Source organism: Saccopteryx bilineata, chromosome 10 (assembly GCF_036850765.1).
Source record: "Saccopteryx bilineata isolate mSacBil1 chromosome 10, mSacBil1_pri_phased_curated, whole genome shotgun sequence".
Taxonomy (NCBI): Eukaryota; Metazoa; Chordata; class Mammalia; order Chiroptera; family Emballonuridae; genus Saccopteryx; species Saccopteryx bilineata.
In genome coordinates, this window is record NC_089499.1 from 11,444,729 (window position 1) to 11,588,019 (window position 143,291).

The following is a 143,291-nucleotide window of genomic DNA, read 5'->3' on the forward strand; positions in this document are numbered from 1 at the left end:
AGAGGCCAAGGAGCCATCCCCAGCGCCCGGGCCATCTTTGCTCCAATGGAGCCTCGCTGCAGGAGGGGAAGAGAGAGACAGAGAGGAAGGAGAGGGGGAGGGGTGGAGAAGCAGATGGGCACTTCTCCTGTGTGCCCTGTCTGGGAATCGAACCCGGGACCCCTGCACGCCAGGCTGACGCTCTACCACTGAGCCAACTGGCCAGGGCCTCATTGGTTGATTCTTGTAGGTGCCCTGCCTGGGATTGAACCCACACCCTTGGCGTATTGGGGCGATGCTCTAACCAACTGAGCTACCCGGCCAGGGCCGACATTAACATTTTTAAAGGAAATGGGTAAATTGTTTTATAAAATGTCTCAGTTTGGGTTTGTCGATTTGTCAACCCCATGATTCAGGTTTTGCATTTCTGGCAGAACAGCGCCAAAGTGACGCCCTTCCCAGGTCATCACAGCGGAGGAGGGACCTGGCATCAGTGTGTCCCGCTTGGGTAATGGTCCGTGTGATGATTTGTTTACAGTGGCACATGACAGGTTTCTCCATGGCAAAGGTACCTCCCCCTCCTTTGAAAATTAATACACATTCTGTGGGAAGACACAATGGGTGCAAATATGCTGCTAACAAATTCTTGCCCACTGGTTCTAGCATCCATTCTTGCTGAAATGAGTTAGTTTTATGGTTGCAAACCGGTGAGTTTTCTAACTCTTGTCCCTCTGTATTGTCACTTACTGTTCTACTATAAGAAAGAGCTTGGGAGAATGCATTCCAGGTTCCCTTTGCCTCTCTCTCTCTCTCTCTCTCTCTCTCATCCTCCACACCTTTGTCCTCTGCTTGGGACACTTTTCCCACGTGGCAAATCCTGCCTGTCCTTAAAGCCCAGATGCAGGGTCACCTGCCCAGAGAAACCTGCCCGCTCCGTCTCCCCTTCAGGCAAGGTGGGCTGCCGCTGCCTGGCCTTCTGAGCCCCGAGACCGGGAGGTGGCGGTGAGAGGAGCCCGGCTCTCGCCCGGAGGACTCCCACCTCAGCTCTGCCTGCTCTAGCACAGTGGTTCTCCCTTTGCTGAGCCCCACAACCACCTGAAGGGCTTGTTAGGACACAGACACCTGGGCAGCAGCCTGGGGCTTCACTACCCCCAAGAATCTCACTGGTTTGACAACAATCGTTTGTTTCTCCTTCAGCTCATATGTCAAACGTGGGTTGGCAGGGAGTCTGACCCACCCAGTTCCTCTGAGACCCAGGATGATGGAGGCTCCACCGACTTGTGACACCGCCCTTTTGACATGTGACTTCAGGGAAGAGAGGAACACGAATTCTTCTCTGCTCACAGGCACTAGAACGAATCATGTATGTGCCTTGCCCACTACAAAGTGGCTGGGAAGCAAGTAGACCAGATGGCCCATTTGGTGAACCATGATTTCTCTGTTGTCATAGCTATATTTGTTTCTTTACTGACACCCAGCCACAGGGCCTTCTCTCTGCTCCGTACACACCAAATGCTTTTCTATCACTGTGCCTCGGCACCTGCGGCCCTCTGCTCAAATACTCTTGTGCCACATCTCACATGGTTGACTCAAATGCCACCTCTCTGACATTGGAGTCACCTCTCACCTGGACAGGTGTAATGCCAGTGGTGAGGCCACGCAGGTGCACATTGGATCTGGGCAGATGGTAGAGGGACTGCGGAGCTGGCAAGTGTCGGGCCATTCCCCTTTATTGGAGGCTCACAGAGACAGGTGAGTGAGTTAGCAAAGGAAAACCGCTTTCTGCAGTAGAGGGCGAGCGATTGAGAACACGGCCCCTCACGATGATGGTGGCGGTTGAGGAACCAGAGAGCCGCCCTGCGCAGTGGCAGGAGAGCGATCTGGGAGAAGAGCCACCTAAGGAACGCACCATAGCCTTAGATAGGATATAGCAGGGGCCCCTGAGGCCATTTATCCAGCCCCCACTGCACTTCTGGAAGGGGCACCTCTTTCATTGGTGGTCAGTGAGAGGAGCATAGTTCCCATTGAAATACTGGTCAGTTTGTTGATTTAAATTTACTAGTTCTTTATTTTAAATATTGTATTTGTTCCCGGTTTTTTTGTTTGTTTGTTTGTTTTACTTTAAAATAAGATATGTGCAGTGTGCATAGGGATTTGTTCATAGTTTTTTTATATAGTCCAGCCCTCCAATGGTCTGAGGGACAGTGAACTGGCCCCCTGTGTAAAAAGTTTGGGGACCCCTGGGACATACACACGCAGAGGTGGATGTAACGGCGGGCGCACCAGGCACAGGCCCTGGGCCCCGACTTCTGAAGGGCCCCACAAAACCCCAACTGGACACTTTTTTTCTAACTACACCAAGTTTGGTTTCCTATGTGCAATTTTAACATTAATAGTACATAGTATTTTTTATTTATTTAAAAATATGCTTAACACGTATTTTTATTTTCCCTGTCTCTTTTTTTTAAGGGGCCCAATATTTTCTTCTGCGCCCGGGGCCTCAACCGACCTTAATCTGCCTCTGTACACACGTGGCTTCCTGCCACATGCTTATGCACTAATCATGCAAAGTGCAAGCGAACAAGCCTAACACAGCTGTTTCCCCTCCAGCAGCTGTTTCCCCTTCCCCGACACCCTCACACCACCCTACCTTAATTTTCGGCGTGGTCCTCATCACACCACGTCTCCATGTTTGGAGTCTTCCTTCTCCTGTGAACTGTGTGCACACTCCATGGGAGACATGGTTCACTTGTTTATCACCAGACCTCACCACCCAGAACAATCCCTGGCACCTGGTAGACATTCGAAATAGATCCACTCAACTAATTAACCCTAAGTATGGCTGTGCCCATTTTACAGGTTAAAAAAAATGGAGGACCCAACCAAGTGGCCTGTCCAAGGGTCACACCACTATTTTATATCAGGTAGCACCTGATATAAAGTCCACGCTGGGACCACCCACTGTTTGCCTGCATAGTGTCACTGCTTCTGAATATTAAGGTGGCAGAATATTTTTACTTTACCTTTTTCTCACAGTTCTCCATTTGGTGATCCTCCACTGTGTCTGGTTTTGAAGTCTTTGTACACAACTCTACAGGGGGCAATTTGGTAACATCCATCAAGGAATTTGTTGCACAGATGTGCTCACATATGTGGAAAACTACATGTATGCAAGGTTGTTGTTCTTTTATGACAGTGTTGGAATAGTAAAATATTAGAATCAACGCCCAGCCATAGGCTACTAATCTGTACGGGTCACAATGGGTATGTGCACATGGTGGAATAGTATGAGGCCCTGAAAAGTAGGGAAGAAAGGTTCTATTTGGAAGGCTGTCTAATGTATATTAGAATTAAAGAAAGGGCAGATATAACAGCATGTAAAGTACTATATGGCTTTTGTCTAATTTCTCCAAAGAGCTGAATAGTCTTACATAAAGAGGTCATTATCAATGAAAAAGAATAAAAAATGCAAATCAGAAGACCGATGGGGTTTCCATCATTTGAACTTACTTTATTGATATTCATTAGCAAATAAAATGTTATTGATTTTTTTTTGATGCATTACAACACACTTTTTGATAGTGGTTGCCCAATGATGTTGATCATTTATTTACTATGCTAAATACTGCAACCTCCGAGTTGCCGATTTTTACACTGGTATTTCCTTTGTGATGATGGGTGGCTCTGCTCTCTGAATACATAAAGTGGTCCATTCAGTCCATGGTTTTCATGTTCGTTATCCTACCTACTGCTTTGAAATAACGTTCAAATAAAAAGATGCACGCTCCTTGCAGTGAATGCACACACACAGCCACAAGGAGCGTTGAAAACATAACTGACCAACACCCTCGTATTCACAGAATAAATAGTCTGAAATTGTGGGACCGAGGCTCGCTCCTGGGGACTTTCTTAATGTATCTCCGGTGGATATAAGCTTACACTCCTTCAACTGAAGGACACATCCTTTGCCAATGGGGGTGGGGGAGATAATAGGGTAGGGGGTTGCAAAATGGCAATTTCTTTTGCATATGATGTAATCCTTCTATAGAGGCCAGGAAGAAATGGCCATGGAACACCGTGATGTACACTGCAGTCCTCAGATTAGAATAAATAAATGACCAGCTTAGACTGGAATGCCACAGGCACCCCTGTGACTGGAGCTGGAGAGAGGATGTTCGCTTAAAATACGGCACACATAAATAATAAATAAAAGTTCAAAACTGAAGTCAGCAACAGGACGGGACTCCCTCACCCACTCACGTTGGTCTCACGAGCACCTCGATCTTTCCCTAAGGATACAGTGTGGCACTGGGAGGTGCAGGGCTTGGTGGCTTGGTGGCTTGGGGGAGGGGGTCTCTTGCTGCCACTGCTCTGTTCTAAAACAGGAGGGCAAAACGTGTGGGCACGAATGGCGGCCACAACCACCCACCGGAGTGAAAGCCGTGGGCCTGACTCGGGTTTCAGAGCAAGGACTGGACCCAGTCCGGAGGCCAGAGCCTCGTTTCTCCCGTGAACCAGTTTGGTATTACGTTTGGTCGTGTTCTTTCCTCCTATGACTGCTGACAGATTTTCTTCACCACCTTTTCCCCTCTGTCCCCTTTCCTTTTAATGCTACTGTTGACGCTGTCTTGGGTCTGGTCTTACTGAGTTGGGTTGTGTGCCCCTGGGTCCAGGAAGTAAGCGGCCATCTCCTCACTGGCTTGGTGTGTTGGCCACGTGTTTTGGTGTCACAGAACCACAGCGAGAACACACACAGTGACGGCCCGCCTAGTATACCACGGCTTCCCTGCCTACGGAACACAGGAAGACGGAACAGGACAGACAGAGCCCGCGGGGGCGGAGGGACGGTTCGGCGGGAGTGTAAACACATTCTCTCTCAGGTCAGGGGTCCGGCCTGATGGCTGACTGCAGAAACATTGAAGGGTGATTTCAGGTGGAAGGCATGGGAGGAAAAAGTCACACCTCAGAAAAGCAGCGACCATCCACTGAGGCAGAGTCGTGAGGGGTCTTGAAGAAGCTGGACCACCCACAAAAGAACAGCTCTCCAGTCCTGAAAGCTACGTCTGCCGTATGCGGTCGCAGACATAGGTCCCTTACGCTCTGACAGGGCGGGCGAGGCAGCAACATGGGGGACGTGGCCATCGTGCCCTCTGCCGTGTGACCGCTCACCATGTGCGCACCAGCAGCCAGCCACAGTCCCCTGGTTTCCTATCCATAGGATAAGAATGCCCTGGGAATTCAGTGCTTCACAAAGGACAGGAGGAGAAAGGGACGCCTGCCCGCTCTGCCCGCAGGCGAGCCCAGGGGAGGTCCTTGGGAGAGCGGTGACAGTGGGGGCTGGGAGGGCTCCCCCCGTGGGATCTGAAGAAAGGGCAGGTCGGACACCGATCTCCAAGTCCTATGTACACATGTTACAAAGTCTCCACTCTTTCCCCATTAGGCACGAGGTTGATTTGTCTAGCTCAGGATGGGGCGGGGGAGAAGGGAAGAGGAAGAGAGAGCAGTGCAGGGGGGAAAGCAGGCGGGACAAGACTGGTCTCCTCCGAGGAAGGGCCCCCCTCCCACCCTCACCGCATGCTTGTTTGTTTGGGGAGCTTAGCACCCATCAAGATGCCCGAGGTGAGAGTCACAGGGGCCTTCATCTGCATGCTGGACCCCACCATGGTGGGGAAGCTGCGATTCCGTCGGATGCCGCTGTTGAGCTGCAGCCCGCCGATGGCACTCGTGACAGTGGGGCATCCGAGAGGCAGGCCTTCAGGGCCCAGGCCTCCGGGGACGAGCGCCCGTGCTCGGCCCGGAGGTCCACAGAGGAGAGGTCCCTGATCCTCAGTCAAGGCGGGGACGTGGGCTTGCCCTGAGTTCACCACTTTGGCCACGCCGAACCTCCTGACTTTGTCCACGAGGTTGAGGTTGGAGACGGACACGTCCGTCTGGCTCTCGCTGCTCCGGACGGTCTTCTTCTCCCTCACCTCCCTCAGGATGGAGCTGGCCGGCTTGGAGGCCAGGAAGTTGTCGTAGGGAGGGCTCGTGCACTTGAACTCGAAGGAGGGGGGGGACGAGGCAGGCGTCTGCAGGGGCGAGTTGGGCGGGGTGGAGGGGATCACGGCCATCCTGGGGGTGTAGGAGTGCAGCAGGGAGCCCCGGCCGGCCCTGTCCCAGCTCTGGGGGTCATACACGGCCGCGGAGATGCCCCGCTCCTTCAGCAGCCACACCAGCCCCAGGGACGTGCTCATGGTGGTCGTGGACTCGCGGATGTTAGTGAAGGACTCGGCCAGGCTCAGTCTCCGGGGAGTGCATGGCGTGGCCACCGGCGTGGACTTCAAGTGGCTGGCGCTGCCACAGGCTGGAGTCGGGGCTGCATTAAGGCTGACGGGGAAAGACAAGAGGTCCTTCATCAGAAAACGCCACGAGCACCAGGAAGGGGGTCTGTGGCCAGTTTCCTGCAGGGGTGCAGGGCAGGCCCGGGACTCAATGAGAGGACACCCCCAGCCCACGTTCACTGGCTGCTTCTTCCCACCACCCCTGGGGTCCTGGGTTCGCTTTGGGGTGGGGGGCGGCATGGCTTCAGTTCACAGGAAGTGGCACACGACTCCCGTCTCTCAGCCCCGGAGGGTGCGTATCACTGTCCCCCTTGCAGGTGAGGGAGCAGGCTCAGAGGTCAGGCGGCTTCGTGAATGTCACACTCAGCTACTGAGCGGAAGACCCTGGATCCGAACCCAAGTCTACAGACCCCCACCATAGGGGAAGAAGCCCTGGACAGAGAGTCTGTCTTTCCCTACCAAATTTACTCAAACTCTAGAGTTCCTTCCTACTTCCAATGTCCCTGAGGTCAAAAGTTACCCAGGACCACGGGATAGGAGTTTATCTAGGAATGGCCAAAGCGGGGGGGGGGGGGGGCATCCAGGTGGAGGGTCCTTGGGCGACGGGGAGACGGAGGCTGAGGGCACACAGGTCAGTGGAGACCCCGGCCCCCTGACTCCCAGTACAGTGCTCTTTCCTCTGCAGGAAGCAGCCTTTAGTCCTTCCTCCGGTCGCCAAAATCCATAACTTATGGGGTCATAGGAAGCCATGCTGTGTTCTCAGATCTATGTCTATGGAGCTACGTAGGAAAAGGCCCAGTGGGCGTCTGAAACCTGTTACTACAGAAAAGCAGAGATTCCTACGTCCACGCGTGTCACGCTGAGCCCCAGGAGCTGGGATCCAGCCGTGAAGGCATGCGGACAGGAAGGTAAGAGGACCAGCAGGGGCGATGGCTGGCTGGCCGCTGAAGGGACAGGAGAGGCCACCTCTAACAGCTGCTGCAGGAGGCGGGGAGGCCATGCGGGCACATCCTCCCTGACGGTCATGAGACCGGCCCCAGTACCCGCCCAAGGATGTGGCTGCCGCTACAGGGGCCTCTTGGAGCAGGCTAGCCGGGCGGTTCCCCCTTCTATCCTCAGCCTGACGGGGGGGGGGGGGGGAAGGACCAGACATGTTGGGCAAAGCCCCAGTGGAGAGAAAGGGAAGGAAGGGGGATGCCCTCTGGAGCAGGTTCCTGGAGGGACCAAAGCCAGGGTCCCCCCTGTGAGAGGCACAGTTTCACAAGCAAGTCCAAGCTCAGGCATCAGGTGACCTCGCCCCTGAGCGGTCAGCGCAGGGTGAGGCACACCGGGCAGGCCCATCCCATGGGAGGCACACGGAGAAACACGAGGTTAGAAACCACAGTGGAGTCCTAAGGTTAAAAGGCAGACTCTCCCAACGGTGCAGGTGGACAGCTACAAAACGCTGATCTGCAAGCAAGGGAGGGCAAGGCCGTTCTGGACTGAAAACCCTGTCTCCAGGGCCAATCCTCGGGAGACTGTCTGTTCTGTTCCGAGCAGCCCTCCTCTCACCACTGGGTGCGCAGGCTTTCCCTCCTGAGCGTCCCTGCAGACGCAGACAGGCGTGCAGGTGCGAACACCAGGGCTACGGCTGCAGGGACACCAGGGCACCAGCCTCTGTCTGGGGCGGAGGGGGGAGCCCCGTCCCCTGGTTTTAAACACAATCTCGTTCTAACAGGACGGGGAAAGCCGGGTTCCCCACAGGCAGGCAGGGAGACGGAGAAGACAGGCTAACAACTGCAGGCCCCCTTCCGGTGAGAACTTCGGTTAGGCCTGGATTAGTGCCGGCGCTCGGCTCGACTGGGGCGTTTAGACGGGTTAGGGGGTATCCACGGTCAGGGCCGCGTTAGCCAGGCACAACCACAGAGACACATCGACACCCGAGTCCCGGGTTAGTGGCGGCCACGCGTGCACACGCAGCCCCTTGCACGGGGCCCGGCCAGGGCAGGCCCAGCCCGTGCGCTCACCCCCTGCCTCGCCCGTGGGCGCACTCTCTGCCCTACATCTCTCAGCTCAGCGGGGCACGGGGCTGCTTCGCCGTCCTCCTCACATGACCTGCGGAGAGTTACGCGGAGTTGAAGGTGCCCTGCGGGGTGCCGCCCGGTCCACGCCGGCCCCGCCTGCTGCCCTCCCTCTCGCTTTGCCTCCATTTCCCCAGAGACACCGGCTGGGGGGTCAGGGAGGTCACTCCCTTTCACTGGAAGCTGTGGAAGGCCTGGCATCAAGCCACACAGACCACCCCATGCCATACAGGTCCTCTCGCCAGAGGGTGCCGACCGCTATTGCCTCTTGGAGGCACGTGGTCCAGCCCGCAGATCTGACCGTTTCGGTCATTACGGTGCAGCGTGGTGCGTGGTTCCTGCGGTCTGCTCCGGGGACACACAGGCTCCCGCCGGGCTCGGTGACGCCTATCCATGAAGAAGCTCCAGGCTCCTCTGGCCAATGCTGGGGCAGAAGCCCACAGCCTTGGCCACAGGAAGGGCCAGCAGGCGAAGGAGAGGCCGAGACTCTTCCATGACTGACTAAAAGGGCAGCTAACGGCGGTCCGGGTCTCTTCAGCTACATGCGCGGATCTGAACTAACAGGGACCTCGACTCCAAAGGAAAGGCTGGCCCCCGTTCCGGAGCCTGCACACGCTTGCCAGACGCCTCCGCTGGCCGGCGCTGGTGCAGAACGAGCCTCTCTGCTTGGGCTTCCCTCGACATTCCGTCTTGCCGGCCGAGACCCACGTCACCCCACCCCCGCCCGCTCCCAGGGCCAGGGCCCCTTACCTTGGCGTGACCCGCGTGAGCTCATCTGAAGGATGCAGGATGCGACAGGTGGTGAAGGTGAAGGTGGAGTTGGTCTGTGACATGCACTTCCCGGGGTGGTGGGCTAAATCGGGGGAGGGGAAGGGGACAAAACACATTTCTTGCATCCCAGGACACCCACGAGACAGGGACAGACCCAGCACAGCCCTCGGCAGATGCAAGAAGCGAGGAGCTACCTTGGGAGCCGGATCTGGGCCAGGAAGGTGAAACACAAATGTTCTGGACCGAAGGTGGTTCTTCAAGAACCACGCTTCCGAGCCCTGCGTGCAGAGCATCGATCCCAGCTTCCAGCCCAGTCCAGACAGGGCTCCCCCTGGGCGCGCTTCGCTCAGTAGTGGATCCAGCGTGAGGGGTCCAGGGGCCCCTGGGGGTCAGTTTGGGTTCCCTCTTCGGAGGTCAGAATCGGCTTCTGTCCTTGTTGCTTTACATTTTCTTTGCATTGGCAAACGGGTGCCGACCTCTGCCAAGGGGAGGGGATGGGCGCGAGGCGGGGAGAGGCACTTGCCACCTGGGAACAGGGCAGGCTCACGCGGCTCCCTTTTCGGTGTGTACAAAAAGGGGCTTGGGGGGAGGCTGGTTCCACTACTGTCTCTGCGGCCGGCGGGGGCGGGGGCGGGGGAAAGCGGGACCCCAGCTGCCCGAGCAACAACGTGGCTGAGACCCCGACCCAGGGCTCTCTGTGGTTCCGTCCAACGCACAGCGGTGCCGACGGCACCGGCCCCTTCGGGCCACTCTCCTGCCATCTCTAGGATATCTGATTTCTAACGAAAATGAGACGGCAACACGTTATCCTCGATTTAGTTCCTTTGAAAGGTCTACAGAGTTGTTGCTGAGGCGGCCAGAGGCCACGCAGTGGGGCACAGGACGTCACAGCAGCGTGAGGACCGTGCATCAGGGAGGCTGGTGAAGAGGGAGAAGGAGGAAGGTCTACAGGAGACATCATGATTGTAGAGGTCATTCTCATTCAGAACTCAAACATTAAAAAAAAACACCAAAAAATGAAAAGGAAAAAATAAAAAGATGCTGCTCCCAATAGCATGCACGATGAAGTGCTGGGGTGCCCCCGCCCGCCCGCCGGCCCGGCCCGCCGCCCCAGCAGCAGCTCAGCCCCCAGAGACCTCCTGGGAGAAAACAGATTCGGGCACCAGAGGCCATGAGCGCTCTGAAGATTCAACAGGCTGGGAACGAGAATCTTCTAGCTCTCTATGGCAAGTTTGCTCTCGGACTTGGCAAACAGGGCAAGAAAGACAAAACAGAAGGGATGGGTGCCCCAGACCTACAAATCCACACACGGGCGACTGTGTCTTCAAAAAACAAAAAGCAGAAACCAGATGACACAAACAAAAAATGGTGGAGACAACGCAAATTCAAGGCAGGCAGGACAAAGCCAGAGCACAAAAATGGCGGTGGGGGCCCTGACCGGTTGGCTCAGTGGTAGAGCGTCAGCCTGGCGTGCAGGAGTCCTGGGTTCGATTCCCGGCCAGGGCACACAGGAGAAGCGCCCATCTGCTTCTCCACTCCTCCCCCTCTCCTTCCTCTCTGTCTCTCTCTTCCCCTCCTGCAGCCAAGGCTCCATTGGAGCAAAGTTGGCCCGGGCGCTGAGGATGGCTCCTTGGCCTCTGCCTCAGGCGCTAGAGTGGCTGTGGTGGAAACAGAGCGACACCCCAGATGGGCAGAGCATCGCCCCCTGGTGGGCATGCCAGGTGGATCCTGGTCGGGCGCATGCGGGAGTCTGTCTGACTGCCTCCCCGTTTCTAACTTCGGAAAAATAAAAAAATAAAAAAAATTTTAAAAATGGCGGCAGCAACCAGAGAAGCAATGCAAGACGGCTTTGTCCAGATTATCACTGTCCAACCCGTCTCTCTGTGTCGACAGAGGCTCCCAGAGCCCCCGGCGTGGCGGCTGGCGCCACGGCCACCAAAGCAAACTCTCTCAACCACGGGGAGCTCCAGGCAAAGGTGGGAGGGTGGAGGGCACAGAGAAACAGCCTTTATGAATCCGTGTTTCTCAAGCAACAGATGGGCTGGTTAAGGTTTAGGACCTCGGATAACCGAGGAACTGCCGCAAGCCAAACTAAAACGGAGTAAGCGATGGGGAAAAAAAAAAAAGGCAACCGAACAATCAGGATTCTCTGACAGCCATGAGGTCTAGAAACAAAAGCAGCAGAACACCTGAGAAAAGCATCCCACGGAAGGAAGGCGAGGTGGTTATTCAGGTGGGAGGAAAGGAAAAGGTGGGAAACAGAAGTAATTAAAGACAAAAGAGTTGAAAGAGAGAGAACATTTAAAAACAAAAATAATCAAACAAAAGCAAGGCTGGATTTGGGATCAGAAGCGCCCCCATTTACACACAAATCGCCAGAGGTCAGATCAAAAGGACACAGTGCTCACCTCCCCCTCCCCCATCTCATTAGCTCTCTGATTGCAACAGGGGGGCGTGAGATGGACAATTTAGAGACACAGTTGCATCAGCGGAAGCAAAACCCATCTTAGGCGAATGAATGGGCTGGGGGATAGGAAAAGGCTGCTAAAATTCGGAAGTCATTGTTCCCCAGAAGAGACGGTTTTAGAAGACCAAGGAAGATCAACCAGTATCAAAAGTGCCAAAGCCACCAGTTCGGCCCCTCTGCAATACCACTGGGACGCCGGCTGTCCGCGTGTCACCTCCGGCCGGGCCGCTGCAGCACCTCCCTTCCTTGGGACACAACACAAGGGACAGTGAGTCGCCCGAGGCTCCTTGAGCTGCCACGGAGGAGCTCCGGGCGGGTTCCCACTGCCCTACATGCAGGAAAGAGCAATTTCCCACAGGAAGAGGCACAGACACATTCTTCCCCTCGGCAGGGTAGGGGCTGGGGGGGGGTGGTGGCTCACTACTGAGCTCCCCAGTCCCCACCCCACACCGACCCCCAGCCTTCAGTGCTGTTCACTCGGGGTCTCCGAGGACAGGGTTTCTGGGACTCAGTGCTGACTTCCTACTTAAACCCTTATTCTTTTTCTCCGTCTGACTTGATCGCAGAATGTTGTGCGGAGAGAGGGTAAACAGGTCAGAGCAGAGATTTTCAATTATTTCCATTTCACGGCACAAATGAACTAATTACTAAAATTCTGCAGCACACCACAAAAACACTTTTTTTTTTTTTGCCAATATGATGAAAAAAAAAATAGGTCTATTTTTGATTCATTCATACTGGAAGGCTATTGTGGTGTAGGCTGTCGTCATTCTATTATTTGACAGTCTCAGGCAAAGGAGGTTGTGCCCCTGACCAAACAGTCAGGTGTGGCAGGTTTTAAAATTTCTTGCAGCGCACCAGTTGAAGACCGCTGGGTTAGAGTATTGCCACTGACAAGTGCTTTCATCATGGATTTTAACTAGGTGAGACACTGCCTTTTCCAATAAAACCCCTCGTCCTTCATTATTTTTATCTGTTCCTCCTTCCCCAGGTTCTGACACCGGTGCGATATCCTAATCTATCAGAGATCATTTATCAAGTTAATTAGCCCCAAATTATTGGAGATCTGTGCGGGTAAACTACACACAGGTGGTGAATGTGCAGATTTCTGTTCTGATGGCACATTCAAGCTCACACCCTTCAGGTGGCTGCAGGTGGTCGCGGGAGGGCTTTGCAAGGGTGACAGTCACCCTGCTCACTCGCTCTCTGATCCAATCAGCGCGCGTTCTGCCCGGAGAGGTGCACTTTAGGTAGAGGGTTGTGTCTATGGTGCTCCTCTGGGGGGCCCGTGGAACCTGGTACAGACTGGAAAACTGGGTGCATTGGATCCTGCTGCTGCACCAGTCAGGGGGGCACCCGGCACACCCCCACCCTAGTCTCCAGCGACGCCCTGGGTGTCCCGGCAGATTGCGCTGGGATTATCTGCAAGTGTGCTACGTAGACCTGCTGATCGCTTCTGGTGGGACACTTGGGCCAAGGACAAGACCGGTGCACTCTGGTGGGGACCGGAGGACACCTCGGAATCTGCAGTCTGGCCGTTCATGTGACCAGATTTGCACACAGCAGCTCACGCAAGTCATTCGTCTGAGTGTTCCTTTCCTTTCCCCATCTGACGGGAAGGACAGGTTGGTCACGTGCTGGGCAGAGCAGAAACTTTTCTTTCATGAAACCTAGTCCTTAAAATAACCCTCAGGTGCGCCCACACAGATGTCACAGAGCAGCTGCACCCAAAGATGACAGCTCACCACAGGGCCACCGTCCGAAAAGCCACAGGGCCACCGTCCGGAAGGCCGCCCTGATCTGTAGGAGCCTGTGTTAGGATACCCCCCCCCCCCACCACTGAAAATGTCTCCACATGTCTGAGTATGAAAATAAACTGACCTTCACTTTCTTCTTCCCTGTTCTTATTCCCACCTCCTTCTCCCCTTCCATGACCAAAGCATCCAAGAAAATTTGATGGAACCATCCGGCCAACCAACCGTCTACCAACTTCACCGTGTGACTTTAAACCTCGGGTCTGATCCCTTCACCACAGGCAGGCTCTTCCCTACTCATAAATACCTGAGACTCAGAACACCAACAGGACAAGACAACAACGTCTTCCTCCGGTAAAGCGTACTTTCTAGACGAATTACAACATAAGAACATCACTGAAATAAAGTAAAACTATAACCTAAAAGTTGTTTTAAACCATCCAATTTTAATTATCTAAATTATTTACAAAAACGAAAACAAGGATCCGTTGTTGTTAAGACACGGGAGTATAAAAATCAGCAAACGGTGATACAATAATCATACATTAAAAATAGATTCATCCGTATGTTTCAGCGTGGGCTCCAAACTTTTTCTCTGTGAGAGAGCAGGCTCTAGACAAGTGCCCGACAGACAAGTCTTCCCGATTTCCTTCCATCATTGCAGTTGCAAGAAAAAAAGGTGAATCCCCTTCTGTCTTCTAAGATTCTCCCTACGCAGTCTACCCACCTAGGTGGTGGCTCCTGGGACTGTGTTGCCTGGCAACAGAGGAGCCTGAGCGTGGAGGGTGGACCAGGGTGGGGACCAGAGCAGCCTGGATACAAATGCCAAGACAGAAGATGCCCAGGCCTTCCTGCTGAAGCTTACCTCTCTACCCTTGACTCTGAGATCGTAAACCTAGCACCACTCGGGTTTCTGGGGCCATTATTTCGAGTATGTGCTTCTTAGACATTCCAAGAATCAAAATGGTCCTGTCATTTCCAATAACAGAGAGAGAAAAAAAAAAAAAAAGAGCCAGACTTTTGTGACTCTCTTCTCTGCACTGAGCTTTCAACAAGTCTTACCCAGAAAACAAGCCCCAAAGAACTCTCATCTAAACAATTCCTAAATGGCCTTCAGCCATCCGCATAATTCTCTTTGATCACACACTTTCCACCTGACCCCTCGACAGCTTCAACTGTCAATCTGTGTCCCTCCTCAAAGCTGCTGGGGTGACCGTCCGGTCCATCCGGCCCGCAAGGCTGGGGAAGGAGGGAAGAAGCAAGAACGAAGTCTTTGTTTAAGTAAGAAAAGGGGAGGGATTAGGTCCTCATACTTGGTCCCTCCTCTCCCTCTGCCTCCCAAGTGAAGCTCTTAGCTGACTTGATAAGCTTTGTTCCCTCCGTACAAGTTCGCAAAGACACACCTAATGGCGCTTCTTTAAACTTCTGGATATACCTTTTAATTCCACACGTCGGGGCTGCAGGGAGGGGACATCTGACTCGACATGATCCCCCCCCCACTTTAGCCACTAAAATTGGCAGACACCCTGTTTTCTGTAACAGTGTCTGCTTTCCAGATGGGCAGCCGTGTTCCTAACCATGGGAAGTAACAATGGGGCTGGGTTCCCTGTCTTAAGTGCAAAGATACAAAATAATAAGGACCGTCATTCCCTTACTAGCTTAATCTGATAACTTAATTGCTACATAAGAGAAAATAAACCACAAATAAACCTCCATGCTAAACAAATACTTTTATCTTGATGATACCTCTAATGTTTATGTTAAGAAAAAAAAAAGAAGAAGACCCCAAATGAAGTCCCTTGGCCGTAGGCGTCTGCCCTCAGCCAGGGGGGAGGGGTGCCCCCAGAACCTCCGCTCTGCCCCCGTCTTGTATTGTTCAGGGAATGCTGTGGCCTTCATGAATGAAAGTTACCAATCGCAGAGATGACTGAGCATCCTGTTTTCGAATTTGGTGAGTCGGGAATATCGTGAGGATGAAGACACTGGCTAATTTACCTTTGTCTGGGTTTCGCCTCTTATCCCATAAGAGCTTCCTTGTCTTTTTAGCACAAATAGCAGGAGGTCCAGGAAGTCTGGCTAATAGTAACCATATGACCCTGAGCACGAAGGTTTCCAACCCTGTAGCACCTGGGATGTGGGCAGGTCTCTAAGCTCAAGGTCACAGCTTCAATGCTCGTTGGGACGGTGTGTGGGGGTGTAAGGGGGGGGACTGGCCAGATCTGTTTTCCAGATTCATCTGGCGTCCTCTCTCTGACAGCCTCTGAGGCTTGGTTTGGCTAAGGAGTGTGGTGGCTGAAACACTTTTCAAGATCCACTTTGAACACACATGCGAGCTGGAAAAGAAATACACCTTCATTCAAGTTAGAAAAATAAACCGGTGTCCAGAGCTTGAAATTCTGAGCGCTCTCTGGGCCCTCTCCCGACCTCCTGCGGCAGGCAGGTTATAGATCGCTCACTCACCTCCAGGACTCAGAACCTCCCCGCAAACCGTCCACCTCGCCTCAGCTCAGTCTGGGAACCAGCGGGGGGACCCAAGACAAACAAACCTGTCCCTCAGATGCGGGGGAGAGACCGTCACAGGAGGAGCGGAGCTGATGTCCGGGGTGGGGGTGGGGGGGGAATAACCCACTTCTTTTTAGCAGCCTTTCCTGCTCCCGCCTCAAGAACCCTGCGGGGCCGTGTGCCTCCCAGGCGGGCCGGGAGCCGGACCCACTTGTTACAGAAAGGAGGCATCGGACTGTAGCGAACCCCAGAAGGGCACAACGGGAGTGCTTCAGTCATCACCCACACAGACGCGCGGAAGCTACAGACAGAGAGACACTACGGATGGTGCTCGGGACAGAGGGGAGGACGGCCCAGAACTCTGCGTCCGGGAAAGGCGCCAGGGTTACAGGACTTATCTCGGTGCCCTCACCAGACCCCTCCTCCTCCTCCTCCTCCTCCTCCTCCTCCGCGGCCGCTGGCGGCTCCTGCATCTCTTCTGGGAAAGCCTGAGGCCGGCTCGGGTAACTTCTGCTGCCTGAGACAGTCACATGTGCTCGGGACCTCTCACCTGAGGTCTCTGGGTGCTGCACTGGCGTGGAGGTAGCTAGGCCCGGGAGGGAAATGTGGTCACCTGTGTCATCTTCTTCAAAGTCGTTAAGGCAGTACACTTCGTCCAGGTCGACATCCAGCGTCCGAAAGCCCTTGGTGACCACACCGGGCCGGGGGTCCAGGATGCCCCCGAGGTGAGGCTGGGCCAGCTGCTGCCAGTGGTGAAGGGTGGCCGAGCCTTGCAGAAGAAAGGGCAGACAAGGGGGATAGGGAGGAGAGAGGGTCAGGATGGGAGTCTAAGCTGACGGCCGCTCACCCGCCTTGGGGGCCCGGCAGGCTCTGAGCTCCGCAGGAGGTGGCCTCCAGTAGGGACATGGGTGGCCCTCCCCCTCCCTCCTACCCTGCAACTGCAGCTAATACCCACCGTGCCCAAAAAGGGCACCAATGTAAGGAATAAAAAACAAAAAAATCTTTTTAAAGTAAACTTGATACCATTCTGTGGGCCAGGTGTGTTTGGGAAAAACACTTTGTTATTTTTACTTTTTTTTTTTTTCCAAACAATTTTTTTTTTAAATGAACCAATGTCAACCCCAAACTTCAACACAGACTCACTCTAGGAACAGAAGAGGAGAGAATAAGCAAGATCGGCACACAAGGGGGCTGCGGGAGGGGACACGTCCTGATTCTGTCGAGTACACACCGCTGGGAACAGGCAGGACACAGCAGAGGCAGAACAGGACCAGGCCCAGCCGAGCCCGGGAGCCACAAGAAGAGAAAAGCAGAAAGGAATCGGAGTAGCATGTAGACGAGGGGTAGGTATGGCCCCTGCCTCCTTGACTTAGGTGTTCTGCATATCTGCCAGCAACCCCGAGATGCTCCAGGTTAGGGACAGGGGACCTGCCTAAAGAGGTGTGACTGAAGAACATGGTTCCAGGCCCTGGCCGGTTGGCTCAGTGGTAGAGCGTCGGCCTGGCGTGCAGGAGTCCCAGGTTCGATTTCCGGCCAGGGCACAGAGGAGAGGCGCCCATCTGCTTCTCCACCCCTCCCCCTCTCCTTCCTCTCTGTCTCTCTCTTCCCCTCCCTCAGCCGGGGCTCCATTGGAGCAAGGATGGCCCGGGCGCTGGGGATGGCTCTGTGGCCTCTGCCCTAGGCGCTAGAGTGGCTCTGGTCGCAACAGAGCGACGCCCCAGATGGGCAGAGCATCGCCCCCTGGTGGGCATGCCAGGTGGATCCTGGTCGGGCGCATGCAGGAGTCTATCTGACTGCCTCCCCGTTTCCAACTTCAGAAAAATACAAAAAAAAAAGAACATGGTTCCACACAGAGGTCTGAGGCAGAGGAGCTGATCTGCTCAGTGACACCGGACCCTGGGACTCAGATAACATCACGAAAGGTCTGTAATAACACCGGACTGTGTCCCTGGGGACCTCGAGGATGTCCCAGGTGCTCACAAAGCGAAGCGTTCCAAGACCGAGTGGGCTCAGCAAACCCAGGTGAGAAGCGTGTTTACCGGGGGTCATCTCAGAGCCTTTACGACGCTGCTGTGTGCTTGATGCTGCCAGCCCGTCTGCCCCTGGGGGACCTGCTACACCGGACACGGCCCCAGGATTACGGGCACGCGGCCCGCACGGCTGGGCACCCAATCCCCATTCTCAAGATCAAGTTAACCACACGAGTCAATATTCTACACCCCAGACAGACTTTGAGAGAGGGTCTCGGGGACGGGAGAGCAACAGCCTTCCACACGCACGGTCACTGCCGGTTTACCGACAGTGTCCTCTGTGGGCGGGCAAGAACCACTCCGGGTTCCTAGGCAGCCCGGTCAGAAAGGGGAGCTGAGGATACCAGAAGCCAACAGCTCAGGAAGTCGAGATGGAACAGAAGGGAAAGGCAGGCAGGCAGTGAGGTCAGGAACCAGCCAGGAATGGGACCGAGATGCGGAGAACCCTCGCTCACGGACCAGGAGCCCTCGACCCTTGGGGCTGCCCAGCGAGGCCACCATCTCTCATCACTGATGAAAGGTAACTTCCCATGGGACAATCTCAGCCAAGAAGCCATGAAAGAATTGCCTAAATGGGCAATTTCAAATGCACTTAAGAGAGAAAAAACAGTCCATACTGCCAATACACAGGTCCCCCTCCTCTCTGAGGTCCGTCTCAGTTTTAAGCATACACAAGTACAACAGCAACCTGCTTCACCGGAATCTATTGATAAACAGAAAATATCCTAAATGCAAAAAAAAAAAGATGCGCCTAATGAAAGAGGGCATCACATACCTATTTTCTGTCTCTAGCTGATAAGACACATTTAAAACAGTGCTCCCCCCCCCCCCAGGGGACATCTGGCCATGTCTGGAGGTGTTTTTTGGTTGTCACCACCCTAAAGGAAGAAGGAGAGCTCATGGCATCCACTGGGTAAAGCAGGATGCTGCTATCCATCCTGCCAGGCACGGGCCAGCCCCCAAACAAAGAATGGTCTGACCCCGTGTCAGCAGTGTCGAGACTGAGAAACCCGGTCTCTGGCTGTCTGAGGCGGCGGCGGGCCCTCTCCCCGAAGGGACCCCACAGGTGAGCATCCCTGTGCGCAGACAGCCCGGCTTCGCACTCACGCTGAGACCAGTTCCCAGGGTCCCGGGTCCCGGGTGCCACCCTCCTCCAAAACCCACAGGTCTGAAATCAAGCAAAGACATCAGCATTCCAGCCAGGAACATGGGTTAAGTGAAAAGCATCAATGGTGGGCAGTGAAACCGTCCAGGTGGGTGTCTAGGGCCCGCCAGGAGGTGCACACGCTTCTGCTCATGGGATTTCTCAGGCCCCACCCCGGGGACCCCCATTCCTAACCCACACGGGGCACCCGGTCACGTGTTCACAGGAAGCACAGGCACATTCCTGACAACCGAAGCACATGGCGAGAAGTATTCAACAAGGCATGCGACCTCCGGCCTGGGGCTGCACACATGGGCTTAGAAGGATGATGAGAAATCCCCGGGGCAACGTGGCCGCCTCACCTCCACTTTTGGAAGGGGAAGGGAAGTTGACACTGCTGTCAAGGAAGGGCCCAATCTCATCATGCTTCCGCAGGGGGCTCGAGATGGTCACAATGTGCCAGGAAAGAACTCCGTGAGGCTGGAGGATCGCCCAGACCAGGGTCCCGTGCACCTCGCCCCTCCTGCCTACCAAAAGGTCCCCCCACCTCCTCCCCACCCCCCATGCATGGGCCCCGGAGAGAAACAAGGCTAAGAGGGCCTGCTTTGGGAGTTACGGAGGCCACAGAAGGACATGGGGTTAGCTGCATTCCCTGACAACACAGAGCCAAGGAAATTTAGTGAGATGACAAATGAAGGATGATGCTGACAGGTGCGTGGACTTGGATTTTTATCCCAGTCCCTGGCCTCCCTTACTCATCAAAGAGCAACTAACTTTTGTTGAGCACTTACTACGTGACAGACACCCTTCTAAGAGGTCTCCATTTATGAACTCACTTCAGCATCACGGTAACCCTCTTGTCCCATTCCACAGGTAGGGAGACTGAGCACAGGGAGGTAAAATAACTTGCCCGAGGCTGCACAGCTGGCAGGTGGCCACTCCGAGATTCAGACCCAGACTGGCCCCAGCGTCCGTCCTCTGAACCACAGCCAAGAGGAGGCCTCCCCTAAGTATCTCAGAAACCGGGCCAGTAACACACTTTGAGTGGCAGTTCTGAGAACCTATGGACGATGTTAAGGGAGGACTGACTGTACCAGTAGCTACCTCCCACTACCACCACTTCCTCCCACCCCCACGAGAATGAGGCCGCAGTCAGGCGACAGAGCAGGGGAGAGAGGGTCCTTCACGCTCCTGGTGGGCAGCACGATGAAATTCTATGAAACAAGGGCGTGGACAGCGCAGAAACCATCATCACAGTCACTGCCCCTTGTCCCTCTCTTGGCCCTTCTTCCACACCCCACTGTTCTAAAAGGGATTCATGTCATCAAAGGAAAAGAGCAAATGCATGGGTGTCAGAGGAGCACCCGGACCCTAGGAGTCAGAGCTGAGCCGCCTGCTGGGCACTGCACAGCTTAGAGGTGTATACCTTTCCCCCATTACATATTATCTTGTTGACTTGGAAATACTATCCTGATTATGATTAATCAGAAAGGAAGACAACATTCAGGGGGGGAAAATTACTGCCCAACTCCTCTTTGTAAAGCACATACATCTCTTCCAGTCTGAATGTTTTGTTCGCTTTTCACCTGCTTAAAGCACTAAGGTAAGCTGAAGAGGCAGGGGTGCGTGTACCCCTGAACACCGAGCCCAGCTCTTCTGGCTGACTCCGACACACAGAGCAAGATGAATTAAATAGGTAAGGAGACACCGATGGAAGACACCGATTGGCTATCTGCTGTGTTCTCAGCCAACGTTCTCCGGGGCCTCACCTCAGGTACGGTCTACCTGGGTCACTGCAGATCACAGGAAGCCTATCAGCTGCTTAGTGAGCCAACGGGAAGAGATGACGTAAGAACATGGCCCCGGCACAATGCTGGTCCTGGTCTCAACACGGCTGAGGCCACCCTTTAGACCTGAGCGGCTGGGTCAGGGACAAGGTTGAGGAGCCTCAAGTTTTAATTAGCACCAATGAGGTGTGGGCGTTATACAAAACATATCACATTCACTTCGTTACCATCTTGTGTGGCGGATGTGAGCCCTATCTCACAAATAAGGGAGAGAGGGCTCGAAACGGCGAAGTAACTTAGCCAATGCCACAGTGAGAGTGGCTTTGAACCTGGGGTCAGGCAGATTTCCATGCCGGTAGTACACCTGAGCAAACTAAACATAGTAACACAAAAAAATAATTGTGGAGGGGAGAAATAAAATATTAGTTATATTTTATACAACTAAAATATCTGAGAACTACAAAATGGAGCCAGAGGGACTTCTATCATGAGGTTGCGTTACAAGCCACAGTGATAAGAGAAAAATTCTTAATGATAGCGACTTAGCTTTCTGGTGAGCAGGGCACTATAGATGAAATTTCTCTTGCAAATCTAATGGGACTGCCTCTTATTCCATTAACTTATCACAAAAATACTGCTACCTAAGTCACAAGATTTTAAGGGGGGAAAAAAGATGTATTGGTCAAAATAAATTAAAAAAAAACTCTTCCTGCCATAATGTTTGGAAAATGAATCCAAAAACATATTCTTAGATGATCTAATGAGACACAAAGTCAACTATAGAAAGCAGACAAGATAGAGATGATAAACTCCAATGATCGTTGACAGACAAAAGAGAAAAAAGAAAAGAAAGGCAAAAAGTAAAATTGCAGAAATGGAAGGTTTTTATTGAAAGAAAAACAGACATAATCGTGGATCAGAAAACAATCACCAAGCTTACAACTGAATAAACATGGGGAAAAAAATGAGCTGTCCCTTCTCTGAAATCTAAGAAAGATCTAAATTATACAATTAAAAAAATAATCATGAAAAAAATAATCTAACCCACCACCCTCTTCCTTCCTTTGGAGAATATGGATGGGAGCCCAGCTTGCCTGGGGTCTCTAACCAGCCCAACCTCAGCTTAGAGCAGGAACTCTCAAGAGGGGTGATGCTGCCTTCAAGGGGCTGAAGACAGGTTCTTGTGGGGTGAGAAGAATCGACTCATTTTAGGCACAGAGCACAGACATACGTCTAGTACATAAACAGTATATCTGTGGAATTACATTTTCCAGAGGGAATAAATATCTAAAACAGCTCCTTAAAGGGGGCAATATTAAAACTTGAGATATTCGGTCTTACAGAAATTCTGATTTGGCTTTTCATCAAAAAAATGTAATACAGAATTCCAAACTAAAGGCGTAAAACATGAAAAATACGGACATGTGGCCGGGCAGCGGTAGGTAGGTAGGTAGGTAGAGGGGCAAACATTTTACAGTGCCTAAAGGAAAGAGAAAAGAAAGGTGCATTCCTCCATGAGTTGAACTGTCTGAGGTGTCCCTGGTAGGAAAAAGGGATGTGACCCTGGGAAAGGCAGGTCTGAGGAGGCACTGAACTCCCTGGCCTCCACGGTCACCTCCTTCCTGGAGGTCCCAAAGAGTGGCGGTCTGGGGGCCGTGCTCAGAACACCGCATAGGAAGAAAGCCACACTTTATATTTGAAGATCGAAGCAGAACACGGACATCAACAAATTGCAAATCGCTTTCACGTGGTTGAGAAAACTCAAGAGCGTGTGCCTCGCACCCCTCCCTCCCTGACACCTACATTTCTGAGAAGTCAAAGCCTCAGTTCTCTGCCCTGCTCTGACCCCCGGGGCAGGAAGGACCCCCAGGAATTCCTGAGTGCCTGAGCAGTGCCTCTGGCTCTCCAAAAAGGATTTGTCTTTCTAAGGATCTAAATGCAAAAGAGAGAGAGAACTAGCAAGCCATCCACAGGTGTTTTTCTCTGGCTTCCTGGCCCAGGTGAGCGGGTGCCTGCCTGCCTGGGCATTTCCAAACCTGCGCCGGGGAGCAGGGGGCCGGGGCCGGGGCCGGAGCCCCTCAAAGGAACTCAAACCAGCAGCGCGGATGGCTATCCCTGAAGAAAAAGGAGTAAGCGGGACAGAGGCTCCCCGCAGGCGGGTGGTGGATCAGAGACCACAGGGAGTCCCCGAGGAGGGCGGCGAGGGGCCGAGGGCCCGGGTGATCACCTTCCAGCGGCTTCACGATCTGGAGTTTCTCGGGCAGGTAGGAGCGGCTGCTGAAGGACATGCCCGAGAAGCCGGTGAACTCGGAGAAGCGGGAGTGCGTGCCCAGGGACATGATGCTCTCGGTGGGCGTGAGCGAGCCGCTGAGCAGCTCGCCCTTCTCCGCCAGCTCCCGGAGCTTCCTCTCCTGCTCCTCCTCGAAGAACCTCCGCTCCAACAGGTAGTTCTCCCGGCGGAGGGACAACCGCCTCAGCGCCGTCTCCAGGTCGTGGGAGCCCGGCGTGCCCGGCGTCCCCGGCTTCTTACTCTGCTCGTTGTTTCTGGAAGGAGGGGAGACGCGGTGAGCGCGGGACGCCCAGCAGGGGGCGCTGTACCACACAGGATAAGGCCTTCCTGCTAAGTGTGCGGTGGAAATGTGGGCAAAAAGGGGGAAACGAATGCCTATCCTGATAGAACTAATTCTCTCTGTTGGTTTTTGGCGTGTGGGGGTGTGTCGAGGGGCAGGGGGAACCAGAGGAAAGAAAGCAATCAGGCAGAACGGAAATCTGCACACACGACGTAAAATCCAGTCCCTACAAACACCTCCCTTCGGAAGCAGCCCTCTTCGGCTGCAGTTCCTAGTCACCAGAAGGGCTGCAGGCTCAGGGACGCTTCTCTTTCTTCTTGAATTAAAGGAGCCAGAAGCTGATAAACTGTTCTGATCAAGCCGTTTCCCAGCGGTCTGACCCAAATGGCCAGACACAGCAGTGTTATTAAAGTCACAGGAACAGTGCATACACAGGAGACAATGTTTGGGGGGTTGTCCTGCAGGGCTTCAGGGCGGACAGGGACCGACCACCGCTGAGGAAAGGGCCACCGCAGGGACCTTCGGTGTGGTGGACACTCGCGGGGCACTCTGCACCCCACCTTCTCACACAAACCGGATTCCGGTCACGAGACAGAGCCTGAGTCCTGCTCAGCCTTTCAAACGTCTCAGCTACGAAAGGGTTCATGAAACAAACGTCTGCCCTGTAGCCTTCGCCATGAAGATGAACAGAAACAAACGAATGTTCACTTGTGCTTCCCTTTGGTATTCTGCAGAGAACCAGCCTTCCTGCTGCCTCCTGTAACACCTCCTCCCTAAACCGGTTAACGCATCACTGTCGAGGACAAGCACGGACTCAGCGGGTTGGAAAAACACACACGAGAACCCAAGGGTTTCTATTTCTCACATGATTCTTACCCGTCTCCCCCTTCTGGTTACGGAACCTTCCGTTCAAGCCACACCCTCTCTCCCCAAAAACAGACAGGTACGAGCTCCCGGCTGGCTCACCCCAGGCTGGCCGACTCGGCTTCCAGGATGATGCTGTTGGTCTTGTTGTCCAGGACGACGTTGCCGACGTCGCTGCCGTAGAAGCTGGAGCGGGGGGTGCTGACGCAGCTGGACAGCAGCGAGTTCACAGCCGAGGACTGGTTGGAGCCAGGGATGTTCATGGGGGAGGGCGTCAGAGACCTCTGCTTGACGACCTGGTTGATGTTCCTCACGGTCTCAAAGACGCGCTTCTGGTGACTGGGGAGAAGGAGCAACATCGTCCATGAATAAGCACATGGAGGAATGACCCTGGGAATTAAACTTTCCAAAAACTATCCACTGAGAAGCCGAAAAGGTAGCCGGCCCAACGTGAGCGCCCAAGCAACCCGCCACCCTGCGCCATGCATGTGTTTCTTAGGGGGTTGGTTGGAATTCCAGAGACTGATCACCCACTGACTCTAACACATGGGCTGTAACACGGGCTCACGTCCTAACGGTGACGCTAGCAAGAGTGATGTGCTCCTTTCCACCTCCTTTAGGCTTGATCTCCGGATAAAAATACTTACAAGTCAGCTTTTCTCATGTGCTGGTTTACAGCTGAAAACCACAGGACTGCCCTTGAGAGTGGGGACTGCACTGGAGTGGATCCTGGTTGCACAGGGCCTGGGAGACCACCGTGCCCAGAAGAGAAGCCAGGAAGGAGGGAAACAGAGGCAAGAAGTGTGCAAAGCCACCCAGGCCAGTCTATGAGCCGAGTGTCGACAGCTCTAGACCAACGAATTTGGGGGACAGAATGACCTTCCTACCGCTCCTAGGCTACAAACCTGTACAGCACGGTACCGTACAAAACAGCACGAGATTAAATCCCGCACCAGAGAAAAATGCAATCATGAGACGTGGTAAACCCGGAGTTCGTGAGGCTGCAGCCAGTGTAACATGGTGTGCTGTTTCATAGAAAACTTTTTTTTTTAAGTAGAAAGAGTGTATTCTAAAGAAACGATAAAAAGTATAATAAATGTGTAAACCAGTACCCTAGTCATCTATTATTGTCAAGTATTATGCACGGTACATAATCGCATGTGATACACCTTAACCACGGGCAGCACAGTAGGTCTGTTCGCCCCAGCGTTACCGCAAAGGGAAGGCATCGTTATGACGTTATCACAACTATGACGTCACTAGGCGGTAGGAATTTTCAGCTCCATTATAATCTTATGGGATGGGACCACCACTGTTCGCGGGGTCCATCACTGACTGAGACGCCGTTATGCGGCTCATGACTGGGTATAAAAAAAAGCAAGGCGTGAAGTTAAGTCTTAAACTTCGGAGATGATAAACACCAGATCAGTCTGTTTTTAGAAACTGCTATTTCTAAGAGCAGAACCAGACATTCTGATGCTCACTGTGTTCCCTTTTAAGGGGAAAAAGACACGTTTCCATAACGGACCGTTCTTTCTGGGATGGGTTTCACACACGTGCCAAGGCTCAGGGACACTGGTCACTCCCAGGATCCCTGTTCGGTTCAGTCTGCGGGGTTCTGGTGCAGAGAAAACACAACGACACCGGATCCACAGGTCGCTGATAAACAGCTCGGGGCAGGCCGAGCACAAGGCTTGAGTCAGGAGAGAGATGGCAGAGGCCGATACCCCTAAGGGGCCCAGAAGGGAGATGGAGGCCCCTGAAGAGTCCTCTGTATCACACATCCTATTTTTTTCTTCCCCTCAAAGACATTTAAAATTTTTTTTAAATAATGTTTTTATCACTGAGAGGAAAGATAAAAAGGAGCTGCGGTGTCAAGGCGGAGCTTGTGTCAGAGAGACAGGAAATGCGTCTCCCCTCTCCCCACTTGGTTCAGCTGTATCTTTAAAGCCTAGCAAGAGGCGCTGGGGTTGCTGTCAGCTGTGTTCTCTTATTTCCCTCCGTCTGAGGAAGGACTACTGTGATCACTTTTGGTGCCTGAGGCCCAAACACTGATCGTCAGGCCACCCCAGGCCACCGCGCAGTCTCTCTGGGAAGTTCAGAAGTAAGGCCGTACGCGATGTCTGGGGACTCGGGCTCTTCCAGCTGTAGCTCCTTCCGCATCGTCCCCTCGATCTCAGCTGCCAAGGAGTCCTGGGAGAAGCCAGAAGACACATGAGTGAGCGGCCCCTCAAACATTCTATCTCCAAAAGAAGCACATGCCCAGGCTAACCACGGAAGGGTAAACCGAGGCCTGAAAGCCTGCAGACTTCCCCCAACACAAGGCTGACACACCTGCCACTGTCAGAGACCCTGGCTGGGCAACTCCCCAGGGCGGGCTCTGAACGCTGCAGGCCCAGCGGGCCTGAGTAGAAAGCCCTTTCGCTTCTAATGCAGCTAAAGATCTGAGAGTTAAGTCCTATGTTCCCTCGGAGCTGCAACCGTGGCCACAGGAGAGGTGGAGAAGGTACGAGGGTGGAGAGCACTGTGTTCAGAATGACATGGATGAACAAATTCCCAGACCATCTAGCTGTGAGCCATCCAAGATGGTGCCGTGGCCCACGTGGGCCACCGTAAGCTACTGTCCTCCCCATCCGCAGGGTCCGCTCACTGCTCAGCTCACCCAGGGTTCTGAACCGCCCGCCACTTCGCATTGTGTGAGGCAGAGCCCAAGAGATAACCCCACACACAAACACAGGTGGATGCCGACAGACCCAGGCGTGTGCAGAAAAGCATCGACCACGGCCTCAGAGGAGGTCACCCACGTAGAACAACCTGAAGGGAGGGGCTGAAGCCGTGCGAACCAACAAAACTTTCTGCAATGACAGAATGTTCTCTTTCTGCCCATCACGGGTGCCACCAGCCACGGAGACTACTGAGCCCTTGAAATGTGGCCAGGGTGACTGAGGAACTGAATTCTTTATTGCACTGAACTTTAATGGATTTAAATTAAGTTGATCGAAATATCCTTTTAATGCATGCATCATGCACTTAAAACATAGACATCTTCTAAAACAGAGCTGTGCCAACAGCTACAGCCAACAGCTAACAAAGGCTTTATCTCAGCAGATATGAAAGCTGAGCATCTCTCCAGAAGAAAGCCAACCGCGGATTTACAAGTCAGCTTTTCTCATGTGCTGGTTTACAGCTGAAAACCACAGGACTGCCCTTGAGAGTGGGGACTGCACTGGAGTGGATCCTGGTTGCACAGGGCCTGGGAGACCACCGTGCCCAGAAGAGAAGCCAGGAAGGAGGGAAACAGAGGCAAGAAGTGTGCAAAGCCACCCAGGCCAGTCTATGAGCCGAGTGTGGACAGCTCTAGGCCAAGGAATTGGGGGGACAGAATGACCTTTACTGGGATTCCTGGAATCACTGGAATATGATCTGCTCCTTGGGGAGCTATACATCAGGCATCCCCAAACTACGGCCCGCGGGCCGCATGTGGCCCCCTGAAACCATTTATACAGCTCCCGCCGCACTTCCGGAAAGGGGCACCTCTTTCACTGGTGGTCAGTGAGAGGAGCACTGTATGTGGCGGCCCCCCAACAGTCTGAGGGACAGTGAACTGGCCCCCTGTGTAAAAAGTTTGGGGACCCCTGCTATACATGTTTCGTGCCTTTCTTTTTGGTCTCATTAGATTTCAGTCAAGTTGCAAGAAAAAGAGAAAGAGTCCCAGCCTGACTTGGAGGTATGAAAGCAACAAAGAAAAAGAGGCCACGATGTAGGAAAAATGGACCAGACCACAAGGAGTGGGGTGGAGGGAGAGAGCCCCAAGGAAAAGCCAGACTGGGAAGGGACCGCAGTCCACCAGCATAGACACAGCCAGCCACGCTGACCTCCGCCAGGGGAGTGTCTCAAAAGTGCTCTCTCCAGAGACTTCTGGCATTTCAGCATGCCATGGCAACAGAGCCCCAGATAAAAGTCCTGGGTAATCTGTTCTTCAGTCCGTCCATCCACTGTCTGAATCTAGTATCTACTGAGCATCTGCAATTCTAGGTGCCGAGTCGCAGGGAGAGGGAAGGAAGAAAATAGCAAGGAGACACGGAGCTCGCCTCCCGGGGCTCTGGTCTAACAGAAGATAAAACAAGGAAGCTCATCAGTGTTACGGGGACACAACCAGCCAGGGCCCCTGCCGAACAGCTAGAGGGAGGGTTAGCCTCCCGGAAAACCCCCTCCTCAGCCACGCTCCCTAAAGCTCAAACAGGAAACGAGTCAGGCCAGGGCTCCACAGGAAGACTACGGGGAAATAATTGGAACCATATGAAAATGCCACACCTAGCACAGAGGGACACATTTTTTTTCAGATCACAGTGCCCGAAAGGCACCAGGAGAATGAGTAATAAGCACACAAGGAGCCGGCAGGACCAGGCGGGCAATTTAGGAATTCCGGAATGCACTCCTGAGGCCGAAGTAGAGTGTACTTGCATGAGGTCAGAAGAAAATAATGTATAAATCACATCTTCCAAATATCTGAGGTTCCTACTAGATCTAGCCCAGTGCCTACTAAATTTCTCTCTTCCGAGCAGGAGAAGAAAAGACGACAGATTTGGAGGGATGGGAAATAGAGCACCAATCTGCCTCCCGTAGCTAGGAGGCCACGGGCTGGGCTCAGGAGCCCTCGGCTGGCCGGAACCCACATCCAAGCTGCAAAATGAGAGGCCACCCACACAGACTGCACCCCAGCCCCGCCCCGTCCCAGGACCATCCCTCCTGCGCTCTGGGCAGGAACAGGGGCGCTGGGACGCAGCGGCACGCACCATGGGAAACAGGCCGAGCGAGTGGTAGCGCCGGGACGTGGTGCTGGGCACGGTCTTGTTCCGGAGGTTCTTGAGCTCCTCCTGCGCCTCATGGAGCATCTCCATGCACTCCGCGTACTTGTCCTCCAGCTCACGCAGCTGTGGGGGGCCGGGAAGGCAGCTCCTGAGCAACGGGGACACGCCCACGCACCCGCGCAGCCGGAACCGCACCGGCACCGCACACAGAGGCCCCAGCACCAGCGGCCTGAAGCCTAGGGCTCCTCAAGGTTCAGTTTTTCTTTCACAGGGAGCACAGTGACAGACTCAGAATTCTCCTAACCAGGGGCAACTGGGATGAAAAACATCGGACTGCAAATCGTGACCCCCCTCATTTCAAGGGCGTCTTGGAATGGGCTTGCTTCACATGGTGCGCTCTGTGCCACCTCTTACAGGACCGTTTATCGAGAGCCCGTGCACACCTGGCTCTGGGCTGGTGGACAGCCCCGACTCCCGGGCGCTCACACCGGTTAACAGCGTCGGCCGGAATCAACCCAGGAGTGAAAAAGACATTCATTCAGTACAAGCTGTTGAACCCGACTCACAGCCCGTCAGGGAGAGGGAGCTGCCCCTGATGAAATGAGGGGGAGCCGCTTACCTCGGCCGTGAGCTGCCGCTGGGCATCCTTGGCAGCCCCCAGGTGCTGGACCAGCTCCTCGTTTTCCACCGCACACTGAAACGGGGCACAGGGCCGTCAGCTGCTCTCTCGGAACACTCAGTACGTCCTTCCCTTCTAATGACCCGATCCGTTCGGATCCCACCACACATCTACAGTGGCTCTGATCTTATACTGGCGGAAATTCTCACCTTCTATGTAACTTTGAAGGCAGACTCTCCTACATCCATACTCCTTCTCTAGGGGCCACCCCACCTCACCCCACCCCACCCCCAGTCCCAGCTGCTCTCCGGAAGTATCTCTCACTCCTGCTTCAGCAAAGGCCGAACATGGAAAACAAAATTGTTTTTTGGCTGCTTCATCTTAAATTTAAAGCGGACACTGTTCTGCTGCTAAGCACACCAGGTGCGGTGTGTAAAAACAAATACTAGACTAGATGATTCATACGTAACACTCCAAAACTCCGTATCTACGGCACCTTTCTTAGTGACATCTGTTAACCGGACGATTATTCTTAGGAGAAAAGCAGTGATAAATAATATACTATTGAATGGGCTAAGCTTTCTCTCCAAAGGGGCAGCCACTCCTAAGATATGACACTAAAGGGCACTGTCTCCCAGGGACGGCGCCCCCTTTCGGTCTCAGAACAGCCCCTCTGTGTCGGCCGGAGCAACGAGAGCCTTACAGCTTTCGCCTTCTTCTGCAGATCCACGATCTGGGACAGGAGGTGTGTGATTTCCTCCTGCTGGCGGGCGGCATCTTCGGTCTTCTTGGCCAGTTCCTCGGAGATGCTGGCAATCTGCACATTGGCGTCCCCTTGGGCCGAGACACACCAACAATCACCAGGTGAAGCCAGAAACCCCCACATGCAGACCAAGAGAGAATGGTGTCTTTGTGGTGTGTACGAGGAAAAGCACCTCTATGGCAAGACAGGGGTGGGGTGGGGCGTGGGGAGCAAAGAGGACCTATGAAGAAGGAACCCAGAGACTTCTTCTGGCTCCGTTTGTCCGGAGAAGCAACCTGGCCCCCAGCGGTGGCTCCTAGGCTCAGTGCGAGGGCCCAAGCCCTCTGACAAAGGTGGCCTCCCCCACGGAACTCAGGCGGGCTTTGGGAGTCAGCCAAGGGGTGCAGCCCCAACCCAGAGGTGCAGGGGGCCAAAACCCACTTCCCACCCACAAACAAATCCACGTCACTAACGGGAACTCCAGCTGACCCTGCTCTGGAAGGGAGATACTGCTGTGCATGAAACACGTCCCTTGGGTGTTTTCAATCCCTATTCAGAGAGCCATGACTCACTTTCCTAGGTTTGAACATGAGGTGTGTTTCATTTACTTGGTATTTTGCTGGAACTCAAAATATTCTGTTTACCTCTGTCTAATCTTACCTTGTAAACCTATAATGGAGAGGGTGGAAAGAACTCTTGCCTCAATGTTCACAAAGCAAATGACCAGAAAGCAGTTCTGCCTCTTCAGCCCAAGGACTCCGAAGCTACGCCTAACTAAGCCACTCCCAGGTATTCCAGTATTCCAGCGAAGAGCAAAGTGAAAATGAAATGCCTAACTCACCAAGACATTGAGACGATGTATGACTGACATCCCAGCCCCCAAGGTCTCACATGTCAGGGTGAGGGCTGCCACAGGGAAACCTCTCGTTTTAAGGAAAATGGTACCGAGCCCGGTAGGCAGGGAGACTATCCCCGTCAGAGGATGCGAGTCTGCCCGGCCATAACGGTGGCAGGCGGAAGGAAGAGGGGCGGGGCAAGGTGAGGGGCGGGGCGAGGGCCAGGCACGTACTCAGCTCCTTCACGCAATCATTGACCAGCTGCTGCTCCTTCTCCTCGTAGGTGATGGTCTCCGTCTTTAGCTGGCAGGCCTGTGGACAAGGTTCTGGTCAGAAGCCCCATATTCACATCTGGGCCAGTGGGGCAGCCAAGGCCGGGGCACGGAGCAAGGGCTAATCTGGGTCTGGAAAGTCACTCTTCCACATCTCCCTACCTGTCATCACCCATCGCACCCTCAAATACAGAAAGGCAGTCTGAGTCCCCTGCTTAGTGAAGGAATCTTCGGATTCTCAGAGCTGAAACATGTACCACTAGAGGGCGCTGCACCAAGCCATGTGCCTTGTGTCCAATCTGTCTATTTATGTATGTCTGTCTGGCCTATAGTCTGAACCCGTTTGTGACCCAAACAGTGCCTAGGGACACAGCTTTGCCTACTGCGGGCATTCTATGGATAACTGCAAGCAGAATGGCTAACACATTCACCTCCTATGTGTCGGGCACTATTTTATGTGACTCTGAATTGGAGTTAAACCTGGTGCATTCAACTGAGCAAAAACAAGGTACAATATGAAAGCATTAAAATTCAGAGACCCGGGAGCTATTCCAGGACTCTGTATAGCTTGCTCCTGGCTAAAGAGCTGGGAAGACAGATCTGAAGGCCCCAGTGAGACGGAAGGTTGTCTCTGAGAGCTCAGGCCCTGGCCCCAGAGAGACCCTACCCTCCTGAAAGACTCTGGCTGGGATCGGATTTCCTGGCTTTTTTTAGGTGAAGCCTCTGACAGAGGGACCATCGCTGTGTGCCCAGGACTAGAGCACTTAGCTGGGGCAGACGCTACGAGGGGCAGCACCAGACTCCGAATAAGGAGCGCTGGGCTCTAGTCTCAGCTCAGCCTCTGGCTGGCAGCAGAAGTTCAGTAAATGAGGGGCTGGAAGAGGTGAGGTCTAAGACAGCATGGCCCTGGCCTCGTGCCGAAGAGTGTCCCGTTAAGCCCAGACGTGAGGTTCTTTCCCAAGTGTGGGCAAGCTCAAGGTGACAGGTGGTCCGCCCTCTGGGAGGGGCTTCAGGGAGCCCTGGGCCAGCTCAGGTGGGAATCAGCCCAAGCTTGAGATTCGGGCTCCCAGTAAACAGGGCTGTACCGTACCTCTGGCTGGAGCACACCAATGCACTGATGCTTCAGACAACACGTACTCAATCTGCACGCATCAGTGTTTCTGGATAGGGACAGCGGGTGACAGGGAGAGAATGTGGGCTTTGGAGTCCCAGGGTCTTGCAAAAAATAATGCAGGCAAAGGACCTGGCACAAAGACTAGTCGATCAGAGGAACCCAAAGGCAGGGTTCCCAAGCCTCTGTTCACCCTTGTTTAACTGTCTAAGAAATGTATCTTCAAGTTTCCGGCACTATTTCCTTGGGAGCTGTTTCGGGTCACGGAAGTGAGAACTTCACACTAGGCCTCCAAGTCATGTCTGTCAGAGCTGAAGAACACCAGAGAAAGACCCCAGTGTGGGAGCTTTGACCCTAACTGTGAGGAGGAGGAGGGGGCTGCCTCCCCTGCCCGTCCACACGCTGCCTCGTTCACCAGGACCGTGTGTGCCGCCCAGTCCGGACCGTGTGTGCTGGGAGGCCACACCCAGCACATAAATGAGCCAAGGTTCAGGTGGTTCTTCCAGAGTGCCCCCTTCGAGAAGGGCGCTGTAACCGTGGCTGCAGGTGAACAGGGCCACCACCCTTCCAGAGGGGACGAGAGCAGAGAGCGCCCCTCACCTCGGACCGAAGTACAACGTTCTCCTCCTCAAGGTCCTTCAGCTTCTTTTGAAGGGAATCCAGGTGAAAGTAATTCTGGACCGAGGAGGATGACTCATTCCTTTTCAGCCTGGGGGAGAAAGGACAGTCACTTTCTAGGGAGAGACACGTTCCTCCCACCACCTGGTACTCCACGGGGAAGCCCAAAGGACTGTCTCCAGGACGGTCCTGAAACACGCAGGCGTGACAGTGACACCCCGGACAGCAGCATCTGCCGACACACAGGCTTGCTCACACCTCCGACTCACGTCCCAACCCCCGTCCTCAATTTGCAGTCGTCACATCGCCTCACAACTCAGGGGGAATCAGCTCTATTCGAAGCCTACACAATCCCGGAATGCCTGGGAGTTTAATGTTTATAATGCGCGTCTGTGTGCCAACAACTGTTTAAAAATACATGGCTTAGCTCAATTTAATGCTCGTAGCCCTATGAACTCAGTGCTGTTATTATCTCCCTTTTACAAATGAGGAAACAAGCACAGAGGGATTAAGTCACTTAGCCCAGAGCACACAGCTGGTAAGTTCCAGAACTGAACTCAGGCCGTCACCCTCTAGAGTTCATGCTGCTAACACGAGGCTCTGCTGACTCTCAGAGAAGCTGCCACATCTCCTGTCCCTAAGGCTCTGCCCCACCCCAGCACCTCAGGGCCCTGCGGCTCCTCTGCCAGCAGAGCCCACCCTGTTACCCATGAACACACCAGGCCAAATCCCTCTAATCTCACAAATGAGCGAGGAGACCCAGTAAGAGGAAAACAAAGAGCCCGTCCTTCCTCATCCCACTGGAACAGTGAAGTCAGTCCATGCAGGGCGCTCGGAGATGCCCGCTCTGCAGGAGGCCGGGGGCAGCTGGTCTGCGTGGCTGGCGAAGGCGACCCTGCCTAGGCATCTCCAAGGACAGGGACAGCAGCCAGCCTGGGTTCTGGCCCCTGGACACGCACCCCCGGGGACTTACGGGGTGGAGCACACGGACTCAGGCTCGCTCTCCTCTGCGGCGCTGGTGTAGAACTGAAGTAGCTCATCCTTCATGGACAGCTCGTGCCGGAGCTGAGACACCTGCACAGACACAGCCAGGAGCCCGTCATTCACGTCCCAAAGGTGACGGCGGCGTCCCGCTAGGGCGCAAACACTCACTGCTCAGTGACAATATTTTTAAAATTCCTCATTAAAAGCGAAGACTTGTCATTGATTTTGCGCCATTCAAAAAAAGCAATCTCATCTCATTTAAGGAAAATACAATGGATTCCCTTTTGGCAAAAATTCCTCTGCCTCAATTTGTAATTTTATGTACTTTGATACAGAGAAGAAGTGAGAGAGGGGACTAGAAGGTTCTAGAATGATGTTTGGGGGTGCAAGATAGTGTATGGGCAAATGACCAGAGAAATGGACCATGCTACCCAAATGAAAGAGGAGGCCATTGGCTTCTGCCAAAACCAGATTCCACCTGGGACCAGGGCCCTGGGGGGTGCCAGCTCTGGGCGGGCGGCTCCAAGCAGGGTGTGGACCCTCACTCTGACACCTGGAAACGGCACAGTCCCACCCTGGGCCCGCTGCACCGCACAGGGCTCCTCGCCACGCCTGGCCAGACAGGAGTCTCAGACACAGGAAGAAAAGAAGCGACTCTCAGGAACTGGCCAGAGCAACTACTACTAGGACAGTTCTGCAAGTCATCCTGACTTCTATCTAAGGTGGGGCTTTTCCCCACTGAATTTATTGGGATTCGGGTTTCATGTGTGCAACTCAACGGAACATCACCTGCACGTGGCATCGTGTGCCCATCGCCCCAAGCAAAGTCTCTTTTGTCCCTGTTTCCCCCACTTTGCCCGCCTTCATGTGCGCCCCACCCCCCTTTCCCTATGGCTGTCACCCCACTGTTGTTTGTGTCTATGTGTTATACATATGGCTTTCTTCTTAGCTTACTCCCTTCACCTTCTGTTATCCTGTCCCCCAAGTCCCCTCCCTTCTGACAGATGTCTGTCTGTTCCATGTGTCCATGTCTCTGTTTCTATTGTGTTGGTCGGTTTAATGTGTTCATTAGATTCCACATACAAGTGAGATCATATGGATACCTCGGGCTTAAAACAAATAAACCTGGGCATTAAATTCTCCACTTGCCTTTTCATTGTTCAGTGTGAACGAACGAGGAACCAGTGCTATAAGCGGGAGCTGCCCTTCTGGTTTAATTCTTTCCTGTTTCTAATTTGACTTGGGGTCTATGGTTTAGTCCAACTCTCCAAACAACACACTGAGTACCGTACGACAGTGTCCCCAACCTTTTTTGGGCACGGACTGGTTTAATGTCAGAAAATATTTTCACGGACCGGCCGTTAGGGTGGGACAGATAAATGTATCATGTGACCGAGACAAGCATCAAGAGTGAGTCTTAGACAGATGTAACAGAGGGAATCTGGTCATTTTTTTAAAATAACACATCGTTCAGACTTAAATATAAATAAAATGGAAATAATGTAAGTTATTTATTCTTTCTCTGCGGACCAGTACCAAATGGCCCACGGACCGATACCGGTCCACGGCCCAGGGGTTGGGGACCAGTGCCATAGGACACCCACAGAGAAGCCCATTTTACGAGTACACGGGCTCTTGCTTCAACACTCAGGCTGAGGATTTAATGATGTTCCAAAGGGGAACACAGAGTTTCCAAAGTCACAGCTTTTCCAAGGGGGAGAAAAGGCATTTCCACACCAGAGAGCAGGGCGCCCTTTCTGTGAGGTGGGGAAGCCCCAAGCAGGGACAGTCACATGGAGAATCAGCCTGTGAGGGACAACGGGTGACCGTGAACTGGTTCCCGGTGGCATGTCCCCTGCTCAGAGGGGGCTGGAAGGGGCTCAGCGGACCTGGCATGCTTTCGTACCTGAGAGAAAGCGGGCAGGGAAGGCAGGGGACAACTCAACCTCTCGAGAACTCGGGCACATACGACCTTGTCATCTTTTAAAGAAAGTCCGGCATTAAAACTTTTCATGTACAGTAGTAGCAACTCTGCTTCATCACATTGACGCTACTATTAAACCCAGACAACCACAGCTGGGAACTGCTTTCCGGGGGGGGGGGGGAAAGTTTGAATACATCCTAGGGGCACGAATAAGGGCGTCCCCTCCCACTAAGACAGTTTCTGATACAGAATGAGGGAGAGAAGGAAATCCGGTGACAGCGCTCACTGTTTGTGACAAACTCACAGATTCAGACAGCAGAATGGCGGTCACCGGAGGGGAGGTGGGGCGGGGGGGACAGGAAGGCAAAGGGGCGCTGACACATGGTGACAGAAGGAGAGGAGACTTTGGGTGGGGAGCACGTAGTAGTTGAGTGGATTACAAAGTTGCACACCTGAAATTTATATAATGTTATTAACCGATTACTCAATCACTTGTTAGAATGGGATGGAAAGAAGTTACAAAGTAGGACCTGGCTCTGAGCCTCTCATCTTTGGTCTAGAAACCAGTTGGACATCACAGGATCTTCCCCCTCCTGCCCACACCCCAGCCCTTCTAGAAAATCAGTGTCGTGTGTCTCCAAAACCTCAACCCCTTAAGATAAGCTTACAACTTTCACACACACACACCCCCATCACGATACCCAACAGCCAAGAGTTGTACCATGCCTGACCTGTGGTGGCGCAGTGGGTAAAGCGTCGACCTGGAAATGCTGAGGTCGCCGGTTCGAAACCCTGGGCTTGCCTGGTCAAGGCACATATGGGAGTTGATGCTTCCAGCTCCTCCCCCCTTCTCTCTCCCTGTCTCTCTCTCCTCTCTCTCCCTCTCTGTCTCTCTCTCTCCCTCTCTAAAAATGAATAAATAAAAAAAAAAAAAAATAATAAAAAAGAGTTGTACCATGACAATAATGGGGTATCTATCATGAAAACAACAGGCTGTATTTCTGTATTTACCAACTCAAAATTATACTGATGACTGCCCAGCCTCTGCCTCGCTCTGGAGCATGGGCTGGCCTCCGGAGAGGGCTCCTTCTCCGGCCTGCCCACCCCGACGCGGGAGCCCCTGTCACTGTGGTGTCACCTGCCTGCTGTGCTTTGCCACGCCCTGAGTCTCCTCCCCAGCCCAGGCGGTGATCTGGACTCTGGGAGGAAAGGGACGGTGTCTGGTCCAGCACAGCCACGCCTGCCACGGGACGGCAGTGCGCACCTACCCACTCAGAGCGGTCTGTCCCCGCTGCGGGCGACCCTGTCCCCACTGTGGGAAGGAGACACGGTGGACAGGAGCTGCGGGAAGGCGGCGTTCTGTGCCCAGGCCTCAGGCGAGCCCTCGCGAGGGCCTTTGCGAGTGGGACCCCGTCACATCATCTCCGCTCTCGCCCGGAGCGCTCTCCGCGCCCGCTTCTCACCTCCTCCCTGATGTGCTCCACCTGCTCCTCCAGCAGCTCGTTCCTCTCGGTGAGGGTCTTGTTCTTCTTCAACAACGACTGGCCAATCCGAGCAGCCAACTCCAAATCTCGCTCTTTCTACAAAAGGCAGAGGGAGAGAGGAGATTTAAAAAAAAAAATAAAAAACACAAATTCAGGCTTTCCCACAGGAGCCGACGGAGCTCAGTGCCCGCGGAGGAAAACAGGGCATTTAGAAATAACAAAGGGATTAATAATTCACCACCCACTCACCAGCACTGGATACCCATTCAAAGAGATGCACACTCTGCCCACGTCACGGGCAGGAGCCACACAGACCTCAAACGATGCAAGGGAACCTTAACGTGTGATGAAAACAAGTCTTCGTTCCAACGGGAAAACCCTGCTTCCAAAAACATCTCTCTGCACCTGCTTTTGGGATTTGTGCAGTCACTTAACGACGGGACCCTCCGGGAAGACCCGAGGGCTGGCTATCGTATTCCCAGGGACCAGCACATGCAACCACTCAGTGACCACTGCCTGGGCGAAGGGACGAAGCCAGGAATTCCACACTGCTCCTCCCATACAGCCAAGAACTGACACAGGGAGGCAGCCTCTTCAGCACAACAGGTCAAGCTGGAACTGACCGAGTTCCTTGCATTTGCCTCATGTGAAACAAAAATGTTTCGAGTTACTCTGGAATACAGTACAATAACATGTTTTCTTTACTTAATGGTGGGGGGGGGGACTTTATTTAAAAAAAAAAAAGCTTTCAAACTGGAGAGATCATGCCTCAAATGGCCCTACTTCTGAGTCAAAGACGTGTTCAAGACGCGGGATTTTCTGTTCCGCCAGCTGACGGCATCACTTAGAGCAGAGCGGGGCACCGAGGACAACCTCCAGTGGCGTGTAAAGGTTCAGCTGCCTTCATGGGAGGGCAGATGTCCCCTGACAGTGGAGACAGCGGGGGGCAGTCGCCACCACCAAATACAGACCTCCTGATACCGCCAGAGGGGCTGTTTGTCACTATGGTTAGATTCAACTCGCTCACTTTCAGGCGGGGGTTGGCAAGGGGAGGGGGAGCTCTGGAAAACCCCATTATTTAAGAGGCCTATACTAATCATTCTGTTTAGCTGGTATAAAAAGCAGACGAACGGGAGCATGTCGTTAAGAAAAATAACATAGACGGAGCCACTTTAAAGCGGAGCCGGAGCTGGCATCCCGGAGGGCTCGTCTTCTGTCTCGAACCTTGGAAGGTGTTAAACCGGCACAATAACCTTTGGACTGAGTCCAGGGCGGCCTTGTGTCCCACAGGACTGTTCACAAGGATAACACAGAAGCAGATATTATGACTGCCAGGCTGATGACTACCGGACTGCCAATTTAAGACATTCTTGAGTATACACAACACTGGACGTTAGCCTTTCTGCACCAATCTTTCTCGCGTCTGTCTGATGATTAGGCTGGCCAGAAGACCCCTGAGGGTGGAGGAAAAGTCTGAGCCTCCCTCACACCTCCAAGCCGCTGAGTTCCCATCTGCACAGACATTCGCTACGCTTAGCCACATTTTGTACACACATTCCACTGCAGACAAAAGAAGCAAAAAATGATCATGATGAAGACCGGCGGGGGACAGCGATGTCAGAGCAGGGGCAGGATGCTGAAGGTTTACCCACAGCGCACTGAGCCCCAGAGAAGAGTAAGTGGGCGGGGAGTTTGATGGCCACGCCCCTGCCCCTCCCCTTTACACTCCCAACCTCACCCCTCCCTGCCCCATTGCTGCCAAGCTGTCACCTGCTTTACACCAAAAATCTAATCTTCATAGGAACCTAAAGAAAACTCTCTACTGGGGGCAGGGGGAAGAAAGGGCAGGGCACTGTAGTAAAAATGTTTATGGATGAAATGGAAAGAAAACTAAACCAAAATGTTATCACAGTGTCCCTGGGTTTTTTTTTTTTTACTAAGGGGACAGACAGGCCAGTTGGGTTTCTCTTGGAGAATTACAAGAACGAGAAAGCTCCCGTTTCTTACAACCAGCCAACAGCTGATAAAAGTTTACTTCTGAATACAGGAGCACAGCCAGGAAATGACCACGGGCTTCAACTACAGTGAGCATGAAAGACGACAAATAAGTAACTAAGGCCGCTGGAAATAAGGTCTTGAAAGACGGTTTTTTTTAGTCCCTGGGGAAGGCGGCCAGGTGGAGCTCATTCTGATCCTGCTCACACCCTCTTCCCAGATACGCTTTGTTTAAAAAGACTGTGACTTATGCCTCGGCCCCTTCATCCAATGAACTGCCTCCCACACTCAGCAGCTAACTCATCTCATTCATCTGTTTTTGGGTAAAAGGCGTGGTGACTAAGGGGCCCTCAGAACAACCCTCTCTGTAACTGGCGGGGAGGCAAGTTACAGAATTCCCAACAGCAGCAAGCCAGAGCGAGCTGCTGAGTCCTCCTCCCCTCAAACCCAGAGGCAAACTCTCCACACCGGCCTTGCCTCAGCACCCTGTGCAAGTCCCCCCCCCCCCCCCAGCCCCACCTGCATGCGGCAGGCCCGCGAACCAAAGCAAATGATCTCGATGGGAGGAAACAGAACCAACGCCAAGAAAAGCACCGGGCAACTGTCACATGCCTGGGCCAGTTGGATGTAACCAGGACACCCACCGCTTCTAAAGAAAGGCCATGAGTGACTCAGACGGGGCTCTTTAGACTTTAACCAGGAAACCCGCCTCTTCCAAAGAGAGTGACTCAGATACCACTCTTATCAGGATGAGAAGAATGGTCGATACAAAGCACAGAGATACACACCCACCTCGGCCACGGGAAGCCACTAAAAATAAAACCAATGTGGCACAACACAGAGCCACCTGATGAACGGGCCCACAAGTATTCTTTTCAGTGACTCAATTATTTTAAAAAAACAATGGCATACTCTTTATACATTGAGGCATGTTTAAGAAATTAGCTGGGGGAACGTGAACTATTTTTAACCAGCATCTGCATAAAGGGCTGGAGCCCCAGGCTCCTTTGGAAGAGAGCCTCGCTGGTCTGGTCGGGCCAGAGCCGATGTCACCCGAGCACGGCCATCTCAAACTCCGCCAGAGCCAAGAACGTGGGCAGTGGGCACTCACAGAGGCGGCATCCCATAAAAAAACATTACCCGGTCTGTGTTTCTAAAGTAAAAACATTCCACTGTCAATCAACTAACTAGCTATATTCTCCAAACTAAATATGCAACATCCAGATGGTTAATTCTTTCACGAAATTTCTGGCAGAACCGACACCAGTCCACGGACCAGCAGTTGAAAAACACTGTTTCAATCTTTGTAAATTATATTCCGTCAATTACAAGTGACCTTTCCCCTTCCCCGGAAACACTTACCTCCTCAAGAAGCCGAGTAACAGCATCAATGTCATTATATGTCTTAGTCATCTGGCCAACTCTTTCAGCACATAAAACTGTGAGAAATAAAAAGGACAATGACTCAGACAAGGAGTAACAAGTGTGGTCGGGGGTGTAGAACAAAAGGAGTGCGGGTGCGCGTTCCAGGGTCAGACTGGGACGCAGAGGACCCAGGTTCGAAACCCTGAGGTTGCTGGCTTGAGCGCAGGCTCATTCGGCTTGAGCACGGGCTCACCAGCTTGACCGTGGGGTCGCTGGCTTGAGCGTGGGATCACAGACATGACCCCCATGGCCACTGACTTGAGCCCGAAGGTTGCTGGCTTGAAGCCCAAGGTTGCTGGCCTGAGCCCAAGGTCCATGGCTCGAGCAAGGGGTCACTTGTTCTGCTGTAGCCCCCCAGTCAAAGCACATATGAGAAAGCAATCAATGAACGACTTAAGGTGTTGCAACTAATAATTAATGCTTCTCATCTTTCTCCTTTCCTGTCTGGCCCTATCTGTCCCTCTATCTGTTTCTGTCACAATAAATAAATAAATTAATTAATTAATTAAGACTAAAAGCTACCATGTAACTTACCAATCCCTCTTCTGGGTATCTACCCCCCCCCTAATTTGAAAAGCCTCATTTGTAAAGATATGTGTATGCATATGTTCACTGCAGCATTATTTACAGTAGCTAAAGTGCAGAAACAACCTAAGCATCCTTCGACAGATGAGTGGATAAAGAAGATGTGGTGCACATTTACAGCGGAATACTACTCGGCCATAAAAAAAAGATGTAAGTACTTTCCATTTGTGCCAACATGGATGACCTTCAGAGTATCATAGTAAGTGAAATAAGTCAGACAGAAAAGGACAAGGTCTATACGACTTCACTCTTATGCAAAATATAAAATGAAAAGCAACAAATGAACAGATAAACTCACAGATACAGACACCAGAATGGTGGTTACCAGAGGGGGAGGGAGGGGGCGGAGGACAAAGAGGGTGAAGGGACTCAGACACATGGTGACAGAAGGAGACGAGACTGGGCGGTCAGCACACAATGGGACATAATACAGACGGTGTATTATAAAGTTGCACGCCTGGCATTTATATAACGTCATTAACCAATGTTACCCCAACAAATTTAATTTTTTAAAAATGACAATGAAATCACCAATGCCACAAACCTGCCAAACAAATGACCCATCTAAGAAAGCGGCTTCCAAACTGTACCCGTGTATTAGGCACAAAGGGTCATGGGCTTTGCCAAGTTCAACCCACACAGCACTCAGCAACCCCTGGTTTCATTTCCCAGGTCCAGCGACGAGCCCAAAGCTCTGAGAGGGTGAGGGGTGGGAATGACCTCTAACCCCTGCAAACCTTTGACATCGTATGTGTAACACTTTGAGGTGGCGCTGGCAGCAAGGCCCTAGAGTGGACGGGGACCCGGCCTCAGACAAAGTCAGCAAACTGAAACGGGTCAGCAGCACAGCACCCAAAAACGATCAGCAAGACCAACTGGATCTAGATTTCACTCGCCACGGAGACCAGCCACGTGGACAGAGCAGGATCCTTGAGAAAGCAGCTATTGGTGTAATTATTAGATGACAGTCTTAGCTGGTAATTTCATAGTGACACAGTCCTCCCTTCCTCCCTCCCCAAATGGCCTAAATTCTAAGGCTATGCAGCCAGTTTCCATACCACGAAAACTAGGGTGATAAGAGTTTTCTAATCCACACCCAAAAGACCTCAACTTCCACCGTGACACATTTAACAGAGTGACAGGCCTCTGTCTGACTCTACCTTCGGTCTAGCCTGCACTTCTCCCACGGCCTTCAGGGGAGAAGGCCTGCTACAGATGTGCTAATTACTAGAAGAATTCTGCTGGAGGCTTGAGTTTCTGGCTGAGATTTGCAGGAGCCTCAAGACCAGACTCAGATCAGCAGGGCTCAGTGGACCAGGGAACCCAGAGTTTTAGAGATTTCGCACTCCTCCTTGGATCCCTGTTGGTGCCGAGGCACCTAGGTGTCACACAGCTCTAGCCCCGCCCATCTCCCTTCCCTTGACATAAAAGAAGCCTGAATTCTGGGCTCTCTTTAAGATGGATTTGCAGAAGCTTTAAGGCAACTCCCATCTTCATGAGCTGAAGCCTTCTTGATCAATAAACCTCTCCTTACTCCAAACTCTGACATTTTGACTACTAGCCTTTATGAAGTGTGAAGCATATGAATCTTGAACCAGTAAAAACATACACACACACACACACACACAAAGCGATATTTCATTACATGTACAATTTACTGTACTCTAAGAGGCTGTGTGCAGGTCACTTTAAGGACTGTGTGTCTCTGTTCTCCCTTCCATTGGAGAAAAAGCTTGTGCAATTAAAGCAAGACTTTAGCCCGCTGGAAAACTCAAGGTAGTTTTACTTTAAATCAATGGCAAGGAAGTGATTTGCAGTCCAACAAACACCAAGAAGGTTAGCACGGGTTTTGTTCAGTGGAGGAGGAAGTGAATGCGAATGGATTTAGGGCCAACGGCCTACATTTCTTTTAAAACCTGCCACCGTGGGGCTCAATAATAACTTCGTAGTAATTCTTCTTAACTAAGATTCTAGGGAACTCGGCCTTGGCAATGACCCACATTCAGTAACAGCCCTCGCAAGGCATGCGGGAACAGAAGTGGATTACTATGCGAAACTCAGGAGCGTTACTAATGACAAGCTGCAAGTGAAATGCAATAGGTCTCTAAATATTTGATCGAGGCAAGCAGAGATCATCCCGGGGAAGGAGCGCAGAGAAATCCGATCTGTTGGAATGATTTTCTAGCTTAAGAAGGTGACCTAAAATCTGGTTCCAAATCTGAAACCCAACCAACACAGAGCCCTGGGAACCAGGAGAGGGGCTCCTCCTCCTCCCTGCCTCTCCCCCACCTGGCACTGGGTGGCGGGAACCCTCATGCCCGCTGCAGGGGACAGCACGGCCTCAGGCTGCTCCCTTCCCCTCCCCGCTGTCAGGGCTGCCAGGTTGGAAAAGGCATGGGGGGGTTTATAAGGGCCGGTTTGAACCCAAACTGAATTTAAAAGAGATGGAGTCCAGCTCAAATTGCTGTAAATAGTTCATCAACTCGAGGTCACAAGAAATCGAGTGAAGATTCCGACACCGCGGACAGGAGTTAGTTTCCAAGCTAGGCAGCCACCATGTTCTAAAACAGAGAGTAGATAAGACACGGGTCCTCCAACTGGTTCGAGCGTGGGCCCCAGGTGCTGAGGATAGCTCAGTTGGTCTGAGTGTTGGCCCTGGGTGCTAAGGATGGCTTGACTGATTTGAGCATCAGCCCCAGACGGGGGTTGCCTATTGGATCCTGGTCGGGGTACATGCAGGAGACTGTCCCTCTATCTCCCCTCCTCTCACTAAAAAAAAAACAAACAAAAACAAAAAGACGCACTCTCCAGCCAGCTGGTCGGTAGGAGAGCATCAGAGCGCCCCCTTTGTCACAGCAGCCACCAAAGGCCTCTGCGTGGAAACCTGTACTGTGCCTGAGGACCTGCTACTGCTCACCGTGCCCTCAAAGGACCGAGTCCTCTGCTGCCCAGGGAAAAAAGAAGTAAAGCAAATAAAAACTATCTGCCCTGTTCAAGAGACAAGGGGTGGAAGGTTCACAACCTGAGAGCCAGAGCTGAAAAGCTTCCCATAAATTCTAAATGAGTCGCCCCCGATGCCCTGTTTCCAGGCATTACAGAAAGGATGTCCCTGAAAGGTTCGTCCCCACGCATTTGATTGGAATGTGTCAATGCTCTGCTTAGAAACCTTCACCAGCTCTGCCACTGCCTCCAAGCGGCGGCCTCCACACCTAAGACACAGGGAGCACCCGTGCCCCGCCCCCAGGCGGCCTGTCTCGCCTCCTCACCTGGCACCAGTGCCCGTTTTCCACCACAGCTCATCCGCAGCCAATGGTGCCACTCTCGGGTGTCTGGCCTGGCACCGCGGGAGCTGCCGTTTCCTTCCGTGGGGACGTTCTCCCACTTCTCCCCCTGGGGAGTCCCTGTTCCTCCCCCGCCATGGCCCAGCAGGAAGATGGCACCTTCATGGAGCTGACCCCCTCTCCAAGTCTCACCCCTTCTGTCCACTATGATAAAACCCGTGCCCCTGACAGACAGCCTTCCCTGGGAAGACACCTAGCAGACACGGAGCCTGGGCCAATCTGGCACACTTTTTTTTTTTTTTTGTATTTTTCTGAAGCTGGAAACGGGGAGAGACAGACAGACTCCCGCATGTGCCCGACCGGGATCCACCCGGCACGCCCACCAGGGGCGACGCTCTGCCCACCAGGGGGCGATGCTCTGCCCCTCCGGGGCATCACTCTGTTGCGACCAGAGCCACTCTAGCGCCTGGGGCAGAGGCCAAGGAGCCATCCCCAGCGCCCAGGCCATCTTTGCTCCAATGGAGCCTCGGCTGCGGGAGGGGAAGAGAGAGACAGAGAGGAAGGCGGGGGGGAGGGGGGAAAAAGCAAATGGGCGCTTCTCCTGTGTGCCCTGGCCAGGAATCGAACCCGAGACTTCTGCACGCCAGGCCGACGCTCTACCACTGAGCCAACCGGCCAGGGCAGCACAACACTTTTGAAGGGAAATCTTCTAACGGGTGTTTTGACCCAACAGCACAGCAGCGACTCCCCCTCACTGCAGCCAGAACGCAGTGCTGGCGGGTGAGACGTGCACCCCCACACCTGAGCCAGGGAGCCTCTTGGCTCTGAGAAGTTAGATGACGTGCCTAAGGTCACACAGGGCTCCAAACATCTCCTGGGCGTCTCCCCTGGAGAGGTAAAAACACATGTCCGCACAAAGACCTGCGCACGAATGTTTACAGCAGCACCACCCATGAGAGCCAGAAAGTGGACACAACCCAGACGACCCTCGGGTGGTGAGTGAAGACACAAGATGCGGCACGGCCACACCATGGAATGCTGTTCACAAAAAAAAGGATGAAGGATCGACAAAGGCTTCGACGGGACGAACCTCAGGATCCTGCCGCTCGGAAGCCGCACACGAAAGACCGTCGGTGGCATGATTCCACCCTTATGAAGCAGCCAGGCCAGGCAAATCAGAGATAGAACGCGGGTCAGGGGCTGCCTGGGACTGGGGGCGGGCACGGGATGAACCGTAAACAGGCAGGCGAGGTCTCACGGGGAGAGGGGGATACAAATGTTCTAAAAGTGAATTATGGTGATGGTGGCACAATTCACGAATTTACTAAAAATCATTAACTTGTCCACTTTCCATGGGTGACATTTACAGTATGTAAATTATACAATATTTTAAGTTATCAAATAACATGCAAATCAGCCATCCCCCTCGACTACATCCCTCATATTCCAACCACTTCCCCGTTACATGACGGAGCAAAAACACTCCTTCATCATCTCAGCCCCGACAGAGCCGTCCTCGATGGTGCTCCCAGACAGCGAGATGGTTTAGGAAGAGTAACTCACCCATGTAAAAGCCAGCACCGATGAAGGGCACGTAAGTGGACCAGTCTGCCCCACAGAGGTTAGACTCTTTTTCCTTAGATAACTGGCATGTGGCCCTGGCCGGTTGGCTCAGTGATAGAGCGTCAGCCTGGTGTGTGGGGGATCCGGGTTCAATTCTCGGCCAGGGCACACAGGAGAAGCGCCCATTTGCTTCTCCACCCCCCCCTCCTTCCTCTCTGTCTCTCTCTTCCCCTCCCGCAGCCAAGGCTCCATTGGAGCAAAGATGGCCCGGGCGCTGGAGATGGCTCCTTGGCCTCTGCCCCAGGCGCTAGAGTGGCTCTGGTCGAGGCAGAGCGACGCCCCGGAGGGGCAGAGCATCGCCCCCTGGTGGGCAGAGCATCGCCCCTTGGTGGGCGTGCCGGGTGGATCCCGGTCGGGCACATGCGGGAGTCTGTCTGACTGTCTCTCCCCGTTTCCAGCTACAGAAAAATACAGAAAAAAAAAAGAAAAAGATAACTGGCATGAAATTTTGCTCAGATGGCAGAACAATTTCATGACAGATCTGTAAGCAAACCAAGGGCCAGCTCTCCTCGGTTTCAGAGAAGAGTTTGGCTTTGAACTTTCTTCCCAGCACGACACTCTCTGACCCTTCTCCCCACTTAGGGCCACTGTTTGGAGCAGGGGTCCCCAAACTATGGCCCACTGGCCGCATGCGGCCCCCTGAGGCCATTTATCCACACACCCCCCTCGCACTTCAGGAAGGGGCACCTCTTTCATTGGTGGTCAGTGAGAGGAGCACTGTATGTGGCGGCCCTCCAACGGTCTGAGGGACAGTGAACTGGCCCCCCGTGTAAAAAGTTTGGGGACCCCTGGTTTGGAGGTTTAGTCAAGTCCCTCGCTCAGCTATAGTCCTTCGATATCTACAAAATAATTTAGACTTGACTCAATAACCTAAGTGACTACTAGGACACATAAGACACACATTAAAAAAATATATACATATATATATCAACTATATATATGTAAACTATATATATAAACTATACATATATATAAACTATATATAAATATATATTAATATATATATACAAACTAGTTTGATAGAGCTCTTGACGTGGTACAGAAATAGGGTGAGGGTCCACTAAAAATGGTGATAGCCACAACGAACCAAAATCTTACAAATGTCCCACATCCCTTCCCACCGGGGTGGTGCAAGTCACATAATGACATCTGAGTCTTATTTAGGGCCCAACGGCATCATCATGATACTCAAAAAAAGGGGAAAGTTTTGTTTTACTCCCTGACCAGTCTTTGTAAGGAAAGGCTCCCTTCTAATCAGCGCCCCAGGGAGGGGTGAGAACATAAAAGCCCTGGTGTAAATCTTATCACCCCGAGATAAGCAGGTGTCCTGGAGAGCCCTGAGAAGCAAAGCGGAGGGGGCAGCCTCACAGCCAGTGTGGCAGAGAGAGGAGGAGGCACCCCGAGAAAGAAGCTGCATTCACAAGAGAGGCGTCAGCTGATAAGCAGCTGTGCTCTGAAGCCAGAAGCCAGCAGGCAGCGGCTGCCACCCCTATCAGGTGAAAGGTGCCACCCCTCTCAGGTGAGAGGTGCCACCCCTATCAGGTGAAAGGTGCCACCCCTCTCAGGTGAGAGGTGCCGGTTTAGCACAAGGTAGCAGGCAGGGGCCAGCCCACTTCAAAGAGCAGCTGCCCGGCCCTCGCCAGCGCCTGGCCTGCGTGGTGCCCGGACTGTGCTCTGGGATGCTGGGCTGGGAGGCGGGAGAGAGGCGTCCCACGCCAAGTGACCCTGACAGCACAGCCGGGGCTGTGTCTTCCTGCTCGTCAGCATCGTTCACTGAAATTTCCGGGTGAGCGCTTTACTGGCTCACCTGAAGAAGCCGGGTAGGAGGAGTGAGATGACTCCTGAGTATCTACAACATGCCAACTGCTACGCCTCGGCACTTTACAAATACTACACTTCACTTACAACTCGGAACAACCCCATGATACAAAACATGAACCCCTCTGAACACAGCAGACCGGGAGACAGGGCAAAATGGCTTGTCCAAGGTCAGGCAGGACCATGAACTTGAACTTGGTCTGTTGGACGCTGTAATCACTGGCCACACCCTAGACGGGAACACTCAGGGTTGATCGATGGTGGCCATTCATCACCAGGAACGTTAATGAGGGCCTGTAGTGATAACTGAAGGGCTCATTTCTGACGGACCCACCCTGTGCCTGGCACTCTGCTCAGTTATGGGTGCCTGCCACCTCCTCTAGTGTTTGCATTTGTCCCAAGAGGAAAGAATGACTATTGTCCACCTTTTCAGGCCTGAAGAAAGTGCCCCAAGGTCACGGAGCTATTAGGGAAGGGCTGGATCTCTTTGACTCCTAAGCTCATTTCCTTAACTGCAGAGTAACTAAGTGAATCTTACCCTCAAAAAATTCCTGACCTAGTGGAGAAGGTGAAACATGCATAAATTAGCATAATTCAGAGGAGGGAGCAGGAAGTCCAGGTGAGAGGTGCTGCTGAGGAGTTTCAGAGACAAGAAGACCGGGAATGCAGGAGGGCTCAGGGGTCGGGCTCCACAAGCCGGCAGAGCAGCAAGGAGACCCAGAATATACCCGCCATGGGTGAGCTTTACCCATGGCCAGCCCTGGGGCGTCGCTGGTACCAGCACCCCATTAAGAGAACCGCCTGAGCAACTGATTCACTGCAAGGGTCGCCATGGAGACTAACAACAAAACCCCAGGCTGGACCCATGCAGTAAACACATCAGCAAAGAGACCTTTGGAACAGAGCTGAGGGTAGTACTGATAAGTCAGGTCAGCTCCTTTCTCATCGTGACCCCAGGGGAAAGTCCTGCACGGCACCCAGATGTGCTGCTGGCCACCCTGTCCACACAGACACCAGGGCCGGCCGAGGGCTCCTTCTCGGGGGTGGGCGTTCCCATTCCGCAGGGACAGGAGGCATGGCCACCACCTTGGGGACACAGCACATCCAAATGCAGCCATCCTCCTCAACCCAGCCCAGGGCTTCCCTTCACACGGGAGGATGTGCTGTTCGTGCAGCTTCTCGTGCTTGGCCTCGGAACCAACTGGGGGCCGTGGATGGCCCGGCAGGGTTCAGCTGAGACTCGTGGGCTAGCCCGAGACCCACCCTCAGCCTCTGGGTCCCCACTGCCAGCTGGCATTATTTCATCTCTGCTTCTCCTAATAACGTCTGGTTAGTACTCAACACCTGGAAACGACCCTTTGTGCCGAAGGCCGAGCTGCCTCGCCTGTCCCCAGCGACTCCGAGGACTGGACACCCTCCCTCCTACCGCTTACAGCTCAGAACACCTACCCCTGCTGACCAGGGTCCTCAGGAAACCCTGGGCCACCCCATGTGCTCTTTTCCACTCCTGCCAGGGACCGAGGGGCTGATCTGGCCATTGGGTGACAGCCTCAGCAGGGTCCAGGCGGGGAAGAAGCACGGAGTCCGGCTTCTTTCGGCATTTCCTCGAGAAAGCTGTGGGAACTGGCCGCGCAGCCAACCGCAGGAACGGACGTCAGAACTTCCCTCTCCACCAGCGTTTTGCTGGTGCCGGGGGTGCTGCTGGGACTCAGTGGGTGGGGCCTGTAGCGTCACTCCCAGCAGCCCTGCTTGCTCTCCCCCCTGAGCAGAGGGGCAGGGGGGGGCCCAGCAAAACCACCCTCCAAGATGCCACTTGCCACTTGGCATGATCCTGCTGAGGGTCCCTTCCGGTTCTGCACCAGCAAGCCTCCGAGCCAGGATGTCTTCTGTCCCTGAAGCCTCAGCAAGAGGAAAGGGACTCAGAGCTTAGAGGCTGGGTGCGTGGCGAGAGGGGGCCCCGAGGCTGGGTGAGGCCTTGCTCTGTTCCCCCAGCTGTGGGACCCTGGACAGGGACACCCTAGCAGAGCCTCGGTTGCTTTGTCTGCAAATGGGAATGGGTCGATCTTCAAAGGCTGTTTTGAAGATTAAATGGGTGACATTAAAAAGCGCCTCTCACCCCCCCGACAAGGTGACCGGGTGAGAACCGGTGTGCCCTGTGTCTGTCGTGATCAGAGCAACCCAAGAGCTAATTCTGTCCTTTGGTTTTTAACCCGAAGTCCCTCTTTTCAGCCAGTTAGTGAAGAACACCACCGACACCACCTGAGACCACGGCGTGTCCACACCCGGAGCACTTTCTCACCATCCTCAGAGCGCTTCTTCCCCCACACGTGGCACTGGCTTCCCACAAACAGGACAAGGGTGGTGGGACCGCGTCACAGAAAAATGGGTCGCTCAGGAGGCTGGACAGGCTTCCAGCCAAACTGGCCACAGAAACCAAGCCTTCCGAACCAAACCCCTGCCTTCCGGCCCCACGCCACAGACTTCCTGCAGGCCTGGAGCAAGCCTCGTGAATTTCGTTTCACTGAGGAGACCAAACACGTTAGCAATGAAGTGTCTTCTTCTTTTTTAAGGTTACTATCCTGAAAATATTATTAACACGTCAGCTACAGAACAGCTAAAAGTCTTTTACTGGAGAAAGGCGGGACCTGGGGTGGCAACATGTAAGAGAGAAGGAAGAGAAGGCAAGCCTCGCATCAGACGGCCAGTACAGGGCGGGGTCTGCCCCCCTCGAATGGGATCACAGGACCCCAGCATCTCTGAGAGGTGGGCCGGCACAGACAGTGTGCAGGGGGGACCAGCCAGAGGGCGAGTTAACACCGAGATCGCTGGGCCCCGCCTCAGTGTCTGACTCTGCAGGTCAGGGGTGGGCCCGAGGTTGTACATTTCTAACAACAGCTCTGGGCGATGCTCATGCCGCCAGTGGGGACCCCACTTTGAGGACTGCCCAGCAAAGTGCTTTTGGAGCAGAGGGCCCTCGGACCCCTCTCCACAGGCTGGAATCACCTCCTAGCTGAGCGCCATTAGATGAGTGGTTTAAGTTTCCTCTTAGAGATCTACAGTGTGGAAGTAATGATGGTCATTTGAAGGACTGAACGCACAAATCCGCATGGAGTTCTTCGCACGGTGCCTGGCACACGCACAACAAACACTGGCTCTCATCATTGTCATCTGGCTCTCAGTTGTTGTTTTTTTTAAGTTAAACATATACAGCTATATGAAATATGCACATGCAAATAAATCATTTTCTCTTCTTGCGAGGACCCTTGACACTGCTCCAGAACCAGAGCCTTTAACTGAGAATCATAAGGGGCCATGACTGGTTTTTCTGAAAGTCACCTTACTATCCTTCAAGGCAGCAGCTCCTCTCCTACCTTCCCTTGCATAAGAATCCCCCCAAGATCCTGCTGAAATGCAGATTCTGACTCAGGAGTTCAGGTAGGACCCAAGAATCTGCACTTCTCACGGTTCTCAGGGCTGTGGGTCTTGGGGGTGCGGGTCTCGGGGGTGTGGGTCTCAGGGGTGCGGGTCTCGGGGGTGTGGGTCTCAGGGGTGCGGGTCTCAGGGGTGCGGGTCTCGGGGGTGTGGGTCTCGGGGGTGCGGGTCTCGGGGGTGCGGGTCTCGGGGGTGCGGGTCTCAGGGGGTGTGGGTCTCGGGGGTGTGGGTCTCGGGGGTGCGGGTCTCGGGGGTGCGGGTCTCGGGGGTGTGGGTCTCGGGGTTGTGGGTCTCAGGGGTGCGGGTCTCAGGGGTGCGGGTCTCGGGGGTGCGGGTCTCGGGGGTGTGGGTCTCGGGGGTGTGGGTCTCGGGGATGCGGGTCTCGGGGGTGTGGGTCTCGGGGATGCGGGTCTCGGGGGTGTGGGTCTCGGCGGTGTGGGTCTCGGGGATGTGGGTCTCGGGGGTGCGGGTCTCGGGGGTGCGGGTCTCCGGGGTGCGGGTCTCGGGGGTGCGGGTCTCCGGGGTGCGGGTCTCCGGGGTGAGGGTCTCGGGGGTGCGGGTCTCCGGGGTGAGGGTCTCAGGGCTGCGGGTCTCAGGGGTGTGGGTCTCAGGGATGTGGGTCTCAGGAGTGCGGGTCTCGGGGGTGCAGGTCTCAGGAGTGTGGGTCTCGGGGGTGTGGGTCTCAGGAGTGTGGGTCTCGGGGGTTCGGGTCTCAGGGGTGCGGGTCTTGGGGGTGTGGGTCTCAGGGGTGCGGGTCTCAGGGGTGTGGGTCTCGGGGGTGTGGGTCTCGGGGGTGTGGGTCTCGGGGGTGTGGGTCTCGGGGTGCCAGTCTTAGGGGTGCGGGTCTCGGAGGTGCGGGTCTCGGGGGTGTGGGTCTCGGGGGTGCGGCTCTCGGGTACAGGCCTACAGGGACACAGCTCATCCACTGACATTGGGCTGGCCCTGGTTCTGCACGAGCAGATGGGTGCCTCTCCTGAGCACTTCCAGGAAGCCACCAAATGCACAGTCCCCGTCAGTCTGTCACTCTCTTCTCCCACTTCTGCGCCTCTTTCACGAAAAGGCCACGGCAGGGTGCCAGCCCTCAGCAAGGAGCCCCTCTGTTCCCTCTGGCTGTCGCCACTGTTCCCCACTTCCTGCAGCTACAAAGCCTGAACTGTCCTGTAGGGAAGACGTTGACATTTTCCAGACACACACACACACACACACACACACATACACGCACGTACATGTATGTATGCATTTTTGTACGTGGCCAATTACAAACAATTTTAAAACTAAAAGTGACACTGAGACATGAAAATGGGCCAGCACAGAGCAGTATTCTGTTTTTACTCAAGACCTAAAGAACAGCTATGCGGTCACTGTTTAAACATCCTGTTTCACCCCCAAGTCCCCTCCTCTGGGCGGTGGGCAGAGCCCCAGGGGCCACTGGGAACTGACCCCCCGCAGGGAGCACATCTTTACGTAGCTCACACCTGCCTCTTCTCCACAGGCAGCCCTACCCCCTCCCAGACCGCCCCCTGTAGGTTTTCTTTAATCCCTATTTCAAACCAGTAATTATCAATGTTTCAAAATAAACAATGCCAGCGCAAAAACATGCTTTATTTATAGTGACTCGGTCTCTTGCCCGTGAACTGATCAAACCCTGTCCAGTCCCAAGGAAAACAATTACAACTCTTAAAACAAGAGTGCTGGAACGCTACCAAGGGTTAAAAAAAAAAAAGATAACTACTGATATTTGCAACAACATGTATGACTTTCAAAGACCTTAGTTCAGCAACAGAAGCCCGACAAAGTGACACACACGGTCCGATTCCATTTACATGGATCAAAAAACAGGCAAAACAAATCTCAGGAGATACAAGCCAGAGGAGGTCTCCCCAGAGGCAAGTGTAAGTAAGGGGACTTCCCAGGGTGCTAGAAAGGTGAGTCTCTCCTCCAGGTGGCTTCACAGCTTTACAGGAGTGTCGTTAAGCCACTTACTATGTAGGATCTACTGCGCCTGACCTTACCCCTCAGCACGAAAGGGGCAGAGTGCTGAGAGATCAGGGAGCCAGCCAGGCCGATCGATCGAGACCCCAACAGGGAAAGCATCAGACTCGTGCCAAGCACAGAATTTACCCTCTTCCGCGAGATCCACGGTTTCCTGGTGCTCCGGGGTGAGCTTCCTCTCCTCACCTTGGCCATCGTACTCAAAACATTCTTCTTCCCCTCCCTCATTTCTCAGGGACATTGCTGAAGTCACCCTACAGCCAAAACATCACCCTAAGGGGCTGTCATTGGGGGAGCTTCTGGCCGCCTCCCGGGAGGAGCCATGGGGGCCCAGGCCCCGGGGCACACACTGGGCCCTGGCCAGGGGCCTGGGATGTGCCCTGGCTCAGCTGGAGTGGCGGGTGTGCACAGGGCCATCAGCCCAGTATCACCCAGGACAGACCCGGAAGGGGGTGGCACTCCTGAGCTGGGAGGAGTTCCGAGGCAGGGTGGGGCGAAGCACCTGTCAGAATGGCAGTGCCCCATCCAGCTCTGGGCTGACCTTGCCAGGGGCTCTGTTTTCAGAGGGGAGGGAGGCAGCAGGCAGGTGGAGGACTCAGAGCAAGTTCTCTGCCTGTAAAGTCTTTTCACCGCTACTTCCCCGAACCACGGAGGAATCGCGGCTTCCTGGGAAGTTTCATAACAACTGCTCAGGGCAGTACCAACCAAGGCTGAAGCAGGTACGCCAGTCTGAAGGTGGGGCTCTAGCGGAGGACGTGCCAGGTGAATGGTTGCCCAACGCCCTCAGAGGAGGGATTTCCCATGAATGCTTCAGAAGCTGACACAAATCCGACTGGGACAACAGCCTGACTCAGTGCTCAACAGGGAAGGAAGTGATCGTTCTGAATTCCAGCAAAAGGGAGGGAAAATTGCAGTCACCATTACCAGTGTTAGGCTTAACTCACCCCAGCCTTTCTTTGGTAATAATACATTGCATTCGCTCTTTTTTAAAGTTCATTCTGTAAATCTCACCCACAATCTGTGTAGTCACAGTCAAAGAGCTCTTTAATTGCTGGAATAAGGGGGAGGGGGAGGGGGAGATCTAAAGGCTGCTTTGGATTACAATGTTGCCTGGAAAAAGAATCCACAGTTTAACTGCATAACTCTTTACCGAATCCCCGCGCTATTGTTTGGTTTTGCCTGTAACTGGGAAGATGGCAGTTCCTCCATCAAACCCACTAAAAGGTGGCCCCGAGCGCTAGCATCTGAGAGCATCACAGCCCGTTCTGCAGTTTCAGTGCCTCTCCCAGCAACACGGTGGCAGGTCTCCCTGCTCCTAACGGCCACACACGGCGAGACCCGTTCTATCTACCTCTCTGCCGATTCATCCCCCTCATCAGGAAGAGTTCTGTGCACCGGTTCAGCGACCAGGTCTCATTCCTCCACAAATCCTTTGGGGCGAGGGGGGCTGCTTCGGCAGCGAAAAATGTCTGCTCCATTGAACTGCCACCTCCATACACATGAAGAGGAGACCACAGACAAGGGCTTCACGTGGAAGCCAGACTATAATACAGATTTTATTTAAAAACTAAAGCTTTGAGACAGATGCATGTCTGCTTAATGTTTTGGACTCTGCAAACAATTGCTACATTTTATAGCATTAAAGGAGTTCAGAATCACATGAGGGGGGGATCTTCACACAAGTTTTTTTTTCTCTCTCTCTCTTTTTTTTTTTTTTTTTTTTTTACAGAGACAGTGAGTCAGAGAGAGGAATAGACAGGACAGATAGACAGGAATGGAGAGAGATGAGAAGCACCAATCATTAGTTTTTCATTGCGCGTTGCAACACCTTAGTTGTTCATTGATTGCTTTCTCATATGTGCCTTGACCGCGGGCCTTCAGCAGACCGAGTAACCCCTTGTTGGACCCAGTGACCTTGGGTTCAAGCTGGTAGGCTTTTTTGCTCAAACCAGATGAGCCTGCGCTCAAGCTGGCGACCTCGGGGTCTCGAACCTGGGTCCTCTGCATCCCAGTCCGACGCTCTATCCACTGCGCCACCGCCTGGTCAGGCTTCACACAAGTTTTAATTGCCATGTTTATAAAGCTACACACTCGGGAAGAAATCTTTCTTTAATCTCCGGAAATGTTATCAAGTTGGGCTTGTTAATTCGATTCCAGTGACAGGGAATCTGAAGCCCTGGGAAGGGAAGGAGGGAGAATTCCCACCGTGTGCATTATTCATTCAGCAAGTCGCAGATTGGCGATAAGATGTGTAGGGTACTGGGCTGGGCCTTGTGTGTATAAATGAAAACAAAAGCTGAGTTCATACATTTGAAAACAGTGTTAACTGATTTTACTCATAACCAAGTTGGTGTTACTCATCCTTGAACTCAAATCCAGCCTACCCTCGACAGATGGTGTCCAAGTCTATATCCATTGTATAATAAATACTAATAATAGAGATACATTTTTTTTTTTTTTTTTTTTTCATTTTTCTGAAGCTGGAAACGGGGAGAGACAGTCAGACAGACTCCCGCATGCGCCCGACCGGGATCCACCCGGCACGCCCACCAGGGGCGACGCTCTGCCCACCAGGGGGCGATGCTCTGCCCATCCTGGGCGTCGCTATGTTGCGACCAGAGCCACTCTAGCGCCTGAGGCAGAGGCCACAGAGTCATCCCCAGCGCCCGGGCCATCTTTGCTCCAATGGAGCCTCGGCTGCGGGAGGGGAGGAGAGAGACAGAGAGGAAAGCGCGGCGGAGGGGTGGAGAAGCAAATGGGCGCTTCTCCTGTGTGCCCTGGCCGGGAATCGAACCCGGGTCCTCCGCACGCTAGGCCGACGCTCTACCGCTGAGCCAACCGGCCAGGGCTAGAGATACATTTTTAAGAACATTCAGGATGTGGCACGTTGAACACAAGACCACCCTAACCTCTTCATGTCACCCGATTTCTCTAGGTTTCATCATTCTTCAGGATATGCACCCCCCACCACCACCACCCCATCTCTCTCCTCCCTCCCTTCTTCTCTCCCTCCCTATGCGGATGCGAAGGAATTTCCAAACCTCATCCACATCTGCTTTCGCTTCAAGGTTAAAAGGCAAAGATGAGCCAAAGAGCATCTTCTCTAACAGAGCCGTTTGTCCAAAAGCCAAAGCCAAACACACCCGTCAAGACCAGTAAGAAAGCCTGGGACTCCCTGTGCCAAGGAGAGAGAAGGACACAGACCTGGGGGCTGGGGGTGGCCCGGCCCAGCCCAGCCCTGGGAGTGTCAAGGAGCAGGTGTGACTGTCGCCCCCGGGGCCCAGAGCAGGGAGGTGGGGAGAGTGTTCCTGACCGATGTCCAGAAACCCTGGATGAGAAGCACCAAAGGAGGAAGGCGTGACCCCTGTCCTGCAGACAGAGGGATGTCCTTCCGTGAGTGTCCCTCTCCAGGGTCATTACCACACTGCCACAAGGTCATCTCTCCGAAGCTGTACCCTGTGCCGTCCAAAGAGTGGCCGCAAGCCCCTGGGGCTGGTTATGTTTAAATTGAAATAAAACCCAAAAGTCAGTCACACTGGCTATATTCCAAGTGCTCCATAGCCACACGTGGCCAGTGGCTGCCACACTGGAGAGCACAGAAGGCAACACTTCCATCGTCACAGAAAGGTCCGCTGGGCATGGGCACTCTGAGAGAAACACTTCTTTTCCAGAGGTAAGCGCTGTGCCCCGCAGCCTACCCACCTGTGTCTCCCCGCCTGAGCCCACCACGCCTCCCCTGAGCCCACCACATCCCCTCTGAGCCCACCACGCCTCCTCTGAGCCCAACACATCCCCTCTAAGCCCACCACGCCTCCCCTGAGCCCACCACGCCTCCCCTGAGCCCACCACATCTGACCTGAGCCCACCCCGCCTCCCCTGAGCCCACCACGCCTCCCTTGAGCCCACCACATCCCCTCTGAGCCCACCACGCTTCCCCTGAGCCCACCACATCCCCTCTGAGCCCACAACATCTGACCTGAGCCCATCATGCCTCCCCTGAGCCCACAACATCTGACCTGAGCCCACCACACCTCCCCTAACCCCACCACGCCCCCTCCTCTGGACAGAGACACAGAGCTCTAAAACTGTGGCCTCTCCCTCGGCCTTCCTGTGAGCCCTTAGACCTCCGCTTCTCAATCTGAGGGAAACATTCCCTCCACTTGAGCAAAGCTAGCGATTAAAATCTCACAGCTACATTTTACAGTGATATTGAATTCCCCTTTTTTAAAAACATTAACGGCCATCGGAAGAGTGCTGTCTGGAAGGGGAGATGGAACCCTCCCTCCGAAGGCACATCTCACAATACAAGACGAGAGAACAGGGAGCCCGTTCACAGTGTTCGACACAAAGTGCAGGAAAATCGGAAAAACTCATCTACGAACAGCTTTTCAATTCACGCTTAAAATACCTCTGACAAGGCTGCACGCCCAGGCCAGCTCCCCTCACCTCGCTGGGGGGCATGTTAGGGGCATGTTAGGGGCCGCGGCAAGCAGGGGAGTAACAGCCCAGGCGACCGCCCTCGGGTACTATCAGGCATTTGCACGATCAAGCAAGGAGCCTCAGAAACAACTCTGACAATCTGCCCGAGTGTCCCCCTTCATAGAACCACCACGACCTGGGCCATCGCCCGCCCCGACCTGCGGAACTGCCACACGGAAAAGGAGGGAAAGAGGCTGATTACAAAAATAACTGCAGTGAGAAACAGGTGGTCAAAATACTAGACCTTGTTCGACAGAACATGTGCCGCTTCAAAGGGATTAAAACAAACAAAAAAAAGAACTTAATGACTAGCACTATTTCTGAGAAAATACAATGGAGCACCAGCCCGGCCCGGCCCGGCACTGTTTTTACAAAGAACTCTTCCTTTCCTGACACTCTTGGCTATCCCCACTTTCCGGAAGGGGAACCTGGGTGGACGCAGGCTCACTGAGGTCCCAGGAGGTGCCCACACCACACAGCCCCCGTGAGGGAACAGCAGACCTCAAACGCAAACCTCAGGCCAGCGCTGCTCTCCCGCCTCTCGCTGGAATAACCACAAAAGTGCCCTCCGTTCCTTTAACTTCAGGGCACACACTTGAACTGAAGCCTTTTTGAGAGTTAAAGAAGGTCTTACTCTCTTTATAAACACAACTTTTTTTTTTTTTTTAAGTGACCGGGGTAGCCAAGACATATCCTACGATTCTGCAACAGCCCTAAAGAATTATTTTCCGGACCCCCGTGTGCCTGTGCCCGGGGCTGGTCTCCAGGGATAACGGCCCCAAGTGTCCCAGACACACCTGGCACAAGGATCACCGAAAGCATCTGCTGAAGCTTCAGGTTGCTCAGAGCCTCCCCTGGTCCCGGGTGGGCCAGAGAACCTGCTGCACTAGTAAGCGGAGACTGGGCTGGTCTGCCAGGCTCTAGTGGTCCTGCAATTAGGGATGGGACACACGCAGTGTAGTGCGCCAAGGCCCCGCCTGACACCAGAGCTTGAACTGTAAACTGGGCAACTCCTGCAAAGGCCACCGTTACAGTGTGTTGACTGCTGGCTAGTTCAAATCTCCAAAAATTACTTAAGATAGTGGGCAGCCCACCCCTCTACTATCTTATTATTCTAACTCCCTGCCCTCCCTGCCCCTGGTCACCCCATCTGGGGTCTTACTGCGTGCTTGCCGGGTCGGGGGAGGGAGCGTCAGATGCCACAGCGGGAACTGGTAAGGGAGGAGAAGACAGCCACCCGACACTGGACCAAGCTCCTGAGAGCTCCGAGGTAAAAGAGAATGAACGGCAGCCATTTCTTTTTAATTCCAACTTTACAAGAGGGGTCCTCACCATCCTGCGATCCATAGTCCCACCCATCTGGACTACTTTTTTTTTTTTTCAGGTGCTAACCCTGTAATTTAAATATGAGTTGGTAACTCTGACATACATGATGATTTGGCATCTTTTTCAAAACATTTGACTCATCTTTTTTTTAATTTTTTTTATGAGTATGGAAAGTTCCCTAGAAGTCTAAGTTTCCCTTATTTAAGGACGCGGATGCCGGAAGATAAGGGAGACAAAGCCAGGTTGTGTGCCGGCCCCCACCGGGCCTCCTTGCCCGCCCGGAAGGTCAGGCCTGGCAGATGAAGGCTGCTTTGCGATTGATTGTAAAGATGCACAGAGACAAGAAGCAAACTGCCTTTCCAGACCGACCTGCCAGGTAAGAACCCGGCTCGTTAGTACTACGGAAACCGGTGACTACAAATTCCTCATGGCCTCGAAACCCGCCCCGCTGGTGGCTTTCCTGAACTATAATATGTGTCTCTGGGCTTCTGTTCCCCTTCCGTCCCTATTTTGCCAACGGTCCTTTAAAAGAGAGGATTCTGACACGGCCCATCGTCCCAGGAAACTCCACCCCAGTGGCTTTACTCCTTTACATCCAAACTGGGATGGAGGGTACAAGGCCACGTGTTCTGCCCCACACACGTTCACACGGTAACCACCACCAGCACTTCTTTACCCGCGAGCAGGTAAGCCACCTCTTCTTCCATCTTCCTTCTCTGTTGGAAGAAGAGCGATCTGGCTGCCTCGGGGCCGAGAGGCTCAACTGAGAAACTGCTGGGTAAGGAAATCCTCCCGACGGGCACGGATATCTTAAGCAGGCCTCCTCTCGCTCCTCAGACTGACCCACACCAGGGGCTGGCTTTCCTTCCACACACCGGGGTGTAAGGAGAGCTGGGCAGTACAGTAATAGCAATTGGGTCAAGACAGTAAGAAGCCTGCCTCCCCCACATCTAGGATGGGTCCGTGGGAGCCAAGGCCACACCCAGCTCAGCTACAGGCCAAGGGACAGGTGCGCCTGCTGTCACCGATGCTCTCCAACTGCTGGTTCACCAAGGTCCCCGCTTTAAAAAGTTATGGAGGGTCCGGTGAGTCACAAGTCACCAGGGAAACTACAAGAGGTCGGTGATGGGTTTCCAAAAAGGAGCCCCACAGGATGTAACAGGATGAGAACTTGCTTCGGGAATAATAATACATCCAAGAGAAAACAAGAATTCGGTCATCTTCTCCCCTCAAGCCCTCGGGACCTGCCCACCATCCTCATTACTCAAGATGCCTAAAGACGAACACAGACTCAACCAGGCACGGTCTCCATCTAATGCTGGGGGACAGTGGGGTTCCACTGGGGAAGCTGCGTGGCACATTTGAATACCCTCCCACTACCCTTAGACAGCCTCTAGGCCCCCCCTCTCCTGCAGCCCACGGTCAAGGCAGAAGCCAGCAGAGAAGAAATAATTATGCAGCTCTCCGGCTAATGAGGCCAGCTCCCAGCCTGTTACATCATTCGGGTTAACCCAAGGTAGCCAGTGTCCGAGCCATCTGAAACTCCCCCTTCAATTAAAAAGCAGTTACCTTACCTATTAACGGCTCGTGTGGGGCTAGAGACAGATCAGCCCTGGGGAACAGACTCTCAAAGTGCACATTTTTTTTAATCGTGCCCTTTTTGTGTGCTGGGTGTGCATGTAAAGGCATGTGATCTGAGGATCGTGCTGAAGACGATGGATGAACTGTGGCATACACAATTTCAACACCCCATACCACAGGAGCCCGGGGCCCTCCCGGTGGCCTCTCTGAGAATGAGGCCCGTCTGGCCACACACACTCCACCCAGCCTCCCCTGGAATGTGCCACACCCTCCCTGCACAGACTGAGACTGTGACAGAAGGACACGGCCTCTCCCCGCACCTCCCCACCCCCACCTCAGCGGCTTCCCACAAGCAGAATTCCTATGACCCTCCGGCCAGGTGGGAGATGCTTCTGCATTTTCTGCCACTCAGTGAGCCTGAGTGGCAGGTCTGGGCTCGGGGGGGGGGTGGGGGTGGATTCCTCCAGGCCTGCTGCTGACGGTCCAGAGAGCCACCTCCTGAATACACTCTTCCCAGCCGCTCCGACAGCACAGAGAACAGCAGCAGCACGTCCCTGCTGCACACACGCCTGACAACGCCACACTCGCCCCTCAGCCCGGAGAGAGAATTCAATCCGACTTACAATGCCCGCGAGCCCAGCACTCCAACACCATCTCCCCTACTGAGCAAAGACCCGAGAGCCGCAGAGCAGCCTCCCACGGGAACGAATCCTGCCCACCTGCCATCCTCCGCCGCGCCTGGGAAACGGTCAGAGCCACAGAGCCACGCACGTCTGCTGGCGGTGCCGGTCCCACTGCCCCCTCCTTCTTCCCGGTCTCCCGGAAGGGTTTCAGGACACCCTCCTCCCCCCCCCCCCCCCGCACCTCCCCCCCCCCCGCCGAGAGACAATGCCCCTACACATCCCTGCTCTGTTCTGCAGGGGCCATAATTACCGTCCGAGCATTCTTCATAATACCAGTCTAGTTCATAATAATCCGCTTCGATAAATTTCTGCATAGTCAGTATTCTCGCCGAGAAAGGAACGGACTTCACAGCGCCGCCCACATCAAGGATAACGCTGCCATGCCTCCCTGCCCTTCCAGAAGCCTGGGCAGGAGGACGGCATCCCCCCACACACACACCAGAATTAAGCTGGGCATACTCAATGACAGTCTGGAGCCCAAACAGAAAAGGGGGCAGTGGAAAGAGAAATTCGCGGGAGAGAGGGTGGTAGGAGGAGCGGAAACGGAGGCAGTGTGCAGAGCTACGGGAGACCCTGGCAGCCCCGCTCATAAAGCGGCCCCGGCCAGCCGCCCTCAATGGGAGTAGCCAGAATCATCCTATCCAGGCGTATGGCGGGTGACGTCAGGGACACACACCACACCACCCGGAGATCTCACTCCAGCCTTGCCTCCTGCTCGCCGCCGCTCATCTTTCAATCTATCGGTTGCCATAGAAACTGGCCAGCTCTGAAAAATGATGCAGAGACGGAGGCAATGTCTTTCAAGGATGTGGAGAGGCCGGGGTTGAGAAGTGCCCATCAGGGAGGAAGGAGGGCGTGCAGGGGGTGGCGGGGGGGGGGGCCGTGGTTCACCACCATCGCCACCTCCAACAGATGTCAGGACAAGTGTATTGGCTCGAGTCTGGGCCACTAGAGAGTCTGCACTGGGAAATGTGTCACCTCTGAAAAACCTGCAAGCATTACTTCTGGTTTTCTGTCCTCAATCTGATTTAAAAAACATTCAACATCTCTGAAAAATGTTGACTGCCACCTAAAGGAAATGGAAATTACTTAGAAAATGGACACATTTTCATTTGGATACGGTACTAACAATCTCCACTCATGCCTTGGCTCAAACTTCTGGAAAAATAGCCTGCCACATATTAATACAAACAGAGGAGAATGCCGGTCAAAAGGGGCCCAAGCAATATGATGTCATGGACACTCCCACGTGTAAGCAAAGCACAAAAAGACCCACCAGGAGGTGACGGCTCACCTTGAGAAAGGTGGCTGCCTCCAGGGAGGGAGGACTGGAAACAGGGCTTTCAAACTATCCTTACAAATACATACATCTGGGATGTTTTGTCTCCTTAAGAACAAACAAACAAAAAACAGAGATAACATTCATTAGTTCTAAGTGTTTGGCATGTTTGAAATATCTCATAAAAATGAGCTACTGGACGACCAGACACGTCTGGGACTTCCTGTGGTTCCAGTCCATCCCCTGCAGCACGCTCTCGGAAGCACAGCACCCCAGACACTTAGGGTCGATCATTTTCTGCTGTGGGGGCTGTCCCGGGCATTGCAGGATGTCTGACAGTGTCCCTGGCTTACTCGCTTAGATGCCAGAGGGACCATCCTCTCTCCCCCAAGATGTGACAACCAAAAATGTCTCCAGATGCTTCCAAATGTCCACCAGGGGCAAAAATGTCTGGGTTGCAAACCACTGCCCTAAAAAAAAAAAAACCCACCACAGAACCCGAGTGCTGTAACTATGTGTTAGGGTCAATGACAGCAGCATGGCCTCAGTTCAATCCTCCTCTTAAATTCCCCTCTAGCTGAATAAATCTGCAAAGAATAGTAAAACGTCCCTTGACCCCCGCTGGGAGGGCATGCTTCTTTTCTCCTGCAGTGACCAAATGGACCATTTTCCTTGGTTTTTTTTCCCAGTGGCACAGAATGCCTCGCTTAATCAACTTCTAGGGAAGAGACGTCCCCCTAGGGCAGGGCTTCCCTGGTTTGAACTCCAGGTTCTGACGCTGCAGGTCTGTGCAGAGCCCAGGATTCTGTATGCCTAGCCAAGTCTCACAGGACTGCAGTGCTGCTGGTCCCCAGACCCCACTCGGAATGGAAAGGCTTTTCAAAGGATGGCAGACTGGCTGGCAGGTTGGAAGAATGGCGAGAGGGAGAAAAAGGCGAGAGATGCACTGTAGTGTTGTGTGTGTGTGTGTGTGTGTGTGTGTGCGCGCGTGTGAAATTAAGAAGAAAACTATACACATACACAAATATGCGTATACACCATATGTATATCTAATCTTGGGCAGAATTTATACTATATATAAATCTGTCTCAACCTTCCTAGATCATTGGAAGCCAATGAGCCTTCTAGCGCGGTGATCTGAGTTCCCCAAAGCTGGCTCCCTACATCCTGTCTGTGTTCCAGCAGCCGCTCCCAGCTCTGGGGTTCCCCCTCCTCGCTTCAGGGCCTCTTCCGCAGGCTGTGCTTACACAACAGGGCAGGGTGCTACACGCAGACCTGCCCACGTGCCAGGTGGCCGACTGAACCCCAGCAAATATCAGGACGCCCTCAAGTCTCAGAGGGGAAAGTGGAAGGCCGCTGCCAATGAATCTTGGCTCAAGCTGCAAACAGGCTTTCGAGAAACTTCAGGAAATGAAGGAGGCAAGTGAATGACACTGTCTCTGGCCTCCCTGTCCCCAGCTGTCACTTACACCCTGTAGGACCTGCACCCATCTGGCCCCTCTCCTTTTACTCCAAGGCACCCGCAACCCAGCTCCCAACGTTTCCCGTTCAAAGCAGAGCTCAGACCCCCATCGCCTCTCCCTGCCTTTCCCTCTCCCTGACCCCGGCTTGCATACACATTTAAATTTTTCTAGGGCATCTGCCTATTTCAAGTCAGAGGACAGAGATTTTAATTCCTGCTGTAACTGGCATCTGAGCACATCTCGTCTCTCCCTTTGCTCCTTTATCATGTCTCCCCGGCATTGACCAATGACGGCACCTCTCAACAGCCCCACAGCGGTCCTTTCTGATGACATTCTTCGTGACAGGTGAGCAGAGGCGAGTGTCCCAAGGTTTTGTTTGTTTCAACACCCTAAAAAGGGGACTCATACATAAACAGATCAATAGTTAACAGGGTCCTCAAAAATCAGCATTTCAACAGGTCCAATCCACTATGTCTGGGGTGGGGGGGGAGGGTCCAACATAAATTTGCATAATTAAGACGTAATAAAGAAACAGGAAATGCAAACTCCGCCAAGCCTCACGGAAAGCTGGGTGAGGCTGAAAACCCCTCAGACAAAGGTGTGGCGCTTTTATGTCACAGAGCCACAGACTTACTCAAATATGCTACTCATAGTGCATCACCATAAAAACAAAAAACAATGGACAGACGGATGGACAGATGGAAGGATGGACGGGAGGGTGGATGGACGGGAGGGTGGATGGACAGGCTAATGGCAGGCAATTTAATGTCATAGTTAAGAACACAGGGCTTTTCGAATCAGAAGGCCTGAGGTTTGCTCCGCCTTCTCAGTGAACTTCGTAGAGACCCGAGTCTTAGTCACTAAATGGGGTTTTTACAATGCCCGCTGCATTGACGGGCCAGGCTCTAATTAATGCACAGCCGACCACTTAGCACAGTGCCCAGGACAGAGTGAGTGCAATAAATGTTGGCTGCAATCATCTTCATCACTCTAATTCTTTAAAATAGGAAACAAGCCAGTGTGAGCTATTAAAAAGAGAGAGTACAATTTTCTAAGCTATAATTAGGGAAATGAGGTAGAAACATCATTTATTAGCTTTTTCCCAGCATAAATTAATTCGAAGGCACCGAGTTCACAGTAATGAGCAGGAGTGACAGTGGGGTTGGGGAGGGGGTGACATTTCTCCAACAGGAATGCTTTATGGAACAAAGCCTAATACCAGGTCCAAAGACCGCACAGATCCCATTTATTCTGTAAGAAAACGGGCGAGAAAGAAAAACAGAGAGTGTGTAAGTACAAAGGGCACAGCATCCTTTATGGGTAGACGTTATGGGCTCTGAGCAGTTTCAAAGTGAACATTCACATCAACGCTCCGTCTCATAGGCTCCGAAGGGTCAAAGTCACCGGTCAGCTCTGCAGAGATGGTGCTGAGATGAAAATCCAGGTCTACCCGCCTTCCAATCCACACTTTCCTCCCACAGTCCCCCAGCTCAGGCTGACTGCAGCTGAAAAGGCAGCTCCTCCCTCCAGGGGCCTGGGCTCCCCCACCCCCACTAGGAGAGTCAGGAACAGAGACAGGTCCCAGCAGCCTCCCAGAAGCCTCCCTGGCTCCCGTCAGCCACCTGTCACTCATCCTCACCTTTTAGGAGATGCTACGCAGCTCACTTACTCCCCAGGCCCCTGCGACCTGCTCGCCCCCACCGTACAGATGAGAGAGGGGCTCAGAAGGCTTTGGTGGGTGGCTTGCCCAGGATCACTCAGCAAATACCAAGAGCCTCTGGGTATACACCAGGCACGATCCCCCTCCAAAGCCTGTCCACACGGTCAGTAATAGAGAAAACAGCCTAAGATTATTTATAAATAAAATTTGAAAAGAATAAAAATGAAAGGATACAATTAAAGGAGATAAATATTCAGGATGGCATCTCAGAAAGAAAACAAAAAGGTTTTTTTCTAAAAGAACAAAATAGAAAAATGACCAGGAAAGTGAGAGTTAAATTGAAAATACCAATGTGGCTTCATGATATTAAAAAGAATGTTACTGGCCCTGGCCGGTTGGCTCAGAGGTAGAGCGTTGGTCCGAAATATGAAAGTCCTGGGTTCGATTCCCGGCTAGGGCACACAGGAGAAGCACCCATCTGCTTTTCCACCCCTCCCCCTCTCCTTCCTCTCTGTCTCTCTCTTCCCCTCCTGCAGCCGAGGCTCCAATGGAGCAAAGTTGGCCCGGGCGCTGAGGATGGCTCTATGGCCTCTGCCTCAGCTGCTAGAATGGCTCCGGTTGCAGCAGAGCAAGGCCCCAGATGGGCTGAACATCACCCCTTGGTGGGCATGCCGTGTGGATCCCGGTCGGGTGCATGCGGGAGTCTGTCTGTCTGCTGCCCCCTGCTTCTCACTTTGGAAAAATCTAAAAAAAAAAAAAGAATGTCACTTCCAGCCCCATCAAGAAAGCGGCCCAACATGGAAGCCGTCCACCCCTCCCCGCACATCAACATTTTGGTGCCCAGACTTGAGTTGAACCCTAACAGGGCCCCTTGGACTACTGCTAATCCATGCCTTGGGGCGGGAAACATCGAGACGGACCTGCAACAGCACTTTGCAAGAAAGCAAAGACGACTCGGAGAAATCTGGGGTAAAAGGACAATCACGGGCCAGGCTGCGACAATTTGGACATCGAAGAGAAAATACAGTTAGTAATAGTCAAAAGGGAACAGGCTGAGTCTGTAAAGGCCGTGAATATCAATGACTATCAAAACGAAAAGGGCAAGTGGTGTATAAAGAAAAGAAGACTACAAAAGGAAGCTATTTTTAATTCATTTTAAGAAGTAGGGGCGGCTGGGTGTGCATGACGGATGTCTCTTTTACACAGCTCGGTCTGCACGTTTCGGTAACGAGCATGGCTCCCGGATACGGAATGCGCAGGCGGGTCGGAGAACAGGGCGCCCGACGCTATGGTCACATACCTACCACACCAGGCCGGAGGAGGGTCTGCCTCGGGGCCGCAAGGTGGGTTGTGTGTTCTCTCTGGGAAACATTTAAGAGACTCTGATAGATTTGGTCTGCAATCTTAAGGAGAACGTAATACATTTGTATTCAAATGGAAATGTTTAAAAGACTTCAAATAAAATTTCTAAGTTTCTAGTGATTAGTTGTGCAAGCCTGTGAATTGGCTGTATATGTTTATACGATTTTATACAATTTTTAACGTGTATGCATACACGGAACAAGTTTTGATAGACTGTCATTCAATACAGTTGAAAGGTGAGGCGACACTAACACTTGAGGATCCGTGTTATGTGCTCGCCCCAGAGTGTCTCAGATATGACAGATCATGCCCCAGGCCACCTTCCTCCATGCCCCCACCCCACCCAGTGAAGATTACAGGCCGTGCTGAGGCCCCAGCGTTGCCCAGTGAATAAGTGAGTGGTCCAAGGCTGAACCCCCTGGGCCTCCTCCTCTTGCTTGAAGAGAAACCTCTCAGCCTCCCCATCCCCGTCTAGGACACGTTCCCAGTATCCAGAGCTTTCCTCCCTCCGGGAAATAGTACTGCCGGCCTTCTTTCCTGCCCCAGAGGACAGACAGCCAGGAGCCTAAGACGGCAGGGGGGTGAGGATCTCAGGAAGCATGGCCTCACAAGCACGCCTTCCCTGCACTGGCTACAGAAAATGAACTAACAGGCTGCTTCTGCGGAGTTCTCCTTCCAAGTTCTGGTTTTGTTTTTTGGTGTTTTTTTTAAACAGTGCCACTGCCAGTCCCTGAGCTCTGGCGGCAGAAAGCAGGCGGCTAAGGAACAAGCTTGTTGTCAGCTACCCCTCTCAAACCATCTCCGCCTCATTTCAGGCGCCCGACCCACCTCCGGGGCAGGGAGGGCTGCAGAGAACAAAGCCTGGTTTTAGAGAAGACATCATCTCAAAGCAGGGAGTCCGCGTTCAGCGGGCACGGCACAGCCAGAGCAAACCCCGACCTCGGGCGGTCACTGAAGCCACCTGCCCGTCTCAGCAGGAGGCAGAGAGGGACCGGGGCTCAGATGGGCTGCACGGGTCCCCAGTTTGCTCTCTGCAGCCTGGGAGGGCTGCCTGGGCATCGTGCTCCTGGGACCCGCGGGCAACCTAGCAGATGCCACCGGCTTCAAAACACAAACAACAGCGGTCCCCGTTTCTGCACCTGCTGAGACTGAGCTGGTGTGGCCTGAGCCGCCGCCCCGGGAGCGGCGGATGGCGCGTGAGCTGAGCCGTCATGTCAGTTTCCCGCCTGGGTCCGTTCCAGCTTTGTCTGAAACATGCTGGAGCCACATGAAAAGGAAAACGGTCAATCTGTACAGAACTGCTTGCCAAGCATTTTTAAGAGAAAAAGAAAAAACCAATACTCAACGTTGGAATCGCATTTGCCGAGAAAGAACAAAAGCTGCCAGGTGGCAGGTGACAAAGTCAGCCTGGGGACCATGCGGGTAAACCTGCCCACCAGGGCGAGTGCCGGGCTGCCCTGCCCACGACAGGACACTGCGTGCAGGGCTCCTGGTGCTGTCACAGGCGCCCTGGCATGGGGCTGCTTTTGACCACCTTCCAGAGACAGGCACCTTCAATCGCCCAGGACCTGGTGCCCAGGCCCACACCAGGGTGGAGGCACGGTGACCACGTGTGGCTCACGTGGGGAGTGACGGCAGCAGGCGCTTCTCTGCTCCCACCTTTGCCCTTGCAGACATAGGTGCAGCTAACAACAGTGAAAAGGGGCCCAGAGAGGAGCCCACTAGTGTGAGGAGCCAGCAAGAGAAGGGAGAGGCACAATTCCAGGGCTCACTCGCGGCCTCGCCTGAAAATAAGATGGCCCCGGGCCTTGGGAATGGCTGAAAGGACATGGCTAATAGGTGGGTGTTTACGTGAAAGACATCGTGGCAACTACTTATAAATACAGGGGTAGGCAAAAGAAAGTGTAGAGTTGTTTGTACAGAAAACGACATGCAGGTTATGATTATTACCAGAGCGTAATTAACTCAAAAGAATGCCACCATGCAACTGTAAAACCGCTTTTGCCCACCCATGTATATTACAATGCATGCATTCTTAGTATTATTTTTGTTAGCAAAGGATAATTACAAGTTTACCCTGGTCATCACATCCCTTTTCCGTCCTAAGCACGACGTCCACCCACTCCCATAATTTATCCATTCTTCCTGCATTCAACCCCACTCACCACACACAATGTCTGAGTGGGAACAGACTCCTCAATGTTCCACATGGCACCCCTCCTTCAAACACGCACACAGGCCCTGGCCGGTTGGCTCAGCGGTAGAGCGTCGGCCTAGCGTGCGGAGGACCCAGGTTCGATTCCCGGCCAGGGCACATAGGAGAAGCGCCCATTTGCTTCTCCACCCCTCCGCCGCGCCTTCCTCTCTGTCTCTCTCTTCCCCTCCCGCAGCCAAGGCTCCATTGGAGCAAAGATGGCCCGGGCGCTGGGGATGGCTCTGTGGCCTCTGCCCCAGGCGCTAGAGTGGCTCTGGTCGCAACATGGCGACACCCAGGAGGGTCGCAACATGGCGACGCCCAGGATGGGCAGAGCATCGCCCCCTGGTGGGCAGAGCGTCGCCCCTGGTGGGCGTGCCAGGTGGATCCCGGTCGGGCGCATGCGGGAGTCTGTCTGACTGTCTCTCCCTGTTTCCAGCTTCAGAAAAATGCAAAAAAAAAAAAAAAAAAAAACCACGCACACACACACACACACAAATACCTACGTTTTCTCCTATGTCACCGCCTCATAAAACTATTGCCCCCCCTTCCGGAGGCCAGCACTGTGTGTCATTCATCCATTTAATTTGCACAGGTGGAGCCCGTATTGTGGTGCCTCTATTTTTGTTTCACTGAGAATTTCAATTAGATAAAGGCAATCTTTGGAAGGTGGCAACAGACAAAATGATCTTTGTATTCTATATGTCAGTTTTTAATTTTGTTGTTTCTACAAAAAGAAAGAGAGAAGAAGAAAAATCTTTTAAATTTATGCCCTGGTCAGAGGGCTCAGGTGATTAGAACGTCGTCCCGAAGCACAGAGGTTGCTGGTTTGATCCCTGGTCAGGGCACATGCAGGAACTAAAATTGAGATTTCTATCTCTCTTTTTCCCTTCCTTGCTCTCTAAAATCAGTCAATCAAACAAAAAAACAAACAAACCTATGTCTTTGCATTTTCTCTTATTTAAGAAGCATTTATGAAGCACCTACTGTATTTCTCCATGTATATGAAGTCCCCATGTATAAAACACACCCAGTTTTTAGACCCCAAATTTTTGAAAAAGGATGCGTCTTACACGTGGGGAAATATGGTCTGTAATGCAAGGCACTAGAATATCCCCTGAAGGACCTGCCCATGCTGGTTTGCTTCTTATTTTCATCGTAGATTTGCTTGTAAGCAAATAATGCACCATGAACATTCTTCTCTATTAATGAAAACCTTTCAGTGTCGGTGTCCATGTTTTCAAACTTTTTAAGGAACTTTTTGCAAAAGCTCCTGCTAAACCCTTCACTGTGCATTTTCTTGAGGGTTCTTCTTCTTTTCCTGCAATTTCCATTTTTCTGGCCTCTTCTTTGCATTGCTATTCTAGTTTCAACAACTTTTTTTTTGACAGTGACAAGAGAGAGTCAGAGAGAGGGACGGACAGACAGACAGGAAGGGAGAGAGATGAGAAGCATCAATTCTTCATTGCATCATCTTAGTTGTTCATTGATTGCTTGTTTATTGACTGCTTTCTCATGTGTGTCTTGACTAGGGGGCTACAGCAGAGTGAGTGACCCCTTGCTCAAGCCAGCAACCATGGACTCAAGCCAGCGACCTTGGGCTTCAAGCCAGTGATCTCTGGGTTCAAGCCAGCGACCATGGGGTTATATCCATGATCCTACGCTCAAGCCAGCGACCTTGGGTTCAAGCTGGTGAGCCTGTGCTCAAGCCAGATGAGCCGACATTCAAGCTGGCAACCTTGGGGTTTTGAACCTGGGTCCTCCACACGCCAGTCTGACACTCTATCCACTGCGCCACCACCTGGTCAGGCACTGACTTTCCACCTTCGTGGTTCTTAGTCACTTGTAATTTCATTTCCAGGCCAATCACCTGGCGTGGCCTCTTACTGGCAACATTAGCAGTGGGTTTAGTACTCAGGGGCCTTGATGACCAAACAACAAGAGATTAAACCAAGTACAAGAGAAAATGACATGATCAAGAGCCGCCGTGAACACAAGATCTAGGAGGCTCTACCGACATCCCACGGCACCCTGTTCCACAGTAAACTTGTTAGTAGGTAGAAAGAATACACTCTAAAACAGTGGTAGTCAACCTAGTCCCTACCGCCTACTAGTGGGCGTTCCAGCTTTCATGGTGGGCAGTAGCGAAGCAACCAAAGTATAAATAAAAAGATAGATTTAACTATAGTAAGTTGTTTTATAAAGATTTATTCTGGGCCCTGGCCGGTTGGCTCAGCGGTAGAGCGTCGGCCTGGCGTGTGGGGGACCCGGGTTCAATTCCCGGCCAGGGAACATAGGAGAAGCGCCCATTTGCTTCTCCACCCCCCCTCCTTCCTCTCTGTCTCTCTCTTCCCCTCCCACAGCCAAGGCTCCATTGGAGCAAAGATGGCCCGGGCGCTGGGGATGGCTCCTTGGCTTCTGCCCCAGGCGCTAGAGTGGTTCTGGTTGCGGCAGAGCAACGCCCCGGAGGGGCAGAGCATCGCCCCCTGGTGGGCACAGCGTCGCCCCTGGTGGGCGTGCTGGGTGGATCCCGGTCGGGCGCATGTGGGAGTCTGTCTGACTGTCTCTCCCCGTTTCCAGCTTCAGAAAAAAAAAAAAAAAGATTTATTCTTCCAAACTTAGCGAAAATCCGACATCAAGTACTTGGTAAGTAATATTATTATATGCTTTCACTTGCTGTAACTCTGCTTTATAAATTTTATAAAGTAAAGTTACTTCCCTACTTTATAAATTACCATTACTGTGGAACCGGTGGGCGGTTAGAAAATTTTACTGTTAAGAGAGATACAAAAGTGAGTGGTAGGTATAAAAAGGTTGACTGCCCCTGCTCTAGAATAACAATGAAAAGTCTAGTGCAGGGACTACATAACCCAGTAACACAGTTGTTGATCATCATCAAGTGTCACGCACTGTACCTAACTGTACGAGCTACACTTTATACGACTGGCAGCGCACCTGTTCCTGCCAGGATCACCACAAACGTGACTCATACATTGCGCTACGATGTTGGTGGCTGTGTCACTAGGTGGTAGGAATCTTCAGCTCCATTACAACCTTATGGGACCACTCACTGTTGTATACGTAGTCCGTCACTGACTGAAGGTCATTATATGGTGCATGATTGTAAAAAGAGAGAAATCACCGAAATCTCAAACAGACATCGTCTACCCCCACACAGTTTGGCTGCATCTCCTAATTCTGGTTAAACATCACAGACAGCATGCACTGCTCTTCTCTTTCATCAAGCTGCCCTTGGCTAAAAGGTTCAAGAGGTTGAGAACACTTTGAATTAAACACACACACACATCTTGCTTGCAATAATTTACTATACTCAGGTAAACTTTAGGCATCTCCTTCATGACCATGCCCTATTGCTATCATTTTCCAAACATTCACTAATAAATAACAACCTGTAAAAACTGAGAAAAAGGCAAGATACCCTTTCTCAGGTGTCTTGTAAGAAAATACAATACTTAAGGCCCTAGCTGGTAGCTCAGTTAGTTAGAGCGTCATCCCAGTACACCAAGGTTGCAGTTCGATCCCCGGTCAGGGCACATACAAAAATCAACCAATGAGTACACACATAAGTGGAACAACAAATTGGTGTCTGTCTGTCTGTCTCTCTCTCCATCTCTTTAAATCAATAAAAATTTAAAAATTAAAAATTAAAAAAAAGATGGTCAGATGTTTTGTTTTTTAATTTTTTATTTATTCATTTTAGAGAGGAGAGTGAGAGTGAGAGTGAGAGAGAGAAAGAGAGGGGGGGGGGAAGGAGGAGCAGGAAGCATCAACTCTCATATGTGCCTTGACCAGACAAGTGCAGGGTTTTGAACCGGCGACCTTGGTGTACAAGGTCGACGCTCTATCCACTGTGCCACCATAGCTCAGGCAGATGTTCAGAGGTCTTAAAGACCAAATATGGTGTTTGCATGTAAACTGCTTCTAAGTGCTACGTGACCCGATATCTTAGAAGTAAGAGAATTTGGTGAAAGATGAGAAGATTACAAGTCACAGCTCAGGGAAAGGGAACATTCTGTCCATTTAAAGTACCTGGGGAACAACTAAGACATTTTCAAACCACAGACAATAGGATAGAAAAGACCTCGGATGCAGCGAGGGTTCCACTGCCCGGAAGCCCGGCTGTGGTCCAGGGTTGCTCAGGCCCCGCCCACACCCTCCCTGTGTGTCCTTGGACAGGCAAGGGACGGTCCCTTGGAACCTTGGCTTCCGCATCTTTAAAATGGATATAAGGCCCTGGCCGGTTGGCTCAGCGGTAGAGCGTCAGCCTGGCGTGCGGGGGACCTGGGTTCGATTCCCGGCCAGGGCACATAGGAGAAGCGCCCATTTGCTTCTCCACCCCCGCCTCCTTCCTCTCTGTCTCTCTCTTCCCCTCCTGCAGCCAAGGCTCCATTGGAGCAAAGATGGCCCGGGCGCTGGGGACGGCTCCTTGGCCTCTGCCCCAGGCGCTAGAGTGGCTCTGGTCGCGGCAGAGCGACGCCCCAGAGGGGCAGAGCATCGCCCCCTGGAGGGCAGAGCGTCGCCCCTGGTGGGCGTGCCGGGTGGATCCCGGTCGGGCGCATGCGGGAGTCTGTCTGACTATCTCTCCCCGTTTCCAGCTTCGGAAAAATACAAAAAAAAAAAAAAAGAAGTAAAATAAAATGGATAGAAGAACGGTCTCCACCTCTGGGGGGCTGCCGGGAGGACTCAGCCCGGGAATGTGACACTCAGTGGATGTCCTTTTCATTCGTGATGAACTCCCATCACCCACAAACCATCCCGCAGAATTAGAGAAAACCCCCAAAGGAATTCTGAACCATGAGGTATCCAACAATCTACAAATCTGCTCTGAACGTTCTCAGGAAAGCGAGACTTGGGAAGTTAATTAACTCTTACCACCTCATGGTCCTATAGCCATTCATTCTCCCAACACTTATTCATGAGGTTTCCTATTCACTTCATGACTCAACACAGGCTGAGTGTAAGCAATTTATATTGCGCCAATTTAAGAAAACATTTAATCGAAAAATTACTAATAATACAGATCAAAGAGATTTAACCATTGTTACCTCTTTAAGCCCAGTACCTCAATTATAGTCATACACCTTAAAGAAATCATGAGTTGCCCTGGCCGGTTGGCTCAGTGGTCGAGCGTCGGCCTGGCGTGCGGAAGTCTCGGGTTTGATTCCCGGCCAGGGCACACAGGATAGGCGCCCATCTGCTTCTCCACCCCTCCCCCTCTCCTTCCTCTCTGTCTCTCTCTTCCCTTCCCGCAGCCGAAGCTCTACTGGAGCAAAAGATGGCCCGGGCGCTGGGGATGGCTCCTTGGCCTCTGCACCAGGCGCTAGAGTGGCTCTGGTCGCGACAGAGCGAAGCCCCAGATGGGCAGACCATCGCCCCCTGGTGGGTGTGCCGGGTGGATCCCGGTTGGGCGCATGTGGGAGTCTGTCTGACTGCCTCCCCGTTTCCAGCCTCATTAAAATACAAAAAAAAAAAAAAAAAAGAAATCATGAGTTGGGTGAACAAATGCATGTGTAAGGATGTGTTCTCTGGTGTGTTATCTAAGGAAAGATTAGAAACAGCCAAGATTCCTAATAATAGACCGAATGGTTAAATATAAATGTTGGAATATTAAGCAATAGTGAAAATGGTGTTTTTTAAGAATTTAAGTGCCATGGAAAATGGTTCAAATATATCATTAAGTAAAAAAGCATTATGTTTCCAAATATGTAATATGTTTGTTAGAGGGGGGGAAAAACAACTAAAAATATCTCACAAAAAAAATGAGCAGTGATTGCTAAGTTAGTCATCTTCTTGTCTTTGTTCACTTTCCAAATTATCGAAAATCAGCATGTTCTTATGACCAGAAGATAGGTTATTTTTAAAGCCTAACTCCTTTTAAAGACTACTTATGTTCATTCAAAGGCCAGGCACTAAGAGATAAGAACTGGGGTAGGCTCCCTAATTCCAGGAAGCAGGGAGAAGCATCCCTGGGTTCTGACTCTGAAAAATCAGAAATGGACACTATCTCCAGGGATGGATGAAAGGGTAAAGAAGTTGTGTGTTTGGGGGGGGGGTATATAATGGAATAGTATCCGGCCATAAAATTAGGCAATCCTACCACTTCCAACAGAGGAAGAGAAAAACAAATCCTATTATGATCTCACTTATATTTGGGATTAAACAAAAAACTCATAGAAAGAAGTCCAACCTGTGTTTATCAGAGGCAGAGAGGGTAGAGAGAGGGAACGGGAGGTAGGCGGTCAAAGGTACACCCTTCCAGCCGAGGGCCTTGAGACCTCCCTGCTGTACCCAACCCAGTGCAAAGTCCCCGGTCAGGGTCAGGTAATAAAAGAAAGTCAATGATCCAGGAGACGATTTCACTTCCTCAGCCAGAAAAACCTCAGCTGGAACTCAAACAAATCAAGTTCCCAAAAGAACTTACGGGTGCGCACCAGGCACTCAGTAAATAGTAGACCGACGCGTTACAGCAAAAGCGAACAACGCAAGGAGCTCTTGAAACTCGTCTTTGCTTCATGACCTTGCTTTCTCCTCGGGGAAAAGACTGTTTCACTGAGGTGAAGTGGTCAGCAGACCATGGGCACTGGAGACACACAGAAATTCTTCTTCTTGATCTATGTTCCTCAAACAAAAGTTACATCGCTTGGCCCCTGGAAGGAGGAGCCAGTAGGCACCAGAGCCAACCGCGCGTCAACCCAGCAGCCTTCCTGTCTGCCGTCTGCTGAATGGTACATGACTGACAGGCCTACGGCACAGGGTCAGCTCCACTCGAGGTCAGGGAAGCGTGGCCTCCAGACCACGGGACGGAGGCGACATCACAGGGAAGGAGGAAACCTCATCCTGAAACTAACCTACATCAGGCTGAGTTTCATTTGAGACAGTGACCTTGAATAAAAACAAATAAATTTGGAATATGCTGGATATATATTTTATTAATAAATGAGCTACTGACACATTCTAAAACTGAGGGTTCTTTTTTTTTTCCCCCATTTTTAACAAATTGGCTTTATTCTTACACTAGAATCCCTTTTGCTTGCTTAGCTACTCTGGGAGAGTGGTTCAGATACGGAGTCAAACCAGACCAGCTGAGTCTGAAACTCAGCACTCCAGCCTGCGTGTGACTTTGGGCAAGCTTATTGACTTCCCTGAGCCTCAGTGTCCCCGTACGTAGAATGGGGACAGCAAGACTACTTAAAAATCAGACGTCACTCTGAGAACTAAACAAGAGACACATAAAACAATTAAAAGCAGTGCCTGGCTCACAGTAAGCACTAAATGTTGACCATTTTTTTCTCCCTGTTGGACCACCTAACCCTAAATGCCCCATGGGCACATCGGCTTTGTGGGTCATTCTCCTTTTCTGAGTGTCGCAGACTGATCAGGAGTCGAAAAACCCACCTGACGGTGGAAATGCTGACACTTTTCTAAAACGGTCGTTCTACCAGGCGGTCAGGGCAGACACCCAAAGCTTCTCGCCTCTTCTCCTCAAGCTGGGCGAGGGCCAGATCTACGAGGCCTCGTGTCGTTTCTCCACTCTGGGGGACGGCAGGTGAGGGAAGGGAGTGAGATTTTATCCCTGCTCTGACCTGTGTAGACACAGTGCAGGTGACCCACTCATCCAGGGATCCGTACCTGGGGAAGCGTATCGAGACCTCCTGGAGCCCCCTTACCCCCACCTACACCCACAACAGAGGACCACTGCCCTGGCTGAAGCAAAAAAAAAAAACAGAAACGAGGGAAGGGTCCTGTTGCCTTCTCACACACCTCACAACTCACTGAACACACCCATGAATCACAGCGCCGTGAGTCACGGCATCTCCCGGGTTACACGCGGGTAAACAAACAGGTCCCATCCCAAAGGTCACCTGCCCCTCAGCCAGCTTGGCAAGGCTCACAGGGCCCTCCGGAGGAGAAGGACGTGAGGACAAAAGGCAAAGAGAGCCCAGGTGCCTTTCATTATAAGGCCATAACTAAAACCTGAAAAAAAGTCAGTGACTGAACTGTTTCTCCATCAATGCATCGAATAACAACATCTAATAATGAAAATATGATTTCAAAGCCTCCTGTGGCAGAAACGGCCATGAGGGATCCTGCAGAATCTTAAGGTAAATAACACAGAGAAGTTTCCAGAAAAATAATCCTGCTGTGAATTCTTCTCTGAAGCAGTCCGAAGGAACCAATACGAAGCCTACCAAAGTGGTTGTTACTCCGGGCACGGTTTTTCCACACAACCCCACATGTCCTTGTCAGTACGGGACACTAAAGTGACTCGCAAAGGGTCTGCTGTGTGCTACGAGACACACAGGAAGTTGGCAGAGCTTCAACTAGAACATGAGTCCAAGTCGAACATGCTCCCTATCTGTCTGGTGTGGATGACGCAGTTTTTATTCCTATCGAAACTGATTATCTGCAGTGTTCACAACAGAGACTGTAGGGTGTGTGTTAGGTGTAAGGGCCCAGGTCACCTTAAATAAAACTGCTTTCCTTATTCATAGCTGATGGCGAAAACGTAAGAGAAGCCTCAGATACACTGTAATAGAGAAGCTGGTCATTCTGACTTATTATAAATGACTTCACAAGGTTCGAGAAAATTGAGGATCCGATCGTCTGTACAGAAAATTACAGAGAACTTCAGAGGTGCATTATAAGCTTGTTTTGAACCAAGTTATCGCCAAGTACAAGCAGAATTGCTGTATTTTTTTTAAGGTTTACACAATGATACACAGATACGTAAATTATGTCACTCTGAAAGTGACACGGGCCTCAAGTTAATTTGAATTTTAATGCTGGAGGTGCCAAAAGAAAGGGGGCCGTCTGTCCTAGCAATCTCTCATCAGACTGCCACAACTTTCTAAAGAGTCGGTTTTTCTACAAAGGCGCCTCTTGAATGAACACTAGAAACGTCATTGGTATGAATTTTTTTAAATATCACTTTTTTTTTTCAAGTCTACAAAATCAGGTTTCACGCCCTTGTCATCCCAGATACACTGAGAAAAACCACCCGGCACACTGCTCAGTCTACCAGGTGTCAGCCCGGCAGCCCCTGCCCTGCTGCCCTGCTGCGGCGGGGACCTCTCCACTCTCCGGAGTGACCAGCTTAACGGGCTGTCACATGGAAATCATCAGCCTTGGTCTCCATGTTTTGCTATGTCGTATAAACTGGCCAAGCTGTTGCCAATGCCTTTGGTGTAAATACTGACAAATTCCTTCCCAATAAGAGTTTCTGAGGCCTCACATGCTACTTTTTGGTTTGGAGGGAAAAAAATGGGAGCATTGTCAAATTCTTCCGTAGAGTTAAGAGACGGGTGGTTCAAATGGAAATCCATACTTGTCCCCTGCTATTCGAAAACTTCCAATCGGAACATTTAAAATCCAGGACTTTTATGTGACTAAACCCTACAGTCACATTCCTCTGAGGTCTCCCCCTCAGATGGCAGCCACAGGTCCTGGCAACCAGTATGGAGACCTCCCCTGAGGTGTGGCTAAGAAGAACTGGCCATCACAGAACCCCATCGGGGACCTACTTACGGAAGTACTTCAGCGTCTCTTCAATTTGCTCGGTTGTGAGGTCGATGTTGGCATCTGGAGAAATGAGAGGTGTGTGGAGCCAGTCGTCGTGGTCATAACCATAGATGGTGTCAGCTCTTAACTTGTAATGGGGCAGCTGCTCCTCCAGCAGGCTAATGATCTCGACTTCCGGAAGGTCGGTGCTGTTGCACACCTCTAGGGAGAGGACAGAGCAATGAGAACCCGGGCTGGTGACTCGGTCACTAACCTGGTGGCTTACAGCAGATATCTTAGGCTATTTACTCCCAGCCTGGAGTGGTTTGACAAGGTCACATCGACGGTCTTTTTCTCATCTAAATTCTACCCTCAAAAATTAGAATTCCGCAAGCTCAGTGCCAAGAACGACTTAGAAGAGTCGTTCCTGCTGGTTAAGCTGCCCACTGCCTCCGCAGTCAAGGCAAAAATCCTTGTGCCTGCAGCACGTGGCCCGAATCCTTCTCTCCGAGCCGTTTTCTGGCCACCCTCTCCCAGTCACTGCACACGGAAGCCAAACCAGTTATAACGTCGCCAGGGTGCCTCACTTTTTCTGCCACTCCTTTACCCTTCAAGTGATCTCCTCCGCCTGGGGCTTGGTTTGCATGGAATCCATTCATTCATCTGCTCATCCACCTACATTCCCTTCCATGCATCCACCCAAATATATCCCGAGTACCAGAGACACAGGAGACATGATGGTAAACACAACAGCCGCGGTCATGGGGCTTCCGACCATGAGAGCAGCCGGGACCCCTCCATCAACACACAGCTTGAATACCACCCCTCCCCTGACAGCACTGGTGCTTTGAGCACTCCAAGCAGAATTCATCTGTCTTCTCGCTCCTATAGAGCCGGCCTCCCTGCATCCACAGCTTCTGCATCCACAGATGTAGTCAACTACAATGGAAAATATTTGGGGGGAAGAAAGGCTTCGCTGTTGCTGACGTGTACTCTGCAGCTAAGTCTCTGACGGCTGCATCTGTACTGAATGGGTATAGGCGCTTTTCCCTTGTCATTATTCCTTAACCAACAGAGCATAACAGCCACCTCCATAGCATGTATACCAGGGGTCCCCAAACTACAGCCTGCGGGCCGCATGCGGCCCCCTGAGGCCATTTATCCGGCCCCCGCCGCACTTCTGGAAGGGGCACCTCTTTCATTGGTGGTCAGTGAGAGGAGCATAGTTCCCATTGAAATACTGGTCAGTTTGTTGATTTAAATTTATTTGTTCTTTATTTTAAATACTGTATTTGTTCCCGTTTTGGTTTTTTACTTTAAAATAAGATATGTGCAGTGTGCATAGGGATTTGTTCATAGTTTTTTTATAGTCCGGCCCTCCAACGGTCTGAGGGACAGTGAACTGGCCCCCTGTGTAAAAAGTTTGGGGACCCCTGATGTATACTGTATCAGATACTCTTAAGTTAGTCTGGAGACGATTCACAGTATAAGGAGGAGGTGTGTAGGTTACATGTGAATACTACACCATTTTATATAAGGGACTTGAGCATCTGTGGATTTGGATATCCGTGGGGGTCCTGGAGCCAATCCCCCATGGATACCAAGGGACCACTGTATTCATACAGAATTTTGTCAGAATTCCCATAACTGCACTTACTAACTTCTATCCTTCAGGTATTTTGGTATCTGATTCATTTTCCTGTGAGGTGGCAAACATCTCACGTTCATCACATAACAGCATCACACGTGACATCTCACACAGTCACACTCTACTCACGGCTGTCCTTGATCCACCACCCATACCCTTCCTAGTCCCGGCCCAGACTGTGTACAGGGGTTGCACCGTAATGCCTATGGAGGTGATTCAACCCACACACAGCACACTAAAGGGGGCTTTTTAATTAAATTGTAAGTAAGCATGGCAACAGGGCAAATGTTCCCAGAACAAGACTCAGTCTTACACAACTTCCTGAGGAAGAATGAATGAAATAAATGCTAATGGGTAGCTAGCAACTAATTCTGACATCAACCATTATTATCAGCCCATTTCACAGAACATACTTGGAACCTATGTCAGTAAATGATCTGCATGAGTAGCAGTGGTTTTATCAACCCACAAAAACCAAGGCACCCATGGTACACACAGCTGGACAAGAGAGAAGAGCTAACTGAGCTAGATGCACCTTCATTAAGGAAAACCACCCAAAAGATAAGACTACAATATCAGTCAGTTCCTTTTTTTTTTCCAGTGAGAGGAGGGGAGGAAGAGAGACAGACTTCTGCATGCGTGCCGACTGGGATTCACTAGGAAAGCCCACTAGGGGGCAATGTTCTGCAATCTGGGGCATTGCTCCGTTGTTCAGCAACCAAGCTCTTTTTAGTGCCTGAGGAAGAGGCCATGGAGCCATCCTCAGCAGCTGGGGCCAACTCGCTCCAATGGAGCCATGGCTGCAGGAGGGGAAGAGAGAAAGAGAAACAGAGAGAGAAGCAAGAGGGCGAAGGGTGGAGAAACAGATGGGTGCTTCTCCTGTGTGCCCTGATTGGGAATCAAACCCAGGATATCCACATGCTGGGCTGACACTCTACCACTGAGCCAAACAACAGTCAAGTCTTAACAAAGTGGTTGCACCACGTTCCTGCCTTGAAGCAGAAAACAAAGATGGCAGATCCGAGCAGAGAGCAGAGCATGTGATTCAGTCTCCCCTCCCTCTCTCCAAAGTGTAAAAAAGGGTGAGAAAAAAATAAATAAAAACACTCTTAAGATAAATAAAACCCAACAGCAAGAGAAAATAAAGAGATGTTGACAAGAGATCAAAATTATGAGGTTTTTCTAAAAGATGGAGTTGGCATCTATCAATAATTAAAGGAGAAAGGCCCAGCCCTACGCACACAAAGAGAATGACAGTGCAAAGGTTGGGTCAAGTCCTGGGATGCTCCATGCTTGGGGAGGGGGGCTTCCCACTGAGAAAGCAGGAAGGGCCCAGGGCATCAAAGCAGGCACCACAGGGAGGACCAGTCCCTCTGCTTCTCTCCTGGCTTGAACCCAGGCAAAGAAGGCCGCAAGGCAAGGACCACAGGGCCACTCACACTCAGGTAGAATATGGAGACACCTGTGCCCAGATGAACGGCCATCCAAAGACTTAACAAAATCCCTATCTCTTTTGGGTTAGTAAGATAGCCACAGAACAGGCAGAAAAATATGATATGTGGAGCCACAGGTGAAAAGATCGACTATCTCCCTGTGGGCAGAAGCCCCCTGAAGTCACCTGTAGGCTCCCCACCCCAAACCCTCTCCCATCCAACACTGCCTCTCACTCAATTCAATATGCAAAGCGCTAGATGACTGAGGAAGTCAGTGTAGTTTTTTAGGAGCTAAGGAAAGAGTTTTCAGTAGAACGTGAAGACATTCAGAACTTGACCTGGCGCTTTGGGGGGAGCTCCTCACTCCCGGAAGGAAGACAACAGCTGGAGGTTCGGGATTCTCTGGCTCACGTGGGAAATGTCACAGCAAGCGCACCTGACATTGCAGCCAACTCCGCCCCTGGGCACAGTTCCCTCCCGAACAGAAGTCGTGTCCTCCCCTAGGCCAGAGCCAAAGGCACAGCCTCAAGGCAGAGGCTCCTCCTATTTCTTCCCAGCTCCCACTCGCAACAAACACCGTCCAGAAGGTTCAAGATGGAGACTCTTCCTCTCACAACCCAGGGCAAGTTCCCACGATGCTCATCTGGAGTAGAGGCCTCACAACCAGAAAATGGCTGCCACCAGACCAAGGGGACACGGGGTCGAGGAAGGCCGATGCCCCACCGGCAGCACCTCTCAGCTACCCCGGGATCTGCCCCACAGACAGCAGTGCCACCCTGTCCTACAGCGGGCAGCGGACCCACGCATTCCTGCTTGACGCACCCACACACCAGGCAGGAGTCTTCTGGTGTCGCTGCTGTTTGGTGGTGGGGAAGGCAATGGTGTCCACAAAAGAGAGAAGAAAAAAAGTCCTGTCTAAGAAGAATGCATCACTTGTGAGCATGCTGGCAGCTGCTCAGACGCAGAGACCTGACCTGTCCATCCACGTTTCCAGGGCTGAAGGTCAACCTGTTTACACCGTGGGTCCTTGTGCTCCAGAGATTTCGTTTTCCTTAAAGCCTATGTGATGACCGGTGAGATCAAGTATCAAAAGGCAAGGCTGTGCCAAGATGCCTTTTTCAATAAACCTCTGCAGACTTGATTTTTCCATAACATGACCAGCCACATAAACACCAGCAGACTTTCAGTGAGCTAGAAGACCCACAGAATTAGGGCATACGAGAGGATTATAGAGATCGTTCCGGGAGCTCTCCTTGACCTTGGCTGCGGGGCTGGAAGCCCCAGGGACCTCCCGTAGACAGGGACGCCACAACTGGCTCACGGAGAAGACACCTGAGGCCTGACATTAGGTAAACATAGTATGAAGGTCTTTGAGAATCCCCCCAGTATCCTGCTTTCCCCACACCCAACACCACCAGGCCAGGTGACTTCAGAGCGGTCTCTGACCCTCCCAGCGGCCTGAGACACAGATGATACTTGTGCTGTTTTGTTATGAGGAAGCTGAGATTCACAGGGACTGTGGGAATTCCCAGGATCGCCCGAACTGCAAGTCTGTGTTCTAAACAGGTAGATTTCGTGAGAACGGCAAGGATGTCCCATCACGCACACTGACAACCAAGGGAGGAGTCGGGATGATTTCCCTTCGGGGCACACAGAGCAGAGCCAGGAACACAAGTACCCTGTCTGCAGAGCCACGAAGGGCCGGGAGCTGGCCCTCTCTGGAGATGACTCAAGTTCGTGGTGTGAAAAGATACAGTTGGCCCAACCTGGGGGAAAGGAGCCCTTAACGTTCCCGATGGTCATCATGTCTCCATGGCCCCAACTCATTATTAACAGGCTATAAAAATGTGTTCTCGGGGCCCTGGCCGGTTGGCTCAGTGGTAGAGCATCGGCCTGGCGTGCAGAAGGGTTCGATTCCCGGCCAGAGCACACAGGAGAAGCGCCCATCTGCTTCTCCACCCCTCCCCCTCTCCTTCCTCTCTGTCTCTCTCTTCCCCTCCCGCAGCCGAGGCTCCATTGGAGCAAAGATGGCCCAGGCGCTGGGGATGGCTCCTTGGCCTCTGCCCCAGGCGCTAGAGTGGCTCTGGTCGCAACAGAGCGACCCCCCCCCCCCGGAAGGGGCAGAGCATCGCCCCCTGGTGGGCGTGCCAGGTGGATCCTGGTCGGGCGCATGCGGGAGTCTGTCTGACTGTCTCTCCCTGTTTCCAGCTTCAGAAAAATACAAGAACAAAAAACAAAAAAAACAAATGTGTTCTCGGATAAGTCTCAAACCAAGAGCATTGGCCTCCTGATTGAGCCTGATCCCAATGGGTTCACGGCTCTCTCAGAACTGCAGCAACAACAATCTGAAACCCACTAGCACGCCCCCCTCCCAGCCTGTCCGGTCATCCAGGCAGTCAGGGCGGACTTACCCTCGGCCTCTCCCTTTCCCCAGTTACTACAACAGCACCGTGGTTGCTGGCCACGTTGCTGCTGGCCCCATCGGTCAAAAGACATGTTTGTGGGAGGTTTTTTAAATTAAATTTATTGGGATGACATTGGTTAATAAGATTATATAAGTTTCACGTGTACATTTCTCTGATACATGATTTATATTTGCATTCTGTGCCCCAAAATGACACTTTTTAAATCACAGTATCCCTCTGCTTTACAAACCTCCCACCTCCCTATCAAGTGTTGCATGATTCAGCCCACACTTTCTTCCTAGGACGGAGGCTTCCGGGACAGAAGTTTCCCAAAATCCAATTTCTGCTTCTCCCTTTTGGTCATGAAATCCTCAAGGTGTGGCTGGACACACGGTCACCCCAGGTAAAAACTACATTTCCCAGCTTTCCCTGCAGTAAGGTCTGTCCATTTGCCACTTAACAGGATGTAAACAGAACTTCCAAGGCATGCCTTTTCCACTTGTGGAAAGGCAGATGGGCAGCCCTGGGGCCATTTTCAACCCTACAAGTAAAGGCAACACCCAGGGGATGCCCAGAGCGACCCTGGGTGTCTGGACTACCTGGTGGGGCAGAGCACTCCTGGGCTACCTACCACTTGACCTTTAAGAGAGAATGAAGCATCTACTTTATGGAAGCCACTGTTAGCTGGGTCTCTGTTAAAGCAGCCAGTGCAACGCCCCCAAATAGCCTTTCTTACCCGGCTCCGCCTCCACTGTTTCCTCCCATACCTCTTCTGTTAGGCCACACCCACTTCTCACCATTCTCCAGACATATTTTTGCAGAAATCTTGGTTTTCACACCAGCTGTTCTAGCTGCCTAGAACGCCCTTCCCCGCTCAGCAAACTGCATCTCAAAATGCCATGCAAAAGTCACCCTGTATTTCAGGCTGCCCTTGCCCTCTGTCCTCTGCCTGTGGATTTAGCCCATGGCTTCTTTCACGACCAGGTGATGAGCGCTTTCTACACTCTCTTCTCCTCTAACCGTGAGCCTCTCAGGAGAAAGAGCTCTGAGTTACCGCCCTGTGCCTCCCGCGCAGCCTGCAGCACTGGGCCGGGCAGTCGTGCCGGGGAGTGTCGGACGTATAATGGAGCAAAGGGAAGGAAGAATCAGCAGTGGGTGACAGGTCTGTCTGCCAACCCCCTGCCCACCCAGGATGGACACATGCCAGCCTTCAGCAGGGGGGAGGTGGAATATCTAACGTCCAGGTCTTCCCAGGCCCCTCTCAGAAGCACCCTGGGTCTTCGTCAAGCAGGGAGGAAAGTCCGGCGGGAAAGTGCCCGCGCCCTCAGCCACTCAGCAAATGTCGATCCGGTCCCAGGCCCGCCCCTCCCACAGCACCACCTTGAGAGCACAACATAACGGGTGTCTTCACCTCTTCCGAGGTTTCCTCCTAGGCATGAGGTGTGGAGTGGGTCCTCCTGCCTGAGGAGAAGAGCATCATTAAGGGCTGTCTGGGAGGTGAGAGAGGGTCCTGGAGCCTTCTCAGCGTCCGGTGGGTGCGGGGCTGTAGGTGTCGCTGTGTCCACTCTATGCCTGACTTGGACTAGCCCTTCACCCCCAGGGACGGGCTACAAGAAGGGTCCTCCGTCTAATGATCTGCACTGATGTGTGTGGGTGACAATGCCAGCTTCGGGAAACGTGCCAGGCGCCCAAGACCATGCTGACATTTCCCACCAGAAGTGGCAGCTCCAGATTAGGATCCAATATTTAAAAACCAGAGACTCCCATGTGACAATACAGAGCCCTGGCTTCCGGGACCGTGCAGTTCCACGCTCTGAGTCGTGGCCGTCCCCGGATGAGGTGAGGGTAGCTCCATCGGGGTTTCTGGGCCCCCCCGGTCCCCACGCCGGAGCTGAAGGGCTCTGGGCCGCAGAGCAGAGCATTGTCCTGCCACAGGGAGCGGAGTGGGCAGAAGAGCTGTCTCAGAGGACAGTGTCCTAAACAGCTGCCCAGACCCCAGCTGATCTGGGGGAAACAGCCAGGGAGAGGGAAGAATGAAAAGGAGAGAGCAAGCAGCACCAAAGAGGAAAAGTTAGTGGCAAAATCAGAGGAAGAGAGAAGAGAAGGCCACAGGGGAAAGAAGGGAACAGGCAAGTCAGGGAGGAGACAGGACGGGAGGCCACAGGCAGCTCCGCCACCGCCACCTGCTGGCAGGTGCGGGCTCTGCACGCAGCAGGAGCACTCGCTGCTCCAAGACTTGGGAGAATGGGACCCAGCTTCACACTGTGGCCCCAGCAAGTCACATCTTGATCAGTCTGAGACTCAGTGTCTTCATCGGCAGAAGAAAGGGGTCCGGTTGCAGAAAAGCTCTTTTTCTACCCTAAATGACTCGGAGCGGCTAGACCAAGGGCTGTGTCTGAGGGTGGCCGCCACTCAGCAATCCTGCTCCACCAGCGAGAAGCCCCGAGGCCCTAAACGTGCTGATTCTTTGATTTTCCATGTTGGACACCAATTTAGAGTTCCGTAAACACCCGAGGGCCAAAGTAAGCAAGTGGGCCTCCAGCTGCCATGCTGGGATTTCCCATCCTGTGTCTCACTCTGGGCCTCACGAGAATGTTCTAGACCAGGGGTCCCCAAACTTTTTTCACAGGGGGCCAGTTCACTGTCCCTCAGACCATTGGAGGGCCGGACTATAAAAAAAACTATGAACAAATCCCTATGCACACTGCACATATCTTATTTTAAAGTAAAAAAAACAAAACGGGAACAAATACAATATTTAAAATAAAGAACAAGTAAATTTAAATCAACAAACTGACCAGTATTTCAATGGGAACTATGCTCCTCTCACTGACCACCAATGAAAGAGGTGCCCCTTCCGGAAGTGCGGCGGGGGCCGGATAAATGGCCTCAGGGGGCCGCATGCGGCCCGCGGGCCGTAGTTTGGGGACCCCTGTTCTAGACTCCGTTAAAGGTCGAGAACAACAACAGGAACCTGAACTCATCAAAATGAGTTAACTCGTCCAAAAGCCTGCCGTTTCTCTATCTTTCCCTCCTCATCCCACTGGCTCCATTTCTTTGCCCAGCAAGTCTGCGCTTGGCCACAGGGGCGCCGGGCAAGGGGCGGACCAAGGTCTGTGCTGGAGGAAACTGACGGGAGCAGGGAGCCTCTCTCCTCAGCCGCTGCACCCGGCGGTGACAGCAAAGTCACAGGTTGCAAGGTTTAAGAACGTCCCAAGACAAGACCCCCCCCCACTCGGCCACACACAAACCATTCTGCGCAGACTTAGAAACAGTTCCTTTTTTGTGTGAAATTATCAGGATGAAAGGGCACAGGCCCAGACACACACAGACCATACTGGTGCCTGAGATGCATGTGCTACTTTGTAACTTGGTGTCTGACTGATGTCCTTCTAGAATGTTCTTCCCAAACATAGAGCTTACCGAAGGGGTGTTCACGGAACTCAGTGTAAATAGTTTCTATCCCATCAAAGTTGTGATTTCACAAACCACAAAGGGACCCTTAGTGCTAAAACTTCTGGCTCAACCACCTTATTTAATGGAAGAGGACAATGTACTCAGGGAGGCTGGGGAGGGGGCCAAGGGTCACAGAGCAACCGGCAACAGACCCACGCCTGGTACACAGCCCGCTGCCCAGCGCACCACACGAGGGGTCTCAGGAAGCCACAAGGCCACTGGACATGTTTCCTCCTCCACTGTCTGCCCAGCACCGTGCCTGGTAACCAGTAAGTGCTCATTAAACATTCACTGAACCGTGCAAAGCACCTGCATCTGCTCCTACATTTCATTACTCTCATGAACCAGCCGGCGGGGGGGGGGGGGGGGGGGGCGACACTAGGAACACATTTTACAAATGAAAAAACCAAGGTCCCAAAGATGATGTGAAGAGCCCAAGTCACCCCACTAGTCAGTGGTGTGGCCAGACCCCACACGCTCCGGCTTCCTCTCAGCCCTAATTCACAGGACTCGCGCCCACTCTCTCTGGCCCCTGGTGAGGAGCCGGAAGGGAAGGAACTTGTAAGAAGGCATATTTCTCCTCCCTTCGCTCATCTGTAGCGATTACGGCAGTACTGAGGACTGGGCATAGGGTGACAGTGACACCGGGCGGTCACCAGCACACTGCAAACCTTGGCTACTCTGAGAGGTGTCTTTCGTTGGTTTCTGAGATCCCTCGCCAGACCTCCTGACCCAGGATCCACGCGACTGGGACCCAGGAACTGGCTTTTATAGTCAGTCCTCCGAGGGAAACTTGCACACTGACATGAGCGTTGACAGTGCTGCCCCTGGAGATTTTAATTGACTAAATTTGCTTTCTTAAAAAAAAAAATCAGTAAGTAGAGCACAGGGCTCAGCATGAAACAGTATGATGGGGTGAGGTGTCTCCCCACCAGCTGCGCCCACACATCTGCCCTCTCCTGTCTCCCACACAGGACTTCTCAGACTCCCCCCAGAGCTGGCGTGAGCTCACAGCCCAGCTGGTCCTACACCCCTCCTCCCACTCACCCGAGGGGAAGCGGAGGCTCTGCGGCCTTCAGGGACTCGAGCGAGGTCTCATGGCTAAGCAGTGGTTGGAGCAGACGCTAAGAGCTCCAACTCCCCTCTGTCCCACATCCACCCCTTGGCTCAACTCCCCAGGGACCACCGCCTCCCCCACCGCTCCCATTCCAGCCCCAAAGGGACAGGCACAGTCTCCTTTTCTCTCCCTTTTCCGCCTCAACCGGCAATCCTCTGCTGTGAGCACTGGGAGTGGGGCGGGGGGTGGAGCCTGCAGGAGAGGGAAGGCCGAGCATTGAAACTTGCACAGAACAGGAAAGAAAAGGCCAACAAAACTGCTCATCCGAGACAGAAACAGAAGCCATCAGAGACAGAAACAAGCCGGCACTGGGGAGTTGTCCAGAACGGCGGGGGCCAGACTTTTCACCAAAAGCAACTCTTTCTAAGAAAAAGGATAACCAATGACGCGGGTTCGATGCCCCGGAGACTGGGTGTCAGGCTCAGAGCTATCCCTTAACCCCACGTGGACGCCAGCTCCAGAGATCCATCCGCACCCGGACAGGAGCACGGCAGCCACTCAGCCCCACGGTCCCCTTCAGAGCAGGGTCTCCGGGACAGGCTGAAGCGCAACCTTGTGCAACAGCCCGTGGCTGAGTCCCGGGGGACATGCCAGTGTGCCGCGCCAAGGCCAGGGCGAGAAGAGGCAGGGCAGGACCCAGAAGGGACAACCCTGCGGCAGGGGTCCTCACATGTCAAAGCCAAGGTCAGTGCTTTTCAGAAATGGTGGCTCCAATGGGCTTGGGATGGATCTGTGCAAAAGCAGATAGTATTACCTTTCAGATCAGAGGGGCTCTAATGCTGAGACACACAGCTAAGACTGTCAATACATTTGTCTTATTATAATATTTTTAACTAATGGGTATAAATTCAGTCCAGAGTTAAACTTCCCACAAAATGCTCAAAAACTAGGAAGTGTTCCTGTTCATTAGAAGTTGTCTGACGAGGAGATAAATAGAAGAAAAAAAAAACCAAACTTTGGTTTTCCAATTCTCTTGATGATTTCTGTTTAAAGTGTATACGCTCTGTCTTATAATTATAAAATTACTAGGGTCAAATATTTTTACATGAAACTAGCCAGTGTCAGTATGATTGTAATTAAAGGGCTGGCAGCTGAATCCGTGTTTACTGCTGTCGGCTGGAATACAGGAGCAGTAAACAGCGTGACAGCCTCTTCGGAAAACCAGAAATTAGTCGTGACCCTCCAACCAGTCATCTCTCCTGTGGGATTAAATCTAAGAAAGGACTCCAAAAACTCTAAAGTGCAAAATAAAGAAGCATGTTTACTGTGCATCTGATAGAGCAAAAAGCATGCAATTACTGGGTTCCTCTAAAAGTTAAATACAGAATCTTATGATCTAGCAGTTCCACTTCCGGGTATAGGTATAGCCAAGAGATGTAAAGCAGGACTTGCACAGATATTTGCACACCCTTGTTCATAACAGCATTGTTCACAGCAGCCAAAGGCAGAAGCGGCCCGTGTCCATCAGTGGACAGCTGGATAACAAACGGTGGCATATAGGGGCGATGGAACATTACTCAGCCCTAAAAAGGAGGTTCTGACACGTGCTACAACACGGATGAACCTTGAAGACATTACGCTAAGTGACATGAGCCAGTCATAAAAGGACAAACACCACACGACTCAATTTATACAAGGTCCCTACGGTACTCAAATTTATAGACAGAAAATAGATCGGTGGTCACAACTGATTAACCGTAGCAAAAATAGGGTGACTTACACCTCATCTCACCTCCCTCACTCCCCACTTCTTGGGTTTCATTGCTCAAATGTGGGGGTTCAGATCCAGTTTCCTGTTTTAAAATTATTTACTTTCTATACCTATGACTGCTTTCTATTTTCTTTTTTTTTTTTCTTTTTTTTTTAGAGACAGAGAGTCAGAGAGAGGGATAGATAGAGACAGACAGGAACAGAGAGAGATGAGAAGCATCAATCATCAGTTTTTCATTCCGACACCTTAGTTGTTCATTGATTGCTTTCTCATATGTGCCTTGACCGCGGGCCTTCAGCAGACCGAGTAACCCCTTGCTCGAGCCAGTGACCTTGGGTCCAAGCTGGTGAGCTTTGCTCAAACCAGATGAGCCCATGCTCAAGCTGGCGACCTTGGGGTCTTGAACCTGGGTCCTCCGCATCCAAGTCCGATGCTCTATCCACTGCGCCACAGCCTGGTCAGGCCAACTGCTTTCTATTTTCCAAAGAGATTTATCCCCAATATTGACAGTTAGACCCTCTGAGGCCCGAGCAGATGCCCAGCAGGGTTCAGGACCCACATCCTCCGCCTGTCCTCTTCTCCCCAAAGTCAGCTCCTACTAGGGGACAGTGGAAGGCAGTCAGTAGCAAGGGGTAAACTCTGAGATAAAGGGTTAAGCGCCAAATCAGGGAAACTTAACTTTATTAACAGAACACAATTTGGAGAAACCCTAATACCTACTGTGCCCCCACCACGCCATGCAGTCAACCGTCTTATTGTTCATAAATGGTTTCCTGAGCAGGAAATTGTTTATAAATGCACAATGGTTACTTTTTTTCAAAACATCAAGTGAGATCATCTGGATATTAAAAGACTTCAAACTCATCCAAAAAAATTACTGCAGCCTGATGATAAGAAACAGTTAAACAAAATAGATGAAAATAAAACATGAGGAAAAAAAAAAAACACCACGATTCCATGTTCCTCGAACCAGGTTTCAAACCCACCGAGACATGAATTCAAACTGTGGAGAATGACAAAGGACAGCCTCCTACAAAGAATATAAGTGAAAAAATACAGAGCTGCAACAAAGGGAAAAGTTGAAGTCTTATCAGGTGACGTCGTTACGATACACAAATGTCAGAAGCCATGCGAGTGCCTGTTAGCTGTACCTTTAAATAGCACGACTGTCACTCAGGAAGATTCCACAGCCTGTTCTCCAAGGGCAGGCTGAGCCTCGAGTCAAGAAAAACAAGGGCAGCAGAAAGCAAGAGTTGAGTTTCTGAAAGCTTATTAAAAATGCAGCCACAGGCCCTGGCTGGTTGGCTCAGCGGTAGAGTGTCGGCCTGGCGTGCGGGGAACCGGGGTTCGATTCCCGGCCAGGGCACATAGGAGAAGCGCCCATTTGCTTCTCCACCCCCACCCCCTCCTTCCTCTCTGTCTCTCTCTTCCCCTCCCGCAGCCAAGGCTCCATTGGAGCAAAGATGGCCCGGGCGCTGGGGATGGCTCCTTGGCCTCTGCCCCAGGCGCTAGAGTGGCTCTGGTTGCGGCAGAGCGACACCCCAGAGGGGCAGAGCATCGCCCCCTGGTGGGCAGAGCGTAGCCCCTGGTGGGCATGCCGGGTGGATCCCGGTCGGGCGCATGTGGGAGTCTGACTGTCTCTCCCCGTTTCCAGCTTTGGAAAAATGCAAAAAATAAAAAAATAAAAATAAAAATGCAGCCACATGGGGGGGCACGGGAGTGGATTGGGGGTGACAACAAAAAAATCCAAAGTTTCTTTTGGGGGTGATGCAAATTTTCCAAAATTGACTGTGGTGATGATTGTGCAACTCGATGAGCGCGCTAAACACCATCAAACAGTATGCTGTGTAAGGGTGAATTATATGGTATGTGAATTATATCTCAAGCGATCAATCTTTCTCTCTCTCTCTCTCTCTCTCTCTCTCTCACACACACACACACACACACATACACGCACACGCACACAGTGCGACCACAAGGGATGTAAAAGCAAAGTCACCAAGCAAACTCACTTTGACTAGTGACATGGCCATTTATCTGAGAACAGAAATACGGTTCGTAAAAGGTGAACTGTCTTTCATATCAACTATTTGGAAAGCCCAAAGAGTTTCTCATACATTTTCCAGACATTTCTATTGAAAATGGGTTAAGCAAAATGAGATTTTTATGTTTAGAAACAATAGTTTTTGGCTGTGGGGGGGAATTCAATGCTATAGAACAACTGTTTACAGCTTAACAATGTAAGTGGGTGGGGTATTGCAGGACTCACCCACAGTCCTTTGAATCTTTTTTTGGCTTCCCAACTAAAAAAAGGGATATGCGCCTCTCTTATTGTTAAATGGACGCCCTGATACAAATCAGGACCTGAAGGTCCAGGCCAGGAGTGCACAGCCTACCCACAGTGAAAGCCAACCCCTTCCTATTTTTAGAAATAGAATTGTACTGGAACACAGACCTGTTCCTAAATGTACTGTCCATGGCTGCTTTCAGCTCTAATAGCAGAGATGAGTAGTTGTGACAGAGACTATGGACCCACAAACCTAAAATAATTACACTCTGGCCCTTTATGAAAACATCTGCCAACCCCGGTTCCAGGCCACAGGAGCTGAAGTCCCTCCTTCCCCCTCCTCACACCCCCAAGTTCCCTAGTCCAGCAGGGCTAAGAGAATAAGCAAAGGTCTCGGAGGTCACTAACACCCCTGAGGCTTGCCTGAAGACCACCTGTGTGCCTCCACCACTCAAGGCTGCTCCTCGGTGACCTGAGGATCCTTTAAAATCCAGGCCATTCACTTGTTCACAGTTCTCCCTCCACGTTCTACCCTTGCTCTGGTTCACCATGAATGAAATGTCATTTCACAACTCCATGACTCAGAGCCAGGGCACAGGACTTGCTTTAGCCAGTGAAATGTGAGTGGACAGAACTTCCTGCAGGTCTAACCAGAGGCTGTGAATGTGCCTGTGTGGGTGAGTTTGTTCTCTTGTGCTACTCCTAGCCTATGCCAGGAGAGTATGGCCCAAGATAGCTGCTGGCCCTTTAGACCACACCCTCCAATGAACGACACATGAAACAGACTTGGAGAGCCCTGGCCGGTTGGCTCAGCGGTAAAGCATCAGCCTAGCGTGCGGAGGACCCGGGTTCGATTCCCAGCCAGGGCACATAGGAGAAGCGCCCATTTGCTTCTCCACCCCTCCGCCGCACTTTCCTCTCTGTCTCTCTCTTCCCCTCCCGCAGCCAAGGCTCCATTGGAGCAAAGATGGCCCGGGCGCTGGGGATGGCTCTGTGGCCTCTGCCTCAGGCGCTAGAGTGGCTCTGGTCGCAACATAGCGATGCCCAGGATGGGCAGAGCATCGCCCCCTGGTGGGCAGAGCGTCGCCCCTGGTGGGCGTGCTGGGTGGATCCCGGTCGGGCGCATGCGGGAGTCTGTCTGACTGTCTCTCCCTGTTTCCAGCTTCAGAAAAATGAAAAAAAAAAAAAAAAACAGACTTGGAGGAAAGCCCAGGCCACCTGCAGGCGACTTACAACCACGATCACAGAATAAATGTCGCCGCTGTGGAATTGGGTGTTGTTTGTTACCCAGCATCTCTACAGCAAACCTGACAAATACATGCCCAATTAAAATCACGTAAGGTATAACCACTGACAACTATAAGAATGAAGTTCGGGCCCTGGCTGGTTGGCTCAGCGGTAGAGCGTCGGCCTGGCGTGCGGGGGACCCGGGTTCGATTCCCGGCCAGGGCACACAGGAGAAGCGCCCATTTGCTTCTCCACCCCCACCCCACCCCCTTCCTCTCTGTCTCTCTCTTCCCCTCCCGCAGCCAAGGCTCCATTGGAGCAAAATGGCCCGGGCGCTGGGGATGGCTCCTTGGCCTCTGCCCCAGGCGCTAGAGTGGCTCTGGTTGCGGCAGAGCGATGCCCCGGAGGGGCAGAGCATTGCCCCCTGGTGGGCAGAGCGTCGCCCCTGGTGGGCGAGCCGGGTGGATCCCGGTCGGGCGCATGCGGGAGTCTGTCTGACTGTCTCTCCCCTTTCCAGCTTCAGAAAAATACAAAAAAAACCCCAACCCCCCCCCCCCAAAAAAAGAATGAAGTTCGCCACATGGGATTGGAATTACACCACCATCAGGATCTCCTAAGAAGTTTAAACAAGAAAGACATGGCCACACTCGGCTCTCATCACATGCTCTCTTAAAAAAAAACAACTCGAGTCAACCCTAGCAGAAGCAGTGAGGGTAGAATAAGTAAAGGCAGATGAATGGAGGCAGGAGAAGGGATTGGGTGGGGAGGTGGGTACTTCTTTTGTTCTAGCTATGCAAAGGCTGCCTGCCTGGCCCGTCAGGCTCTCTGGGCAATCCCTCAGTCCCTTTCAAAAGCGGCAAACCCAGGGCACTGCAGCTGTCTTATCAGGTCTCAAGGTTAAGGCCGCCACCTCTGTTGCTAGTGCTTCCGTGGCCCACTAGGTGGCGCTGCATCTGCACGTGGACTGGCCTACTCCCCCCCACCCCCACCCCCAGCGAAGAAAAGAGAGCCAGCACCAGAAGTTTCACAGGCCCTGCCTCAAACTCAGATTTGCCCCTTCCCATTTCTACTCGCCGCAAACCCCTCTAACTAGGAATGTCCACACTGAGGACCAACAACAACCTTGAGGTTCTGGCTGCCGTGTCCGTTGCAGAGATGTAGAAACAGGTTCGGACTAGACGACTTGCCCAAGGGTCACACGGTAAGTGCTACAGCTGTGAGTCACGCTCAGACCTCTCTGCCCCAAAGCCAGCAGGCTGTAGGCCCCAACCGGGAGAAAGCCACACTGACAGTCCGCTGGGGCTGAAATATGGGGGGGGGGGGGGGGGGGGTAGGGCAGCCTTCCCAGAGGAGCAAGTTCACGGCACCTTGAGAAAGCACAAGGGCCCAAACATTCGTCTACTCCTCTTAAACCCCACGCGTGCAGTAAGATTTCAAATAAGCAGGAAAGGACCATTCGAATAAGCAGGAAAGAAGAGCAACCTATATAAGCTTCATAAAGGGAGGGCGGAGAGAGTTAGCGAAGGACAAAGTTTGACCAGAACAGCTACTCAATAAAAACCTAAGGCAGCTGAGCTTCTGAGAAGCCAAAGTAAAGAGACACACACACCCGCCCACTCACACCAAACAACAACTCATTAGCTAATTAAAAGAACACAGAAGAGGAAACGGTTGGAGCATGAACCATAATAGCTCATCAAGAAATGTTTGAGACAGACGCTAAATAATACGAAGTATCTTTAAAATCTCTTTAACAAATAACGCAGCGACGCCAGTCACTTCTACAATCGCCTAAGCAGGTCTTGTAAAGCGGAGGTCGTGTGCCCCAAGTCTCCAGAGACATTTTAGTCGAGAGAATTTTCATTATCACAGAAGGTTCTACTGGATGACTTCCCACAGAGCTTCAGACTTTTCTAAGACGTTTCACGAAAATATGTCACTTGCTCCCCCCCTCCCCAATAAATCCATCATTCCCATCAGACAAACAGGGAAACAAAGTGGGCCTCCGCAACAACTTCAGAAGCCTGCAAGACGGCCCCTCCTCGAGGCCACACCCCCTGGCCTCCCGGCCCTGCCCCTCCCAGCAGAGCAGTGAGCCAGCCTCTATTGAAACGGGACAGTAAAGAGTCACAAGGGCGGGGAAGGGGGGGACGGAGCAAACAGTCATCAGTGAGTAAAGGATGAGCACATTTCTGAGACACAGGTGCGGGGAGTGTTGATGGGGGAAAGAACAGAGTAAGCCTGGGCCCAGAATGTGAAAGGCGGGGCCATGGGGCCCAGGCTCAGAGACAAGGAGAAAGACAGAGGCTGGGGAAGGGGTCTGTCCCCAGGGGGGATGGAAGGGCAACACTGAATCCACTATAGCAGCTGCCACCCCTCCCCCACCCCTTCCCCTTACTAACCCAGCAACAGAACCCCAGGGTTTCCCCACAGGCTGAATACAGAAGGACAGACAGACAAAGAGGCAGGCAGAGAGAAGACAGGTGAGTAGGTAGGTAGATAGCACGATAGATAAGCAGACAGACAGATACATGGGTGACAGAAAGAGAGAGACAGACAACAGTAACAAAGAAAACTGTTAAGTGACCACTTACTATGTGCCAACAGCCTGCTAAGGGCTCCGCATGGATTAACTAATTTACTCCTCACAGCAATCCAGTGCCCACTACTACCATGAGCCCCACTCTACAGCTGGTAACTAAAGAATACATAATAATTATTCCGAATTATGGAGGTAACTACTCCGTGAGCTAAAAAATAGGAACTATGAAGAAGCGTTTATCTCAAGTTATAGACAAAAAAAATTCCTCTAGGAAACACCAAAAGATGCTCAATGTCCACATCCTGAGAAAAATAGAGACCAGAGAGACGCAGAGCTGTTTTCCACATCTTGGCCGGGCAAGAGTAAGGCATTTGCCAAGATCCAGGGTGCCCAGGGTGCCCAGGGTGTGGGCCCAGACTCTCTCCTACACTTTCTGAACAATATGAAATATACAACTTCTCTCACTCAAGTCCCCAGTCTCAGAATTCCCACAAGTGTATTCATCACATAGTTGCTCCGATGTGTGGGAACACGGACACCCCCTGCAGCCCTTTTCTATTTGCAATCCACGGCCAATATTCCGTAGTATGAATACACCGCGTTTTGTTTATCCACTCATCACCTGATGGATATTTGGGTTGCTTTACCTCTTGGCAATTATGAATTATACTGCTCAGAACACTTGCGTATATGGTTTTGTGCAAGCTTATGTTTTCATTTCTTGGGCATATAACTAGGAGTAAAACTGGTAAGTCACACAGTAACTATGGGTAACTTTTGAGGGACTGCCTGATTGTTTCCTACAGTTGCGAATGTTTGTTGTTCTAAGCTGCCAAGGTTTGGGGAAATTTGTTACACAGCCATAGCTGACTAAGACACAAGAATTAAACAAAGTTAGACATAAAAGGCATTTAGGACAATGTCTAGTACATAGTAAGTGTTCTATTGTCATTCTCAATATCTTCCTACCATGGGGCCTTTGCTCAAGCTGTTTCCATTGCTTCAAATGCTCCCTCCCCACCCCGCTAACTCCTACATATCCTTCAGGCTTCTGCTTAAATACTGTTTTTCCACAGAAGCCTTCTTGGAAGTGACAACTCAGAAATCCCCTTTACACAGTCTCCTCGCACCCTGTACTTCTCCCGTGAATATCAACACACAGTCATAGTTAACTAGAAATTTGTTTAACAATTGTTAAGATGGTTTCCCTCCTCTGAAATATAAAAGAATCTCAAGCTGGCACAATGCTCTACCCTCTGGACACACAATAGAAACTCAATTATGACTCTTAAAGGCCAGCAACCCACTTAGAAAACGAGCAAAGGCAAAAAGCAGGCTGTTTGCAGAAAATGAAGAAACACCACAGAAAGGAGGACCAGACACGTTCATAACTTAAAAGATACAAAATAAGGTGAAGTACCGTTTCTCATGACTATCTGATTAACCAAGATGAAAAGCATCGATAATACGAAGATCTGGCAAGAAACCGCTGGAAACTGCCGCTCCCCTGGGCTGCACCTAGCAGGTGCAGGCTCCCCGTAGGGCAGTGTTGCGACACACGTATACCACATCCTAAGTGCACATCCCACTGTCCGCGTACAGGCATGCAGCATGAATGACCCAAAAAGATATACATGCAAGAATGTTCCTTAGAGCGCTGCTAAAAAGCAAAACCTGGAAAAACTGAAAGCATCCTTCGGGAGGGGACTACTGAAAACAGTGGCACTTTCTCGGACATTATGTGGCCAAGTCCAATGGGTTGCCTTTGCGGCTGCTGCCTGCACAACAATTCTGCCTGCAGGGCTGTTCATTACGCATCCCAATGAAGCCACGGCTATGCAGTTACAACTGAAACCCAGGTTCCATCATCTTATCTCAGTCTCTCCATTCTATTACAGTAAGGTGTTACACATTGGTTGTAAAACTATGTGTTTGGGAGGACTAGTTATCTACTGATTTCAGATCAAAAAAGGAAAAAAATCACAAAATGTTTCTTTTATATAAAAAGAGACATTACCACTTCTGGTTTAAATAAATGAATGATGATAAGGATGCAGCCACACAATGAGAAGTTATGTGGCTATGTTAAAGAATAAGGAATATTATATGCACTGTAATAAAACACCCCTAAGAAGTATTGTGAAATCCTTTTTTAATGCCGATCAGGGTACATGCTATGGTCCCACGCATGTTTTGTAGAAAAAGAATTATGTGCATCAGAACTTCCTAGGATGATTTTTAAGAACTTGTTTCTCCGGATCCTGGAATGATTTTTAAAAGCTTGTTTCTCTGGAGAGCCCTGACTAACATAGGATTTACAAAATCTGATTCATTCCAGGTCTAATTACAGTTACAAAGTTTCAGTTCATGGTAGTTACAGCCTGATTTGCTCATCTGTCAATGTTCACAGGAAAGCAGGGTTCAGAGAACACAGTCACCCTTCTGACTGAAAGTTCCTCATGGGCCATGAGCCCCAGAGTCCTCAGTGAACCATGTGGCCAGGGGCACATCCAAACCCACCCGCGAGGCCTGATCCCGGCAGGTCTCACTCTGCACCCTCCCTCGGGAAATCCCCGGAGACTCAGCAGTGTGGGAAGAACAGGGTGCTATAAGCAGAGGCCCACACCTGGCCCCGTGCCCAGCATCTGCCTCTGCACCCTGATCTGGTTGCACTGAAAAGAAAGAGCCTTGACCAAGCGTGGGTGGGTGCTTCTCAAGGGAGCTCACTCCCACACTCACAAATCCCATTAACCTAAATCCAGTAGGAAACTTAGCTTCGAAAGGAACACCACTGGCAATGCTATTTGTGCCTGGGATCAATGCTCTGAAGTCCTGCAAAGCATCCCCGATTAATCCTTTAATAAGATTACTCTTTAATTTTTTTATTACAATTTATTATTCGTCAGCTTCCTAAAATGGTTTCACATGAGCAAAAAACGAACACCAATACATTAGATACATTAAAGACTTGTTTCAAATTCAGAACAAAAATCAATTAGGAGGAGGAGAAAAATGGATCAAACACCTGGAAGTATAGCCTTCCCTTCTCCACCCCAATTGTATGTATTGGTAATACATATATATTTCAACTAAATGTTACTAATACATTTTAACTAAATGTGACAATTGATGTCAAAGACCCTGTGGGATAAATGTTCTCCTCACTCATCTAAGGAAGCGGAGCTGAGGGGCAGCAGGATGGGCTGGGCCACCAAAATCATTTAGAGCACAGTTAAAAGATTTAAATGCTTCTGTGTTTTTGCTAAAGCTTAGTTACCTCTAGAAATCAGCACAGTAGGGCCCCACTCCAGGGTTACAATTGCAAAAACAAACTGTCAAATAGGGAAGAGTCCAGTAAGAGAAGTAGCAAAAAACATTTCTAAGTTACAAATTTAAAAAAAAAAAAAGTTTTAATATGCTAGTGACTAGCAGCTAGTCTAATTCACATCATCTCGCTCTGTGGCGGGGTGTGTGGGGGGGATATTTCAACTGTCCATTCCTTTCTGTTTCATTCAGTCAAGTAAGTAGCGATTAGAAGATACATTTTCCCATGGAAAACACATAAAAAATTTTATTCTAGACAGGAACTGATCATCAAGACCTTGTATTTAACTCTTAAAAGAAGTCCTTATTTTCCTTGAGCATGTTTTCAGACAATTATGTCCTTGAGTTTGATGGGTTCAATGAGTGAGAGACAAGAAACAAATCCCAAAGGGTGGCCCCACGAAGAAGAGGTCACCCAGGCAGGATGCTCCTTGAAGAGCACTTGGAGCCATTCTCACTGGGGTCACAGCTAGTCATTCACATCCCTGCCCACCTCCAAGGCTCTGGGGCCAGACCGGTTCTCCACATGGGACCCCAGCAGGAAGCTGGCGTTGAGTAGATGCTGGTCGAACAGGATTACTGAATAAACCTGAAGCCACACACACAGACACAGACATTCACAGCATCTCCCTAATCTTCTCTCACGCCAAGTCTCTTGCGTCTTCACACCTAAACTCACTGCACCCGGACAAGAGACGCTTACACCTTCCGGGAATGCACTGGTGTGCGGCCCAGAGAGCTCTGGGGGAACAGCACCTAGACAGGGCAGAAACCAGATGGGTCGGCCACAGTCAGCCTCTGATCAGCTCAGAGGAAGTGAAGAGGGACGTCAGCCCCATGGCCAGGAGACAAGCCAGAGCGGAATTGGTTAGCAAGCTCCCCACCACTGGGGTGTGGGTCACAGGTACAAGGCCAGGCACGTTTAATAAAGGGGGAGAGAAGGAAGGGAAGGGAAGGGAAGGGAAGGGAAGGGAAGGGAAGGGAAGGGAAGGGAAGGGAAGGGAAGGGAAGGGAAGGGAGAAGAGAAGAGAAGAGAAGAGAAGAGAGAAGAGAAGAGAAGAGAAGAGAAGAGAAGAGAAGAGAAGAGAAGAGAAGAGAAGAGAAGAGAAGAGAAGGCAGAAAAGAGGGAAAGAGAGAAGGTCTATCTCTGTTCTTCACTCTTGAAAACTTCCTTGCTGACTCAGACACCAGTCAAAGCTCTAAGAAACCAGGATGAAGACACAGGATTAGGAAACTGGCAGAGTTGGAGAAGTCGGCGGGGTGGGGGGTGGGGGGCACCGTGGAGACCCTGTTCAGCCATTGCAAAGAACTGTCAAGGAAAATGTGATGGGAGTCCGGTGGCCTGGTCCCAACCCAGACCTGCTGCTCCTGGCCTGGCACCCCTTGCCCCCTCTGTGCCTGGATGAGGGCACAAGGGGTGTGCTGCAGCAAAGGTCCCTCTGTTCTGCCTGCCAATGACTCAATATTGCAATTTCCCTACCACACGTCTGAGGACAACCTGGCAAGCAGAACAGAGCAGGCAAGAAATGAAGTCCCCTGCGGTCCTTTCTCAGCGCCGGGCCACACCACAGAGACAACAAACAGCAGTGAAACGGGCAAACCCACACTCACCGCCCGCGCCTGTCCGGATGAGCTTGGCCCGGCAGAGACCTGGCAGGGACTGGGCCCCTGCGGGCGGCCGGAACTGAAACACCAATGCCATGTGCAGGAATCAACCCCAGAGGCCGCTCAGAGCGAGAAGCGAGTCCTCTGCACGCCACTCGAGCCCAAGCCCGGCTGGGCAGCTCCGCGGCCGCCGCCTCCCACGCCTTCCTCAGCACTTTTCCGAGTCGGCTTGTTGGGACAAATCCTAAGACAGGGAGCTGCCCTGGACACACAATGGGTTACGTAACTCCAGGCAGCCGGGCACCCTATCGGCTCATCTTGTAAAAACCTCCCCAAACAGAAGATGACGCACCTGAAAATGTGATCTCCCCAGGTTGGGGGCAGGGGGTGATGGGCACTTGGCTTTGCCTACAAATTTAAGGGGAACAAAAAGTCTCCTGTTCGTGTCTCAGCGCTCCCTGGGAACAGGGGGCGGAGCGCATTTATCGGAGGCCAGACGCCAAGTGGTCTCCCAGGACTGCACTTGGCAGCGCCCGTGGAGTCCACACATGTATCTCCGGGGATACTCCGGGTCACTCTGAGCATCTAATGAGACGCTAACCTGAGTATGAGCCACACGGTCTGGCTGCCCAGCACCCTAAGCATGTAACATTGCCTGTGTTTACCCTCCCATTTACCAAAGACACTGCCAAATGTGACAGCAGTGAGCTGTTTCTCAGCTGTCCTGTGGAGCTTGCCACAGATGCCCCAGTAAGGAACCTTCAGTTACCACGCCCTATCGGGTTTGAGGTTTCAAAACTGCATTCTGCCATTTCTTGGCCCTCAGCTGTCACGTTCAGAGAAAGTGAAATTGCCCAAAAGGCTGGATGATTCACAGATGCCACAAGAATCCCAGAGATCAGCTCACGTTTGAACACATGAAGATGCAGCTGGAACACTGCCTCCTCTAAGAAGCCCTCCTGGCCTTCCCCTATCTTTTTCCCTCCATGGCTTGGCCAGGCACCCCCTCGTTGATGCCCTCCCATGTGCCCGTGCCCATTACTGCGTATGCACCATGGTTATGTTTCCACTCGCTCATCTGGCTCCTCAATTAGACTGTATCCTGGGTGGCAGAGAACATGTGTGCCAGGGTCACCATCTGGATGTACATCCCACCCTCTCAGAGCTCAGGGATCTTATGCAGGATGCTGAGCCTTTTGTGATTTATTCTCTTTACTTGTACAAAGAAGATAACCAGTTCCACTTCACGGGGATGCAGTAATATTAATGAAGTGACAATTTCTTTACCCAACAAATGTTTACTGAGCACGGGCCACAGGAGGCGCTACTGCAGTCACTGGGATGTGGGGGTGCACACAGTCCTTGCCCCGAGGTTAGTTTCTATTCTGCTTGTCTAGACGCTATTCCTACTCTGCAAGTGTAGCCCATGGCTCAGTCTGGGGAGAAAGATAAAGTGGGAGAGGGAGATAGGGAAGGGAAGGGGGACCACTCTTTGTGCAGAGTGGTCTGATTTCTAACCAAATGCCGTTTGGAGAAAGGGGAGAGGGAATCATGAGGACTTTGGGGGTTAAGGCGATCCAGGTGCTGGGCAGCTCCAAGAACAAGGGCCCCGAGGAGGGATGTTCCTGTGTGTCCACGGACTAGCGAGGAGGCCACGTGCCCAGCGTGGAGTGGACACAGAGGAGCTAGGTCAGAGGGGCAGGAGGAGCTCTGTCACTCAGACCCTCACAGGCCACGGTCAGAATGCAGCCCACCCGCCCACCAGAGATCTGAGCAGAAGAGTTAAACCCCCTGACTTTGTCATTTAGAAGCCTCTCTCTGGGTGGCAGAGAATGGATTGCACAGAGGCAGGCGGGGAAGTGAAAGGCCTTTATCAGGGGGCCACGCCATCACCCAGGCATGAGATGAAGAGGCCTGGACCAGGGGGGATGCTGGGACGCTGGTGAGGGAGTCACATTCTGGAAGAGAGAGCTAGCTCCCGGGCTTCCCAGCCCACTGGGGTGTGAAAGTAACACAGAGGTCCTGGATGCCTCCCAGGTTTTTGGGCTGGACAACTAGAAGGATTGACAAAGACAGGGCAGACCTCAGGAAAGCGGGTGGGGGTGGAAATCAGGAGTCTGAGAGATGCCTAGTAGGACTCCAAGGGAAAACAGTGTGGAGTAAAGACTGACACGGGGGAAGGCCCAGTCTGAGGACAGGAACTGGACAGTGCTCCGTGCGGAGGCAGGTTCCGAACCCTGGAGACGGGGTGAGATGACTCAGGGCACGGTGCACACGGAGCAGCGAGGGGCTGGAGGGGCGAAGCCCCTGGCCCTCCTGTCCGCCCAGCCCTCGGAGGAGAGAAGGGGCAGCCAGCCAGGTGGGAGGCCCCGGAGGGTGGGGGCCCGAGGGAGGGCCAGATTTCCAGGAGAAGGGAATGGTTGGTGGCGTCGACTCCTGCTGAAAGAAACAAAAAAGATGAAGGCTGAGGACGGACCCTTGAGCTGAACAAGGCCATCACTGCGGGGGGGGGGGGACAGCGGGGTCACAAGCCTGCTCACATTGGACACAGGAGAGAACAGGTAAAGAGGAAATGGGTCAGCAAACCGGGGAGCAGAGACACACACTGGCTGTGGAGGAAATGGGGCCAAGAAGGATTTCTTGTAAGAAGGGAGCCATCTTAAAAAATAATAATGATAAAAATTAAAATAAAAAGGAGCGATCGTAGCATGTTTTTGTGCCATCAGGGAAGGTCCATGAGCGAGAGGAATCAGATGACAGAGTAGAGGGCAGGTGTTGGAACCGTGCCCTTCAGTGAGCAGGCAGGTGGGGTGGGATTTAGTGCACGAGTGCAGGTTGCCCGAGGGACAGGGAGCTCAGCCCACGGGGCAAGGCCCCCACGCCGGGATCACACCGTCTCTGTGCCCCCCTCCTGACACACGGGAGGTTCTCCGTGCCTAACTGGTGAGATGGAACAATGAAAAACCACTGGAGGTAAATATCCATATTTTAAACTGTCACTGGACATTATTTCAGACAGGAGAACAGAAGCAAACCCTGTGGACAGAAGTGAGGAACAGAGCAAAAGGCAATGCAAATACAGCTGGGTGTAACTACAATTACACCCCTGGCTGCTGTTCCGTAAACCACGTCTACCCAGAGCCCTCCCTCCTCGGCACCGGTTCCAGGCACCTGTTCCCCGGATCCCACGGCGGAAAGAAACAAGCAAGAGTTCCAGCACGATGTGCCGGGCAGGAGACATCGCCGGCACACTGGGGGGCGATTAACCCTGGTCCTGGGACACTGGAAGGTGTGACTGACGCAGGCGATGTCTGTACAAATCTTGACAGTGACCAAAGGGCACTGTAGCTCCCATTTCTTTTTTTTTTTTTTTTTTTGGTTTTTTTTTTTTTTTTTTTTTTGGTATTTTTATGAAGCTGGAAACGGGGAGAGACAGTCAGACAGACTCCCGCATGCGCCCGACCGGGATCCACCCGGCACGCCCACCAGGGGGCGATGCTCTGCCCATCAGGGGCGTAGCTCTGTTGCAACCAGAGTCACTCTAGCGCCTGGGGCAGAGGCCAAGGAGCCATCCCCAGCGCCCGGGCCATCTTTGCTCCAATAGATCCTCAGCTGCGGGAGGGGAAGAGAGAGACAGAGAGGAAGGAGAGGGGGAGGGGTGGAGAAGCAGATGGGCGCTTCTCCTGTGTGCCCTGGCCGGGAATCGAACCCGGGACCCCTGCACGCCAGGCCGACGCTCTACCACTGAGCAAACCGGCCAGGGCATAGCTCCCATTTCTGCATCCTACAGCACGCCTGTCTCATTCCATGACGCCTGACATGGGTCTCAGAGACCGAGTCTCAGGGAGAGGGCGGGGCACGGGCCCACTCTACACCGAGCATTGCTATGGACACGCACGCGTCTCAGGGTTCAATGATCCCACCTCCAACTTTCACGACAATTCTATGAGGTGCTGTCTCCATCTCAGTCAGATTGGTTCTCAGTGGCCGGTCTCACGATCCCAAAGCTCAGCCTCCGGTGGTCCCTCGCCACCTTCCACTTCCTCCCCAGTCCTCCCTCCCTCCGTCCTCCCCTCCCCGGCAGGGAAAGGGACCCCGTACCTGTGATGGTGCAGGCATCCCGGTACCCTCTGTAGCTGGGAGCATCTTCCACAGCCTCGCTTACATAGTGCTCCTCGGGGATGCCCGGGCTGCCGGCTAGGACTGCATGGTCGCACGCCTCCGGAGAGGGCACAGAGCTGGCCAAAGTGTCGTCGTGCAGAGCTGTGGCGTCCAGCTTGGCAGGTTTCACGGGGAGGTGCCCACTGCCATGGGGGGTCCCGCTGCCGGAGTCTGGCGCAGTCGGGCGGATGGCCCCCGGTAGGTCTGGCACACCACCAGCGGGGTTCCCTCACAGGCAACCTGCGGGACAACGCAGAGAGAGGAGCACGGTCACGGAGAGTCTGGGGAAAAATGGACAAACTCCTGAGAAAGTCAGGGCTCTAAGATGACGTGGGTTCAGGCTGCAAATTCTGAAAACTGCTTCCTCCATGCCAAGGTGCTGTCAGTCAGATTCCTCCGTTTTGATAAAGGGACCGCAGTGACGTGCCATTCAAATAACCAGCCATCGATGCGGCTCATGGCTTCACCCGCTCCACGTCCTGAAGCAGTGCTAAGCAAACACGCAAACCGGAGCACAGCTAAGGGGACGACGCCTGCCCGGAAACAGACACCCGGACAGGCGGCAGCCACGCGGACTGGAGGGAGAGCGGCGCCCGTTCATTCTGTGGAAGACACGCATCGATCCACTTCCACGGGATCCACATACATTTTGTTTGTATACTGAATTATGTATCGCGCCATGTTTCCCTTGAACCCTTTCAACCACGATGCATTCTCAACTCTCCAAGAACTTTTAAGGCACGCCAGAACCTGAAGCTACGGGAAGAAATTAGGGCACTCCTTTAAGAACAGGATGGCTACAGACCTGGCCGGTTGGCTCAGTGGTAGAGCGTCGGCCTGGCGTGCAGAAGTACCGGGTTCGATTCCCGGCCAGGGCACACAGGAGAGGCGCCCATCTGCTTCTCCACCCCTCCCCCTCTCCTTCCTCTCTGTCTCTCTCCTCCCCTCCCGCAGCGAGGCTTCATTGGAGCAGAGATGGCCCGGGCGCTGGGGATGGCTCCTTGGCCTCTGCCCCAGGCGCTAGAGTGGCTCTGGTCGCAGCAGAGCGACGCCCCCTGGTGGGCGTGCCAGGTGGATCCCGGTAGGGCGCATGCGGGAGTCTGTCTGACTGTCTCTCCCCATTTCCAGCTTCAGAAAAATACAAAAAAAAAAAAAAAGAAAAAGAACAAAAAATAACAACAAAAAAAACCCCACACAAAACCACATGTAGTTTCGGGAAAAGCAGCCCACGTGTTGGTTCTGGAGGATCCAAGGACAGCAGGTGAAGACCCTGGAGCCCAGCAGGTCACGCGCTCTCTAGGGGACCACTCCAGCAACATCCACTTAACCGGGCCTTTCAACCCCCATTTAAAATCTGACATAAGATTGCTAGAAAGGTATACACACAACAGAGGCTACTGAAGACTCGACTGTGCGTCAGTTACAGCCAACCGACCTGCCGGGGAGGTCCCCACCCGTTTCAGGAGAGCGCCACGGCCTCAGCAGTTCACCTTCAATTCCCCAGTGGCCCCTCTCCTCCCAGCCCACCCCCACATACACCACACGTATGTGTGAAAGCACACGAACATACACAGGCCAACAGAAATGTCAGGCTTGAGCTTAATGAGCAAGGCAGAAAGCCTGAGAAACATTCTTTAGCCCAACAGTTCTCAAAGTTGTGGCCTGAGAACCCCCGGGGTTCCTTTACCCCACATTAAAGGGTCCACAAGGTCAAAACCATGTTCTCAGGTGCTTCTGTTCCCTCATGGATGCACGATGAAGTTTTCCTGGAACTACAGGACATGTGACGGTGCCCTTGCTCCGTGAAGGAATGGAATGTGCGATTCTGCATCCTTGTGGTTTAAAACTCTGTTTCGATTGCTAACATGATATATGTGAATCAATATAACACGCGTGAACAAAAGCCCTTTGGGGTCCTAAGTCATTTTTAAGGGGTCCTGGGACCCAGAATGTTTGAGAATTACTTCTCTAGTACATGAACTGTAAAAGAATCATTTGCCGTTCATTGTTTATTTTTTTAAACAAAAATGAAAGAAAACAAAAAGAGGATAAAGTTAACGGACACTTTAGCCCACACAGTGCAGTCAGTTCTGATAGAAAATGGCAGCCCTGAGCCTGGGACATTTCCCAAACAAAATCCACCAAGAGTTCCTCTTATAAATGGACTTGGCCGAAATGATGGACTCTCTGCCCTCATTCAGATGGAAAAACCTAATACAAGGTGGAAGAGGTGGGGGAGTCTGTATGCCCCTAGTGAAAGTGAAAGTACCCTGAGACATAACAGGCTGTACCACCTGGTCAGTGATTCAACAACAGACAAGGAACAAACAGCTAAGCCACCTGGTGAGAAAAAGCCTAGCACTCCCCAGGAGGCAAACATTCTGGGCAGCAGAGACCTGAAGAGGGGGGTGGGGGTTGGGGGGAGAAGGCTGCTGGTGGCAAGAACTCCAGAGGTGAGCCAACCAGGCTGTTGTTCCATGCAATGACCACAGAAGGACAGTCAGCAGTGCAAAGTCTTCAAGACCCACAGTCCCTGGCGCAGCAGATGCACTCTGCCTTACACACTCTCGCCAAAGGGCAATCAGCATACAGACCCCGCAGGTGAGGACGCAGTGCTGAGGTACGAATGGCAGTTAATGCCTAAAATCATGCAAAGGACTCATCAACCTGGAGCAAACAGCCCAAAAGGAAATGGGCAAAGGATAGAAAGATGACCTCCCCTTCCCAAACACCAAGAAATGCACAAACACCAAGCACTTTAAGGAACCTTAATAGTATAAATATATATATATATATATATCAGACTAAGGTTAAAAATGATAACAAGGTTCAATTTGGCAATTTATTTTTTATTATTGTTTTTGTGTGTGTATTTTTCTGAAGCTGGAAACGGGGAGAGACAGTCAGACAGACTCCTACATGCGCCCGACAGGGATCCACCCGGCACGCCCACCAGGGGCGATGCTCTGCCCACCAGGGGGCGATGCTCTGCCCCTCCTGGGCCTTGCTCTGTCGTGACCAGAGCCACTCTAGAGCCTGGGGCAGAGGCCAAGGAGCCATCCCCAGCGCCCGGGCCATCTTTGCTCCAATGGAGCCTCGGCAGCGGGAGGGGAAGAGAGAGACAGAGAGGAAGGAGAGGGGGAGGGGTGGAGAAGCAGATGGGCGCCTCTCCTGTGTGCCCTGGCCGGGAATCGAACCCAGGACTTCTGCACGCCAGGCCGACGCTCTACCTCTGAGCCAACCGGCCAGGGCCTGGCAAGAGTTTTTAAAAACTCATTGTCTCATAAATTACTCGGGGCAGGGGGTGGTGATACATTTGGAAGGACAGGACAGCCTGGCTAAATGCATGTGGCTCTTTGGCCCGAGTATACACGGGTCTACGTTGCTTATCCCAGTGAAATGCGAAGAACAGCCCAACATGCAACCGAGATGATCATGTCGGTTACGGTGCAGACACAGGGAAGTCATCCCTGCAGCCGTGAACAGGAAGCTTGGAGCAGGTGTGAATGTATCAACACAGAAAGATGCCTGCCTGGGGAGGCAGCAGATCGGGAATATGGACTTCAAAAGGTTTTAAAACCCATGAACAGACAGAACTCTCGCTCAGACCTTCTTTAATCTGTAACTTAAAATGTGTTCTACATGATCCTTCCCTGGAAGTTTGAAATACTTTCTCCTTTGGCAAAATACCATTATTCTACTAAAAACCAGAAACATTCTGTTTGAACGAATGTGGTTTTTTTCTTTAAACAAAAGGCCTAAAATAGATTTCTTAAAAAGGGCTTCAAGCACGGATTACTCAACTTTTGCTTTCAATTGTCTCTAAAGGAAATTAATTCAAAGGGGATGTTGGTTTGCTATAGAAACCACTGAATTGGACACTGGAAATATTTATTTTTATTAAATATGGTCTCATTTTAGATTTTATTTATTGATTTTAGAGAGAGAGGAGGGAGGGTAAGACGAGGGAGTTGGCCTAAATGCTGATCACTAGCCCTAAATTATCACTGTCCTTCCTCCTAGGACCTTTGGCTGCAATTTACAGCTCACATACACTTCACTCAGAAATGTCCTGTTATAGAACAAACAGTTCAAGTAGAAAAAAAACAATTTTGGAGATAGCGAACGATCACTCAAGCCTCAAAGGGGAACACAAGCAACCGTTTTGAAGTCCAAAGTACACTTTTTTTGATGCCCAGCAACTGGCAGCGCCTGTAAAAGCTCAAGCCCCGCCCCCTTTTGTTAGGAAAAAAAATAGAACTACTCCAATTTCTTTTCACATCTTAAACCCCGGTTAAAATAATCAAGTACACAACAAGTACGTGCATTCTGTGTACCCCACACGGGAGGAACCTCATAACCCCATGATTTGCAAATGTTAATTCTCACATGACTTTCTTCGGGCTATTAGTATTTCTGTGTTGTTATGATTTAAAAAAAAAAACTAACATTACAAAGAACCACGTGTGTAAGCTCAGCGATGTTAAGCACATTCACGGCGTTGTACAACCGACCTCCAGAAGCCGGTTCGTGTTGCAGAACTAAAACTCTGTCCCGTTAAACAACAGCATCCCCTTCCTTCCCCCTCCCGCCAGCCCCAGGCAACCTACCAGCCCTACTTTCTATCTCTATGAACTCACTACTCTAAGTACCTCACGTGAAAGGGATCGTAAGGTATTTGTCCTTCTCTGACTGTCTTGTTTCACTTAGCAGGATGCCCTCAAGGTTCATCCATCTTGCAGCATGTGTCAGAATTCCACTCCTGTTAAGTCTGAATAGTGTATTCCACTGTGCTGAGAAGCCCCTCTTGAAGTGCGCAAAGAACCACCTTCGGCCCATCAAAATCAAGGGAGAAAACCACCTCCACATCCTATCAACAGAAAAACAGCTCCCAATAATGGCATATCCACACTCACTGAATTCTATGATAAAATGAGATAAAACACGAAAGGAAGGCACTTACCTCCGTGCCAGAGACATAGGAAGTCCTCAAAATAATCATCATTGTCACTGACGTGATACATAAACTCCCCGACTCTCAGAATCAGGTCCCTTTCTTGGTTCTACCATAAGATTCACACGCCAGCACTTCCCAAACCTATTTCACCGTGAAACCTTTCTCCGCACAACACCTAGTCACGTGGCGTTTATTTCGTGGGGTACACTTTGGAAAAGAGCCCCTCTGTATGTGACACGAGTGCATGCCTTCCTCAGCCCTTGTCTAGGACTCAGGTCTCTCACAAGCTGTGAGCTCCTTGTAAGCATGGGCTGGTGGTGGTGACACACCTGTTAGGTACTCCGTAAATATTTGCAGAATAAACAACAATGAATGAAACAAGCGGTTGGGTCCCAAGATTTTGCGGAACTCTTGAAGCTAGGACGCTGTGTGGCAAGTGCTTTGAAAGTTCTAACTGATACCACCGGCTGCCACCGCCCCTGTCTCAGCTGGGTGCTGCCACCAGCCCCATTTTACAGTTGTGAAAAAGGATGCTCAGAGAGGTCTGGCAACTTCCCAAAGGTCACAGAGCCAGCAAAGAGGGGAACTCAGGTCTGCATTGAGCTAAATGATGGGGGGCCAATACGAAAAGGATTCCTGGCACCTGGCTGCCTGCCACGCGTCTTGTCCCCTCCTCCCTCTAACGTCAGCAGGCATTTCTGAGGCTCCACACGGGGTTCAGGAACAAAGCGGCCGCAGCCCTGGGCGCTCTCTGGCTCCAGCAAACCCTGGCACGCCGGAGCAAAAGGCGCCTTTCAGGCAGAAGACACAAACGAGGCGAGCAGAGTGCGGGTGGACGGCCCTGAGCCATGAAAGCGCCTCTGTTCGGCTCACTGAATCCAGCCGGCAGCCGGCAGGCAGGAGGGATTTTTCTCAGCAGAGGAGTGAGAAATTCTGCAACCTGGTTCGTTTTTGTTTTTTTTGTTGTTGTTGTTGTTTTTTCAGCAACAAGATGTGCCAGGAAGAGAAGTAGGAGGAAACACAGCTGAGAGCAGCCTTCTGCCTGGCGCCAGGAACACTCAGCCCAGGTCCCCGGCCTCGCGCCTCTCCATGATGCCAGCCTCTAGGACCAGGGGTCCCCAAACTTTTTACACAGGGGGCCAGTTCACTGTCCCTCAGACGATTGGAGGGCCGCCACATACAGTGCTCCTCTCACTGACCACCAGTAAAAGAGGTGCCCCTTCCGGAAGTGCGGCGGGGGGGCCGGATAAATGGCCTCAGGGGGCAGCATGCGGGGGCCGTAGTTTGGGGATGCCTGCTCTAGGTCGTCAAGGGCTGGACGGGCTGCTCAGCTGACCCCTTTGTTGCCAAACTCAACTTTGCTGACAAAGTACACGTGTGCAAGTTCCTAACATCTCCCACTTCAGCCTGGGATTTCTGTGGCTCAGGAACTGAACCCAAAGAGCCGTGTGACACAGGAGCTGGGGCCACTCCTCTGGGCCTCAGGTGCCTCATCGGGACAAGGGCGAGCCTGAGCTAGGTAGCATTGTGGGAGGGCTTCTGCGTCCTTATGGGCCCTTCCCCCACGTCCCCGCTGCTCTTAGCATGAACCCTCCCCCACCCACGTGCAGGTGACTTCTGCCAGGAGAGCCAAGAGATACTGCGTAGAGAGCTGTCCTTTGTGAACACAGATCACCTATTTCCCACGGGCTAAAAAAAGGAGCTTCCTCCAGGACAAACACAGAGGTTGCCAGGAGAAAACGTGTCCAGCTCCAGGTCAGAGGCCCAGCAGACAAGGAGAAGCCGGAATAACTCCCGCGTGGCCAGCCGTGTGCCCGTGGCCAGCCAGGTGCCTGTGCTTTCAAAGATTCCTTTTTCTGGGCAGAGGCATGCAAAAAAAAAATCTATGGACTGTGACTTATTGTCACAGTTCAGCAATTCTGAACAAACAGGTACAGCAAAAAGTTTTCAAAACAGGACAAATTGTTTACCAAGATTATATCAGTCTTCTATTGCTGCTGTGACAGATTGCCACAAATTTAGTGTTTTGAAATAACACTCATGTGTCAACTCACAGTTCTATCGTTAGCAGGGCTGTGCCCGTCCCTGGAGCTCTGGGGAGGGACCTGTATTCAGGCTTGTTCAGGTTGTTGGCAAAAATTGGTTCCTTGCGGTTGCAGGACTGAGCTCCCTGTTTCCGTGCAGGGACTGGTCTTTGTTCCTATAGGCTGTCCACAGTCCTTTCACACTTCCTGCGAGCTCCTAGCCTCACACTTCCTGCGAGCTCCTAGCTTCACACTTCCTGCGAGCTCCTAGCTTCACACTTCCTGCGAGCTCCTAGCTTCACATTTCCTGCGAGCTCCTAGTCTCACACTTCCTGCGAGCTCCTAGCTTCACACTTCCTGCGAGCTCCTAGCTTCACACTTCCTGCGAGCTCCTAGTCTCACACTTCCTGCGAGCTCCTAGTCTCACACTTCCTGCGAGCTCCTAGTCTCACACTTCCTGCGAGCTCCTAGTCTCACACTTCCTGCGAGCTCCTAGTCTCACACTTCCTGCGAGCTCCTAGTCTCACACTTCCTGCGAGCTCCTAGTTTCACACTTCCTGGGAGCTCCTAGCTTCACACTTCCTGCGAGCTCCTAGAGGCCTCTCTCCAGCCCCTGCCTGTGACCCCACATCTCAGAGCAGTGGTGTGTCGACTCCTTCTCACACTTGGAACCTATCGTCCCCCTTGGCCACAGTGTTCTAGCCTCATCTGCCTCCCTTTTCTGCTTTTAAGGGCTCATCTGATGACACTCAGATAATCCCCCCATCTTCAAGTCATGTAGTCATTATCCTTAAGTCCAGCTGCAAAGTCCCTTGGAGCAGCACCTAGGTTCGTGCTTGATTGATTAGCCAGGGGACCAGAATCTTGAGAGAAAGGCTTCAGAATTTTGCCTCCCACAGCCATCTCTGGTTCTGAAGACACAGTACACCCCGGGAGCCCCCACATTGCCCCGAGCCCAGTGAGAGGGCAGACCAGGGCAGCACACAGACACCCTTTGGGCCCCAGAGGAAGATGACTTTGAGCCGACGCTGGGGACCAGACAGGCCTGGGTTTATCCCAGCTCAGCCGCCACCACCACCTGACTGCAGGGCCTGCTCGGGTTCCAAGATGCCTCCCGTCTATAAAACGTGGGTCCCACTAACTGGTTGTCAAGTGGCTGGCAGCAGCGGGCACCGTGACAGCGGATCACCTGCCAGGCCCAGGGAGCAGGCGTGGGACTGAATCTCGGGAGACTTGAGACCTGCCCTAAGGATCGTCGGCATTTTAGCACCTGAACATATTGTACAAGGAGAGAAAGAACCTCTTCAACACATTTTAGGAATAAACACAGGAGGCCAGGTAAGCTGCAGGTTGTGAATGGGTCCCCAGCGGAAAGAGCAGCTTGGAACTATGGTGAGCACGCCAGGACCTCGACACTTGCTTGAGGCTGACTCGCTCACCAAGGACCTTAAATCTCAACAAAGGCAAGACCAGCACCGGGGTCTCCCCGCTCTCTGGCCAGGGCGGTTCTATTTCTTGCTACTTCTCTCAGCAAACTGCTGCCTGCTTAGAAGGTGATGAGCCCTACACGTGCCGTGTTAAAGGGCGGGCAGCCCAGAATTCCTGTTATTGTAAAAGGAGTGACAGGTCCAGCGTTAGGCTCAGTAATTTACTTGTGTTGACCTTACCACCTATCAAGTAATATCACTATCTGCTTTTTAAAAAATGTATTAATTTTTTGAGAGATGTAGGGAAAAGAGAGAGAGAGACAGAGCAATCCCCTGACCGGGGATTGAACCAGCAACCTCTGCGTAATCAGGATGATGCTCCGGCCAACTGAGCTATCAGGTCAGGGCTATCACTATCTGCTTTTTAGGGGAGAGGAAACCGGCTCAGTGAGATTAAATAACTTGCCCAGGATTTGAACCTAGATTTCAATGGCTCCCGATGCTGCTCTCTCCCTTACAGTTCTGAGTAACCTTCTACTTCTTAGAGATACAGTCCAGTGGAGAATGAGAAATTCTGTGGGATCCTTGACCACTGACCATTCTCCTACATCTGTCCACCATCTCTCAAAATAATCATCTTGCGGCCCTGGCCGGTTGGCTCAGCGGTAGAGCGTCGGCCTGGCGTGCGGGGGACCCAGGTTCGATTCCCAGCCAGGGCACATAGGAGAAGCGCCCATTTGCTTCTCCACCCCCACCCCCTCCTTCCTCTCTGTCCCTCTCTTCCCCTCCCGCAGCCAAGGCTCCATTGGAGCAAGGATGGCCCGGGCACTGGGGATGGCTCCTTGGCCTCTGCCCCAGGTGCTAGAGTGGCTCTGGTCGCGGCAGAGCGTCGCCCCTGGTGGGCGTGCCGGGTGGATCCCAGTCGGGTGCATGTGGGAGTCTGTCTGACTGTCTCTCCCTGTTTCCAGCTTCAGAAAAAAAAAAAAAGAAAAAGTGTTAAAATAATCATCTTGCTGTAACAGGGGCAAAGGAACTCAAGGCAAAGCTGCCAGAGACCACTGCAGGCTGTAGAAGAAATACACTCCCCCCCATGACCTGAAGACAGGGTCTGAGCTCGGGGGCCCATGCTGGGCTGGCAGGTACCCGACAGGGGACCCCGCAGGTCTGCCCCTCCTCTTCTCCATCATGTCGTTGTCCTACCTCATCTGACCTTTCCGGCAGCCCCACCGGTCCGGGCCAGCTCCTTAAATAACTGGGCAATGGCTGAGTAGTGGGAAATAGCACGGCAGCGCTGAACAGCTGGAGGACGGAGGAGATGAGTTGCAGGTCTGCAGGGGCGGTGCCAGGTGGGAAAAAGAGCAAGGCCACCCGCGGGCAGCCACTGGCCCTGTGGTCGACAGCGCACCCGGCAGGTTCCACATACTTCATGCTGTTTGTGCCCCCAAAACACTCTACACTAGAGCTGGATAAAATAACCCTCATTTTGGGAGGCGGGGGTGAGCAAATGTCAGGTGACTGGCTCAAAACTGTATCTCAGATGAGGGCAGAGGCAGGACTGAGAAGCACCCTTCCTTACTCGAACAGTGTGAACTGCTGCTGCTCGGGGAAGGGGCATCTCGGGGGAGGGCACGGGGGACAAGCAAGAAGACACGGGGAACCTCGTCTCAGCCACCACAGCCAGAAAGTCAGGGCCACGCGCGGGTAACCACGGGCACGGGCAAGGAGAGGCCGGATGGTCTCGAGCACAACTGTCGGGGCCTCTGTGAACTCCTAGGAGAGCCCCAAGGGCCCCCTGGAAAGGAGAGGCCAGGACGGCTGAAGTCTGCGGGCAGATGCGGTCACGGTTTCCCTGAGAGTGACGTACGGTGTGGCACGGGGACTGTACTCATGTGCCTGTCATGCGCGTCTTTCCTCCCTTGCTAACATTTTCCCACACCTTCATGCCCCCCCACATGTGCATATGTACCCGTATATACACACATGTGCAAGCACCCACGTGCACATACATGTGCACACATGTGCATGCACACACACAAAAAAAATAAATAAAAATAAATGCCATTTCTAAGGCTATACATTACTGTTCTCCAGCTCTGAAAAAAGTGAATCTCTCAAAATAGTTGTTGTTTTTTTTAATCAAGAGTCACTCAAAGAAAATATCCCTAACTCACGGCAACTGGAGAAGAATGACCCCAGCCCAGTTTACTCTCATCACTCAGCTTTCTCTTTCCTGAGCCTGGCTGAGGACAGATGCAGACCCCCACACACACAACATCCCCCTCCCGTGCCAAATCCACGTCGTCCATCGGGTCTCATGAATGAGCGCGGCTGTCACGTGACCAAACTCCCCGGTTTCCAAAAATAATTCTGCCGCCACAGGCACAGTACCTTCTGCGAGCCCATCCCTGTCTCCCAGAATAAGGGCGAAAAGAGAATGAAGAGGCAACACGCTCTGACAGCCTTATGTAACGGTCCCCATCCCTCTAGCTGGTGGCAGCGGGTCCATAACCCGCCATAAATAGCTCCCTGTCCCGCAGAGGAGCCCAGGTGGGGAGGTGAGCTGCACGGCCTCCCTTCCAGCCCGACTCTCCTCTTTTGTCCCCAACCGGAACCTTTCTGTGCCTTCCGGCACAGAGCGAGTTCAGTGAAACCAGCTGGCCCAGGCCCAACGCAGACATGTGTCACAAAGAGAGACTCCCAAAGCTAGGCAAGACATTCAGAGCTTGGCTGCGGGTCCCCAAGAGCCGGCGTAGAAATGGTAACTGGAGTACATTACTCTGCACAGGGGTTTCCAGAATGCCAGGCCGACGGGGCTGCTCTGTGCTCCCACACCAACTCAGGACAGAGCCTCTGGGCACTTCACATGCCAGCCAGGGGCCGGGAGGCCCAGCCTGGCGGGTGGCAGGCAGGCCGGAGGTGGCCCTCAGCAGGGCATCCCGGCTGTGCTCCCCGCCCCGCTTCCAGCCCAATCAGAAGCGGCAGCGGCGCTCTCTCCGCATTCCCAGGACACCGGGAGGGAAGGTGGAGTCCGGCCAAAGCCTGAGACACTGGTGAGAGCTGAGCCCTCACGCCAAACCCCTGAAGGGTGGCTAGCTGGAACTCTCTGAGATGCCAGGCTGGAGAGCAGTCGCTCTGCGGAGGAAGCGTCCCCTGAGAAAAGCCAGATGTCCTAAATTAGGAAGCCCTAGGGCCCACACTGCATGTGTCATCACTCTGAAGGGCCACGGGGTCTCTGGGGAGCAAGGAATGGGGGGAAACGACAGCTGAGGCCAGCCGGGGGAGGCGCCGAGGTCTGGCCCACCCTTCCAACGCGCAGGCCTGAATTAGTCATAAACGGCGTCCAGCCAAGAACAGCGGCCGCCGCGCTGTCACACTCTCAGACAAAGGCAATGTAATAACCAGAGCGAGAAAGAGGCCCGGAAACCTGGGGCAGGATGGAAGAGAGGACGAGGGGGAAGAGAGGAGCTGTCCGTACATGACCTCTCCGCGGGGCCTGGCTTCTCCCGCGCTCACCCCTGGGAGGAGTCGGCCTTTGAAAAATCACGGCTGCAAGTGCGCTAGGGGCTGGGTGACTCCACAGTGACCCTGTGCCTGGCCAAGCCTGGGTGCCTTTATCCTGGGAGCGCCAACCCAGAGCTCACCGCACCCTGCCGGCTCGAGCGGCCTACGAGAAAGCTGGTGCTGGGAGTAACTCGCCCACCGTCCACGATCCCACAGGCGGGGCTGGTGTCAAACCCAAGCCTGTCTAACTCCACAGCACGTGGCAAACACACCAGCAAATGTGTAAGGTAAACATCTACTAAGTTCACTGAACTCTTCTCTCACCGCATGTGTGGATCTAAAAAATTTCAGAAGAAAACATTGGGACCTAAAAAGAGCAATCCTACATGAAAATGTATTTTTTTAATATAATTAGAAGATAACATTGATTTCACAACAAACACATTCCAAGAAATCATGAAGATCATTTCACACTGAAAAATGTTCAAATCCATCATTTAAATGCTTATGTAGGAATCTTCATTAAAAGAAATTCAGGAATAAAAGTTTTCAGAGAAAAAAAACCCCCACATGTAACCAAAGAAATGAAAATTAACATAAGTATGAGATGCCATCATGTTATCTATCATTTGGCACTTTTTTTCCCTCATGACAACCTGTGTTGCCAACAGGTAATGAGCTTGCTCACACCCAGGGGTGTGCAACAAAAGCAACTCCACTTTTACAATTGTTTCCTAAGAAGACAGCATAACTGTGCACAGATATTTAACTTGCCTCTTCAGAGAAAAGGTAACAGAGAAAACCTGGACACAACAGAGAAAACTCGGAAAGTGAAAACGTCTAATAGTGTGGATTTCGATGAAGTCAAGCACGGCCCACCCACACACCAGGTCCGTGCCCTCCCCGCCACAGCCCCACTTCTAACGCTGCTGCGGAGAAACACCGGGTGGCAGGAAAAGGTGCTAGCATAGACTTGAGTGGGCAAAGGGCAGATCACAAAACAGGGTGTAGACAGACTATGGTGTCTCTGTTTCAATAAAAATGAGACACAGCTGAATATAATTTTAAAAAAATATTTCCAGTTGAATTTCCTCTTCACAGCACCCCCACCCCCTATCCCAGTGGTTCTCAACCTTTCTAATGCCGTGACCCTGCAATACAGTTCCTCATGTTGCGGTGACCCCAAACCAAAAAATAATTTTGGTGGCTACTTCGTAACTGTAATTTTGCTACAGTTATGATTCGGAATGTAAATACCCGATATGCATTACGTATTTTCCAATGGCTTTAGGCGACCCCGCTGGGGTCACGACCCACAGGTTGAGAACTGTTGCCCTATCCCCACCCACAGAACCACAGTGAACAGTCCCGTTACCCTTCCTGATCAGGGTCCCGGCCGTCCTCCAACATGACAACCCAGCTCTCACCTCCGGATGGTCAGGGGATGGCGGGACCACTGCACCATCCTACCTGCCCACACTGTTACACAGCCACACAACCACACGGGCTCAAATGCATTTCCTAAAGAAAGTGCTTCCACTACAAGCTCACCTCCGCCCCGGGGACAGAAAGACACAGTCATCCTTAGACACCATGTGATGTTGGGCAAGTTAGCTAACCTCTGCAAGCTTCAGTTTTCTCATCTATACAACGGGAAGTAATAACAGTGCCTAACACAGCACAGCTGTCCTAAGGTTTAAGTAAGATAATATAGTAAAAGTGAAATGCATTCTAGGCACTTAGTCAATGCTCAGTAAACAATGGCTCTCTGCTCATACCTCTGAGAAAACGCCACCCCCCATATGTAGGAGTTAATCTGTTGGGGAAGTGGAAACCCTGTTTCAACAGGCATTTTCCTATAATCAGACTATATAAAAAGTTCAAGCACATATGGCTTATATTCCACACCTCATGTTGTACGGGCAGGAACTGTTTAAAATATTCCTTTCTGCATAATTTTGCTCACTGTTCTGTCGTCTGTGTAATAGGAATTAAATGACCCACCCTTCATGCCCTAGTCTACCTAATATAATCAGCCCAACCCTCTGTCTTAACTACAACCACACGACAGGCCAATCACAACTGTGGCGGCTGTAAGCCCAGAGGATTTCCACCGAGTCACCTGTCATTTAGGGAAACGAGAAGGAAATGTCTGAGGGGCTTCCTGAGGGACAGCATTGTGGTCAGCTTCTGAAATCAACCTGCAAAACTTGAAAGCTTGAAAGAGGAAAGAAATCCCATTGAAGCAGCAAAGGAGGACAGGACAGTGTTGTTTTCCATGGCGTTTCGGAATCAAGCTTCATTTCTATTTCCATATCAGCTTCTCAGCGCGTGCCAAAGTACAGTGAAATCAGAGCCTTTGTATTTTGCAAACAGAGTCCACCGCTATGGTAACAGAAGTTGCCACTGTATTCTGACTTCCCTGCAGAATCAAGTGAGAAGAATCCTCGTCAGCTGGGACATAGAGCTACACGGCTACATATGTTGCTCTTTTCAATAAAATGGACTTCACACTGTAATCAATAAATCAAGCCCCTACATTCCTAATTCTCTAGACAAAACCATACGGCATAAAAGTTTTCTTGGCTAACAATTCACACTCCAGGCACATGCGGAAAAAAGTACTATATTACTCCTAACTTTATTCATTTGACATAATCCTCCAATAGGACAGTTGGTTTCACTAGGTCCACTTAAAAAATCAGATTCTGGACTTTAAACCAGTGTGATGGCAAAGAGAGAGAGAGAGAGAGAGAGAGAGAGAGAGAGAGAGAGAGAGATTCTTTATAGAGCACTAACACAGGTTTCGGGGGGGGGGCAGAAAGGAAGGAATGAGAACGCTTGGCTCAATTTTTATCATCCACTTTAAGTAAATAATCCAAAGCGGACTTCAGGATTACTCAAGAAGTAGCACAAATAATTAGGAATGTGTGGTATTGAGGGTAGAAGCCAAAAGCCTCTGAATGAGGACATCTTAGGAAGCAGTGAGGTCCGAGCCCAGAGAGCCACTGGAGGAAGCACATTCTTTTTCTCCAGAAAAAAGGCACTCAATTAGTCTTTCTCACTGAAATTAACAGAGCCGTTACCAGGGAACTGGTCAAAACAGCTCTGTACACACCCAATAAATATTGACAGCTGGGCCTTGGGTCCCATAGTTTCAGGGATGGCAAGATCTCCTAGGAAGAAGGGGCGGTAGTCATCACAACGCATGAAGACCATGAACAAGATCAGAAAAGAAAGGGGGAAACACTCCAGCTAGGGACTGTGGGGGTTGGAGGCAGCCAGACGGAGCCTCCCCCAGGGTGGGGGGTCGGGAGGAGGGCAGAGGGGCTGAGCCTCTCCCAGGGGGGTCGGGTGGAGGGCAGGGCAGCGGGTTGAGCCTCCCCCAGGGCACCCCTCTTGCAGTGTCTGCAACCCTGCTCAGCAGATCGATACCCACTGGCTGCTTTCCCAGGATGGGCCGTCTCTTTCCCTGTCTCTCACTTTCCTGGTCCAGAGCAAGCGGCCCCTCTCTCCACGGCCTTGGTGGGTTTAAGACCCCTCAGAGGTTCACAACAGAACGTTTAACGGCAGACCCAACGAAGGCAGCTTGCTCACAGCTTCAAAACTACACCACCTGCTCGGCCTCAGGAGAGCAGAGGGGGTCACTTTTTTCAAACTGTGTTATGCTTGGCCTACACCATGTTTTTAATTTTTGATTTAACTGCCAAAACTTGAAAGTCAGTTTTCATATGAAAAAATTTGGAGAGCTCAGCCTCCCTTGATAGATTGGAAGCTCTGGCAACGTTGGGCTCCCACTCCTCAGACGTTTCTGAGAAGTAACATTTGGTCAGGAGCTTGAAGGCAGCTGCCCTCTAATTTGCCACAGTCCCCACCGCTCCCTAGTACCTGATACCCAGCTAGTCTCATCCCTTAGTGCTATCTGTCTGGCCTCTGTTAGCATGTTCTAAAAAAAAAAGGCAAAGCTCTAGAATAACTTTGCTTCAACTCATACAGAAGGATTCCAATCTTGGCAGGCCCTCTTTTTTATATCAAGTTCACTTTGCAAGATTCCAGTTAAAAAGAACCTCTGGAAATGGGATTGATTTTAGATAAATTTCTGGTTATCTTATTGTTTATAATTGCGAACATATAACCCATCATGAAAGTTTTTTTTAATCCTTAAATTTTACATAATGAGAATTTTCTCCATCAAATTCTACTATTCAATTTACAATAGAATTTCATGGAGAAATTCTATTAGACCTTTTTACAGCCTTGATAATCCCAATTACATTTAAACTGTTCCAAAGCACAGGAAATGGGAGGAAAAATCCATTTCTCTTTATGAAGAAGATACAACATTGACACCTAAACTAGATAAATACAGCACAAAAAAATGTAGAGATTAATCTCACTCATAAATATAAACAATAAAAATACACCTTAATACAGGGGTCCCCAAACTTTTTACCCAGGGAGCCAGTTCACTGTCCCTCAGACCGTTGGAGGGCCGGACTATAAAAAAAAACTATGAACAAATCCCTATGCACACTGCACATATCTTATTTTAAAGTAAAAAAAACCAAAACGGGAACAAATATAATATTTAAAATAAAGAACAAGTAAATTTAAATCAACCAACTGACCAGTATTTCAATGGGAACTATGCTCCTCTCACTGATCACCAATGAAAGAGGTGCCCCTTCCGGAAGTGCGGCGGGGGCCAGATAAATGGCCTCAGTAAGCCGCATGCAGCCCGCGGGCCGTAGTTTGAGGACCCCTGCCTTAATATAACATGAGCAAAAAAGATCTACTACCACATTAAAAAGAAAATCCACATCATGGGACCTATTCCAGACATGTAAAGATGGTTCAACATATTTATTTAATTTTTTTTTTAGTGAGAGGAGAGGAGGCAGAGACAGACTCCTGCATGTGCCCTGACTGGGATCCCCCCAGCAAGCCCACTAGGGGGCAATGCTCTGCCCATCTGCGGCTGTTGCTCCATTGTCACTAGAGCCATTATTTTTTTAGCACTTGAGGCAGAGGTCACGGAGCCATCCTCAGTTCCCGAGGCCAATTTACTCAATCCCATGGAGCAATGACTACAGGAGGAGAAGAGAGAGGGGGAGAGAAGGGGGGAAGGGTGGAGAAGTAGATGGTCGCTTCTCCTGTGTGCCCTGACTGGGAATCAAACCCAGGACATCCACACGCAGGGCCGATGCTATTTCTATTTAAAACACTTCATAAAATAGGAATTGATGGATGCTGCCTTAACAGTAACAGGCACAGCTCACAGTCCTAAAGCCTAACACTTTTACTCCATGGAGAAATGCCAGCAGCATTCTCAATAAGGTTAGGAACCAGGTTAGACACCCACTATCTCCACTAATGGGAAACAATAGGGTTATCAGCTGATACAATTAGACAAAGAAAGCAATCAGTGGCATAAGAATGGGAAAAGAAGTAAAGTGATTTCCTTGCTGATATATCTGGAAAAACCACAAGAAATACTATCAAAACTAATCCAAACAAAAAAGGAACTCAGTAAAGTAGCAGGCTATATTAATACAACAATCAACGGCTTTCAAAACCATGAACAATAACAAGTCAGAAGGTAAAACTCCATATAAGACAGCAAGATAAAATACTCAGAAATAAGCTGAACAAGAAAGATGAACAGCCCTGGCCGGTTGGCTCAGCGGTAGAGCGTCGGCCTAGCGTGCGGAAGACCCGGGTTCGACTCCCGGCCAGGGCACACAGGAGAAGTGCCCATTTGCTTCTCCACCCCTCCCCCTCTCCTTCCTCTCTGTCTCTCTCTTCCCCTCCCGCAGCCAGGGCTCCATTGGAGCAAAGATGGCCCGGGCGCTGGGGATGGCTCTGTGGCCTCTGCCCCAGGCGCTGGAGTGGCTCTGGTCGCAACATGGCGACGCCCAGGATGGGCAGAGCGTCGCCCCCTGGTGGGCAGAGCATCGCCCCTGGTGGGCGTGCCGGGTGGATCCCGGTCGGATCCCGGTCGGGCGCATGCGGGAGTCTGTCTGACTGTCTCTCCCTGTTTCCAGCTTCAGAAAAAAAAAAAAAAAAAAAGAAAGATGAACAATATTTAAAAGATCACACAGTTATTCAACATGACATGACCTGTAAATTATCAGAAGCAGCCAAAATGTTTATATATAGGCATTTGTTTGACCAAACAATGGAATACTACAGAGCAATAACTATATATATTTATTAAGAAGATCTCCATAAACTGGTCATAGAACAGTCTCCATAATATACTAAGTAAAAAAAAGGAAGGTATAAAAAGATTACTACCTTTTTGTACAAGAAAGGGAAATAGAATATTCACATATATTTATGTAGCTGTTTATTTTCATAAACAGAAACATGGTATAAATTAACAACTAGAAATTGATTACCTTTGCAGGTAGGTAGAAAAAGGGCAAAAGAATTAAGAAAGTAATGAGCCGTCTCTGGGTACACCATTTCCTACACTTTGGACTTTGGATCGTGTTAATGTTTTACATAATCTAAAAATTAAATTACATCAATGAAGAGGAGGACTCCTAATACTGCATGTAAACAGAAAGAAATGAACGTAATCATAGACCTAATTAGTAACACGACACTCAGAGGAAAAAGGAAGTAGTAAAGTCACTGCACACAATAAGTTACATTCTAAAGACAAAAAGAACCACAGAAAGTAAATCTTGAATTCTATTCAGTAGGTTTGTTTATGGTCGTAGCATGGGTATAGCCCATTTTAAAATTATCTGGGTCCCAGCCAGATAGTTTGGTTGGTTAGAGAGCATTGTCCTGATACACAAAGGTTGCAGGTCCAATCCCTGGTCAGGGCATATACACATACAGGAACAGATTGATGTTCCTTTCTCTCTTTCTCTCTCTCTCTCCCTTCCTCTCTCTCTAAAATTAAAAAAATAAATGTTTTTTATTTTTTTGAGGTGGAATGTGCAAATGCATTGCTGCTGTTGTTGTTTGTAACCAAGTGTTGTTTATAACAATATTTTCGGGTTGTAGTTGGAAGGGCAGGAAAGGCATTTTTGGCAGTTTGGAGCAAGAAAACCCTAAAAGAGGTTCCATGTGGGGCAAACTTGAGATTCAAGGGGTAAAGCAGGAGAGGCAGGGGCAGATGCAGGGGTCCCACTCACACTGGAATCTATCTATGTAAGCGTACACAAAGGTGGCCCTGGCCCCACGCCAGGCTAACAAGAGCTTGGCCTTTATCCAGGATGCAAATGAGCCACCGTGGCAGACGTTCTCTGGGACGCAAAGTTCATCCGAAGACACTCAGTGAGTGAAATGGAGCCCTGGGCTCGGACATGAGAGAGTTTCACAGCCGGGTGGTCAGGAACGCCGAGCACAAACAAGCCCCACAGATTCCGATCTGCGGGAAGGCACGCGTTTCAAACCCCAGTCCGGCTCCGCCTCAGTCCTGCGGCCCAACCCTGTCACCTCTCTTCTCCTCTCCCCCGTACAACCCCCTCCTCCGCTCTTCATCCAGAAGTGTCCCCACTGCCGCTGCCTGGTAGCTAGCTCCAAATTCACTGGCACTTCTGTGAAACGTTCACAAGCAAAGGAGGCGTGTTCTCTTCTACCTTGTCTACGATCACGTGGCAGCTTCCCAGGTTCCAGGTGAAAATATTTTAAGAGTCCTCAGGAATTATATTTGGGTAACTTGACAAGTGCAAATATTTGTTTCACACCTCAGAGTATTCCTGACCCTGACATGGATGGGACTGAGTGGGGGGAAGAATTCATATTTTGGGGATGTGTCACTTCTGGGCAATCCACTCTTGATCTTAGCCAAAAGGCCAAGAAGAGGATCACTTCAGAGCAGTGCAGAAGGCATGTGCGGCATCTCCCCTCCGTCTCATCTCACCTTGGTCTGGGACCTATTTATTGTTGTATAACAAACCACTCAGAAACACAGCTGGCCAAAAACGATAATGATTTACTATCTCTCACAATGCTGTAGGAGTGGCCGTGGCTCAGCTGGGTGGTCCTGCTCTTCTCACTTGGGGTCTCCCGTGAAGGGCAGCAAGGGCTGGAGCGTCTCAGACGGGTTCACTAACACATCTAGCTCTTTGGCAACGGTGGCGGGAAGATGGGAACCTCTCTCTCCAGTGGAAACGTATTGTTTCCATGGGCTGTCCTCAGGCTTCTCACATGACGGCTGGACCCCAAGGGGGCGGTGTTCACAGTATGAGGCAGAAACGGCAGAGCTCTTTAGACTTGGTCTTGAGTTGCACAGCGTCACTTCTGGTATACGCTGTTGGTAAAAATAAGTCACAAGGCCAGCCCAGATTCAAGGGGAAGGGAGAGCCCACCTCTCCACAGGAGTGGGGCGAGAATCCGTGGCCCAGGGCGTAGCCAGGCATCCCCAGGCCTCTTAGACAAGAAGGCACAGCGGTGCCTCCCCTGCCTTGTGTGGTTCTCATCTTTCCAACGGAGCAAGATGTGGTCGCAAAGCCTTTCCTGCAAGAAAGATCTGGTAACACGAAGAACCTGGCTGCTTCTTCCGCTGTGCTCCAGGCCAGGCCTCACAGTCCCTTTCTGCACAGGGCCAGCTATAAACACCTCAGGTTTTCACGGCAGTATGGTCCCTGTGGCAACGACTCAACTCTGGCTCTGTAACAGGAAAGTAGCCACAGACGATCTGCACACCAATGGGCATGGCTGTGTCCCAATAAAACTTTATTTACAACAACAGGTGGAGGGACGGAGTAACTTGCTGACGCCCGGTCTAGGAGAAGGAGAACGGGATTTGAGACTGGAGAGGCGGGTCTGGAATTCCGACGTCACTACCCATGTGATTTTGGTTGAGTTTCTTGTACTTTCCTGTTTATCTTCCACATCTAAAACACAAGGATGATGTCATCCAAGTCTCAAGGTGACTGTAGGGAGTGACAGGCTTGAAAGGGCACAGCATGCCCCTCAGTGAAGCAAACCAGCTCCCGGCGGGGGGGGAGGGGGGTGTCACAGAACAATCCAGTTGGGCAGAGAGGAGGGACCGTCCAGCACTGTTTTCCGATGAAATGCAACCTTCACTAACTGAAATTACATTTTGCAGAGGACTGAACGGTCTTTGTTCAAGACCTGGCACTGCTGCATTCTTTCTCGAGAACAAAATACCTTGTTTTCAGGGAGCCAGAAAGCATGGGCACAACCAGCATTTCACAAACAAGCAGCATACGTGGTCGGGAAGAGAAAGAAAAGCAGAAGAGCAAACCTCAGAAGTGTTACTACTCGAACACAAAGTTTGTCCAGAGGGCCAGCAGTATAATTTACTATATGGAAGCCGGTTTTGTAGCTTCTGAAAGGTTAAAAAATTAGTCTCTGAGACAAGTATATTTCTTTTATTTTATTTTATTTATTTATTTTTTTTCTGAAGCTGGAAACTGGGAGAGACAGTCAGACTCCCGCATGCGCCCCACCAGGATCCACCCGGCACGCCCACCAGGGGGCGATGCTCTGCCCCTCCGGGGCGTCGCTCTGCCGCGACCAGAGCCACTCTAGCGCCTGGGGCAGAGGCCAAGGAGCCATCCCCAGAGCCGGAGCCATCCCCAGCGCCTGGGCCATCTCTGCTCCAATGGAGCCTTGGCTGCGGGAGGGGAAGAGAGAGACAGAGAGGAAGGAGGGGGTGGGGGGTGGAGAAGCAAATGGGCGTTTCTCCTATGTGCCCTGGCCGGGAATCGAACCCAGGTCCCCCACACGCCAGGCCGACGCTCTACCGCTGAGCCAACCGGCCAGGGCCAGTATATTTCTTTTAAATGCTAAAAGCTTAAATGGAATTTTTCAACATAGGAGTATGAGCTTTATTTTTCTGAAATTGGCCTTTGAAGGAAAAAATATATATTCAAAAAATTTTTTTCAATCTATCCTGAGCCCAACCAAAGGAATTACACATGAAAGTGCTGTGTTTGCACCTCCACTGACAGGGCCGGCTGTTAGCACAGCAACAGTCCTCTAAGCGTAGTCCATCCACATAAGTAACTAGCAGCATGCCACTCCTGCTTCTAGAAAATTCTGTTCCGTCCACAGGCAAATGGATGTATTAGAAGTTGAGTGACTTGCCCATGTCCAAACCTTGTCCGCTGTAGGATTTTCCTGCTGCAGACACCTGAGCAGGACCTCCGCCATGACACCTACTTGCAATTTCAACATCCCTTCCTCCCACAGCTGGGCAGCCCTGGCCAGAAGCAGCTGTCCCACAGCCTCCCTGAGAGAGACAGCTGTGTTCTGCAGCGATGGCGTCAGCAACATCCTAGAAGGGTGTGGGTTCCCTGTTAAGCCCCCGAGTGAGTGCCAAAGGCTGTCATCATTAGGATTGAATGTCCCCTTCCAAAGCAACCTGGACCACTTCCAGAGCAAAGTATTACTACTGAATAAAGTTAAAATCCAGGCAAACGCATGGATGGATGGACTGACTGCTCCTGATTCATAAATTAATAAAATTGGTATACCCTGTCAGTCGCCTAATTCAGAAATCGCATGGGAAAGAAGTCAGATGACTCAGCATTGAGAGAAGCAAAAGTGAACATTCCCCAATTCCCTCGTATTTGTACTTGAGCAGAATGGAATTCTCACATGACCGCTGGGATGTCTATATTAAGTATCTCAGGCCAATCTTCTCCTAAATAAAGTTCAAGTGGCACCGAGTTCACATGATCCTTGGAGCTCTCCGGACAGCTGATTGTTCTCCTCATATCTCAGGCTTTGGAACTGGAGCTTCAAAGTAGCTCCCTTCCTGCTTTTGCCATGGCCAGAGTCCAAGCTGTACCCGAGGCATGTGAGTGTGATGAGTTACCACAGGACTGACAGATAACAGACCTGCCCTGTGTCTACGTGCGTGCGTGTGTCTGCGTGTATCTGTGTGGGTAAATACATGCAAGCTCATCACTTAAGGTCAATGGTCATGTACAAGGTTAATACGAAGGGAAGTTGGGTCAAAGGTGTATGGGAACTCGGTATTCTCTTTCCAAACTTACTGTAAATCTAAAATTATACCATACTAAGATTTTTTTTTTTTAAATAAACATTTGGTCAACTTCAAGGTCAGAAACCTCTGATTCTAGTTTTCACAGGTTCCTTTGACATAAATCCATAAATCCCTCAGAGAGTCACTTTATTTAGCCCTGAAATAAAGCTGATAAGATCCTCCAGGGTCTGCAAAATGCACCTGGCAACGCCTGTAGGAACGTTCAATGTCACGATTCAGGCTGTTTTCCCCATGACGGGCTGTAACTGTACCCTGGTGAGATCGCTAAGTGAAGCCACGCCCGGAGAACAGGCCGCCAGTCGTTCCCTCACTATGTGACCATGCCAGCTGAGTCTGCAGTGCTACCCTGTCCCCACCCTCTCAAAACAAAGAGACAACAAACACTGAAGTACGGTCCTCCAGTAGCCCTTTATTATTATCCTAAGTGCACCTACAAGAATATTTCTTTCGTTCTCATGGAGTTCCCTATTCCATATTTAAACAAATTATTTCAAAAGAAGTGATTAAACTCTGGCCTCCTCTGGTCCTCAAAACTCTGGGTCTTTGTACTTGTTCCCTCTACTGGGTATCTCCTCCCCAGGGGTCCTCATGACCTTTTCTCTCTCTCTTTTTCCAGATGTTACTGACATGTCAGCCCCTCCGGGAGCCCTTTCCTGACCACTCTGTTTAAAACTGCACAACTTATGCAACATTCAGTATCATCTTCCCTTCTTTTCTTCTTAGAAATGATTCCTTCTAATATTCTAGAATTCTCTTGTTTGTTTGGTGTCCACCTCCCCCACATGGAAAGTAAGCTCCATGTGGGTGTGGTTTTTGTATGTTCTGTTCACTGCTAATGGGATTTCTTTAAAACCTTCTATGGAGAGACATTCCATGTTCATGGGTAGGAAGACTCAATATTGTCTAGATGTCAGTTTTTCCAAATGTGATCTACAGAGTCAATGCAATTCCAGTCAAAATCCCAGCAAGTTATGTTGTGAACACTGACAAACTGTTTCAACTGCCAATCCACCAGAAATTTCATGCCAGCCCACAAAAGAGTTAAGCATCCTATAGCATACTATACACATAGTTCTGCACTTTGCTTTTTTTTTTTTTTTTTTTTTTTTTTTTGCTTAGCAGGATATCTTGGATGGCTCCTTATCAATGTCTACACGGATGTCTCTTTGACTTTTACAGATCCACAATTATCCAGTGAATGGACGAACCATAACTTAACCAGTAGCCTAGCATTGGGAACTTAGCCTGTTTTATTAAATCTTTTGTATATACTACAATGAATATCCCTGGACAACAGGTAACAGGTTTGCAGATTTTTGAAAGCAGAGGATAGGTTTCTAGATAGGAAATGGCTGAGTCAAATGGAATTATTTAAATATATGTAAGCCACTTTGCCAGCTGTTGGAGGGAGAGGTTAGCTCAACAACTCAAAACTCAAAGGGCCCAAAAAATAATGGGCAAGTTCACGCTGGATGTTAAGGGACATCCCTGCATCAGGTGGGATGGAGGACAGGGTCATTTAAGGGTTCCTCTGGTGTTCAATTGCCAGGAGAGCTCCAAGATGCCACACTAACCCAACCTGGGTAGAGAGGAGGTGTGGGGAAGAGTACAGGAGGGAGTCAGGGCTGAGCTCAGCCTCGCATGACATGTTCAGGTTTATTGTCATTTAAAAAGAAAACATCTTTCAGGCTGTTGTATTTTCCAGTTTCTTCAAATCCTTCAAATTAACAGTGGACAGGCAAAGTAGCAGGTTAAATAAAGCTAGTTCTCAAAGTACAGGATGCTTTATGGAAGAGAACACAGCGGCCTTCCTAGGATACAGAAGACCAGGGGTTCCCAAACTACGGCCCGCAGGCCACATGTGGCCCCCTGAGGCCATTTATCCGGCCCCCGCCACCCTTCTGGAAGGGGCAGCTCTTTCATTGGTGGTCAGTGAGAGGAGCACTGTATGTTGCAGCACTGCAAAGCGCGGCATTGCTCATGTACAGTACTACTTCCAGTGATGCAGGACACACGCGTCACAGCTCTGGAAGTGCGTCATATCACTTGTTATGGCTAGCAGTGACAAATATGGAACTAGACATTGACCCATCTCATTAGCCAAAAGCAGGCCCATAGTTCCCATTGAAATACTGGTCAGTTTGTTGATTTAAATTTACTTGTTCTTTATTTTAAATATTATATTTGTTCCCATTTTGTTTTTTTACTTTAAAATAAGATATGTGCGGTGTGCATAGAAATTTGTTCATAGTTGTTGTTTTTTTATAGTCCGGCCCTCCAATGGTCTGAGGGACAGTGAACTGGCCCCCTGTGTAAAAAGTTTGGGGACCCCTGCAGAAGACAGAGACAACCCGGATACCCACCCCACCCTTTCTATTCCATGGGGTTACAGGCTTAGTGTCAGTGTTTAGCACACGTCACAAGGTAAGGGCTGCAGACAGTGTCACCTGCACATATGACAATGCCCAGGGAAAGAAGAGGGGCAGTCTCTTCACATGCCTCTCTCTTACCTACAAGAGCCTTCCTCGGGAGACTCATCCTAATGGCCCATGTCAAAACCACGTGGGGAAAGTGGAACCACTGTTGTGGACCTGGACCAATCAACACCTACCTTCTGTGGCTCTGGACCAATCAACACCTACCTGCTGTGGACCTGGACCAATCAACACCTACCTGCTGCTTCCCCTGCCCTCACCCCACCCCCACAAGCTGCGAACCAGGATGAAGAATGGAACAAGATCAGATTTTGTTAGGAAAGAGGGAAGTGTGGCAGAAGATGGCTACTCGGGTTGGCAACCAGTTTCTGCTACTCCCGTCATCCATTCATTCATTCATTCATTTGTTCATTCATTCAAAAAGTACCTCGGTGAGCCCAACCTCAGTTTTCACAGAGAAAACAGGTGCCCAACATTCTAGCCCTCCAAAAGCTCATACTGCAGCCGCATTCACGTAAGAATATTCCATGTCCATGGTATGCAAGGGAGCGCTGGTTATCCCAGGGGATCTAAATACCAAAGAGTGACTTCTCGGTTTGGGAGTGATTTGAATCACTGTACACAGAATGCACCAGCACCCTGCTTCCTGCCTTCATGATCACAGCCGGGCAGGAAGCTCCCAGATCGGGATCGCCTGCAGCAGCAGAAGGTGCCCTTCACCAGGCCCTGTTCTATTAATAGCAGCTGTGTGTGACTCAGGTTACAGGTTGGTTCACATCCATATAACACTGGCTCTTCTGACTGAGGCAATTCAGGTACTTGGTCTCACACGAGATTTGTATTTTTAAAGTTCTGGTATTGGAAACAGAAATATCAATGTTAAGAGGATCAGAAAAGATGCAGAGCAGAAATAAGGGATTTCAAAAAAACTTTTTAATCCCAAATACGCAGTATTGGATCCTCACATGGTACACATTTAAAGGTTAAGGCAGGGAAAATGGATACTTTTATGCTGCATATGGGGCATTTAAAAGCAGGAATTCTTACCTTGTTTCTACAAGATTTCTGAGTGAACAGAACAAAAAAATTGATGCTTTTAATTTTACAATTTCTAATATTCACCTGGATGAAATAATCTATTTCATCTAGTTAATATGTATACTAAATATCATTTAAAAATCAATAAAGGAATGCCCTTCTGGTTGCTGCATGGGATACTGCCCAATTCCTGAATCACTTAATAAAGCCAATTAGATCTTTTAAAAAAAACAAATCAATGATGCAGGAAACAAGAGTGTAATTCTGCTTATGTTGAAATATTTTAAGTGTTTATTCAAGGATACTTACTCCAAGATATATTACAAGTAAACAAAACCGTTTCAAAAGTTTGTATGGCAGCTATTGCCAACAAGCACATGAGAAAATGCTCGACATCAGTGGCCACCAAGGAAATGCCAATCAAAACCACAAGGAGACATGACATCACACCCACTAGGACGGCTACAATCAAAGTTTTACCAGATGACCTAGCAATTCCACTCACAGGAATCTACCCAAGGGAAATGAACACACATGGCCATACAAGAAGCCGTCTAGTGAATGTTCACAGCAGCATAGTTCACAGTAGTCAAAAAAGTGGAAAACAATTCAAAAGTTCATCACCCGATGAATGAACAAACAAAATGGGGTCCATCCATCTGTGCAATGGAATATTATTTGACAACAAAAAGGAATGAAGTGCTGACATAAGCCACAACACGAATGAACCTTGAAGACATCGTGCTAAGTGAAAGAAGCCAGGCACAAGGCATCAAATAGTATGTGATTCCATTTATCTGAAATGTCCACCACAGGCAAAGTCAAAGGAAAAGAAAGTAAATTAGGGGTTGCCTGGGGTTGGAGAACCGGCAGTAACGGGGGAGTAAATGCTGGCATAGGGTTTCTGCCCAGGGCCACGAAAGTGTTTAGAATTGATATGGTGATGACTGTCAAATTTTTATTTTGCTGCTGATGATATGAAAAATTAAAAATTTTCAAAAGTCAGTGGCTTTGGACATCCACAGCTGATGTATCATGCGTGAATGTTCAGACATAATCATGTTGATGATTAATCTGGGAAATGGAGAATGATTCACCTCTTGCTGACTTGGCACCTGTATCAGTGAATAAAATAACCAAGTCACCTCCACTTCCCAACATACACGAACTGTACCGTTCCTTCAAGTATTTCAAACGCGTGGGCACAAATGCGAGGGTGGGTAAAACAGCTGAAGGACGTTTCTAGAGGAAATAATGGAATCTCCCATCTACTGCTGCTTCTTCCAGGCACCAGGCCAGCAGTGGGAAGTCCCTGAAACTGGGTCTGGCTATCCAACTGGTTAGCTGGTGAGCAAGTGACCTGGGGTGAGTTATTTCTGGTCCGACTGCTTAAAACCACTCATTGATAAAATAAAAGCCACATTCCTGATTCTGGCCTGCAGACTCTCACTGTGTGGCATGCATCTGTCTCTCTGGGCAGGGCTGGGGGCCAGTGCAAAGCAGGACAGCAGGGTCGGCCATGACATCAGCCAGGCTTACTCAGCTCTCCAGCCGAAGGAAATACGGAAGGAGAGCACCTCTCCATTAGTCCTTATGGATCATGTTGGTTAAGCACTGAGCACAGCACTTGGCACTCAGGAGCCGCCAATCAATGGCAGCTATGTTTAAGGTCACACACATACAGTTCTACACACATAAACACACACACATACACACACGAGCATCACAAGGACAGGTCCCTGTGTACGCTCTATCCTCAACACCCAAACGGCAACAACAGCAGGTCCTCAATAAAAACGCTGACTGCATGAAACCAGTCCTAGAGAACAGGGAGAAGATTCTGCAGGAAGGGCCAGCGTATTCAGAATGCTTTCTACTAAAGCTGGAAGCAGACCTCTGTGCCTCCCTGTCTCCTTTGTCACAGCTGAAGTAGGCGTCGGGGCAGGGCAGGCTGTCTGCAGGGAGAGCCGTGTTCGCAGCTGCGTGGCTAAGCAGTGAATTCCTCACCGGTGCTGGCGGAGGCAGAGAAGGAGCTGTGGTCTCAGGAAAGACACGCTAGGAAGGGAAGGAGGAAAGGCAGTGTCCTGAACTCAGAATACCTCTGCTCAGGCCGGTTCAGGCCTGCGCTAGCCGGCCAGCCAGGTCAGGCAGGGTCAGTGTGAACTTGGCCCGGAACAGGCCTTTGGCACAGGGGCCAAGCTGGCCTCTGCCGACTCCTCTGGGCCTGGACCTCAGGGGCAGTGGCTCCTCGGACAAGGATTTCTCCGGTCTTCAACTAGGTTAAAGTTACACCCGGGCAGAGGCTGCCGCCCCCCACCGAAAGGAGAGACTCCCCACCCCAGAACAGCCACTTGCCCCAAGGGTCTCCTCTCCTCCTACCCCATTTCTGTGCTGCCAACTCGATCCCTAACTTTGAATGGGACCTGGGACCTGGGTATTTTCTCTCTCAGAAAGGGTCTTCCCACCCCCGCCCCCCTGGGAATGGGCTGTGTGTGTGATGATCTGCCTTTTCTTTTTTCTGCATGCAAAGAGGGAGCTCTCCGCTATCACACTACACTAACTGTAAACATTAGATAAAATTCAACCAGACAGAGACCATAAGGTCCACGGCTTAACCAAATGGGAAAGAAAAGATTGCATTGTGTGCAACACTGCCCGGGAGAAGTAGGAACCCCATCAAAACAGCCTTTGTTCGGGAGAAAAGAATCCGAGGGCTCTATTCCAGGCAGCACATGAAAAAGCAACATTCAGCAGTCCGCCGCGTCAGGGAATCTAAATGTCAGTGGAGTGGACCAGTCGCTGGGCGCCCCCTGTGGCTCCCACCTCACAGAGGCTCACGCCAGGAGCACCATGTCTAAATGCCCTGGAAAATGACTTCTTGAGGGCCTGTGTACCTGGTCCCCAATTTCCACAGGGCAAGGGACTTCTGACAACCGAACTCAAACTTTGGGGCCCCTCGCCGCCTTGGGCCTTGGTGCTGCGCTGTCCAGGGCTCCTGCATGAATGGGGGTGGAGGGAGGCACACACAATATACACAGTGTGATCCCAATGAGGATAAGGACGCATCCCATACCTACATGCACACAGAAGAAACACTGGAAGCAAGCCCCAGAATCCCAACTGCGCTCACCACGTACGTCCTCACACACAGACCTCCGCAGTTCCTCACCATGATGCAGAATAAGAAAGTTACTTTTTTTCCAGAGAGAGCTAAGCACGCTTTTGGTCCAGCCGGCTGCTTTCCCAAATCAGAGGCTGAGCCCCTCAACAACGGCATGAGGGGCATCAGGCAGTGGGGCTGGAGGGATAGCTCCCCCCAGAAGCCTCAGGTCAGCGGATCACTCTCTCCGGAGACCGCTTTCCAGGATTTGTGGGACTGACTCTCCACCCTACGACAACTGTCTTCTTTGTGAGTCTACAAGACCATCTAAACCAGTTTGCGCACATGTGAACCTTCTAGAGGGCTTACTGAATCATAGATTGCTGGGCCCCGTGCCTGAGATTTTGTGGTCTGGAGTAAGGCCCGAGTATCAGCATCTCAGACAAGCCCCCAGGTGAGGCTGCTGTTATGTGGGGACCACAACGAGGGCCACCGCTTTCAACTAACAAGCGATTTCAAGCCAAACATATCCCTAAGGAACGACACGCTGAACTCTTCGGCATGGGGCTAATGACCCGGCCGGCCCTCAGAGCCCTGTCCAGGAGCGGGTGTTTCGTATTTTTAACCATCTTTAAATTCTTTGTGACTTTAGACTTGACAGATTACTTCTTGCCTCTCGTGGAGACCGCAGGTTTAATCACTGAAAAGCTGGGTACCCGCTAAGCTACCATCATATCATGCAGCCACAGGGCAGCTTCAACTTATGAAAGGATTCCAAAGGGGTCACCAGGGTGCCACCAGACACTAGAGAGGAGGGGATAAGAAGGGGGAGAAGTTTAATCAGAAAAAACAGTCTCAGCCACATTTGGACAGCCACGAGGTCTGTGTTCTGGGGACCAAGGACAAAGCGGCGAGAACACCACTGTCTTTCATGCTTTAAAAGATGGAGGCCTCTCAGCCCTGGACGGTTGGCTCAGCGGTAGAGCGTCAGCCTGTCGTGCTGGGGACCCGGGTTCAATTCCCGGCTAGTGCACATAGGAGAAGCACCCATTTACTTCTCCACCCCCCACCCCCTCCTTCCTCTCTGTCTCTCTCTTCCCCTCCCGCAGTGAGGCTCCATTGGAGCAAAGATGGCCCGGGCACTGGGGATGGCTCCTTGGCCTCTGCCCCAGGTGCTAGAGTGGCTCTGGTCGCAGAAGAGCGACGCCCCGGAGGGGCAGAGCATCGCCCCCTGGTGGGCAGAGCGTCGCCCCTGGTGGGCGTGCCGGGTGGATCCCGGTCGGGCGCATGCGGGAGTCTGTCTGACTGTCTCTCCCCGTTTCCAGCTTCAGAAAAATACAAATAAAATAAAATAAAGTCAAATAGACATCACGCCCAGAGAAGATTTTCTGGAAAGATGTGATCTATTAATCAGAACATTGGGTATTTCCGAGTGGTCTGATCTGGGAGAGGGGGGTTTCTTGCTTTCATTTCTATTCTTTCCTAAAGCATAAAACAGGCTACTTCACACACACACACACACACACACACACACACACACACACGTGTCACTATTTTAAATTTTAAAAGTCAGCCATAGGTAGCTATGAGCTAATGTTCCAAAGTCGTGGGAGCGAGAGCTTTCTTCTTCCTCCTCCTCTATTTTACAGGATTACTGTCAAACCCAGATCTGAAGGATAAAATGGGGAAAAGTACATTTTAAATGAGCCGTTTTCCTACCTTCCAGATCTGTCAAAAGATGGGCTTGTATGGAACTGTTTATACTTCCCCTCATCTCCATTAAATACATGAAGAAAATTCAGAAACATAATAATTATGCATTCTTAAAACTGCTTTAGTTTTTTTTTTAAAGCAATCTAACTCCTTGGCCATACTTAACATAAAGGATTAATTTAAATATTATGCACTAAAATATATTCAGAATTAGGTAAGGTATACATATGAGTATCGCCAATTTCAGTCAAAATTTCTTTCAACCCTTAAAAACTAAATGAAATTAGGCCCTGGCAGGTTGGCTCAGCGGTAGAGCATTGGCCCAGCATGTGGATGTCTCGAGTTTGATTCCCAGTCCAGGTACAAAGGAGAAGCAACCATCTGCTTCTCCACCCTTCCCCTTCTTCCTCCCCCTTCTCCCTCTCTTTCTCTTCCTCCCTCACAGCCATGGCTCAATTGGTTTGAGCACATCGTCCCGGGTGCTGAGGCTGGCTCCATGGAGCCTCTGCCTCAGGCACTAAAAATAACTCGGTTGCAAGCATGGCCCAGATGGGCAAAGCATGGGCCCAGATGGGGGCTGCCAGGTGGATCCCAGTCAGGGGACATGTGGGAGTCTGTCTATCTATCTCCTCTCCTCTCACTTGGAAAAGAAGGAGAAGAAAAAACCTAAATAAAATTAAAACAATCCTAATGAATAAAAAAATAAAGTGATTTCAGGGCCCTCAGGAAATAGCAAAACTCATGATGCTCAGAATTGATCACCAAAAAGCACACACTTACTGTAAAGGAGGAGAAAACTACTCAACCGGTATCAGAACTATAACCCATTAGTACTTACAAGTTTATGACTGGGAGTTAAGTTAGCCTTAGGGGAAAACATTTCTACTTCTTCCTCCCAAAACACACTCTGTGAATTCTAGCAGACACTGTGTCTTCTAGCATAAACCCCATGGAACAACTGTAAACACACTGATTCGGCCTCCCTCTTTCCAAGGGGCTCCAGCACTCAGGAAACAGAGTCTAAATTCCCTCTTCCCGGAGCGGGACACTGGAGCCAGAGGACTCCGGGCACCAGCTGCTATGTCCTTCGGGCTGGCCCATGAGCCAGCACACGCCTCCAGAGGGGGAAAGGCTTCAATATCTGCTCCCACGGGGCTCACTCCACCCTCCCTTGCCAAGCTATCAGAGGTCTCTTAGGAGTTCCTGAATGGTGCAAAACTTACGTTTCTTCAAATGTGCCATGGGACACTGGAAGCCATAAAAAAAAAGGAATAAAATTGTAAACATTGCCCAGTCAAAACATAAAGCTTCCGCTCTCAAGTTTGGTATCTGCTACCCAAGCAAGTCCACAGTTTGTACTTGTTTGCCATTTAGTATGGGGACCATTGCCCAAAACACACGTTACTGGCTTAGACACTGGCTAGGCAGAGAGGGGGTGATGGGGAAAGAGGGCCACTCTTGGGGGCTGAGACGTGCAGTCACAGGACCTCGCTGACATGATGTACTGTATCTCTCAATTACCCAAGGTTCACAAAACCAGAGGCTCATATACACACAATTTTTAAATCACCTTTATATGCAATGGGTAATTATACCAATGGGCCTGGAGTTTAGGCTTGATTAAGAAGGACCACTGAATAAAAAACACATTATGCCGTATTTTTCTTTGACTCACAACGGCCTGATTTCTAGCCCTCCCAGGTAAAGGAGGAGTCCTGGCTAAGAGGGGAAGCCGGACGGCAAGGCCTCGGGCTCCAGGACAACCGCAGGCCGAGCTGAGAGCTGGGTCCCAGTCAGTGCCCAACCCAGACAGGGAACCCAGAACCAGGGGACTCCATGGCCAGATCTTCAAGCATTAGCAATGGGCTCAGGCTGTTTGTCCCTCATCAGATTAGATGCTCGGTTTCCCCCAACCTCACAGAGGGCGTTCAGCTTCTGCTCAAATGAACTGAATGGCACTGGAGTTCCACCTTCAGAACTTCGATTCCGGAAGATTTCCTATAGTAGGTTTCCTTTAAATGACGGTGTTGAGTCCAGCTTCTAAACAAGGCAATAAAATGAAGAGGTCTGGCCCTGGCCGGTTGGCTCGGTGGTAGAGCGGCGGTTGGCGTGCAGAAGTCCCGGGTTCGATTCCCAGCCAGGGCACACAGGAGAAGCGCCCATCTGCTTCTCCACCCCTCCCCCTCTCCTTCCTCTCTGTCTCTCTCTTCCCCTCCCACAACCGAGGCTCCATTGGAGCAAAGATGGCCCAGGCGCTGGGGATGGCTCCTTGGCCTCTGCCCCAGGCGCTAGAGTGGCTCTGGTCGCAAAAGAGCGATGCCCCAGAGGGGCAGAGCATCGCCCACTGGTGGGCAGCACGTCGCCCCTGGTGGGCGTGCCAGGTGGATCCCAGTCGGGCGCACGCGGGAGTCTGTCTGTCTCTCCCCGTTTCCAGCTTCAGAAAGATACAGAAAAAAAAAAAAAATGAAGAGGTCTACCTTTACAGAGGTGAAATGCACTGTAAAAATGTGTCCCCTGCCAGAAGTGTCTGGCAGCTCTGGGTTTCTGCTTTGAGAAATTTTAATCTCACGATCCAAAACTGCCACCTCTTAAAAAAAAAATACTTAAACATCCAAGGCATTAGCTGGTAAAGATCTTTTCTTCAGGTACATTGGTTTTTATGGCTCTAACTTCTTAAACTGGGCTAACTCTAAAAATCTGGAGAAATCATGTCATTCAAGTGAAAAAACAGCACAGGAAAGAAAATTTTAAAAAAACTTGGCAGCAAACTCATGGCTGTTTCCATGGCTGACCTTTATTACTAAATAGTCTTTTAATAACTCACAGAGAGCATTTATTAATAACACTTAACCTGTAGCACCAGCCCTGACCCTCAGGACCCAGTGAAGATGGCACCCCACTTGGTCCCACCAAGGAGGAGACTTAAGAAGCTGAAGGAACAGCCCACACAACTGGCAAATGGCACCGACGGGGCTTGAACCTTGGCGGTTTGGCTCCGGAGTCCGACCTCTTGGCACAGCACGGTGAAACCTGTACTGGCAAATCCAATTTATTGACCCAACTTTCTAGGAAAGATGCCCTCTTACACAGAGAAAATGCTTTCCACCTAACACAATAATCAAATGGCCTTACAGGGGGGGGGAGCCCAAAAAGTAGATGAGGGGAGAGGTGTAAGACAGGGAATTAGAAGTGGGAGAACAAAATATAAACATTTCTACATCAGAAGGTTTGACCTTGGGTGGTGGGCATATAATACAATATATAGATGATGTATCATAGACTTGAACACTTATAACATATAATTCTATTCATCAATGTCATCCCAATAAATTTAATTAAAAAGTTAATTAAAACCCCCCCAAAAAAATCCCAACATCAGTTTTAAGGACCAAAATCTAAGCCAACCCAGTACCTAGAGCCACCTGAGCGGCAGGCTTCTACCCAGCCCGGGGCCTGGGGACATCATAGTTCCAGCGAGTCAAGAGAACCAGCTGCTGAGCTAGCCACCCTTTTCAGCCCAAATCAACCCTCTTCGGGAAATGAGGACAAGGAATCACAGACAGATGGCGAACACTCGAGTTTTCATTTTCAAAATATTAAACTATGGTTACACAATCATTTTATTTAACATACACAGCTTCCTGCCAACCAAAGGCATTGGAAAGGGCCTCAAAGGCAGCTGTCCATCAAGTATCAAGAGCTTTCTAGAGGCCTAGCATTATCCCCTTCCACATTGTCCTCTTCCAAATCCGAGTCCCCAGGGGGTGGGGGGTGGGGGAGCTCCTGCCACCCTCACAGGCCACTGTGAGAACCAGGGACAGCAAGGAGCAAAGCCGAAGCCTGCAGACACCGCCTGTCTGAAGCCTGGGATCCCCTGTGCTCCCCCACTCCACGGAGAAAACAGGACCCACAGTCTTGAGTTGGAGAAACCCCCCCCCTCAGGCAAAAAGCCAAAGACAACATCCATCAGAAGGCAGAGAAATTTGCTCACAGGGCTAGGGGTCGAGGGGGGTTGAGGGAGGTCAAGGGGGGCCGAGGGGGCTGGAGTCAGAGCAAGGACAAAGGATTCCCAAGACAAAGGGGGTGGGGGGAGGCAGGGGTCAGGAGGAGGAGACTATGAAGAGAAAAAAGAATGGACAGGGGAGAAAGGGGAGACGGGGAAGGAGGAGGGGGAACAGCTGACGAGACAATGGGGAGGGGGCAGGAGGAAAAGGAATGGGGAGAACAGGACAAGAGGGGTAAGAGGGAGGTCAGGGAGAGGGAGAGGCGGGAAGGCTGGAGGAGGAGGAAGAGGAGGGGGGAAAGCCAAGATGGTAGACAGCTGAGTGCCATGAAATGGTGGCTAGGCTGCTGCCCGTATACCCACAAGAATGGAGGCAGATCCGCGAATCCTCCACAAAAGGGGAAGGAAAGATCAGCAGGAACTCCCAAGCTGAGTTCCTGGGGTCAAACTCCACAGAAGCGTCCTTCCTGGTGCATGTATTTCTCTGCAGAGGCCGACATCCTCCGGTAACAAGAACCCAGGATCATCATTCCTTCTCAAAGATGAGACAAGAAGAGTGTATAATCAGCAACATTTCCAGACCGGACAGGTCACGGTCTGCACTTAAATATTAGAGACAATAATCATAGCAGCGGCAACAATAGATGGTCAGCCTGAGACAGTGGAACAGCCCACGGCCATTCCTGCCCTGGCACGTGTACTGTGAAGCAGTCACTTTCACTGGCTCATTTTCCAAAACAGAAAACACCAAGAACTTTAGTTCAATAAAAAAACAATTTGCAAGCAAAAGCTATTTCTTCTCAGGTGACTGTTTCATCGAGAGATATTTTCACTTAGTGGAAGTCCTGAAAAATAATATAAAAAGTAAAATAATAATCTGAAAAATCACTTATTATACCACCTAAATAAAATAAAGGACAAAAATTATATGACTACCTCAACAGATCCAGAAAAAGCTCTTGACAAAATTCAACAACCTTTCCTCAAGTATTCATCAAACGAGGTAGAATTAAAAGGGAACTTCCTCAACATGATAAAGAACATTTATGAAAACCCACAGCTCATATCAAACTTAACAGTGAATGACTGAATGTTTCCCCTTGTGATCAGGGATGTCCACTTTTGCCACTCCTATTCAACAGTGTACTAGAGGTTTCAGCCAGAGCAAGTAGGCAAGAAAAATAAATAAATAACACTCAGATGGGAAACGAAGAGGTAAACCTATCTCTATGCCTATGATGATTCTGTATATGGAAAATCCAAAGAACCCACTAAAAAATGATAAGAATAAACAGGTTTAGCAAGGTTGCAGGATACAAGATCAATATACAAAATTGAGATGTATTTCTAAACACATAGTGATAAACATTCCAAAAGTGAAAGTGAAAAAAACTATGTCATTTACAATAGCATCAGAAAGAATAAAGAGAAGTGCAAGACTTGTACACTGAAAACTATAAACACTGTAGAAAGATGTGAAAGAATATCTAAATAAATGAGAAGACATCCCATATGTAAGGATTGGAAGACTTACTATTGTTAAGATGCTAACACTCCCAAAGCTTATCTATAGATTCCACCCAAACCCTATCAAAACCCCAGCTGCCTTTTTTTCCCCCTAAAATTAACAAGCTAATCTTAAAATTCAAATGGAAATGTACGGGATCCACAATAGTCAAAATAAACTTGAAAAAGAAAAACAAAGTTGGAGGACTCACATTGTTCGATTTCAAAACTCATGACAAGGCTACAGAAATCAAAAAGTGTATTACTAGTATCAGGATGTACAGGTCAATGAGATGGATATAAGAACTCAGAAATACACCCTT

At 51.3% G+C, this 143,291-nt stretch overlaps 1 protein-coding gene and 2 non-coding genes across 10 annotated transcripts; 2 read left to right on the forward strand and 1 right to left on the reverse strand.

The window, feature by feature from the left end:
* Window positions 1-3,466: 3,466 nt before the first annotated feature.
* TRAK1 (trafficking kinesin protein 1) lies at window positions 3,467-106,489 on the reverse strand. Of its 8 annotated transcripts, XM_066245303.1 has the most exons (18): window positions 102,108-102,249; window positions 79,374-79,568; window positions 41,007-41,083; window positions 37,629-37,745; window positions 34,231-34,331; window positions 33,240-33,348; window positions 31,490-31,568; window positions 30,382-30,512; window positions 29,679-29,753; window positions 29,045-29,182; window positions 26,365-26,441; window positions 24,351-24,587; window positions 23,042-23,358; window positions 16,404-16,622; window positions 11,783-11,838; window positions 9,110-9,212; window positions 8,306-8,393; window positions 6,217-6,345 (listed from the first exon to the last, which is right to left on the reverse strand). In XM_066245303.1, the coding sequence occupies exons 1-17, from the start codon at window positions 102,196-102,198 to the stop codon at window positions 8,347-8,349; spliced, it is 2,169 nt and encodes a 722-aa protein (XP_066101400.1). In that variant the 5' UTR covers window positions 102,199-102,249; the 3' UTR covers window positions 6,217-6,345; window positions 8,306-8,346. The 8 variants fall into 8 exon arrangements, with proteins under 8 accessions (XP_066101398.1, XP_066101395.1, XP_066101394.1 ...); XM_066245304.1 differs by lacking the exon at window positions 11,783-11,838; XM_066245305.1 differs by lacking the exon at window positions 11,783-11,838 and having other exon boundaries at window positions 16,467-16,622; window positions 102,108-102,248.
* Window positions 66,656-66,731, forward strand: TRNAF-GAA (transfer RNA phenylalanine (anticodon GAA)). Its single transcript has one exon. It is a non-coding gene; the product is annotated as a tRNA-Phe (tRNA).
* A 30,214-nt stretch (window positions 106,490-136,703) lies between the features above and the next one.
* TRNAD-GUC (transfer RNA aspartic acid (anticodon GUC)) lies at window positions 136,704-136,779 on the forward strand. The gene has a single exon. It is a non-coding gene; the product is annotated as a tRNA-Asp (tRNA).
* Window positions 136,780-143,291: the final 6,512 nt, after the last annotated feature.

What these genes read in the sequence shown, in the direction of transcription:
- TRAK1 (XM_066245297.1), bottom strand. Translation starts at nt 102,198, where the DNA reads ATGGCATTGGTGTTTCAGTTCCGGCCGCCCGCAGGGGCCCAGTCCCTG. An exon ending in AGCGGCAGCTCACGGCCGAG is followed by an intron (nt 29,183 to 29,678) that starts GTAAGCGGCTCC and finishes GGCCCCCCACAG; the next exon opens with CTGCGTGAGCTGGAGGACAA. An exon ending in CGCTCGGCCTGTTTCCCATG is followed by an intron (nt 26,442 to 29,044) that starts GTGCGTGCCGCT and finishes GGCTTCTCCCAG; the next exon opens with GACTCCTTGGCAGCTGAGAT.